Source organism: Dasypus novemcinctus, chromosome 15 (assembly GCF_030445035.2).
Source record: "Dasypus novemcinctus isolate mDasNov1 chromosome 15, mDasNov1.1.hap2, whole genome shotgun sequence".
In the NCBI taxonomy this organism is placed as follows: Eukaryota; Metazoa; Chordata; class Mammalia; order Cingulata; family Dasypodidae; genus Dasypus; species Dasypus novemcinctus.
The window spans coordinates 8,976,556-9,120,734 of record NC_080687.1 but is presented as its reverse complement, the minus strand read 5'-3'; the positions used below and the strand labels follow the sequence as shown (position 1 = coordinate 9,120,734).

The 144,179-nt window shown below is 41.5% G+C and overlaps 1 protein-coding gene and 1 long non-coding RNA gene across 11 annotated transcripts; one reads left to right on the top strand and one right to left on the bottom strand.

Annotated features, from left to right (window-relative positions):
• Positions 1–35,597: 35,597 nt before the first annotated feature.
• KATNAL1 (katanin catalytic subunit A1 like 1) lies at positions 35,598–126,067 on the bottom strand. Of its 9 annotated transcripts, XM_058277006.1 has the most exons (13): positions 125,812–125,931; positions 110,263–110,306; positions 109,163–109,334; positions 107,180–107,340; positions 84,704–84,872; positions 73,908–74,035; positions 73,405–73,510; positions 68,316–68,474; positions 67,455–67,581; positions 65,138–65,272; positions 42,667–42,793; positions 41,195–41,400; positions 35,598–38,565 (listed from the first exon to the last, which is right to left on the bottom strand). In XM_058277006.1, the coding sequence occupies exons 3-12, from the start codon at positions 109,322–109,324 to the stop codon at positions 41,202–41,204; spliced, it is 1,473 nt and encodes a 490-aa protein (XP_058132989.1). In that variant the 5' UTR covers positions 109,325–109,334; positions 110,263–110,306; positions 125,812–125,931; the 3' UTR covers positions 35,598–38,565; positions 41,195–41,201. The 9 variants fall into 9 exon arrangements, with proteins under 9 accessions (XP_058132989.1, XP_058132987.1, XP_058132986.1 ...); XM_058277004.1 differs by lacking the exon at positions 110,263–110,306 and having other exon boundaries at positions 125,812–126,012; XM_058277003.1 differs by having other exon boundaries at positions 35,598–41,400; positions 125,812–125,959.
• Positions 125,999–140,381, top strand: LOC101416286 (uncharacterized). Of its 2 annotated transcripts, XR_189013.5 has the most exons (3): positions 126,050–126,512; positions 127,228–128,497; positions 137,738–140,381. It is a non-coding gene; the product is annotated as an uncharacterized lncRNA (long non-coding RNA). The 2 variants fall into 2 exon arrangements; XR_002794268.3 differs by lacking the exon at positions 137,738–140,381 and having other exon boundaries at positions 125,999–126,512; positions 127,228–132,852.
• The last annotated feature ends 3,798 nt before the right edge of the window (positions 140,382–144,179 follow it).

Below are 144,179 nucleotides of genomic sequence, written 5' to 3'. Positions count from 1 at the left end.
AGCCTAAAAGCGCTGGGCTCTAAGAAGGAAATAGCTGATTTGGGTTGAGAAAGACCATTTGATTCTAGGCTGGTTAAGCACATTTCACAGTTACCCAAAAATGAAAAACTCAAGAGCTTTTAGCCAACTAAGAAACCCACATGTGTATGAAGCTGCTGTTTACTCATGAAATGCCTCAAGAAACCGGGCCGCCTCCTGCTGGGAACTGCGGTACTGAGGGGCAAACGGGGTGAAGACAGGGCACGTGGGAGTCTGCCATGCAGTTATAAGCTGGACACCTCGAGCCTTTTTTGGGGTTCTGGGGGAAAAAGGTTAGGAAAACAGATTTTGGAGTAGGGCAATGAACCTTGAGACAATAATGAGATGCTTTAAGATAATCTTCCACACACACCCCAACCTATAGTGTTTGCAAAGATTACCAGCCTTCCAAGCCAACAATTATTGCAAATTGTATGTCCTAGGTTAAACTAAAAATTGAAGTCTAAATAAAGCATATCCATGAGGTGAAGAGACTTATGTGCAATTATACACCGTGGCCTGGCCTGGCAGGACTCTGAAAGGTCAGTGATTTAAACCCTTAATATTACATTATTAAATGACTGACTGTGTGAGCTTAGGCAAGCCCTGACCCTTTCTGAGGTTTCCTTCTTAATCAGTAAAATAGGTTAATAAATTCCTTTAATGCAGGATTAGCAAAAACACAGGTGAAGCATCTAGCCTCATGGGTTCTTATTTATAATCAGGGCCTTCATTTTTAATGACTTGCATCAGCCCTTTATTCCAATATTATTTGGCACGCGTGTGGCTGGAAGTGGAACACGTTTCCTCAGTTAGCGGCAGGTTCCCAGGCTCAGCCATAAGCTTGATTCCAGGGCAGAGCCCTCAGAATCGGCCCTCTCAAGCCTCCAAGCCTAGGCCTGCTTTCGATAAACATAAAGATCTCACCCCCACGCCTGGGGATGGAGGAGGGGCGAGGAGGCCGTCCCTTCACCTCCAGCATTCAGAAGGATTCCTGGAGTTTTACTTTCTACATTTTTTACTTCAAAAAAATGACATCAGGGAAGTGGATTTGGCCCAATGGATAGGGCATCCGCCCACCACATGGGAGGTCCAAGGTTCAAACCCCGGGCCTCCTGACCCGTGTGGAGCTGGCCATGCGCAGTGCTGATGCGCGCAAGGAGTGCCCTGCCACGCAGGGGTGTCCCCCGCGTAGGGGAGCCCCACGCACAAGGAGTGCACCCAGCAAGGAGAGCCGCCCAGCATGAAAAAAGCGCAGCCTGCCCAGGAGTGGTGCTGCACACACGGAGAGCTGATGCAGCAAGATGACGCAACAAAAAGAGACACAGATTCTGGGTGCTGCTGACAAGAATACAAATGGACACAGGAGAACACACAGTGAATGGACACAGAGAGCAGACAACTGGGGGAGGGGGAAGGGAAGAGAAATTTTTTTTAAAAAATGACATCATTTTCATTTTGTAACAATAAAATTACATTCTAAATTTGAATATTCTTTTTCAAACCACACCTTCCTCAGATGCCAAAGCGGGAAAGGGGTCCACGCCCTCGCCTCCAAGAATCCCTTAGGAGTGGAAGGTCGGCAGCCCCCTAAGGCTTCTCCTTGAAACTCATTTTCCTCCTTCATGTGCTCATTCATCTGCCATCAGCTGTAGAAAAAGTAGGATGACAACAGGCAGATTGCCTGAGACGCAGGCGCTCTGGGGTAGTGGGAAAGGAGGGCCCAAGGCTTTGCTGGAAGCAAAGTTGAGAATGTCCTCTGAAAATGAAATGCCCAGATGAAAGGCCACCTCATCAGAAGACAGCCTGCGAGCAGAACCAAGAGTCTTCTCAGGAAGTGGTTTCTTGGATCATGTCCACATGCTGACGCATACAACAGAAACCCAGGGTTTAGTCTACAGAGAAGAGAAAGGGCCTCGAGGAGTTGCAGCAGCGTTTCTGCGGCATGTTTGGTTTTGAAGAGCCACATCCTGTGACCTGCCAAACTGAGTCCGTCACCAAACACACCTCCAGGAAGTTGACCTGTTTAAGGCAGTTTAGTAGGATGCTGAAGGGAGCGGCCGGATCGCGCGCGCTCGGCAGCTGGAGGCTGCGTGGCTACCGCGCTGCTCTGATGACAGCTGGGCCGCAGGTCCCCTGGCTTCGCGGGCCGTGACGGGCCTGTGGAGCGAGACCGTGTCCTCCAAGGCAGGACCACGGCAGACCCCAGTCTCATCTGAAGACACTAGGGTTTAAAAATGTCAAACCATAAGTACGAAAGGACAGGGCTAGACACAGTCCTGGGTCGTGCCTTTGAATTGTCCCCTGCCAGGAGCCCGTGTTCACTGCTCTGAGCCCTGAGATGGGTCTTTTATAAACTCTTAAGGGTGTGGTAGATTGACTTGTGTGTCCCAATGGAGAGGCAGGTTCTTCATCTTAACCTGCCTTCCTGTGGGTGGGAGCCCACTGCAGATAGGACCTTTAGAAGGTGCTACTTTCGTTTAAGATGTGATCAAGGTAGGTCTTAATCTGTCGTACTGGAGGCTTTACAAAGAGAAGAAACTGGAAGCCAGCTGTTGGGGGGAGGCGCCAGGGTGAGGCTGGACATCAGCAGACACGAGGAGGGCAAGGCTCTCCTGTGACAAAGGTGAGGAAACCAGCTCCCGAAGGCCATGGGCTTGGGAACATCTCGCCCTGCACAGGCCGCTCCAGAGCTCCTGTACACGGAATCCAAGGTCCATGGTTGACTGATAAGTTGCAAAAGTTGCAATACTGCAAAGGGTCTTAAATTATTCATGTTTTCAGGAAGCGGATGTGGCTCAAGTGATAAGGCCTCCACCTACCATATGGGAAGGCCTGGGTTCAGTCCCTGGAGTCTCCTGGTGAAAAAGGAGAAAGCCTGCCTGTACGGTGAGCCAGTGCCCATGTGGTGAGCTGCGTGCCTGCGTGAATGCCCACACAGCAAGCCGAGTGCCCACGCAAATAAGCCATGCTGCCAGATGACGACACAACAAAAGAGAGACAAAAGGGAGAGTCAAGGTGAAGCACAGCAGAAACCAGGAATCGAGGTGGCACAATTGACAGGGAACCTCTCTTCACATCAGAGTTCCCCAGGATCGAATCCCAGTGAATCCTAGAGGAGAAAAATGAGAAGAGAAGACAAAAAAGAGAAATAGATACAGAAGATCACACAGCGAATGGACACGGATGGCAAAAACAGGAGGGCGGGGGGGCGGGGAGGGGAGGTAAAAATTATTCTTGTTTTCTTCAATAAGTGAAATGGAGAATATCAACGTTAGTTTAGATTGATTGTGCTGTAGAGTGCCTGTTTTCTGTGTCACAGATTAAACAGAGAGGCTCAGGGCTGTGAGTTGAAGAGATCTGGCGCAGTTGGCACACACACGAGCCCCCCAAAGCCCACCCTGGAGTTGCTGGAGACCCCGAGGGCAGCACGTGAGGATCTGAGGAGCGAATGGCAACCTGTGACAAGGGAGGCCGCTTTCACCCGGCAGGTGTGTGGGGTGCATGGAGCTGGGGGTGCCGAGGCCTCCGTGAGGGAGAGCTTGAGCTTGAGCTCTCGCGCCCCCACACTGCCGTGGGGCCACCAAGAACTGGCCCGGCCACAGAAAGGGGCGGTGACGGCCCAGCTCCGGCGCCTGCTGAGCTGAGGGTATGAAGACAGGCGCTCCTGGGCCTGCCTCACCCCGCGGCCGGCGGGTGAAACCAGCCAAGGAGGGGCCCGCGCGCCTCTGCGCCCCCTTGCCTCCCGCTCCTTCAGCTGAGCAGGAGGGACGCAGACAGGGGCCTGGCTTTCGGCTTCGTGTCATACACAAGGCCAGATGGGGAACTGACGCTAGGGAAGGTATGAGCTCCTAGCCCAAAAGAACCAGCCATCCGGGAGCTCAGTGCAAACAGCAGACCCCGCTGAAGGGGCGTTGTTGGAATAGATGCACCAAGGACATAACCGGGCATAATCAATGGGCTCCACGAGATGAGGGATTATCAAAGTGATGTGAAGCAGGGAGAAGAAATGATCGCCCAGGAAGCAAGCGGCAATTTTTGGTGCCTGCGTTTTCTACGGGGTGGGCTCACGCTCAGGGAAATCCCCAGGACGGGCGCTCCCGCGTGGGGCCTGGGGCCGTAGGGAGAAGGTGCTGTCCACCCTTCCCACTTCGAGGACAGGACGACCCTGGAGACCTCAGCGCTCTCGGCGCAGTCAGCGGTTGGCTGCACTCGCTCGGGGGACGGCAGCACCGCGCGCGGCGGCCCCCAGGGGGAGGCTGAGCGCCACTCTGCCCTCAGAGCTCATTCTCAACTGTTCTTCTCCAGCCTAACAACCCCCAGGGGCTTTCTGCCATCAGCAGAGGGAAACATAAGCCTCTTTACATCCTGGCCCCCAACTACCCCTCCAGCTTTGTCTCCTGTCATTCTTCTCAAAATATTTCATAATCGAGCAAGGAAAGTGCTAATCCCAGGATGGCAAGACGCTCCACTTCCAGCACGGATTCCAGGGATGGGTCGTGGCTGCCAGAGCACTCCAGAGGAGGCTGCTGTCGTTGAAGGGCGCCATCAGCCACGGGCTAGGTGGGGGGGGGCAGCACTGTCAGCCATGGGCTGGGGGGGCAGCAGTCAGCCGTGGGCTAGGTGGGGGGACAGCACTGTCAGCCATGGGCTGGTGGGGGAGGCAGCAGTCAGCCATGGGCTAGGTGGGGGGGCAGCAGTCAGCCATGGGCTAGGTGGGGGGGCAGCAGTCAGCCATGGGCTGGCGGGGGCAGCACTGTCAGCCATGGGCCAGGTGGGGGGGCAGCAGTCAGCCAGGGGCTAGGTGGGGGGGCAGCAGTCAGCCATGGGCTAGGTGGGGGGGCAGCAGTCAGCCATGGGCTAGGTGGGGGGGAGAAGCACAGTCAGCCATGAGCTAGGTGGGGGGGCCAGCACTGTCAGCCATGGGCTAGGTGGGGGGGGTAGCAGTCAGCCATGGGCTAGGTGGAGGGGGGCAGCAGTCAGCCATGGGCTAGGTGGGGGGGAATGGCAATCAGCCATGGGCTAGGTGGGGGGGGCACCACTGTCAGCCATGGGCTCAGGTGGGGGGAGGTGGTATTATCAGCCATGGGCTCCAGTGGTGGGTTATGGCATTGTCAGCCATGGGCTCGGGGGGTGGGTTGAGGCATTGTCAGCCATGGGCTTGGGTGGTAGGTTGTGGCATTGTCAGCCACGGGCTCGGGGTTGGGTGTGGCATTACCAGCCACGGGCTTTGGCTGTGGAATGGCTTGGCATGCTGTGAAGTCAATAAGCCTCTGCTAGGTAGTACCCATGGAGACCATGGCTTCCCATGACTTCACACCTTTGTAAATGCTGTTGCATCTGCCTAGAAGGTCCTACTCTACCTCGTTGACTGACTAAACTCCAAATAAACTCATCCTTCAAGAGTCCACTCAATAGCAATCCTTCCCGGAAGCTTTCCTTATCCCCTTCCCCACCCCAGCCCCTTACCAGCAGAGCAATCCTCTTTCTTTTTGACAGTGATTGTAGGCCTACAATGCACTTGTGACCCTCTGGCAGTGGTACTCGTTTATGGATCTCTCTCTCTACTCAGATGGTGAGCTCCTGGAGGGCAGAGACCAGAGCCACACTGATGCCACCAGAAAGCTACTGATTTGGGGGAAGGCCTGGCCCTGTATCTTGCTTTTGGACTTCTAACCTCCAACTGTGAACCAGTAAATGTCTATTGTTTAAGCCAACCAGTCTGTGGTATTTGTCATAGCAGACCTAGCAAACTAAGACATTTTCTCCCAGAAAATCCCAGGGGCTCTGTGGAGGAAGACGTCTTGTTCTTTTGCAGGCCAAACTTGGGCTGTTTAGAATGATTTTTAGCATAGAACTGAGCTTACATTAGGGTCCAGGACTTCATCCAGGGTCAGCCCAGGATTCCCAGCTACCCCTCTGCACAGATCCCCTGTGCTTCTGCATCTTTGCTTGTGGCATTTCCCCTACCTGGATTTCTCCATTCCCCTCCCCATCTGCCCAGGCTACCCGTGAACACCCACCCATCTTTCATGCTCTGTTTAGGCAGCAAATTCCTGGAGCAGCATCTTTTCATCTCCTCCCTGCCCCATCCCAGAACCATCACCACTCGCAGGCCCACGAAGCACTGACGCGCCCTCTTTCATACCCTTCTGTCATAGCACCTCCCACTCAACAGTGGGACTAGAGATCCCTGCTGTAAGGCCTAAGAACAAAGCCAGGTCCTTCTATCATTACAGGAAACGGATCTTAGGACAAAGTCTGAGACACCAGCCCCAGACGCCCAGAGCATCACACATGTGGCACAACAGGGTTACAGCGACTGACAGGAAACATCAAGGTGGGCTCTGTGGTCCTGCAGAGTGTGGACACTCAAAGCCAGTGTGCAAGTCAGCGTGGACAGGCAGCCAGAGAGCCGTGGCTCTCCTGGTGACCGCAGCCACCGGCTGTGGCTTTCAGGTCACACTTTGGAATTTTTCTGCTCTCACTAGTGACACACGGCTTTGAAGTACTTCTTGTCCCTCTCCTGCTGGAGAAAGGAAACCAACTTGGAGCACAAGATCATTGCAAAATAAAGGTCTTCCTTGCAATAAATGCAGACATTCTTGGCAGAGTCTATTGGCCACCTATGGTTAAGAAAGACAGATGGCAGCTCAACTCTGAGAGAGAAGGAGCCCAGAGCTGTGACTCCGAGCCAGCCTGGAGTATACAAACACCCGTTCAGAAGAGCTTTTGAGCTCAGACCCTGAGTCAGTTGACAAAAGAAATTGAGAATTAGGGAAAATAGTACCAATGTACTGTAGGCATTTCTCCCACTATAAGTTGTTCAAGAGTCATCTGCACCAGGAGTTATTATCAAGCTCAAGTGTTTTAGGGAACAGATCTCTTTTCAAAAATTACAAACAGAAAAGCATCCGAATTCCTTCCACCTCCATAAAACCTGGTTTGGATTTTAGCCTTCTTCCTGTGCAGGCTGGGTGGTCATGGCATGTTAGCAGGACAATAGCAGCTTTCCAGCAATTACAGAAACAAGTTTTTGAAAGGAGGCTTAGCCCTTACAGATTAATTTAGGAAAGAGTGAACACAGAGCACTTACTATGTGCTTGGCCCTACCCTAAAAGCTTTGTAGAAATTAATTCATTTTATCCTCCCCATACCCCCATAAGCAACTACTAGCATTATTTCCATTTCATAGAAAAAGAAACTAAGGCATGTCCAGTTTCTTTTACAAAAAGAGACTAACTTGCCACGTGTCGCACAGCTGGAGAGAAAGGTGAAGACCTGCACTCCAGGGGTGGACGGGCTTCATCGTGCCAATGTTTAACCATTGTGCCTAGCAGCCCCTCACTGGAAGGCCCACCTAGGGAGGTGTTTTCGTTTCCTTGGCTGCTCAGGCAAATACGGTGGAGAAGTTGGCTTTAATGATGGGAATGTATTGGTTCACAGTTTTGAGGGAAGTCTAAATCAAGGACTCAGGCAATGCTTTTTGCCAAAGTCTGGCATTCTGGGGCTGGCTATCAGTGACCCTTGGGACCTGGGCTCCTCTGTTCCATGCCAAGGCACGTGGCAGCCTCTCCTGACCTTTCCCTTCTCTTCCAGGTTCTGCTGGTTTCATCTTCTGGCTTCTCCCTTTGTGACTATCAGAATTTCCTTCTCTTATAAAGGACTCCAGTAATAGGATTACATCCAATCCTGACTGAGGTGGGCCACACCTTACCCTGGCCAGCTAACAGGGAGGTGAAGAGGATCAACCTCCACACCAGGGAGCCAAGAGGGCCTACAACTGCAAGCAGGAGAACTGCATCCATCATCCATGTGGAATCTAAGCCCCCCTCTTGATACAGATGTGGAGTGGACATCAACATCCCAGGGTCCACAGGATGGAGGAACAGAGTATGGATTAGAGTGGACTTACTGATATTCTACTATGGAACTATTGTGATTAGTAATGGAAGAAATTGTAGCATGGATGTGGAGAAAGTGGCCACGGTAGCTGCTGAGGGTAGGGAGAGGGAAGAAGAGATATGATATGAGGGCATTTTCAGGACTTGGAGTTGTCCTGGGTGGTACTGCAGGGACAGATGCTGGACGTTGTATGTCCTGCCATGGCCCACTGGGTGGACTGGGGGAGAGTGCAAACTACAATGTAAACCACTATCCATGTGGTGCAGCAGTGCTCTAAAATGTATTCACCAAATGCAATGAATGTGCCGCAATGATGAAAGAGGTTGTTGATGTGGGAGGAGTGGGGTGAGGGGGGTGGGGGGTATATGGGGACCTCATATTTTTTTAATGTAACATAAAGGAAAAAAAATGAAGGGAAAGGGGGAAAAAAAGGCCATACTTACACTGGGCTCCCACCCACAGGAATGGATTAAGTTTAAGAACATGTTTTTCTGGGTCCATCCAGCTTCAAACCACAACACGAGGCAAGCAAAACATAAAGGAGACGGTGGGTGGGGGCACCCCTATCGTAGTAGAGTCACAGGGACGTTCGATTGGATTCTCACAGGGACTATACGGGTGAGGTGAACGAGGGCAGGCAAGGAGAGGCCAGCGCATGCAGTGGGGCACTGGCCAAGACGCTACTGCCCATGGGCTGAGGTGACGAACTTGAGCGACAGGAGGGCCGGCATGGATGTGTCTGAGAGCACGGCAGGGGTCAAAACTGGAGAGGTCCGCGTGACAAGTAAAGTCCAAAGTTAGGAGCTGGACAAGCACAGACACCAATGGGTGCAGGCAGTCGAGATGCCCCAGCTGGAGTGGGGCTCGGGGCTGGCATGGGGCGGCTGTGAGCAGAAGGCCTGGCTTAGGGGGCTGTGGGTCAAGTGAAGGTGGAAGTCCAGGCCAAACCGCAAGGATGACCCCCAGAGAGATGGGCCCCAGGTGGACACAGTAGGAGACGGCAGTCAGTGACCGTGCGACCCCAGGAGCACCGCTGGGCGGGGAGCTGCCATCCAGCTCTTCTCCCTAAAAGGCCCAGCGCTCTGGCCCCGCTTGCTGGCTCATCCAGAGTGTACGCTGCGGATGAGCAGGCCGCGTCAGCCGGAGCACAGATGACGAGTGCAAACCTGTCACCACCGCACGTCCCACCGCCTTGAGTACTAAGCAAAGACTCAACCATAAAACAAGAGCCCAGAACTCATTTGCAATGTGCCAGTGAGCTCGCAATGTTACTGTGGAGATTTCCTGAGTAAATAATTTCCCTTCCAACCACCAAGTCTCCTAATGATAGAAACAGGAAAGGTTTCGATTTCTGCCTGGCCAGTCGCTCTCAGATTTATGTCCTCTCCATGAGATGGAACCTCTCACTGCATTTCAATGCCTTACTTAGTCAAAAAGTACACTGGCTGACCCCAGTGTGTCTTAAAATTGTGATTATTTATGAATATGGTTTCTCGTATAGGGTCACCATGGGGCCTAATCTGCATATGTCTCTCAGGAGAGCTGGGACATGATTTACATAAGAACCCCAGGTTTCTTGGGAGGACTGATAAGGAATACTTTACAGGGGCTTAAGGGGAGACCCCACACACACTTAGGGCTCAGCTACCCATGAGAAGACTCTAGCCAAAGCCTAAAGGAGAGCAGGCTGGGAAAGCAAGCAGCCCCACATCCAGCCAAGGTGTGCTCTACTTCCAGAAGTGTCTCGGTTGGTACAGTTGACCGGATGCCCTAGAGAGCTACGGTGCACTCAGCCCCTTGAGGTGCAAGATGCTAAAGAGAGGCAGTTATCATTGGGCAGCGATAAGGAACTCAGGGTGTTCTTCTGGGGCCCACAAGGAAAATTTTCTTTCCCAAATACACACCTCTCCTCCTCAGATGCAAATTAAAATAAGCCTGCTACTGGGGTCAAAAGAGGGTGGTAGCTCCAACCAAAGCAATTGTGAATTAAAAATCTGCCTCAGTTTTCGCACCATCATTTTGAACTAGGGAACAAGGGATACTAGTTCCTCTTTTTCTTGTTTGGTAAAACTCTTCATCCACAGCCAGCATTCTCAAAGACAGGCAAAGTCAACTCAAATCCCAGCACAGTATTATTAAATTTACTAAAAAGAGGTCATTCTTCAGGACAGAAGTGTAAGATAAACAGCTTTACCTCCACTGGTTAGTTGATGTTTGTGTGATAAGATCCATTGACCTGAACAAGAAATAGCAGGCAGAGGATGGTTTCCATTCGAATCCCACATGTCGTATTCATATACTTCTCCTAAAACTATCAAATGTGGCTGAAACATTCTACCACAGCTCGAGACAAGATGGGTTTTGACTGTTAAAATCTGTTTCTAGCCACTTATTGCCTGCCTGGCCCTAAAATGGTCCTTTTGATACACATGTGCTTATCGGTCCAAGTTCCTCAGCCACCACTCCTGGGAAAGACCATGGAGTGCCCCCTACTGGTACGGAGCTACTCAAGACAAGGATGAAGCCACTGTACTTCAACCTCCTTGAGAATTTAATCAAAAGAAAGTTGGAAAATCATCTCTCTCTAGAACCAAAGACAGGAGCCAGGGAGATTTTTCCACAAGTAAGGAATGTTTGTGTGTTGCAGAACCTTCTTGCTTTTTTATCATGCCCAGTCAGTATCTGACATTCCTTCCTTTCCTGTTGTATTAATTAAGGGCTAATTTATTCATTGGAACAATTACCTAGAGTAGCTATGAGAATTGGAGTCACTTTGAGGATACAAACAGCAGGGCTCTGAGGCCTTTTCTTCAGGACCTTGCCATGAACACAACTCAGGTCCATTGTATTCTAGTGATTCTCCACGATCAACCCAGGGTTGAGAATTCATGAGAGGATTTAAAATTCCTGGGAAAGAACATATGATGGGCCCATTTAGGAAAGGAATCTCTACCCTGAGCCAATCGCCCAGCTATGACAGGGGCAGGGGTATGAGAGTCCCCAGGCCAGCCTCTGGCCCTTCCTAGAGATGGGGACAGCCTCGTGAGCCAGGCTGTAATAACTGCAGTGGACTCCTCCGCGCTGAGTTAAGGTCATCTCTTAAGTTCCTCCTAGGGCAGATGGGGGACAAGAACAGAACCAAAAGTTATACTCCCTGCCCTCAAAGTCCAGGGAGGAAGGGAAGCAGGAGCCGGCAAAACCAGAGCAGGAGCTTTTCTTCATTTTTTTATTTTTTATTTTTTTCTAAAGATTTATTTTTATTTATTTCTCCCCCCTCCTCCCCCCAGTGTCTGCTCTCTGTGTCCATCTGCTGTGTGTTCTTCTTTGACCGCTTCTATCCTTATCAGCGGCACCAGGAATCTGTCTCTTTATGTTGCGTCATCTTGCTGCATCAACTCTCCATGTGTGCGGTGCCATTCCTGGGCAGGCTGCACTTCCTTTTGTGCTGGGTGGCTCTCCTTACAGGGCGCACTCCTTGTGCATGGGGCTCCCCTACGTGGGGGACACCCCTGTGTGGCAGGGCACTCCTTGCGCGCATCAGCACTGCACATGGGCCAGCTCCACATGGGTCAAGGAGGCTTGAACCGTGGACCTCCCATGTGGTAGGCGGGCGCCCTAGCCATTGGGCCAAGTCCACTTCCCCAGGAGCTTTTCTTTAATCAAACTGATATATGTCTCCCTGGTGGCTTGATCCTTTTGTCATTAAGTAATGTCCCTCTTTGTCTCAAGTAATTTCCTTTGCTCTGAAGCCTCCTGTATCAGATAGTAAAAACAGCCACTCCTGGGTTTTTCTTCTTATTGATGTTTGCATGGTATATCTTTTTCTATTCTTTTGCATTCAACCTAAGTCATCATATTTGAGGTGAGTTTCTTATTATTTGAAGTGAGTTTCTCGTACATAGCATGTTGTTGGATTGCGCTTCTACATCCACTCATCCAATCTCTGTCTTTTAATTGGTATATTTAGACCATCTACATGTAGGGCTTAAGTTTTTCATTTTATTACTTGTTTTCTCTTTTTTCCTCTTTTTCTGTTTTTAACCTTCCTGTGGATTACTTGAATATTTTTAGGGTTTCATCTCGATTTATTTATAGCATTTTTGATTGTCTTGCTTTGTATTGTTTTCCTAGTAGTTGCTTTAGATACTACAATATGTACACACAACTTACGGGTCTATGGTACTGACCTTTTACCACTTAGAGTGACATGTAGAAACCTTATTTCCATTTATGCCCCTTTACCCTCCCTACTTTCAAATATAATTGTTTTACATATTTCCTCTACTGAGTACTACATCAGTTACAATTTTTGTTTCAACAATCAAATATAATTTAAGAAAGTTAGGACAGGCTATTATATTTACTCCTATTTTTACCCATTCTTTTTCCTTTCTGAAGTTTCAAGCCTTCTTTTATCATTTCCTTTCTGTTCAAAGAACTTTGTTTAGCCATTCCTAACAGATACGTTTCCTAGTGTCTTAGTTTGCCAGTCGCTAACACAAATAGGCAGCAAGCATGTATTGGCTCACAGTGCTGAGGCTAGAAGTCCAAAAGCAAGATGTTGGCAAGACTGCACTTTCTCCACAAAGACGTGCGTTCGGGCGCTGGCTGGCTGCGGTCCTTGGGTCCCTGGCTCGCCACTCTGCCTCCTGTCCCGGGGTGAGCATCTCCTTGTGGCCGCTCCTCCACTTCCTGCTGGCTTCTGCTTCTCCCTGTGGCCTGCCCCCACTTCCAGCTCCAAGTTTCTTCCTAAGGCCTCAGGAATATGGATTAAGACCCGTCCTCACTCCGAGGGCCACGCTTGAAATGAAAGTAGTATTTTCCAGAGGAACGTGGATTAAGAACATGTCTAAATTGGGGTGCATAATTCAATCTACCACAGCTGGCAAAAAATCCCCTTCATTTTTCTTCATCCAAGAGTGTCTTTATTTCCCCTTCATTCCTGAAAGATATTTTCACTGGATATGGAATTTGTGGTTGCCAGCTCTTTTCTTTCAGTACTTGAAAAACATTGTGCCTCTCTCTTCTGGCCTCCCTGTTTTCAGATGAGAAATCCACCATCATCCGGGGTGGTGTTCCCCTGTAAGTAACGGGCTGTTTCTCTCTGGTTAACTTCAAGATTTCTTTTTCCTTTAGCTTTTAGAAAGTTAATTAGGATGTTTTGGCATGGATTCCTTTCAGTTTATCTCATTTGGGATTGACTCAGCCTCTTGAATCTATAGGTTTATGGCTCAGCTCCACTGATACTTTCCTGGCAGAGGGTACCAACTAACACTTCTTGCCATCTCCATGCATGGGTGTGAGCTCAGGCCCTCGCTCAGCCCTGCTGACGCCAAGGAGAGCTAACTCACAGTGCTGTGGGCTGCAGGGTTGGGGCAGAGGCTCAGCCAAGCCTTGCTGACACCGGGGAGAGGCAGAGGGGAATCCAAGTACCAGCCAGCCCCACCTTGGCCACCTCTCCTGCCTCTCTGATGCCAGGTAAGTGAGGAGGCTCATCTTACCACTCGTCTCTGCTACCACTTCCCTGGTGGTGAAACTGGAGTTCTGCCTGCTTCCACCAGGCTAAAAGACCAGGTCTCTGCTCAGCCTCGCCAGCATGACCAGGCAGAGGGAATGGGATGCTGGCTCCTGCTTCCACAGGGTGGGCTTGGAGTAGACCAGCTCCCTATTGGGACCTGCTGAAACTATAGGCGCAAAGGATGGGGTGGGAAGGAGGGTCCATCAGTGCGTGGCTGGAGTAGGGTGTGGCCAAAAAGGCTTTCCGTTGCCAGGCAACCCTTTCTGCGGTCCTCCGGCTAGGGGAACAGGCCTTCCTTGGAGCTCTCCTTGTCTTTGCTGGCTGGCAGCTGCAGGTTAGAGGCTTTTACAGCACCCATTCTGGAATATACAGGAGGCAAGGAGGAAACCCTGGGCGCTCGAGTCCCCATGTCCCTGGGCTGTCTGCCTCCTTTTCACCTTTTCTGGGGCGTCCTGTGCTTGTTTGTTGTGTCACGCCCAGGGTTTTCTAACTGGGAGAGGAGGGAGGAAAGGGGCTGCTCCACCTCGTCTGGAACTGAAGTCTGACTGTACTTGACAAGGCCAACAGGGGTCAGACATGCCTCCAGAGATTGGTAGTTCCTTTGGGGTTCCAGGCAATCTCAGAATTCCCTCAGGGCCAAGTGGGTGGAGAAGTGGCTGAGAGGAAGAGCCAGTGAGCTTGCCAGAGGTTGCTGTGACATGGAAGGAAAAGTTCTTATTGCTTTTATGCCTTTTCTACAAATTAAAAGGCATTAATGATCCAGAACCTGCACACTGAATCAGTTTCAAAATGTAAATTACAACGTTTATAGAGCACTGCTCACTTTCCCACAATGGACTGACACATTTGGCTATTATTATTGATTACGCAATAGGCTACCCAAGATACTTAAAATATACATCCACTACAACCACCACAAGTATACCAACATTCCCAGAACCTAAATTCTAACCTCTTCACTGTGGCTGTTTTAGACCCTGTCTCCAAAAGCGCTTTATGAAGTGCAACACACACGAAGGCCCTGACCGCACGTAAGCACGCTGGAGCCGCATGTCTGCTTAACTTACAGGGGCTTTCTGGGGAGTGTGGTGTCAAGAAAGCAAATCAGTGAGGTGTCCATTGAAAAGGAAGACTTTGATATGCTGCAGAGAACAGTGACTTTTGTCCCCAATTCCTGACATCTCTTTTAACGTGAAGTTGTTGCACATTGGATTCTGAGGCTGAGCAGGAAATCTCTAAGCAGCCATAGTTCTTTGGCTGGGTCACGTGGCAACTCTGGGCTGTCTGCACGCCTTTAACTCCTAGAGGAAATCTTTCTTTTTCCTTTTAAACCAGTTCAAAGCAGAGCGTTTAATGGCCATTTATGAGGAGGGAGAATACAAGGCCACTTTTACAAATGGTGCCACGCGATGAGTCACGGCGAAGGCTGCGGTTCTGCTTTCGGCAAGGTCGTGAAAGGCGCCGCTTCATAATAAGGCAGCGGGCGGGGGCGCCGCGTCTGCTCAGACCCGCAGAAGGGGCGGATTGCAAGTGTGTTTGCCAGGTCTCTCTCTTCTGGGCACCTCTTTGAAGCAAGGGTGACTGTTCTGGCCCTTTGTTTGACTGAATGGCTCTTGGAACTCTGTTTCCATCCTCTGTCGCCGAGGCTCGTGTTGCTGGGAGTGCGGGAGAGACAGAGTGGGTGTGTGGGTGTGTGCGAGCGCGGCGGGGGAGGTCAAGGCAGCTGTTTTTCTCTTGATGAAATATACGAGGTGCCATATGGTGGAGCAACCTGAGAATGCCAGGTGCGCCTGCATCAGGCGCCAGTGTGCTGTTGCCATGGAGACCAGCGCTCCCGGGCAGTGGAGGGCTCCGTGCCCCCCTGGAAGAGCACACGCTGACGTACAAAAGCATTAAACCTGGAAGGAGCGCTTCCAGCGACGTCACCTTCCCCTCCCTCGACTCTTCCTGAGGAGCTCTCCCTCCCACTCATGCCTCCTGCTTGAGCCAAGGCCTCGGTGATGTCATTAATAATTACAGCAACAGTAAGAGTGGCCCTCACCAGGACTGTCCTTCAGGTTGTACCCACCTTAACCCCCTCCTGAGGAAGCGCGTTAGCCCCGTTCTACAGGTGAGAAAACCCACGCCTAGAGAAAAGATGCGATTTCGGCAGAGTCAGAAATCTAGTGAATGGCTGTCCCAGTCAGAACTCGAACCCAGATCATCTGCCTTCAGAACCCGTGCCTGTCACTTCCCGCCCCAGGATGGTAAGCACATCCGTACAGAGGACGACCACATTTCTTTTGGGCTCTTCTGAAGTCACTCAAGCTGCAACGAGAGATGGGGTGTGGACTAAGAACTGAAGAGTTCATGAAAAAGGACTTGAACTTTCTGAAGCCTTTAGAATAGCCAAGGAAAGGCTTATCCACAGGACATGCCACGACCACTCATGCACTGGAAGCGAATGGCTAAGATTTATTGAGCATATAATGTGTCCTTCATTCTCTCATCAGATGAAACAAAAAAAGCCTCCACTCTCACTCCCTGGGCTCCCCATTCGGTGCCTGTGTCAGGCACTGTGGCCCGGGGAACCTGGAAAAGGGTAAAGCAGGATCCTTACCTGGAGAGGCTGACGGTTTAGACGCACACATCGCCGCCCTGTATAACACTGTCACAGGTGCCGGACTCAAGAGGTGCCAAGTGCTGCGGGTGACGGATTACTGCTGGGAGTGTACGGTCTCCAGGGGCCTGGAGACTTTGAGGGGCCCCAGATCCACAGAGCTCCCTGGACAGCTCGGCGTCCCCTCAGGTAACACATATTAGCACTGACCTACGTCATGTGGCAACAGTCACACCAGGTGTCCCTACTTCGTGCCCCAGGCCCTTGACAAGTGTGGCATTCGACAACTGCCCCAACCTCATTTCATTTGTTTATATTTCACTTTGGTTGTTTCAGCTCCTCTTTCCATCCCACTGAGATCTTTTTAAATGTTTTTTCAAGATACTACCATATAATCTTGTCCTTCCCAGGTCTGGGCCATCTGGAAATTTACTATATCTTCATCTTCCCCTCTGATCCAGGGTCAAGTACAAGGCCATAAAGCAAGGTTCTAAAGACTTCTGGGCCAGCATGGACCCAGCAATGACAGTCACCCAGGCTCCCTTGCTCTGCCACGTCCAAGGACATCACTGCAGGTGCTGTCAAATGCCTTGGTAAAAATCCTTCCTCCATCCCCAAAGGCGCACGTGCACACATACACACCTCTATAATAGGAAAAGTTTTGGGGAGATTGCTATTGCTTTGAAATTCAAAAGGTAGGATGTGAATAGCCACCTACTAGGCTCTGACCATGCCAGTCAACCCAGGCCTGTTTTGTTTGTTTTTGTATTTAGGTTTTGTTGTATGGTGCCAAATTGTCAGGCAAACACCAGTGAAATGTTACCACACAACTGTCCCCCTTTGTTAATTTATGAGCAGACAGGCATGGTATCAGAGTAACATAAACAGAGCTCAGTGTTAGCTGTAATAAAACAACAACAAAGTATGCTAATGCATCTTAACAACATGCAGAGTCGTGGCTGTCCTGTACTCGCAACTGAAAACGGTTTTGTCACACAGTCAAAACTCTCCGGGGGGAGAGACCTGGGTAGAGAGGTCCTAGAAGAAGAATGAAGGGACACACAGGGGGGAAGGAAGGGGAGCCGCCCTAAGACGCAGTTTCAGGGGTGGTTTCCGCCCTCCTTAAGCCACGCAAGCCCAAGGGTGTAGTGCGTCCTTGTCCAAGTTTTCCCATCCCTGGAGGTGGCTGAACATACAAATGAGGACTCTGGGCAGGGAGGACAGTCTAAGAACATGTGCCCAAGTCTTCTAAGGGGAAAGAACCTGAAGAATTGCCTCCTGGGAAGCTGATTCCAGGAGTATGACCAAGAGGCTCAGGCGAAAGGGAGTGGCACCCTCTATTAGGGCAAGCAGCAGGCAGAGCGGGCTCTCAGCACCCGCCAGCAGCGTGGGTCCAGCCAGCCAGAAAAAGCTTACGAAGTCAGGGGCCTCGATCACTCGACCCGACCGGAGCGGGATGTCGATGGAGTGGGACTGGGCCTCAGTGGCTGTTTGTTTTGCTTTGCTTGGTTTTTTAATTATCGAAGTTATAAGTTTACAGAAAAAAACCATGTAACAAATACAGCACTCCCACATCCTCTCTATTGCTGACACTTTACATTGGTGTGGAAGCTTTGTCACAACTCATTGAAGAATATTACTGTATTATTAACTATAGTCTATGTTTACATCAGGTGTATTTTTTCCCATATCCACCCTATTATTAACACCACACATTAGTGTGGTCCATTTGTTATCATTCATGAAAGGACATTTTAAACAGCGTTTCCAGTAGGGCTCACTGTTGGGCTTGGGTGTTTTAAAATGCTCTCCAAGTGGTCCTGGTAATCACCCTAGGTGAAGACAATTACATATATAGATTTTATATCCAGAGGTAACTAGAAATTGCAGCCTTAGAGACAGGAAAGATTGGGTGAGACAAGCTAAATAAATTCCACAATGGCGGAATTTCGGTTTGCGTAGTAAAATGGAATCTGCCTGCTTTCCTAACACCCACCTCCTGGAGTGAAGGGGACGGATGGGGGTTGCTGTGGCACACATGTGGCAGGCTCAACGGGACCTAACATGGGGCTTTCAGAAACCTGAGGGACCTGCCACGTGACTCGCAGGGGAGGGAGGTTTTAGGAGCTCTTTCCAAAATTTCCTCAGAGACGTATCCTGCCTCTGCCCTCCAGGGGAAGCAGTGTTCACAGAGCAACTTCGAGTGTCTCCTTCCTGCGCTGCTCTCCTCTCACTGCCTCTGGCTAACGACCAAGGCAGAAAAGGGGTTTGTGCAGGGAGCGGCCGCGTGCTCCCTCCAGCACTCCACCAAGCCAGCAGTCCTACAAGACGCTCCCGACCTTGGGGACCTCTGCAGCCCGATGCACTGGCAATGCAAATACCGCACAGGTATGTCATCTTGGTCACAGCTGTAAGCGATTTTAAGAACGTGAAGGGTAACTGTCAGCCAAGGTTTGCGCAGTCTTGACTTTCCTGCGAGAGCCCCTCGGGGAAAGGTGTTACCCTGAAGTCCCGCTGTGAAGGACAGGCTTACTGGGCATCTGTCTGCACGCCCTCATGCGGTAGTGACAGCTGTCCTCCCCATGCCACCCCTTCCCCACAGGGGCTGCTCCTCCTTTGCCTCTTTCTGCTGTTTCCCAACCTTAGCCTCTACCTGGGAGTTCTTCCAGTAGCTTCCATCTATTTTATCTGTTTTTATTGGCCACCAACCTCAGAATTTGAAATCTCTGAAGAGCAGAGGTGGGGTGCTAGAAAGTCAGGGGCTAAATCAAGGTTATCCACATTTCACACGGCCAGTGCGGGGTACTGTCATTTATTTTTAATCAGTCAAGCAGTGTGGGAACATTAGCAGCCCACTGCATACCTGCTGAAGAGCTCTTGCCGGGGTTAACATCTCCAGGGTTGCGGCAACACAAAAGCTGGGAGGAGCCAAGCCACATACCACACACAGGTCATATTTTAGCTCAAATAAGCACAGGGTGCTCGCTATTCCTAACAGGGCGATGCAATTTGCTATTATAATGCTAAACAACTCCCGGTGTGCTGTTGAGGATCCCTCCAGTATGAATGTGGCTGGAAAAAAAATTGCTATAAAATCTCTCATATGGGGTGTGATCTCAGGAACAACAAAAGCATTTTCTTTTACAATTAGCAAAGTAGTGATTCTTATCTTTGTCCCATGTTGATGTAGTAAAAGGGTAGCCCTGAAGCCCTGCTGTGTGATCTTGGGTAGATCACTTAGCCTGTTTCCCTACCAGTAAAGTAAGAGGGTTAAAAAAAGACCTAAAACTTTCTGGCCTTCTAAAACCTCCAGATAAGGAAAAAATGAAAACCCAAAGCAGACAGTTGGACCAAGGAGCCCAGCCCGCAGCACTGTCCCAGGTAAGCAGCACGCGGCTTCAAGCGACACCCCGCGGAGGAGCTCGTTAGTTAGGAGCGAGCTCGTTAGTTAGGTAGCGCCCCCTCGCTCAGCCCTTGGCCGGGGGTCCCTGCAAGGCGAGTGCTCTTCCCCAATCCCACTGCAATGGGTCTGGTCGTATGGCTTGTTTCCACCAGTGGAGCAAGCAGAAGCGGCAGCTGCCACACCTGAAGAGGATTTTTCTAAGAGCCTCTGAGCATTTCTGGCCCCTCTTACTCTTTCCCTGGGCCACAAGAACGGCTTATGGCTCTAGCATGGATCTCAAAACAGAGAGGGCATGGCACAGAAACACGGCCAAAGCAGAGCTGCAGGAGACAGACGTGAAGAGGATCTAAGCCTTCCTTCACAGCCCCGGAAACGCCGCGGTTGTTTTGTCACCTTGGCCCTCTCCAGAGAGTGCTGTCTTCATCCCCTCCACTGGGCATACGGATGGACGCCCACAGGATGACATGGGCAAGGCCTGCCTCGTGGCCCAGTCCACCCGAGCACGAACGCTCCCAGCAGTCGTCTTGTGATCCGTGTGGCATCAGGGACAAGGGACACACGCTCTTGGCTAGGTAGGGCTGGCTGCCCTGCAGGGGCCAGGGGCTGGCAGGACACGGCCACCACGGCCCATGCATCTAACTGGGATCCAGCCTGGGGGAGAGACCCAGGCCCTCCCCTCGACTGCTGCAGGTCCACCGGCAACCTCGACCCCACGCCTGCAGCCATGAACGGGACCTGGAAATCGCGAATCTCACAGTTCTCCAATTTGGGGAAGTCCTTCCCACAGGCTCGACTGAGCTTGTATTAAACTTCTGAAAACACAATATTTAAATTTTCTTGTGAAACAAAAGGACTCTCTAGCTCAGTATGGGAAACACCGGCTTAAATGGAGTGCACGGCCCTTCCAGCTCTGAAATGGTGATTCTTAGAGCATTTCCGAACATGGGCCAAAGCAGCCTCACCATTCACAGGGGGATCCAGCATCACCTTGACGCAGCAGTTGAGGGCAGGGAAAGACCAATGAGTTTTCCAAGTGAACTGATGGGATAACTGAGACAAAATGAACATGATTTTAAGGCAAAGCTACTCATCAGTCTTTGTTCAGAGAGCAATGTGTTACTTTAAGAGGGGAAAAATCAGAGAACTAATTGGAATTGCAGTCTGTGAACACGGTCAAAATAAAGAACTCAAAACTATTTTTTCATTCCTGTACACAGCCTGAGGGCAGTAGCCAAAGGAAATGACTATTAAGTGTGAGTAATGTAAAAGAGATTGTGTGAATTTCAATCTGAAATGTGTGAATTTAATATACAACTGCAAATGAGGAAGCGTCTTTTCATTTAAAAGCAGGCTTGGTCCATGAGTGGAAAAAATTCCATTGCACAGGAACTCCAAGGTGGGCTAAGGGACTGGGAAAACGGAGGGGTTCCGTGGCACGGCAGTGCCGTCCTTGCCGTGTGAACACCCGGCTCAGCACAGCTGGAGGCAGGCAGAGCAGCGTATCAGGACTCAGGGACCAGTCGTCACAACAAGGGACCTCTAAGGTCTGCAGGCACCAGAGGAAAGGAAGCTTGGCACTGGTTCTGGCCCCGTCCACGGACCGGGCCGTCGGGCCGGCTGTGAATCCGCGCTCTGCCGCCATGCCCCGAGAGGGCTTCTGCAGGTCAGCGGCCCGGACAACTGCCCTGCTGACAGGGCGGCCCTGAAAGGAGCCCTTCTGGCCTGATGCCTCACCAGCCCCTGCACTTTGCAAAGGCCAGCGGAGGCGGCAGCGAGGGGAGCAGGGCCCACCACCTAGGGAGGCAGCAGCTGCCACAAAAGGCGAGCGCAGCCTTAGGACAAGTCACCAAGAGGGAGGGGACTGCTACGGCCTCCTGGACTTGAGTCCTCCCTTGCCACCCAGCAAACTCATCTTTGTGCTTCAGAGAAGAGTTGTCACCTCTTCTGTGAAGCCAAGTCTTCTTCTTCCTCCATACCTCGTCTAAATCACATACCCACTCTTATTACTGCACAGAGTGTCCTCGAATTGTTTGTGTCCTGGCTTTCTCCTCTAGGGAAGGAGTTCCTTGAGGGCAAGGGTGGGGCCCAGAATCTGTTGAGCATCCAGTGATTTGAACTGATTTTATGTAGTTGTAAAAAATAGACCTACATTAAAAACAAACAGCACTTTTGTATGATTCCAGTTAGAACAGAAGGAAAATAAATCCGCTAGACCCTCCGGACCCCCTTCCAGAGTGCCCGCGGACTACACAAATTTCTTACGGCAGATCTTGGAAAAATCCTCTCTGTTGCCTGTAACCCTCACGCCAGGCTTTCTCTTCCTTGTGAATCACTCTAGTCTGGGATTCTTACGCAAGATACACAGAGATCTGTGTGATCCTTTCCAGAAGAAAGGTACTATTTCTGTAACAAGGAGAGAACTGTAATGTTTGAAAACTCCCTATCTAAAGCCCCTCTTTGTTGAGAAATTAAGCTTGCTTTTTTGTCTAAGGAAAAATAGGGAGAACTTTGCCCCTTTGTGTGCTGGGGGAGGTTAGAGGGTTCTGACTGGGAGCCCCACCCCCATGGGCTCAGGGCAGCTCCCAAGACGGGAGAGCAGGGCCCTGGCGCCCCTGCTGCCTCGCCTCCGTGCTCACAAACCCTCAGTTGTGGGCCCCACTCGTGTCCACCCAAACCGGCAAGGCGTGCCAACGCTGGGATTCAGAAACGTCGACAAAAGGCTGAAAGCCGCGTGGAAAACGCCTGGACGCAGCTCAGACTGCATGTGTCAGGGAACGCAGGGGCAGTGGAACTCCCCGGTTACTTCTGGTGTCCTGTCCCAGCATAATAAAAGTATCAGAAGAGCTGCCCCTCATTTTGTCAGCTCCCCTGACAAGCCATTCCCCTCTTGGGTCGAAAGTGGCCCCTGAAAGTCAAGCTGACTCCACTGGCTGTGCCTGGAAAGGGCTAGAAGTGTTATTCGTCATTGCATCTACTTGGGAAGGACAAAGAGCCATCCTGAGCTGCGATACATGCCAGAAGGAAAAAAAAGCCATGCAAAATAAAAATAGCTATCCAGTGACCAGTAAACTGGCTCTCTAAGAGGGCTGGGGAGGGGGCAGGTAGTGTTTGTGGATCTCTAGGGTGTGAATATTCCCACCACGGCCAACTTCAAGCTGCCTGTTGAAAGGTTTGTAACATTCCTTCCTATTCAACAGGGGGCTGGCTCCAGAGAGCTGCAGCTAACTGCTTTAGCCACCACAGTTAAGATTTATTGTGCCTTAGTATGGTGCCAGGAACTGATAAGCACTTTAACTTCAGTGTCTCACTTATCCATCCAACAATCCTATAAGGAAGGTACTATTCTATTAACAGCTCTGTTTTAAGGTGAGATAACAGAGGCACAGAGAGCATCAGTAGTTTGCCCAGAGTTACACAGCAAGGAGGATGTGGTGGCGCTGGGCTGGAATCCAGGCTTGTCTTGAGAACTAAAGTTCTTACAGTACTTAGTGCCTCTCATGGGTCAACAGAGCCTTTGTGTTCAACAGCTAATAAATCTTCAGCCAAAAGGCATGAACAATGCTACAGCCCGAGTAGAACCAGGTCAAATAAGACCAAATACCTGTGGCTCCTGTCAACTTTGTTCACCAGGTCCCAGAGGACTGTACAAAGTGAGCAACCAATCCCCAATCCCCCAGGAAGCAGACTTGGCCCAGTGGTTAGGGCGTCCTCCTACCACATGGGAGGTCCGCGATTCAAACCCGAAGGCCTCCGTGACCCGTGTGGAGCTGGCCCATGCGCAGTGCTGATGCACGCAAGGAGTGCCCTGCCATGCAGGGGTGTCCCTCGCGAAGGGGAGCCCCACATGCAAGGAGTGCACCCCGTAAGGAGAGCCGCCCAGGGAGAAAGAAAGTGCAGCCTGCCCAGGAATGGCGCTGCACACACGGAGAGCTGACACAACAAGACGACACAACAAAAAGAAACACAGATTCCCGGTGCTGCTGCTAAGGATAGAAGAAGTAACAGAAGAGCACACAGCGAATGGACACAGAGAGCAGACAACTGGGGGGCGGGCGGGGGGAAGAGAGAGAAATAAATAAAATAAATAAATCTTTGAAAAAAAAAAATCCCAAATCCCCTGCTGCCTTGATGCTGTCTTCCAGCCTGGCTCTCACACCTCAACTTCTCTCTCAGTAAGAGCCTTTCTTCTAGCCTCGGTCTCCTTTGAATTCTTCCAGTGGCATTTGAATTCCCCCTCCGTGGACAAGGGGAGACAGCCAGCAGCTGTACCGCCTCCAGGAGCTGCCACGTGCGTGTCCCACTCCAGTTCAAGGAGAACCTTCCAGGGGAGCTCCTAACAGGGGATGGAGACACTGCTGCCGTAACTGGCTTTTTAAAAATGAAGAGATGGTCAGTGACATAGTCACACCATATCCGGAAGTGCGGATTTATTTTAAGACTAAGGAGAAATGAAAGATTGCTCTAGGAATTAGTCTTGTCCTACAGTGTCTAGACTGAGCAAAATCAGGAAAACAATGAGTGGGAGGAAGAGCTGGAATTCCTGGGCATACGTGGGTAAGGGCGGCAGGCAGAGGGATGATTCCAATCCCTGGCCTTAAAAGCTTGACAGCAGGTTAAAGCAATAAATACGCCCTCAGACACCTGGCAGGAAGGATACGGTGGAGACCTGGCCTCTGGGTGCCCGGGAGCCAGGCAGAAGCCAGCACGGCTCACCGGCCCAAGCCTCCGGCGGCCACTCAGACTCAGCCCAGGCAGGGCGGCTCCAGGGGGGCGGGTTTCAGACCGCAGGCAGTGGCAAGGAATGGAATCAATCTCCTGGGGAAGCGCAGTGATGTCACAAAGTGAAACACATTAGAAAAGATCAGAGTGTACCATGTACAGTAAGGGCAAATATTTGTTTCCTTAAACATGAGCTATGTGGGTGTTCACTCTTGTACGTGTCTATGTAAAATGCTTATTCTTTCAATTACCTACACCTTCACTGTTTTTAAAAAGTAAGTAACTCTGGGATGCGGCGAGATGGTGGCAAAGTAACACATTCCAAGGATCGGCTCATGCTCCAGGGCAGTTAGGAATGACCCAGCTACTTAAAGCACCTGTTGGAGGGAGCCCAGGAGACCAGAAGAGCACCCTTGAGAGAATGGCAGGAGGAGACTGCCCATCTGCAGTGAAGATTTGTAGAGGCCGGCGCCCATCCTCCCCTGGTAGGATAAGACGCCTCAGGAGTTATCCTCTGACTGGAGTTGGAGGCTCCATTTCCCAAAAATGGGGGAGAAAGAGACAGTTGGGCACTGACTTCAACTACTGATTAGTAAATTCAGCAGGCTAAAGTATAATCCAAAGAACAGCTAAGGTTTGAACCTGTCAAAGTCAGAAAGAGGCCAGTAGCTGCCATTTTAATTCTGCCCCTGGCTTGAGGGGAAGCAGAGCGGACTGAAAACCACAGTGTCAGTAGGGACCGGCTTCTCTCCACCCAGAGTACAGCTCTAGCCTAAACTCCAGTCCCACCTCCAGCAGGGAGAAGCTGGGGGGACCCTGAGCCAGCCTCTCTGAGCAACTGCAGGCACATTTGGTCAGCACAGACTGGCTAGTTGGACACCTGTAGCCCTATCCCTGTCCTCCAATAGCATAGGAGGAGAGCTGTGATTCCCTGGACTCTCTGGGCAACTGGTATACTGATAGGATAGGAAAGAGCTGGGGTTTCCTCAGCTTCTCTAGGGAACTGCAGGTGCTTTTGTCCTGTACAAACTTGACTCCTGGGCCCTGTGGCTCCACCCCACCCCCAACTGGACAAGAAGGGGGCAGTGTTTCCCAGCCTCTCTGGGTAACTGCAGGAGCTTCTGGCCCACTCAGACTGCATGGTTGGGTACCTATAGTTCCATCCCCACCCCTCAATAGGACAGGAGGGGGCTGGTGCTTCCTCAGCCTCTCCAGGCAATGGCAGGCACTTTCAGCCTACACTGACTAAACTGTTGGGTACCTGTGGTTCCATCCCCACCCCTGAAGGGCAGAAGGGACAGTACTCCCTCAGCCTTTCAGGGCAACTGCATTTCAGCCCACATGGATTAGATTGTTGGGTACTCTGGAAGGTCCATCTCCACCCAGGCAGGGAAGGAGGGGTTCCAGTGCTGCTACATCAGACAACCCAGGCAACTGCGGTCAGTTTGGACCCTCATGGATAGACTACTGCCCAAACATGCAGCTCCATCTCCACCCAAGGCAGGGAAGAAAGGACCCTCATGGCATAGACTACTGCCCAAACATGCAGCTCCATCTCCACCCAAGGCAGGGAAGAAAGGGGTGTGAAGCTCATCAGTCTCTCCAGGCAACTACAGACTTGTCCTGAACAGCTGCAGCTCTGTTCCTACCCCTGGCAGAGGAGAAAGGTGGGAGAAGCTTCATCAGTTCCTGGGGCAACACCAGCAGCTTGAGCCTCCACAGCTTACAGCACCATCTACATCCTCAGCTCCTACTACACAACCAGCAAGGGAGAATGGGCAAGAAAGCCCTAAAGAGAGAAGCTGTGCCCAAAATAAATGTATCTAGTAAGCCAGTTGCCAAGACACCAACAAAAAACTACAATCCATACCAAGAAACAGGAAGATATGGCCCAGTTAAAGAAACAAGATAAGCCTCCAGATGACATGAAGGAGTTGAGAAAACTGATTATGATGTTCAAACAAATCTCTTTAATAAATTCAATGAAATGGCTAAAGAAATTAAGGATATTAAGATGACAATGGATGAGCACAAAGAAGAATTTAAAAGCATACAGAGAAAAATAGATTTTATGAGAATGAAAGACACAGTAAATGAAATAAAAAATACACTGGGGGAGGGCAGAAGGATTGGTGAACTTGAAGACATAGCCTCTGAAAGCAAACATACATAAGAACAGACAAAGAAAAGAATGGAAAAAATTGAACAGGGTCTCAGGGAACTAAAGGACAGCAAAAGACATTCAAACATACCTGATATGGGTATCCCAGAAGGAGAAGGGAAGGGAAAGGGGGCAGAAGGAATATCTGAAGAAATAATGTTAGAAAATTTCCCAACACTACTGAAAGACATAGATATCCGTGTCCAAAAGTACAATGTACTCCCATCTGAATAAATCCAAACAGATCAACTCCAAGGCACATACTAATCAGAAAGCCAAATGACAGAGAAAGGAATATGAGAACAGCAAGAGAAAAGCAATGCATAACATACAACGGATACCCAATAAGATTAAGTGCCAATTTCATATAAAAAACCACAGAGATTAGAAGGCAGTGGTATGATATATTTAATACTACAAGAAAAACTACCAGCCAAGAATCTTACATCCTGGCAAGATTGTCTTTCAAAAATAGAGGCAAAAAAAAAAAAAACAAAACTTATTTTTTTAACGAAGGAGAGTTTAGAATATTCACAAATAAACAGACTGAGTTTGTAACCAAGAGACCAGCTTTGCAGGAAATATGAAAGGGAGTGCTACAGCCTAAAAAGAAAAGACAGGAAAGAAAGGCTTGGAAAAGAAAGTCTAGAAATGATGATTCTTTCAGCAAAAGTAACTAAAAGTATAAAAGTGTGTTGAAAATAAAATATGACAGATAATACCCAAAGGCCAAAATGGGTGAAGAACTGCCTTTACAGTAATAATATTGAATGTTAATAGATTAAGTTCCCCAATCAAAAGACACAGACTGGCAATATGGTTAAGGAAATGTAAGCCACCAAATGTGTGTAAAAGAGACTCACCTTAGATCCAAGGATACCAATAAACTGAAACTGAAAGGCTGGAAAAAGATATTCTATGCTGCAGTAACCAAATAAAAGCTGCAGTAGATATATTAGATGAAATAGACATTAAAAGAAAAACTGCTATTAGAGACGAGGGACACTGCCTATTAATAAAAGGTGCAATTCACCAGGAAGAAATAACAATCATAAATGTATATGCACCTAACCAGGATGCCCCCAAATACATAAGGCAAACAATGGCAAAACTGAAAGAAGAAACAGATGACTCTACCATAATAGCTGGGAGACTTCAAGACTCCACTTTCACCACTGGATAGAACATCTGGGCAGGGGATCAATAAAGAGCCTCATAGTATTCTAGCCAGGAGCGATAAATGGACTAAACCCAATAGACACAGAGAATACTGCACCCCTAAACAGCAGGATATATATATTCTTCTCAAATGCTCACGGATCTTTCTCCAGGATATATCATATGTTGGGTCAAAAGCAGACCTCAATAAATTCAACAAAATCAAAATTATGCAAGCACTTTCTCTGCTCATAATGGAATAAAGTTGACAGTCAACAAGAAGCAGAAAAAGGGAAAATTAAACAATATGCAGAGATTAAACAACACACTCTTAAATAATCAATGGGTCATAGAAGAAATTGCAAGAGAAATCAAGAAATATCTTGAGACAAATGAAAATGAGAACACAATATATTGGAACCTATGGGATACAGCAAAGACAGTGTTGAAGGGGAAAATTATAGCATTCAATGACCTAACTACACAGTTGGAGGAACTAGGGGGAAAAACCCAGCAAAATACTCCCAAAGCAAGTAGAAGGAATGAAATAACAAAGATCAGAAATAAATGATATTGAGAACAAAAAAACAATAGAAAGAATTAACAAAACCCAAAGGTGGTTCTTTTAGAAGATTAACAAAGTTGACAAACCCTTAGCTAGACCGACAAAGAAAAAAAGAGAAAAGATACAAATAAATAAAAGATAAAAATGGGGACACTACTACTGACCCTACAAAAAGAGATCATAAGACAATACTATGTAACAACTGTACACCAAAAAACTGAGCAATATAGATGATTAAGTCCTAGGAACGTACGAATGGCCTACACTGTCCCTAGAAGATGTAGAAGACCTCAACAAATCACATAAAGAGATTGAAACAGTCATCAACAACTCCCCAAAATGAAAAGCTCAGGTTCAGATGGTTTTACAGTGAGTTCTACTGAGTATTCAAAGAAGATTTAATACCAATCTTACTCGAACTCTTCCAAAAAAGTGAACAAGAAGAAACACTACCAAACTCATTCTATGAAACCAGCATCACCCTAATACCAAAGCCAGATAAAGATATTAAGAAAAAAAATTACATACCAATTTTCCTAATGAATATGGATGCAAAAATCCTCAACAAAATACTTGCTATTCGAATCCAATAACACATTAAAAGAATTTCTTGTCTTGATCAAGTGGGTTTTATACCAGGCAGGCAAGGGTGGTTCAACACAAGAAAATCAGTATAGTACACAACATTAATAAATCAAAGAAGAAAAATCACATGATCCTATCAATCAACACAGAAAAGGTGTTTGACAAAATACAGCATCCTTTCTTGATAAAAATACTACAAACGACAGGAATTGGAGGAAAGTTTCTGAACATCAAGGCCATATTAAAAAAACCCACTGCTAACATTGTACTCAATAGTGAAAGACTGAACACTTTCCCACTGAGACTGGAAACAAGACAAGGATGCCCACTGTCACCACCATTGTTCAATATGGTGACAGAGGTTCCAGTTAGAACAATCAGGTAAGAAAGAGAAATAAAAGTCAACCAAATCAAAAAGGAAGAAGTAAAACTTTTGCTATTCACAGATGATATGATCTTAAACCGAGAAAGTCCCAAAAAAGCTACAACAAAGCTGCTAGAGCTAATAAATTATTTCAGCAGAGTGGGAGGATGCAAAATTAATACATAAAAATCAGTGATGTTTCTATACACTAGTAATGTGAAATCTGAGGAGAAAGCCAGGGGAAAAAAATTCTGTTTATAATAGTGACTAAAAGAATCAAATATTTAGGAATAAACTTAACCAAGGGCGTAAAGCACTTGTATTTAAAAAACTACAATGCGTTGCTTAAAGAAATTTTCAAAAGACCTAAACAATTGTTAGAACATCCTATCCTCATGGATTGGAAGACTAAATATCTTTAAGATGTCAATTCTACCCAAACTGATAAACAGTTTCAATGCAATCCTGATAAAAATTCCACCAGCGTTTTTTCAATAAATTGAAAACATGATTATCAAATTTATTTGAAAGGGATCCTGAATAGCCAGCAACATCTTAAAAAGGAAAAGCAAAGTTGGAGGACTCTCACTTCCAGACTTTAAACCACATTATCTAGTTACAGTGACAAAAACAGCAAGGTAGTGTCATAAAGACAGACACATAATCCAATGGAACCGAACTGATGGCTCAGAAACAGAACCTCACTTCTACAGTTAAGTGATTTTTGACAAAGCTGTCAAACCCACCCAGCAGGGGCAGAATAGTCAATTTAACAATGATGCTAGGAGAACTGGATATCCATAGCCAAAAGAAAGAAGACCTCTATCTCACACCTTATACAAAAATTAACTCAAAATGGATCAAAGACCTAAATATAAAAACTAGAACCATAAAGCTTATAGAAGAAAATGTAGGAGAGATAAGAGGAGGGCTGAAAAGGAGAACTGATGTGGAATGTATGTAGAAGTTTTAATTAACTTGACTATAAAAGTGTGGAAATGGAGAGTTGATGGTAACACATGATAGTGAGTAGGAGTAATCTGATTTATAAATGGGATTGTGGCTGAAAATGGTAGTCTAAGAATGTAAATGTCAATTGAAAGTAAGCTAGAGAATAATCTAGGGACTAACACAGTGAACCCAGCAAGAACTGTGGTTAACCCTACAAATGCAAGAATGTCCTTCTGTGAACTAGAATGAATGTTCGTCACTATTGCAGAGTGGTAGGAACGTGGAGAAGCATGGGAAAAATACAATTAATATAACTTACGGACTATCATTAACACTAATATTGCAATATTCTTGCATCAATGTCAGAGCTGTACTGTGTTAATAATAAAGAGGTCTGGAATAAATATGCCAAATGTATGCTATGGACCATACTTAGTGGTAATAGTCTGATGATGGTTATCTCATGATCTCTAACAAATGTTCCACAACAGTGTGGTCTATTGATGAAGGGGTGTTGTATGGGAATTCCACACACGTGCATGATTGTTTTGTAAGATCACAATTCTCTAATAAAAATATATTTTAAAAAAATAAAGGAAACGAACTGTTTGAAATCCGTGCTAAGTAGAGAAAATTAATGTTGGGAAATGTTTCCATTGTTTTGTAATTTTGTTGCCAAAAACAAGTCTCGAAAAGTCTAATATGCTGAAATTAAACTTGAAATTATTTTCCTATCTGTTTAAAAACCTTCCAAATGAGGTAGGTTTTGAAACTGTTAATATAAAACGCAAACTTCCAATTAATCTGTAAGAACTGACTGACATCAGAGAAGACAGAAATTTAATAGCCAAAGTTAAAAACTTCTAAATAATTCATGGGCAGGATTCAAAACTAAAGCTCACAACATATAGTCACAGCAACATTTTTTTTTTCTTCTGGTTTATACACACCTTTGCAAAGTAACTTTTTCAGCTTAGTCATTAAAACTTAAGCATTGAAGTAAACTAAATCACTATATCTAATTTTCTATCCCAAAATTTTAAAATGAAGCATATTTAATCTCATGGCTCTCAGTGCAAATAATATTCATAGGTTTTGGAGAGCATTTTTGTACCAATAAAATAATTTTTAATTATTTTCATGATTATAGTTCTTTAAAATTGAATGCTTTAATAAATTAAATACTACTGTAAATTACAAGTATCCTGTGAGTTTTAAGTGATAGTGTACAGTGCAAAGGTGTTTTACTGGTGAGCAGCACCATCCGAGAAGTTTGGACACCACTGCCCTGGGTTCTGGTGACAACAGCTAGCACTGCCTTGCCTTACAGGTCAGAAGGAATAAAGTCGAGAGACAAGACTGACTTTCAGGCCAACGACTTTGGGGAGACACAAGTAAGAACAGGCATTGACTAGATTTATAGGAATATTCTTCATAAAAACTACCTTTACAATTTTATAAATACATTTCTTTTGCAGAGTAAAGTAATTATCATATGGAAAAATAAAAAGTAAAAAGTTCTCCTCTAATGCAAGACATTTTTTATTTTGGTTTCAATAAAGAAAATTTTAAAAGTTAATTCTTAAGAGGAATTTATAAACGTTTTTCTTAAATAAAGACGTTGGACAATATATGTCCTGCCATGGCCCACTGGGTGGACTGGGGGAGAGTGTAAACTACAATGTAAACCACTATCCATGCGGTGCAGCAGTGCTCCAAAATGTAATCACCAAATGCAGTGAATGTCCCATGATGATGAAAGAGGTTGTTGATTTGGGAGAAGTGGGGTGAGGGGGGTGGGGAGTATGTGGGGACCTCTTATATTTTTTGAATGTAACATTTAAAAAAAAATAGAGAGGAAAAAAAATTCATTTATATTTCATTACAAACTAATGAACGAGAGAAGAAAGTAATTTACTCTAAAAAGTATAGAAATGATATTCTTATTGTCTAATAATCCCACAATAAAGACTTCGGGAGAAAAAAAATGAAATAGCATACATAGAAGTAGGGAGTGAGGAGGTTATTTCTTGTGATTAGCAAATACCTATTTCACCCAGTTCCCTATGAGCACCGACTAAAGTGGTGTCTTCCCGTTTCTGGCTAAATGCAGTTTCTGGCTGCTTGGAGCAAACCATTCTTTTGTTGCTATATTTCTGCAAATCTTTTCCAGAGTTGCTGTGACTTGTGACATTCTGTCCAATTAGTTTTCAGCATGATTCTTTTTACCTTCACTGCCAAGACCTTACTTTTTCATAACAATCAACCTGTTCAATTAATGCTATACAAAAAGCTGTTCTGAAAGACTTACTGCTAGGCAACAGACTTGTTGAACTAGATCTTGGGTTTCATCTGAGAAAAGCACTTCTTTAGATAACAATTAGAGTCACTTCCTGAGAAATTATTAATTTATTCCAGAATACAGCAATGCCTCATTAGAATTTATAAGGAAGTAAAAACAAAAACACTAACCCATAAGAATTTAAATAAGTATTTCTATGTGTATATATGAATATGTAAATATATCCAGCATACATGGTAGATGCCCAATAAATAGTTGATTGTGTTATGTTTGATCAATCTCAGTTTGTCACTTTTGCTATGAATTTGGGGGGACAGTATGGGACACCAGTGTGCTGTGTTTTCTTAAGAGTATGCTGATATTCCCTGCTTTGAAGAAAAACAAATCAAGTGGGATCTTACAGCCAAGACAGAATAATTTATTACCCTAAATTCGGAACTAGCTTCTCTTTTGCAATATGGGCTCAGCATTGTAAACTGAACGAAAACATTTCATCCACAATTATTAAAGGCTGACAGAATTCATGAGAAGGGTTCCTAAAGCTTCTTGGAAACCAAATTGCTCTTAAAAAACAACTTTGATGAATTAAGTGCAAATGAATCAGAAACATATGGATTAAATTTTTCCTGAAATACACAAGTGTTTAAAAATTAAAGGAAATGTGCTTTTGAAGTATGTTTGAGAAATGTTACAAAATACATTTCAAAATGTTGGAAAAACAGCTTGAGGTATTTTACAAACCCCAATGAAGCCTGATTAACTAGCTAATTACAGAACAACAATATAATTACTAACACCATAGGATTTATATGTTGTGGAATACAGTAGTCATATCATGGCCAGTTCTTTGTTTAAAAAACATTTCAAATGGGTTCCCTGGAAGACATCTGAACCTTCAGAGCCAGCCTCAGCTTGGGGCCGTGCTTCACAGACAGACGCCAGGCTGGGCAGAGGCGCCAGGGGTCTCTCCTGGTGACCAACGATGGCCACGCGGACCTCTCGTGAGTAGAGAGTGATCACCCAGCAAGCACAGCACTGTCCATCATCTAAACTAGAAAGCAAACGACGCACATGCCAGGTCACTCAAGTGGGTGGTCTAAATACAATTCATGGAAACACTCAGAACCACTTCACAGAGACTCACCCAGAAAAACAAGGAGGTGTGTATTTGCACTCTGACACAGCAAATGGCAGCAATATTCCCAAATGGCATTTTCATCCCACAAGACAAGGCCACTATTTTTTTCCTGTGAATATTAATATAAAACCTAAATAGAATATATCACCATACTCTATTTAAATAAAAGTCTGATAAAAAAAATTATAAAGGGAAGAGAAGATAAAAGAGCGATTAATAACCTCAGAAAAACAGGTGAAGGCAACATATTCATTTCAAGAATTTAGTACTTTTTTGGTTTAACAAGGTTGAAAGTCGTCTCACAATATGGCAAAGGAATGGGTTCTGGAACTCACTCCACTTCTTAGGGGCCATGTGACTAGAACGAATCACATAGGCGCCTCACCTTCCTCTTCTGTACAAAGAGAACAACAGTAATGCATCTTAGGGCTACTGCACAGATGCATGAAACAATACAAGTAAAGCGCCGAGCACACAGTGAACACTATACACGCTCATTCCACTCCATGACGTCGATTTTCCAATATTTCTTCTCAGCTACCATCAACCTGGGTCAACAGTCTGCACTGTAAACAGGCTACCCAGGCTTATGTCTCCTCACTAAACCTCCAGCTGTCTGGGTGCTTTTTAAGCCTTACCTGCAGCAGTCTTCAAATATACCTAAGTCCTGCTTCCCAGTTCAGAATGTGAGCTGGAGTGCACATATTTAAACCCTCTTGAGTTTGAGAGGACTGGACCAGATCACTTGCTCCCAATTTTCAGGTCTCAGTGCCCTCGGTTGTTGGTGAGTCTCTCTAGACTTTCATGAAAGGTCCCAAGATCTTAGGAAAAGTCATACAGAGGAAGAGTTGTCCTAAAACTCTTCTGACCATAGAGAGGACAGGCAGTAGCCATGGAACACGCAGACCGTCTCCCTGGTCCCCCTTCCCACCTGAGTCATGTGCCCAGGGCCAGCTGACCATGGTGATACACAGTTTCCAGACTCACGGCCTTGGTTGATGGGACCACCTTCAGCCCACCCCTGCCCCACCCCCCTCTCCTCCTCTCCCTGTGAAAGGCAGCAGCGGGGAAGGAGAGGGGCCAGGCAGTGCTTCCATCACCCTCACACTTTCCCCCAGGCACACACCAGCCCTCCAGCCTGCTCTGCTTTCTGAGCTAGCCTCCACGTCACATCCCGAGGCACCACTGACCACCTGCACTGGAGGAAGTAAGAAAGGGCTGAAGGGAGAGTGGGAAGGCTCTAGCCGCAAATGTCTCCCATTTTTGTTCCACTTACCTACGTCTGTTCCTTTGTACCCTAAAAGATGATAACTCCACTAATGGTCAAAGCAAGAAAAAAGGTGGGGGCTGTAGAATTCAGTTGTTTCTAGATGCCTTCCAGCTGTAGATATTACACAATTGCATGAAAACATAATTATGCATAAAGATCAACTTCACACTTCATCTACCTGGAACCCTTCTGGGGACCAAAAGCTAAAAAGGCCACAAAGAGCCCAAAGAAATGACACAAAGCACTGAAATCCAGAGAACAAAGCTGCTCACCGCTCCTCACCCCCACGTGGCCAGACTCCTATGCCAACAAGCCAGCCCACGGAGTAGACTGCAGGCAGGGAACCGGGAGAGGAGCAAAGGCTGATAGCCTGAGAATGGAAGAGGAGAGAAGCCATAGCAGCAACCCCCAAAACTCAGCGACCAAGTAGTGAGAGGCAAAAGGCCGATACACCTCCATGGGCTGCTGAGGGTAGCACAATAACAGTAATGCTGCATCACAAAGAATAAATGAAGTTCAAATTTCCTATTTTACAAAGTCAGAGAGCAAGCGTGATGCATTTTAGCAAGGTTCCCATTGAAGCTAAAGTTAAAAAAAAGTTTTGGACATTCATAAAGTAAGATTCAGTCACCTGGAAAATTCACAATATGGAACACCAATTTTGCGCTGGTGCTACACAAATAAGATAAATGTATTTATTAAGCCAATTAGAATGAACTGAAAAGTGACTCTTATCTTTCCTGCATCAATCCTGAAATTATTAGTATAATGTATGGCAAACACAAAATGTCAGGTTTAAAACATGTGCTTCTGGAAGAAATCAACCTCCAAGGGAAGTCATTCCTTACTGGTGAGGGATCTGGAGCTCTGGCTGGCAGCGGCAAGTGTCCCAGTGACTGTATATCAAATATGAGCCCCAAAGAAAACACCAACAACCAGCAAACACTCCAGAAATTTATTACCAAATTACAACCTATGCACAAACACAGCTAAGCTCGTGAGTCTAGCAAAGTAGCAGCGCACAGATGGAAGGAAAAACACGTTCAATACATACAATTTGGAAATGTCTTTTTCTTAAACTAGCTTCAAAATGCAGGGAGACAAACACTAAAACACAAATCTTAACAATACACACAGAAACCATCACAACATGTACTGGTGTCTCCGGACAATGTGTCCATGACAGTATTAACTGAGGGTCACACCACCGAGCAAATATACATGTGTCCATTTGTGTGTTTTCATAAAGTACTTACGTTTATAGAGAATGGACACAAGATCAGTTAGGTTCCAAAATTTTTAATATAGTCACCTTAGTATGCATTTATGAAACTATGAGAACAGAGAATATGGGTTATGTTTAAAAAGTGTTCCTTAAACAAAACACATCCAAATGATGAACCTGGCCATAATAAAGAGCGGAAAGGTAATTCAGACACTTCACAGAGGCTTAATTTGGAATATATGGCTTTGCAGAGGAAGAAAAACAAAATATTTTAAAATAAAAATTCCAAGGATAAAAAAAAATCAACGAAAGAAGGCAAGAGCTGAATTTCAACAGAGTTGCAACACCTACTCTCAAGTTCATTGTTCTCACCCAGGACAACTAACAAGGAGGTGCTGATGGACAACCACCATACCAAGAAACCGGGACAGTCTATAACTGCAAGCAAGCGAGTCCCATCCATCAGCTCCATGGGATCGCAGCCCCCTCTCAATTAGAGGTGGAGTGGACATCACCATCCCAGAATCTTCAGGATTCGGGAATGAACTATGCACTAAAGTAGACTTACTGGTATTCTACTATAGACTTATTGTGATTCTAGCAATGGAAGAAATTATATCATTGATGAGGAGGCAGTGGCCACTGGCAGTTCTGAGGGCAGGGAGAGAGGAAATAAAGGTATAATATGGGGGCATTTTCAGGACTTGAGAATTGTCCTGAATGACATTGCGACAACAGATGCAGGCCATTATATATCTTGCCAAAACCTACAGAAGTGGGAGGGAGAGAATGTAAGGTGCAATGTAAACTTTAACCCATGCTTAGTGGCAGTGCTCCAAAATGTGTTCATCAATGGCAATGAATGTACCTCACTAATGAAGGATGTTGTTAATGTGGGAAAGTGTGCAAGGTGTAGGGAGCAGGGCATATGGGAATCCCCAATATTTTTTACATGACATTTCTGTAGTCTAATCTAAGTATCTTTAAAAAAAAAGAAAGAAGGCAAGAGTAGAAGGGAAGGAAGTATTTAAAGAAATAAACCTGCATAGATGATGATGAACCAAATTTAATTACATTTTCAATGCATTCCACCCTAAAACTAAGCCTAGTCAAATGAGGTAGACTCTGGGAATAAAATGTGTAAAATTTCAGGTTTTCCAAAGGGCAATATATTGTCACTTCAGAGACTGTAAAATAAATGTGCATTTTATAGTCTTGAATATAAAATGAAATGGGAGCCCTTTTTAAAGCAGGGATACTTCTCTATAATAATTCCTTATTTGTTGTGCCAAATTTCCAAATTTTCAAAAACTTCAGGCTGAAGTTGATAAAGCAATATCCAGGGTTCATTCATATGTGTACATATATATGTATATATATGAAGTGAAAGCAGTTAAATTAAAAGAATCAATGTTATGACATTACCTTAAAATTTTTCCTGTTCTGATTAACAAAACACCTGGAAATTTATAATATCATTAAAGCCAAAGAGTTGTCCAGAGCCAAAAACCTAATAAAAATTGAAAGGATTACTGTTAATGAGGTGAATGTTGAAAACAACATCTATTACCCTAGGGATTTTATTTTTTAAATACTCATACTGTTTTTCCACATTAAGAAACAACATTACAAGCAAATATCCTAAGAAACTAAATAAATAAGTATGAAAATCCTAATTTAAAAGTATAAATAAGTTAACTTACAGGAAGTATAATAGCTTTCAGCTTTTTCTGCAAAAATAATTAGTGTAGATGAGAAAAAAACATTTGGAGTTCAAATATTTCTATCCTCCTGACATGTCCTAAACTATAATTTCTACTTTTTTCTATTGTGAGAGATTCTTAGATTCACATAAATATTATGTGCATCACAAATAAGGTAATATCTAAAAAATATTATACAATCAAAACAGTTAAGGAACAAAAGACAAAAATGTCAGAAGAAAAACAACTATTTTTTACAAGGTAACACGACCCTTTCTTGGAAAAGGCCCGCAAACATCCTTTACGTTTTATGCCTGTCATACAGTATAGATCCTAAGGTAATTCATTATAAATAAAATACGGGGAAGACTGGGAACCTACTATTCTGCAAACAAAGATACCACAACCAAGACAACAGTGAAGGAGCCAAACGGCTCACAGGACAGAACCCCACACCCATCCTTCCCCTTCTCTAGTTAGAGGGGAGGGGGGCATTAGCACGCTGCCCACTAGTTACTGTTCCACGATTCTCATCATTTACACCATGGAGAAAGACTCACAGACACAGCAGACTGACAGTGTCTATCACTTCCTGCCAAGGAAGGAATTCAAATGGGCTCAGGCTGTTCAAAACCTAAAGAGTATCAATCACCTCGTGTCCAGTAGGTAGGCGACAACAAAGGTGAAGAGTGACGATCACTGAACAAAGCTGGGGCTGTATAGCACATGCTTTCCTGATGTATCCGTGTGGAGATTCACCAGATAATTTGCCAGCTCACTTTATGAGTAAACAGTGATTTTAGCCTATTTTTTTTTACGTCAAATACCACATCATAAAACCTGCCTCTCGGGAGCTCGAAGGAAGCCCTGGTCAGGCAGCTGGCCCACGGTGTGCTCCCTGGCCCACGTTTTCTTGCATTCTGTGGAGGCGGAGTCCGAGGACAAAGTGTGTTGGTCATTCGCCATGTGGACTGCTGCTGTCTGCAAGATGAATAAAAAGCCCGTGATGCCTTTTCTACTCTATTTTGTATGTGGGTCACCAGAAAGTTTCAGCCCACATTAAGAGCCATTTGTGTAGTACATTTATCGTTGTTAATTTTTTTCCAGGAAAAAAAAGGAGTTGTGGGAGTAAAACGTTTACTGAATATAGCCTAGAAAATGATAAAAAATGGTGTGTGGAAATAACCAGATCTCTAGGAAACAGTCATGTTGGTTATATATAGTTCAAATAAATGGTATCAGTTATTTTAAAACAGATTTAAAAAGAGAAGAAAGAAGAAGTGTTTATACACATATACAGAATCTTTCCAGGGCACACACGGTTCTTGTGCCTGTCCATCTGACCTAAACCACCATTCACTCGCCAGAGCCCCAAGGCACACCGTGTGCACCCTGGAGGGTCAGGGGGAACGCCCCGTCTTCTCCAGCGCCCAGCACCAGCACTCCCCCAGTGCCCCGCGGAGCACCCACGGAGATGCGCATGCCAAGAACTATCTGATCAGATATTTACAAAGCAGAATCACAGTGCTGCGGCACCCAGAATATCATCATGTTTTTAGATGAATTAAAGGAACCACACTTTTGTAATTTGACAATGCATCTGCTACTGCAACCTGGAAAAATACAAAACAAACAAAACAATTCTGTGTAAGGCAAAGCAGCCTTTTGCAAAAAGGACAATGTATATGCAATGTGCATTAAAGGTGGACAGAACAACTGAGGTATCTTTTCAAGATCCTTTAAGAGGTTGAAGATATACAGAGCATTCACCATCCACTGACAGAGAAAAATAAGTAATAAAGGAATGAAAGAAGGACACCTGACTCATTAACATAGTAAAGATAAGCTTCCAGAAAGCTCCAAATATTGCTTAATAGGCAATAAAAGAATCATAACTATGATGACAGTTATCCATAAAGAATTCAAAAAAAATTAAATGCATGCCAAGACAAATAGCACAAAACCTAGAAATGGTGTTAACTAATCAACTAAAGTATTACAAACGAGTTTTAACAATCTAAACACTGATGTTTTAACAACTGCCTAAAGGATTCAGGAGAAAACAAAATGTTAATGACTGGAAATAGTTTGCAAGACAATCTTAGTGGGATTATTTATTTTTTATTTTTAAAAAGTTCACAAATGAAAGGAAACTTCTCTCATTTCAATTAATTCAATCACAATAAAATCATGATGCCTTATGATTTTAACTCTTATAATTTATGCCTCAGAGGAAAGGGGGCAATTTATAGCATGAGAAGGATATTAAATTTTAAATTGATTGAGACTTAAGTTTTCTGAAAAGAATATAAGGCATTTATAGTTCTTAGTAGGGATAAGCAAGAAACAAATCTCTTAAGCAAGAGAATAAAAGTTTTAAATGCCTAAAAAGTTATATTATTTTTAGTTTTAATACAGTAAGTAGGTGTTATCTAAAATTTAGAATTCAGAATATCAAACAAAAAATTCTAAAGTTTGTCCATTATAGCATATTTTGCCTAGTCAAATAGGATAAATGTAACTTTAAAAAAAACTAACCAGTATAATCTACTTGTGATTGGATATATGCCATCTACTTTTTTTGGCTTCATTCTATTATCTCATTCTTGCTAAATTGAATGAGCATGCTGGATTTGTATCCTAATCCTACTGTGTGTAAAAGTTCTCAAGTTCAGCAAGGTAGAATTTTCAAAGATTATACCTAATGTTCATTATGTACAATGTTATTTTCTTAAACATGCTGTCAGGAAAAGCATAAAGATTTGCTTTGTTTTGTTTGTTTTGTATTAGCCACAAGAAAGTGGATTTGTTTAAAATCCCGAAGTATTTATTTGGAATACCAAAGTCAAAACAAAAATCAATCATGAAGATGAGAAAAGTAGAGGTTATATCTGTTTGAACACACTGAAAGAAAAGTGAAAATAAACTTAAAAGTCCAAAATGAAGAATTGCCTGTTATATAAACATAATATTCTTCCCACCCTTCCAATATGAAAATAAGCAGCACCAGCAACAGATACTAAAAGACCAGAGAAACAATTCTGGCAAGATGATTCTAAGACCGTAAAGCTCAAGAAATGACTGAAAAGCTGATAAAAAGAAATGGTGTGGAGGTAGGGGGGGCGGTGAGGAGGAGTGAAAATTCTAATCGACAGATGTTAACAGTAAGTAACCACTGTGTTCTAAAGGATTTTAACTAGCAAATCATTTCATCTAAGCTTTAAAATCACTCTTCTCCTAACAATGAAATGTTAATTAGACACAAACCCATTTTTGATGTTAAAAGCCAACTTATACAGGTTCCTCATGTTCACAGAGCAAAGAACCAGAAACAAAACAAAACAAACAAACAAAAGCCACTGCCAGTTCCTTGCGCATGCTGTGCCGTCTCTGAGACCGCTGGGACAGCTCTGCAGCCTTCCTGCAGCCCTGGGCTGGAGAGGGCAGTGCAAGGCCCCTCCAGGAAGGCTTTCCTATTTCTCAGCTACTTTTAATATTCTCTGTGGTTTGTGGACATTTTTCCTCCTTAAGTGAAAATCTCACCAATGAAAAATTCCACATCTTTTTAAAAAATTCCAAGAATTTCTTCCCAGTTTATGAACAAAGATACCAGAAATTCAAGCCGATCCAAATTCAACCATCCATTTTTCGTATTTCTCCAAGTCTGCAGCAGAGACAGACTTAGCAATTTTCTTAAGGGCCAATTCGAAGTCTCCTTTGGTGACAGGCATCTGAAGCTCCTCTTTAGAAAGTGCGCGGATCTCTTCCGGACTTAAGCCATTGATTCGCCGTCTCATTGCCATTAAAGAGGCATCCCTAAAAATACACAAAAACCAGTCAATACTAACTACTGCAAATGTTTTAAACACTTTCAACTGTAACAAAGTTAAGGTAAAACATTCAAAAGATCACTTCATGTGTTTTTATGATGCTGCTTAGAGTTATCCACTTACAGGACATCCTGAGGGTTCAGAAGAGGTTAAAAAAGGATGCACAGAACTCAAACATGAAATGCAGAGTTGATGAACACTAAAAGTCTGCATTGTGCTTAGATAGTACTGAATTGTCTTTTCCCTACCTCCTTCTCAAAGACAGCCAAGAAGTTCAGGACACTGAAGCTGAATTCTGAAATACTGAATGACACACTTGGAAATGACATATGGCTACTGTTAAGACAATTCAAAACCACACCCCAGATTGTCAAGTCTAGTCAGAAGGGGAAGGGAAGAACTTTTCTCTCTAGATATGAATACCCCCATATAGAGTGGACAGGAAATTCCCTCCATGGAGTGTTTGTAGCCAACTAAAAGGATAAAATCCTGCTTCTTTTAATGCCATTCTCAGCTCCATTCTGCCCATTTTAAATAATTTTGAAGGTTCATAATAAGTGGACAATCAGTGCTCACAATCAATGCCATTAGGAAGACGAAGCCAATCAAAACCACAAATTCAGAAAGTTTTAAATAGTTTTCCTATAGCAATAGTAGAAATGATTGTGAATTCGTGTGCCACTCAACTTGGCCAAACGTAGGAAAATACTAGCAGAAAAGGTTAGAAACCCAATGTCAATTTAAGTATAGTTTGGAAAGTAAGAAATAAAAGAAAAAATCCTCTTTTTAGCTCTGCCTGATGTGAACTGTCTAAATTATGATGCCACTAAATTGATAGGGAGATTTTTAAAATAGCATGTATTATGTCCACAGCACAAAGTGATGAGCTTTGCTCATCTGCAAGTGGTAAAACAATGTCAATCAAAACTAAATGGTCGTCCTTTTATATTCTTGCAGCTGGACTCCAATGCAGTGCTAAATTAACCTTAGGCTGTCCAAGTCATTATTACCAAGCTAGGCACAACAATTTCTTAAAAATGAAAGGGTTAAAAAGCTAAGTGACCATACTGGTACCTAATCTTACACCTAACAATAACCGATGAATGAAGTCATGCAGAAGCAAAACAAAACAAATGGGAAATCGTTTCAAGCAACTGGGTGGCTGCTTTCAAAGGCTAATACAGGGACTTTAACTTACACCATTCGTCAGGCCAAATCAATCACAGATCATCACAGATCATTAAAAATATACCTGCAAACATTAGTTATGTCAGCACCAGAATAGCCCTCAATCTTCTCTGCTATATCCTCCAGTTGAATATCAGGGTCTAATTCAACCTCACGAAGATTGATCTTCAGAAGCTCAGCTCTTCCTTTTGCTGTTAAAACATTTTTTGTTGCTGTTAGCTATTTTAAATTACAAGTCATTTTACTAAGAAACCACATATTAACATTGATGACAAGAGGGAGAGACCAATACAAAGAAGAGTCAATAACTGTGAGTCCACTGCATTACCAATTCACTGCATGACTCACAAATGACTGAACTTCCTGCGTGCCTTGGCTGCAACAACTGAACACTGAAACACAACTCAGTCTGCCGTACGGACTTGAGGAGAGCTGCGGTGAGAACAAAGGATCTGCAACCCGTTATGAAAAATACAAACATTCGTATCCAGACACAGAAATGCTTTCAGTAAAAAAAATTTAGCATAGTTTTATAGAGCTAGATTGCATGGAATGTAATTCCCATGAATTACTTTGCTCACCTTGAAGTAAGACACAGGAAGAGGTTTTCAGAACTCTGAAATCAATGAGCACAAAAGGAGAGACAGCCCACAGACACTTATGTTCCAGTATGGTTGAAAAAATACTGAATAAGCTCAAAATAACTAGAGAATTTTTAAAATAACCAATCATGTTTGGCTGACTCACTATCAGTTTTAGTGGCAAACCTGGTTAATACAGAACTGTAAGATAATGCATAACTTTAGATCTGGCTCTCTCCTATTTGAAACACAAATGAAATTTAATTTCCCCCAACTTTTATTTTGAAAAATTTTAAACCTGTAGAAAAGTTATTATAATCAATAAATAACCCATTTACCTTTCATCTAGATTCACCAGTTGTTCACATTTGGCCATTATTACTCTAACTCCCTTCTCTCCCCTCTTACTCCCTCCTTTTTTGAGTTGAGATTGGTAGTAGACATCACAAGGTAGACTAACATTTCACCTTCAATTCTTTAGCATGTATCTCCCAAGAACAAAGGTAAAAATATAATTATCACACTCATCAGTAAATTTATTTTTTTTTTTTAAAGATTTATTTATTTATTTAATTCCCCCCCCCCGGTTGTTTGTTCTCTGTGTCTATTTGCTGTGTCTTGTTTCTTTGTCCGCTTCTGTTGTCGTCAGCGGCACGGGAAGTGTGGGTGGCGCCATTCCTGGGCAGGCTGCACTTTCTTTCATGCTGGGCGGCTCTCCTTACGGGGCGCAATCCTTGCACATGGGGCTCCCCTATGCGGGGGACACCCCTGCGTGGCAGGGCACTCCTTGCACGCATCAGCACTGCACATGGGCCAGCTCCACACGGGTCAAGGAGGCCTGGGGTTTGAACCACGGACCTCCCATGTGGTAGACGGACGCCCTAACCACTGGGTCAAGTCCGTTTCCCCCTCATCAGTAAATTTAATACTGATTGTGATGGTTAGGCTAATGTGTCAACTCAGCCAGGTAAATGTCCCCAGTTGTTTGGTCAAGTAAGCACTGGGATAACTGTAATACAAGGGCATTTATGGTCTTTAGTCACCATTGACTTTACTGCAGTGGTAAATCATTGATAGCTGATTACAATTACATCAATCACGGAGACTGCCATCAGCAATGAGTGATGCTTTATCCAATCAACTGAATGCCTTAAAAGGGAAAGTGATTCCAGCACTGAGTGAGAATTTCCCAGCTCATCTTTGGACAGCCAGCATCTCCCAGACCTCATCAAGAACCTTCACTGGACTTACACTTGAGCCCCTGGTTGCAGCCTGCCTGCAGAACCTGGACTTGTGCATCCCCACGGTCACGTGAGAGACTCTTATAACATCGCATACTATTGACAGCTATCTCTTTTTGATTCTGTTTCCCTGGAGAACCATGACTAATACATTGATACTTTAGTATCATCTAATACACGTCCATAGCAACATTTCTCCTTTGGTCATCATTACCCACTAGTCTTCTTTAATCTGAAAACCATTTCCAGTGATTATTTTTTGTTAGTTTTGTTTTCTTTCATTACATGAACTATTCTTCCCCAAATGACCTTGCAGCATCAAGGCATTCTAATAAAGATCCCAACAGGTGTGTTTGTGAACTTGACAGATTCCAAAATATTTATGGAAACAGAAATAAACATGAAAGTCCAAGACACTCAGGAAGAACAATGAAATGGAAACAATTATCTATCAGATTCCAAGACTCATTTACAAAGCAACAGGAACTACATCAATGCGATGCTACTGCAGAGATAGACAAAGATCACGGACAGAGAAGGAGCCTAGAAGCAGATCAAAGCATATACTCTGGACACGGGTCTTATGACAGAGGTGGTGCAGACAGCAGGTAAGGAGTGCCTTTCCAATAAATGATGCCAGAACAACTGACCTCCACAGGGGGAAAATATGAAATTGGGTCCCACCTCATACCATAGCAAAATCAGTCCCAGATCTATTACTGATCTAAAGGTAAAATGCAAATTATAGGCCTTTTAAAAGATAATATAAGAAAATACCTTAATGACCTCAGAGTAAGAAAAGTATTAAGATATATAAATTAACTACAAAGGAAAAGATTAATAAACTGACCACATTATAAATTGGAACTCTTATTCATCAAAAGACAATATAAACAGACTGAAAACAGGTAAGATAAAGTTTGGGAAGATATTTGTAACATATTTAAATATCAAAGGACTTGTATTCAGAATATCTAAAGATATCAATAAGAAAAAGGTCACCCAACAGAAAAATAGGCAAAAGATCACAAAATCCAAACAGCCAAAAAACATAGGAAAAGATGTTCAAGCTTTTTAATAATAAGGGAAATGCATATTAAAACCATGATATTGGTATAAATTTAAAAGTCTGACAGTACCAAGTGTTGGGAAAAACAGGAAACAACAAGGATTCTCACATGCTGCTGGTAGGAGTGTAAACTGGAACCACCACTTCGGACAACAGACTGGAATTGTCTACTAATGTTGCAGCTATGCACACCCCACAACTTAGCAATTTCACTCTGAGGATGGGATGCTCCTCATCTCAGCCTAAAGAAACTGAGGCATGTGCACCATTATACATATATAGCAGCATTGTTCATAATAACCTAAAACCTATTATGGGCATAATGATCAAAATTCCAATTCAACAACACGATGGATAAATTGCAATATAATCACATAATGGAACATCACATAGCAACAAAAATGGACTGCAGCTACAGGCAACAAAATGAATGAATCTTAATATACTGAGCAAAAGAAGCAAGATGCAAATGAACACAATCAGCATGATCTCATTTATGTAAAATTCTAAGGAAGGTAAAATTATTTGTTTGGGAATACGTTCTTAGATGATGAAATTATAAATAAAAGCAAGAGGTTATTTCCATAAAAGGAATCATCGTGATTTCTGCCAGGGGACAGGAAGAGTGCTGTGGCAGGGAGGGAACACCAGGGAGCTTCTGAGGCCGGGGAACGTGCTCTTTCTTGTTCTAGAAGGTGGTATGTGGCTGTGTGCTTGTTTGCTTTGCCAATTCCTGCCTGAGTTGAACATTTTTCATACCTGTTTTTGTGTACGTCGTATTTCTCTCTCACACACACACAAGAAAGCAAAGCAACACAAAGAGCAGCAGCACTGGAAAGAGAAGCAAACCGGTCTTATCTGGGATTGCCAGAGAAAAAAGAGCGTCACCAGGAAAGCTAAACTTCCAAAATGCCTTAACCCCAGGAGCCCCGCTCCTTGGCCATCAGCCAGCCGGGCCCACCTGGCCTCTTCACGGGGCCTAAGGCACAGGCGGTCAGGCTAAGGAAGTCCTCTGCTCAAGCTGACAGTAAGAAGGGTGGCTGGGAAGAGAGGAGGGGAAGAAGGTCCTATTTCTCCTGTGACAGAAAGTTGTGTGTTCCTGGTGTCCAAGTAAGAAATCCAAACGTTAGTGCAAGAGCCCCATGGCACAGCGCACCATACCTGCAGGTGAATATTAGTGAACAAATACCACTCAACTCCTAAGGCCCAATTTCAGGAACCACAGTATCTGCAAATTAAATGGCTTTTTTTTTTCCTCCTGTGACCTAGCCTGAGAACTTATACACTACATTTAACACTATGTATTCTCTCACAGAAACAAGTTCCAGTCAAGCAACTTAAAATGAATTTCTGGAACCTACAGGGCCTGGTGAAATGAAGCTCATTAGGAAGCGCCCGCCTTTACTTAGTAACATGACTTTGGGGGCAATTAACTTTTAATACTGGTTCTTATCAGTGATTTGTTAGAAGATTCTAAGTAAGATTTATCAGCTCTATAAAACTAAATTAAAGATATTTAATAACCCCATGAAAAGATTTAACAAGGGATTAATACGTTAATAGTGTAAAGAACTGCCAACGCTCCATAACAAAACTGGTGCACATTTTAAATTTAAGTAAGCACATCGGTGGAAGGAGCCCGCTTATTCTCCACTAAGGACCTGGCTTGAGTGTGCACTAGGCCATCCGCTGCCAGGGCAGTGTGCTCTGGGCCATGCTGCCTGGGCTCACAGCCCCAACCTGCTGCACCAGCAGGAGAGCTCAGCTCCAGGTGCTCAGCTTCCTCACCTGGAAAATAAACAGGAGAGCAGACTTTAGCTCATAAGACCTGTGAGATGAAATGAGCTCGTGTAAAGCTGCCTCCGTTGGCACTCACTCAAGGTCCACTGCCTACCGCCACTGCCACCAGTCGACCAATGACCAACCAAAGAGCAGGCCGAGGAGGAGCCAGAGCAGCCAGCACCCCTGCCCTTAGGGAAAGTAAGGATCTGCGAGACTGCAGAGAAGACAAGCCACCAGGAAGAGCAGGGGAGACCAGCACAGCCCGGCCGAGGGGACTCGTGGGCAGATATGTTCTGACGTCTGCTTCAAAGTATCGATAAAACGTGAAGAGAAGGAAGGACAAGAAAACAATCCAGGAAAGGGGAGCCCATAAATAATGACACAGGAGGAGGAAGCAGCGCATGTGAACCAGAGTTTTAAAAAAATGTAAGTAAAAGCGTAATAGAAGGAAGACTGAGAAGCTCAAATAGATACAAATTGGATAAGCTGTGGACTTGCAGCAAAAGTATAACAAAATCAAATAAAAGGACGCTGACCTCGATATTACAGTAAATAAGAAGTCACTCAAAATCCGAGCTACTGCATAGTGCCTCAGTGGCTTAAGGGCATTAGTCAAAACGCAAAAGACAAAATAAAGGGGCTGGAGAGAGGAGTAGCCGGCTCTCGGCTGTGACAGAGGAGGGGAAGCGAGCAGGGACTTGAAGGAAGGACTGCCACGGCGTCACCGGGCCCTGTTTTGTCTTCTGTTGACCACAGCAGGCTGTATTTACCAACAAGGCTGCAAGAGTCTCCCGCATTCCACACTCTACTACTCGGGGAGCGTAGTCTAATTTCCCTTCACTTAAATCTGGATGGGCTTGTGAATGCTTCCACCCAGAGTAGGGAGAAGTGACACTAGGTGACTCCCCAGGCTGGGCCACAAAGGCAAAGCCCTTCCACTGAATCCGGTGGAGCAATCCCATGTGCACACCCGAGCCTCCACGAATGAATCTGACCACCTGGGGAAGCCCAGGCCACAGGGAACGGCCACGTGCGCCAGGAGGACCACCGGAGCTCAAATCCCAGAACCTCGACCACCAGGCGTGCGAGTGAAGACACTGCCAGCCGATCGCAGCCCCCAGCGGGGAGTCGCCCCCACCACTGCATCTCCTGCTGACTCGTGCAACAGACACAAGTCATCCCCACTGTGTCCTGCCTGAATTCCTGACCCATTCCTTGCCACCAAGTTCTAATTTCCTCTCAATCTTACGGAAGTTGCAATATGTCATTTGGGGTGGTTTTTCTTACCTTTCCTTTTTTTTTTTTTTTGATCTATTTCTTCTCATTCACCAGTTTATGCTGCCTGCCTTTTTCAACTAAAATTCCTTATTCATGGTTATTGTTATTTTTTCAAAAGATATTCTTTAAGTTTTAAAATTTTAATATACGCTACTTTTCTTTCCATTAATTTCCCCCTAGACTTCCACACCTCTTTCAGGTCTATCACTATCCCAAATTTTCTTTATAGTTCTATCTCTTCTAGACCCTTCTACATTACTGGATGCTCTAGCAAGCATCTATCTGTCTATCCGTTTTCAAGCAACCATGCCTTCCTTTCTTTTTCTCTAGATAATTCAGTTAAAATGCAGACAAGTCTGGTAGAGTAGTTATTGTTATATTCACACAGAACCTAGCAAAGGTCTTTCGCAGGAGAAGAGAGTTAAACACCCACTGAATAAATTAACACAGAGGAAAGAAAAAGGAAGAGTGGAGTTCTAATTGTGATGATCTGTTGGGAGTCCTTTAAGAAGAAAGCAAGTTCTCAAGCTCTGCAGTATAAGGTATACAGCTTCAGACCTGTAATAAACAAATAGAAGCACCCAACAGACATTAGCTATAATGCACTAACAAGATGCCCTTTAGTCAGCCAAGCCTATTTTCTTCTCCTATATTTCCAAAGGAAACCAAGTGCTCACCTTTGTATCCAATAAAGCATGTCTTTCCCCCAGAACCTAAGCTTTCCTCAACAGTTCAGAAAATTGCTATCAACTATCTTTCCAATAACATTTTCTCTATTTTGGCAAATGACGCCAGTTCAGTAGCAAAACTCTTAGTTTCCCTCCACGTTATCAGTTAAGGTGGCCAAAATAAATGAGGGTGGTCCTTAATCCAGTGGATAATATCTGAAGAACTTTTTCACAAAGGAATGTCAGGTGCAGCTACCAGAAGACTGAGAAGAATAGAGAGATGCCAAGGAGGGCCACAGCCAGCACCAGAAGGCTGCAGGCGCCAGGAGAAAGCAAGCCCTGCCAAAGGCTGGATTTTGCACTTCCAGCCTCCAAACTGTGAGGAAATAATTTCCTATTGTTTAAGCCAACCAGTGTGTGGTATGTGTCAGCAGCCCTGGACAACGAAGAGAGCATTTATCTAACAACTAAGAGAAATGCAAGCAGATGTCCACACAAAGCCATGAACTTTAACGTTTATAACCACTTTATTAATACCACAGCACAAAACTGGAAACAACCCAAATACCCATCAATAAGTGAAATATTAAACCATCTGTAGTATGTTCATATAATGGAATACTACTCACACATACACACAAAATAACAATAGATGAACCTTTAATATATTATGCTGAGTGAAATGAGTGCCAACCAATCAGTGGGTGCCCGAGACACACACCTAGAAAACTCCTCATGGGCTTACCCTCCTCACATTTGCCCTCCAGGCTGAAGCAGCCTGGGACAGCTAAAGCAGTGTAAGAAACAATTAAGTCAAAGAAAATTGGGCCCAAAGGCTTACCTGCTTTTAAGTCATCAATAAAGCACCCCAGAGAGGGATAAGGTCTATTTCTTTTTTTTTTTTTTTTTAAAGATTTATTTTTATTTATTTAATTCCCCTCCCCTCCCCCGATTGTTTTCTGTGTCTTTTTGCTGCGTCTTGTTTCTTTGTCCGCTTCTGTTGTCGTCAGCGGCGTGGGAAGTGTGGGCGGCGCCATTCCTAGGCAGGCTGCTCCCTCCTTCGCGCTGGCGACTCTCCTTGCGCGTGGGGCTCCCCTACACGGGGGACACCCCTAGTGGCAGGGCACTCCTTGCGCGCATCAGCACTGCACGTGGGCCAGCTCCACACGGGTCAAGGAGGCCCGGGGTTTGAACCGTGGACCTCCCATATGGTAGACGGACGCCCTAACCACTGGGCCAAAGTCCATTTCCCGATAAGGTCTATCTCATGGGGAGTTGAGAGAACACTCAAATTCTTGTAAACAGGTAAACTCCTAAGGCCACTGGCCAGCACAAGCTCAGGACAAGACCCAGGTTCAGAAAAGACAGGGAGGACCCCACACCTGTCATTTACCTCGGGCTGAACTTCTTGATAGGGAGGCTGAACTCTGATAGAGACCAACAGCCAGAGCACAGCCAATTTGGCAAAGACTGCGAAAGGCATTTTTTGCCTTGATTTGTTTGTTTTTGTTACTCCTGGCACTCAAGGAAATCTCTGTCATAACACAAGCTGGATACTAACTTTAAAAGCATACAGTTCAGAGACTAAATCCTAGAATTAACACTTTAAAATATTAAAATGTAAAGTGTGCAACAAAAGATTAAGAGACAAACAATGAAATAGGAAATGATGGCCCACTCCAAGGAACAGGATAAATATCCAGAAAATAACAACTAAGAAGACCACACTGTGAACATACAATACTGCCCAAAGGCTTTTTTAAGAAGTTCCTCAATATGCTCAAGGAGATAAAGGAAAATTTAGAGAAAGAACCAAAGGATCTCAGAAAAACAATGAATGAACAATGTGATCATCTCAATAAAGAGACAGAAATTTTAAAAAGCAATCAAGAAGAAATACTACACTTGAAGACCAACATAACTGAAATGAAAAATTCCCTCAAGGGTTGCAAAAACAGACTGGAGCTGGCAGAAGAAAGAATCAGTGAACTTGATAACAAGATAACTGCAATGAGGTTGAGGAGCACCAAGAAAAAAGGAATTTAAACAAGTGAAAACAGCCTAAGAGATCTGTGAGATGCCATCAAGCATACCAACATATTCACTATGGAAGTCCCAGAAACGGAAGAAAGACAGAAGGGGACAGGTGGAATATTAAAAGATAAGTCAGAAACCTTCCTAAACTTAAGAAAAGACAGGAATATGCACAGACAAGAAGCCCAACAAATCCCAAAAAAGATAAACTCAAAGAGAAATGCACCTAGACACAGAGTAGTCAAAATGTATAATGCAAAGGACAAGGAGAGAGTTCTGAAAACTGAAAGAGAAAAGTAATGTTTTATGTGCAAGGGAGCAGTGATAAGAGTAAATGCTGAGTTCTTATTAGAAATCATGGAGGTGGGAAGCTCAGGGGTTGAGACCTGCTTCCCATGTACAAGGTGCCAGGTTCAATGCCTGGTACCTCTTAGAAGAAAAAAAAAGAAAGAAAGAAATCATGGAGGCAAAAGGGCCTCCTTTTGAACTACTTTAAAGTGCTGAAATAAAACAATTACCCACAGTGTCTTTCAAATATAAGGGAGGGATTATGACATTCCCAGATAAACAAAAGCGAGAGAGTTTACCACCTCTCTATAGGCTGTGAGAAAAGGGAGTTCTTCAGATTGAAAGTAAAGGACACTGGAATGTGGATCAAAGAAATAGAAAGAAATAGTCCTCTTGTAAAGGTAATCGCATAGTTAATTACAGGCATACTTCAGAGATATTGCAGGTATGGTTCCAGACCACCTCTGTAAAGAGAATGTCACAAAAAAGAAAATCACATGAATTTTTGCGTCTCCCAGTGCATATAAAAGTTGTACTTAGACTATATTGTAGTCTATTAAGAGTGCAATAGAATTATGTCTTAAAAAGTGCACACCTAAATTAAAACATGACAAAGAGACACAAAGTGAGCACATGCTGTGGTTAAAATGGCACTGATAATAGTTGCTCAACACAGGGTTGCCATAACCCTTCAAAGTATTAAAAGTGCAGTATCTGTGAACTGCATAAAATTAAGCACAATAAAATAAAGTTTGCCTGTATAATTTCCAGTACTATTGTATTGTACTTTTTGGTATGTAATTCCATTTTTTAATTCTTATAGGGTCAAAAGTACAAAAGCATAAAAAGGAATGACAGGGGAGCAGGTGTAGTTCAATGGGTTTGAGGGCCTGTTTCCATCTACAAGGTCCTGGCTTCAATTTCTAGTACCTCCTTTAAAAACTTTTTTTAACTAAAAAAAAATTTTATTTGAAGTAATGACAGGGAAGTGGATGTGGCTCAAGCAATTGGGTTCCCACCTACCTCATGGGAGGTCCATAGTTCAGTTCCTAGTACCTCCTAAAGAAGACAGAGAGCTGGCACAAAGGGCAGGCATGGCAAGCTAACACAACGAGATGATGCAACAAGAGACACCAGGAGAAAAACCAAAATGAGAGACATAACAAAGCAGGCAGCCGAGGTTCCCAATGCCTTCTAAAGAAGATGATCAGGACAGCAAGCTGGCACAACGGGCAGGCGCGGCAAGCTGATGCAACAGGATGATGCAATAAGAGACACAATGAAGCAGGTAACAGGTGGCTTAAGACATCGGGTGCCTCTCTCCCACACTGGAGGTCCCAGGTTTGGGTCCCAGTGCCTCCTGAAGAAACAAAGAAGATGAACAGATATAGCAACTGCAAACAACGAGGGGGTGGGAGAGATAACTTTTAAAAATCTTAAAAAAAAAAAAAAAGTAACAATAACTCTGTGGTTAGGAAATTCAATATATAAAAACATAATTTGTAACAAGTACAACAAAAAGGTGGGAGCAGAGGGATATGGGAACAATGTGCATGCTATTGAAGTTAAGCTGATATCAAATCAAATGTTACTTTCTGTTAGAGATTTAGGACGTTAATATTAATATTAGCCTCATGGTGACAACAAAGAAAATATATGAAAACTATAATACAGAAAGAAATGAAAAGGAACTCAAAATAGCGATATAAAAATCATATAAATATGAAAGCAGGCTTAATGGAAGAATTGAGAAGCAAAAAAGTATCAGAGTTACAAAGACCATGCAGCAAAATGGCAGAAGAAAATTCTGCATTATCAGTATTTTAAATGTAAATGTACACACTCTCCTGTCAAAAGGTAGAGAAGGGCAGAATGGATAAAAATACATGACCCAAATTATGGCTTACAAGAGACTCAATTTAAATTCAAAGACACAAGTAGAAAATGAAAGGATGGAAAATATATATGTACCATGAAATAGTAAACAAAAAGACATCTGGGGTAACTATACTCATATTAGATAAAATAGACTTTATGTCAAAAACTGTTACAAGGGACAAATAAAAGTAACTACGTAAGGGTCAACTCAATAAGAAGGCATTACAACTCTAAATATATATGCACCTAATGGAATAGCCCCAAAACATACAAAGCAAATACTGACAGATTTGAAAGGAGAAATATATGGTTTTACATTAATAGTAGGAGATTTCAATCTTTCTATTTTCAATAATGGGTAGAACATTTAAATAAAAGATCAATAATGAAACAGATGAATTGAATGACACTATAAATCAACTAGATTTGAGTGATACTATAAATCAACTAGACCTAAAAGACATATACAACATTCAGCCAACAGTAGCAGAATATACATTTTTCTTGGATGCTCATGGATCATTCTCCAGTATAGATCATATGTTAGGTCACAAAAGCCTCCATAAATTCAAAAACATTGAAATAATACAGTGTGTTTTCTCTGGTCACAATAGAATGAAGCTAGAAATCAAAAGCAGAGAACTAGAAAATTGACAAGTATGTAGAAATTAAACAATGCATTCTTAAATAAACAATGGGCCAAAAAAGAAATCACAAGGGAAATTAGGAACTTTCTTGAGGTGAATAAAAACAAAAACACAACAACTGCCAAAAGATGAAAGCAACCCAAGTGTCCATCAGGTTATAAAAATGATTAAGTCCTGAGACATTCAACAACATGGATGAACCCTGATGACATCATGTTGAATGCAATACAAATGGACAAATATTGTGTAATCTCAACAATATGAAATTATTAGTATAAGCAAACTCATAGAGTCAGAAACTACAATATAGGTTTATCAAAGCTGGGGTGGAAATAGGGCATTGGATTTAATGCCTAATTGGTACAGAATTTCTGTTGGGAGTGATGGAAAAGTTTTGATAATATATGGTAGCAATGGCAGCACAACACTGTGAATATATTTAACACCACTAAATTATATACCTGAATATGGTTAAAAGAAAAATTTTAAGTTGTATATATGTCACTAAAATAAAAATAAAATAAAAAACAACTATAGGACTTTACAATACAAATGGTGAACACTAATGTAATCTATGGACTATTAGCTATCATTATATATATAGTAAAATGACTATATAATAGTCTCGCATCAATTATAACAAAGGATCCACACTAATGCAAAGCACTAATAATGGTGGTAGGTATACGGAAACCCTGTATTTTCTGCATGATTCTTCTGTAAACCTACAACTTTTCTTAAAAAGAAAACACACACATACACATAACCATACACCCACACTCACACACAAACACAAAAAACAGTAAAGGCCAGACCATGATAAAATGGCATTTTAAAGTGCTGAAAATAAAAAACAAAACTCTTTTAACCCAAAATTATTCATTAATCAAAAACATCCTTCAGAGATAATGACGTTTCAGATAACAAAAGTTGACAGAATTGCTGATCAGCAGAGCTGAACGAGAAGAAATTCTAATGGAAGTTCTTCAGGAAATGGGAATTGGTCTCAGATGGAAACTTGAGCCTTAAAGGAAAAAAAGAACACAACAAAATGGTAGATATGGGGCTAAACAATACTTTTTTGTTCTCCTGATAATTTCTTCAAATTTATACTGACAATTTAAACCCTATCATATTATGGATCTTATCATGTATCTAATGTAAAATACATAACAGAAACAGCACAAAGGCTAGGGGAGACAAATTATTCTAACATTTTCCCTGAAGTGATACTATATTAGCTCTAAGTAGACTGTGATAAGTGCAGATGTAAATTGTAATCCCTAGAGCACAACTACTAAAAAATCATACAGTGAGTTATATAGCTAAAAATCCAATAAATGAATGAAAATTAATACTAATAGTCAATTAACCCAAAAGAAATTGGGAAAGGAGAAACAGAGAAACAAAGTTGACAAATAGCAAGGACTTAAACAAAGTCATATCAATATTACATTAAATTTAAATAGATTACACATAAACTAAATATGAAGAATAAATGCATGGAGTTAAAACCTAGAGTATAGGTTATTAGGAGATAAGAGGAGGGCTGAGAAGGGGTACCAATGCTTAATGCACATAGAAGGTTTGACTGTAAAAGTATGGAAATGGATAGAGTTGATGGTAATATTATAGTGAGTAGAAGTAACATAGTTGGTTTATTAATGGGGTTGTGGCTGAAAAGGGTAGAATAGGGATGTAAATGTCAACTGAAAGTTAGAGAATAATCTAGGTACTGAGTAACACAGTGAACCCAGAGATGAATGAGAACTGTGGTTAATAGTACAAATACAAGAATATTCTTCTATGAGCTAGAACAAATGTACATCACTATTGCAAGGTGGTAAGAATGTGGAGAAGCATGGGAAAAATACAGTTAATGTAACCAATGGACTATAGTCAACAGCAATACCTTAATATTCTTTCATCAATGCCAAAGATGTACTATGTTAATAATAGGGGAGTATGGAAAAAAATTTATCAAATGTTCACTATAGACCACAGTTAGTGATAACAGTCTGATGGTATTATCTCATAATTTGTAACAAATGTTCAACAACAATGTAGCATGTTGGTGGAGTGACGCTGTATAGGAATCCCACCCATGTGCATGATTGTTTTGTTACATTCACAACTTCCCTAATAAAAATATATTTTTAAAAATTTAAATAGATCATGATCTCCAAATAAAAAGCAGAGATAGACTGGATAAATAAAAAGACCCAACTATCTGCTGTCTACAAGAACTGCACTAATAAAAAAATAGCATGAAAAGTAAAGAAAATAGATAAACCATGCAAATTCTAACCATAAGAAAGATGGTAAAGCTATTTTAATATCAAAGTAGATATCAAGTCGAAGGGTATTAAGAGACATAACAAGAGAAATTTCAGAATGATAGAAGAATCAATTATTCAAGAAAACATAAGAGTTAAAAATATTTATGTATCTAATAAAAGGCCTTCCAAATGCACAAAGTAAAAAATGAGCGAATTAAAGGGAGAAATCAACAAATTTACAATCATAGTTGAAGATTTTAACAACCCACTATAGAAGAACTAGATTAAAAATAATCAGGAGGAGACTTCCAGGAAGGTGGTAGACTGGAAGGACACGGAACTCTTTTTTCTGCCAGAAAAAACTGCTAGAGGACAGGCAGAAATGGTCTGCAAAAAAATCTTCTAGGGTTTAAGACACCCTCCAACCAAGCATTGAACTGAGAGGGCTGTCAAAGATCACCATCTGCTGGAGAACCAAGGAAATGCAGTGAGGAAATTAAATAAGTGGCTTTCTCTGGCCTTTACAACCTCCCTTCCCAAGTCCCAAGGAAGTGGATTTGCAACTCATTACTGGGTCCAGGGTTTAGATTTGAACAACTAACAGGGACAATCCTAAAGACCCGGAGCAGAATGAACCAAGAATCAAAGAACACAGCCACCCACCACTAAATCCTTATGAAAGAGAGCAATTGAACATCTGAGTAAACTCACCATCCAAATCAGATGCCTACACATCAGCAAAAAATTACAAGCCACACTAACAAAATGGAAGAAATGGCCCAAGAAAAGGACTATATCAAAGCCCCAGAACAGACACAGGATTTGAGACAACTAATCAACAAGATGCAAACAAATTTCCAAAACCAAATTGATGAGTTGAAAAGACAATATGAATAAGGAATCATAAAGGCATGGATAAAGAGATAAAGGACATAAAGAAGACACAGAGTGAGCACAAAGAAGAATTTGAAAACCTTAATAGAAAAGTAACAGAGTTCATGTAAATGAGAGACATAATAAGTGAAATAAAAAACACATTAGAGGCATACAACAGTAGACTCAACATGATAAAAGAAAGAATAAGTGCTACAGAAGACAGAACAGCTGAAATTGAAGCAAGAAAGGAACAGAGAGAAAAGAATAGAAAAAATTGCAAGGGCTCAGGGAATTTAATAATATGAAACACAACAACATACATGTCATGGGCATTCCAGCAGGAGAAGGGAAAAGGGGCATCTGAGGAAATAATAGCTGACAAATTCCCAATTCTCATGAAAGAAATGTACTTGCATGTCCAAGAAGCACAGTGTACCCCAATAAGAGTAAATCCTAATAGACCTATTCCAAGACACATACTACACTGAATGTTGAACATCAAAGATAAAGAGAAAATTCTGAGAGGAGCAAGGGAGAAGAAAACCATCACATACAAGGGACACCCAGTAAGACTTAGTATGGATTTCTCATCAGCAACTGGCAATGGTATAATACAAATACAATAGTGAAAGAGAAAAATTGCCAGCTGAGAATTCTTTATCCAGCAAAACTGTCCTTCAATATGAAGGTTAGTATAAAATCCTCACAAACAGAAATGAAGAGAGTTTGTAAAAAAAGATCCATCTTTGGAGGAAATATTAAAGGAAGCCTTGGAGCCTGCATGAAAAAGACAAGAGAGAGACTTGGAGGAGAGCGTGGAAGACAAGAATAGCAGAAAGGATAACCAATAGAGTAAAAGACAGAGGAAAATAAGACATGCATATGAAAAAAAAGAATAAAATGGTTGAAGTAAACAATGCATTTACAGTAATATCATTGAACATGAATAGACTGAACTGCCTAGTCAAAAGATTCAGTCTGACAGAGTGAATGAAAAAACATGAGCCATCCATATGCTGCTTACAAGAAATCCACCTTAGATCCAGGGATAAAAACTGGTTGAAAGTGTCAGGTTGGAAAGACACTTTACAAAAATAGTAACCAAAAGAAGAAATGGGTTAGCTATACTAATATTGGACAAAACAGACTTGAAATGCAAAAAAGTTATAAGAGATATAAAAGGGCATTATATATTAATAAAAGGGACAATCCACCAGGTAGCTATAACAGTCATAAACATCCCTGCATGTATTCAGGATGCCCCAAAATACATGAGGCAAACTCTGGCAAAACTGAAGAGAGAAATAGACATCTCTACAATAATAGTTGGAGACATTAACACACCACTTGCATCATTAGAACAACTAGACATAAGGTCAACAAGAAAAAAGAGAAGTTGAACAATATGATAAATGAGCTAGACCTAACATACATCTATAGAATGTTGCATCCAAACTTGGCGGATTATACATTCTTCTCAAGTGCTCATATATCTGTCCCCATGATCAACCAGGTTAGGTCATAATGCAGATCTCAAAAAATAGAAAATGACAAATTATACAAAGCACCTCCTCAGACCATAATGAAATGAAACTGGAAATCAATAATAGACAGGAAAGACAGGTAAATAGACAAGTAAATCTGCAAATGTGTGGAGACTAAACAACACACTCCTAAATAATCGGTGGGTCAATGAAGAAATTGCAAGTGAAATCAGGAAATATATTGAGACAAATGAAAACAACAACACAACTTATCAAAACTTATGGAATAAAGCAAAGGCAGTCTTGAGAGGGAAATTTATTGCCCTAAGCATCTATATTAAGAAAGAAGGGAGCAGGTGTTGCTCAAGCAGTTGAACACTCACTTCCCACATGAGAGGTCCCAAATTAGGTTCCTGGTGCCTCCTAAAAACAAACAACAAAAAAATTTTAAAAACAAATGAAAAAACTAACTCAAGGGAGCCAATGTGGTTCAGTAATTAAACACCGACTTCCTACATACAAGGTTCCAGGTTCAATTTCCTGGCCCAGAACCTCAAAAAAAGAAAAGATGGCAAGCGGATATAGCTCAGTGGTTGAGCATGTGCTTCCCATGTACAAGGTCCCAGGTTCAATCGCCAGTACCTCCAAAAAATGAAAAAAAAAAAAAAAAAAAAGTGAGTCTTTGCCCAATGCACACCAGAGAGTCAAGAAAGTGACATCAGAATTTTTAAAAAAACAGCTAAAATGAAAGATCCAATTGAACAACTGGATAAACTAGAAAAGAACAGCAAACCATTCCCAAAGCAAGCACAAGAAAAGAAATAATAAAGATTAGAGCTGAAATAAATTGAGAACAAAAAAAATAGAGAAAAATCAACAAAAACTGGTTGTTTGAGAAGATCAATAAAATTGACAACCCCCTTGTTAGACTAACAAAGAAAAAAAAAGATACTAATCAATAAAGTCAAAAAAGAAAGGGGCGAAGTTATGACTGACACCACAGAAATAAAAAGGATAAAAGGGTATTATAAGCAACTGTATGCCAACAAACTAGACAACCAAGATGAAATGGCCAGATTCCTAGAAATGCACAACCTACACTTAAGCTACAAGAAAAACAAGAACTTAACAAACCAAACACATTTAAAGAGATTGAATCTTTCATCAAAAATCTCCCAACAATTCTACCACGCATTTCAAGAAAAATTAACACTAAACCTATTTAAACTCTTCCCAAAAATCAAAGATGAAGGAAAATTACCCAACACATTTTATGAAGCCAACATCACCCTAATACCAAACCAGATAAAGACACTATAAGAAAAGGAATTACAGACCAATTTCTCTAATGAGCATAGATGTAAAAATTCTTGCAAATCAAATCCATAACTATCAAAAGACTTAGGCACCATGACTAAGTGGGATTTATCCCTGGTATGCAAGTCTTGTTCAACATAAGAAAATTAATTAATGTAATACACTACAATAACAAATTGAGGGGAAAAACCACATGATTAGTGCAGAAAATGCATTAGACAAAATCGTGAAGATGTCAATCCTATGAAAACTCATTTATAGATTCAATGCTATACCAATCAAAATTCCCACAGCCTACTTTACAGAATTAGAAAAGGCAATTACCAAATTCATTTGGAAGGGAAAGTGAACCCAAATAGCCAAAAGCATTCCAAAAAAGAGGAGCAATGTGGGAGGAATTTCACTGCCTGACCTTGAAACATATTACAAAGCTACAGTGGTCAAAACAGCATGGTATTGGCTTAAAGATAGACAAATTGATCAGTAGAAAAGAATTAAGAGTCCAGAAATAAACCCTCACCTCTATGACCAACTGGTTTTCAACAAACCTACCAAAGCCATGTTAAGAGGACAAAACAGTCTCTTCAACAAATGCTGCTGAAAGAACTGGATATCCATAACCAAAATAATGAAAGAGGACCCCTCTCACTCCCTATACAAGAACTGAAGACCTCAACATAAAAGCCAGAACCATGAAAGTACTACAAGAAAATGTAGGGAAACATCTTAAAGACATTGTAGTAGGTGGTGGTTTCTTAAACCTTACATTCAAAGAACGAGCAACAAAAGATAAAATAGATAAATAGAACCTCCTCAAAATTAAACACTTCTGGACCTTTTCAAAAGGGTGAAAAGGCAGCCAACTCAATGGGAAAAAATATTTGTAAATCACAAACCTGATGAGGGTTTAACATCCAGGATACATAAAGAGATGTCACAACTCAACAATTAAAAGATAAATGACCTGATTGAAAAATGACTTGAGGAAAGCAGCTGTGGCTCAGTTAGCTGGGGTCCCATCTACCAAATGGAGGCCCTGGGTTTGCATCCCAGGGCCTCTTTGTGAAGGCAGGCTCACCTGCCAGCACCGCAGAGTGCCGCCCAGACCTCCAACACCGCGGAGAGCCAACTCAGCAAGGTGATGCAACCAAAAAAAAGGGAGACAAGCAAAAACACGGAAGAGTGCACAGCGAATGGACACAGAGAGCAGACAACAAGCAAGCGCGGGGGCGGGGAATATATAAATAAAATAAAATAAAATAAAATAAAATAAATTACTTGAATAGACATCTGTCCAAAAAAGAAATACAAATGGTGAAAAAAAAAACCAAAAACATGAAAGGGAGCCAATGTATCTCAGTGGTTTAGCTCCAGCTTCTCATATAAGAGGTCCCGGGTTCAATCACCAGCCCTGGTACCTCAAAAAAAAAAAAACCACCACATGAAAAAATCTTCAACATCGCTAGCAATTAGGGAAATGCAAATCAAAGCTACAATGAGGTATCATTTTATACCAATTAGAATGGCCACTATTAAAAAGACAAAGAACTACAAGTGTTGGAGAGGATGTGGAGATAGGAACATTTATTCACTGTTGGTGGGAATGTAGAATGGTACAGCCACTGTGGAGGACTGTTTGGCAGTTCCTAAAGAAGTTGAATATAGATTTGCCACGTGACCTGGCAATACCACTACTGGGTATATACCTAGAAGAACTGAGAACAGTGACACAGATGTCTGCACACCAATGTTCATAGCAGCATTATTCACAATTGCCAAAAGTTGGAAACAACCCAGGTGTTCATCAACCGTTTAATGGATAAACAAACTGGTATATACACACGATGGAATACTATGCAGCTGTAAGAAGCAATGAAGTCATAAATTACATGACAACATGCATGAATCTGGAGGACATTATGTCAAGTGAAGCAAGCCAGACACAAAAGGTCAAATACTGTATGACTGCTACTATGAACGAAATATATTGAGTAATTTCATGGAGTTAATAACTTGAATATAGTTCACTAGAAAATAGAATGAGGTTAGAGACTAGGAAGCTGAGGATTAATATGTGCAGAACTGGTAAAAACTGTGTTAATCTTTGGAAATGAACAGAAAATGTGTAAATACACCACAATGTTTGTAATATAGTGAGATTCAAAGAGAAAGTCTAAGGTCATGAATATTCCTAAAAGGAAAGCTAAAAAATGTAACATGGGACTATATAGCATTCTAAAACCACATGAAATAAGAATATGGGTAAAACTGCATATTTTAAGACCATTTTTCTTTGAAACTGAACAAATACATGTTAATATACTACAAGATGTTAATATCAGACCAAAAAAAAAAACATGCTAAGTGAAAGAAACCAGATACAAAGTATACTACATATTGTATGAGTTCATTTATACAAAATGTAAATATAAATCAATTTACAAAGATGCAATTAGATTAGTGGTTACGTAGGGCTGGCAAAGGACTGCTAAGGGGTGTGGAGTTTTCTTTTTAGAGTAATGGAACTGCTCTCAAATTTTCTGTGGTAGTGAATGCATGAGATTTTGATTATATTAAAGCCACTGATTATACAATTTGTGTAGAGCGCATAACATATGAATATATCTCAATAAAACTGCTTGATAAATAAATAATTGTGCATAAATAGCTAGAAATAGCAGGGAAGTAGCATAGAGAGATTGAGAGGTGAAGAATTTTCTTGTTTGTTTTTTATTATTTATTGATATAATGCAAATGCTCTAACAATGATTGAAGTGATGAATGTACAACGATGTGATTATACCAAATATCACTGATTGTACACTTTGGATGAATTGTATGCTTTATGAATATGTATTAATAAAACTGACTTGTTTTAAAAAATCTAAAAAGATAATAATCAAGAATAATCTAAAAAGATTTGAATAATACTATCACACCAACTTGACCTGACATTTAAAGAAGATCATTATACCCAAAAAGTACAAATATGCATTCTAGTCAATTACAACTAGAGCATTCACCAAGATAGATTAATGCTGCACTAAAATAAAATAAATCTCAATAAAACTCGAAAATTGAAATCTTACCGAGCATGTTTCTGAATGTAATGGAATTAAATTGGAGACCAAAAACAATAAGATATCTACAAACACTCCCCCTCCCCAGTTATTTGGCTACTAAATCACACACTTCTAAATAAGCTAACAGTCAAAACAAAAATAACAAGGATTTTAGATAATATTAATATTTCAAACTGAATATTAAAGAAAACATAATATAGAAAAATTTGTGGAATGAAGCCAAAGCTTAAGAAGATATTTAAAGCTTTAAATGTTTACATGTTAAAAAAGGAGGAGTTTAAAATCAATAATCTAAGTTTCAATTTAAACAAGAGAGAGAGGCAGCAGACTTGGCCCAGTGGTTGGGGCGTCCGTCTACCACATGGGAAGTCTGCGGTTCAAACCCCGGGCCTCCTTGACCCATGTGGAGTGCTGATGCACGCAAGAAGTGCCCTGCTGCCATGCCGGGGTGTCCCCCACGTAGGGGAGCCCCATGCACAAGGAATGCACCCTGTAAGGAGAGCCGCCCAGCGGGAAAGAAAGTACAGCCTGCTCAAGAATGGCGCTGCATACACAGAGAGCTGATGCAGCAAGATGATGCAACAACAACAACAAAAAGAAACACAGATTCCCGTGCCACTGACAACAACAGAAGCGGACGAAAAGAAGAACACAGAGCAAATGGACACAGAGAACAGACAACTGGGGTGAGGGGGTGGGGGGGTTAGGGGAGAAAAACAAATAAAATAAATCTTAAAAAAAAAAAAAAGACACCATAAAGAAAACTGAAAGACAAACCACACACTGGGAGAAAATATTCACAATGCATGTATCTGACAAAGAGCTGATGCAAAGCATTAATAAAATAACAAATAACCCAATAATTTAAAAAGGGTCTAGGACTTGAAAGCTATACTGCACAAAAGATATACCAATGACCAACAAGCACAATAAAAGATGCACAACATCATTAGTCTTCAGAGAAATGCAAATTAAAACAAAGATAGCATTTCACATTTGACAGCTAAAATTAACATACTGACAAGAACAAATATTGGAAAGATAAGGAAGTACTGGAATTCTCATTCATGGGTAGGAGAAGTGTAAAATGGCACACATGGAAACAAGTTTGGGTATTTCTTACAAAGTTAAGCATACATATACCCTATGACTTACCTATCTTATCTACTGTACCCAAAAGAATTGAAAACATCTGTCCATGAAAAGATCTGTACATGAATATTTACAACTTTATTCATAATTAGCCAAAAATAAGAAACAACTCAAATGTTCATTGACAAGAAAATAGATTAACAAATCATGGTATAATAATCACACAAAGAATAAACTACTGATACATGTAATCATATGGATGAATCTCAAAAACATTATATTGTGTAAAAGCAACCAGTCATAGCAGAGTACATATTGCCATGATTTCAATTATATGAAGTTTAACAACAGGCAAAATTAATCTACGTAATAATAATCAGGAAAGGGAAAACTTATGAATGGATTGGATTAACTGGTAGGGGATACATGAAATAGGAATGTCCTGTATGTTGATGAGGGTATTGATTAAACAAGTGTACACATTTTTCAAAACAAAAAATTATACACCGAAGATCTGTACTTTTAACTGTATACAAATTTTATCTATATATAAAAAGAAAAAACATCACTTAGGAAAATTTCAACATTTATCCACAGGATGAAATTATATTTTCCAAAGTAGCATATTTTGAAAAACATTCCAAGAGTACTTTTCTTTTAAATCTCTTAAATGAGGTTAATGAAGACTCTTAAAGTTTAAAAGTAAAACTTACATGTCCTACCAAGTTTATTAACATGAATATTTCTCTGAAATATAAGAACTGCTTGGAGATTAAAGGAATAAAGTACTGGGGCCTCAGTGCTTCCATGTACTACAAATTTGTTTTGTGATGCTATAAACTTCTTTAAGCAAAATAACAATGGAATAAAGATTGAGAGAAATATAAAAAAGGTAACAGTAACAGAAAGCTCAAAATAGTAAACGGAAGGAATCATACCTGTTGGGAGAGGTATATATATCCTTTTTTCTAATCTCCTTCGCAAAGCTTCATCAATGTCCCAGGGGAAATTGGTAGCTGCCAGTACCATAACCATTTTGGAAGGATCGTCATTTTCTAAAGCTCCTCCAACTCCTGTATACAGTAAGGAGAGAAAAAAGATACAGCGGTTTTCTTACAGTCCTTTATATACTTCAATTCAACTAACATGTCTAAGTAGAGCCACAGTGCTTGGTGGTAGGATGCAATGATGAAAGTAATGCAGTCCTCTGACCTCAAGGTGCTCAGTATGTGGTGACAGAACCAGACACAGCATCAGATAACTACAAAACAAAGAAGTAGGAGAATTCACGTAATCTATTTCAGGATCCTAAACCTGTAAGAACAACAAGTTTTCCATTAAGAAAATAAATCTATATTTTCTTTGAAATAAAAGGGGTAGGGGGTTAGACTGCTTTATTCCTTTCTTATTTTTAAAAAACTAAGTTCTCTCCAAAAAAATTTATCTTCGTTTTCAATCTAATTTATTTTATTTTCTCAAGAAGAGGAAGCTTAAGAGGGTCCACACTTATTTAATATAGTAGCATGCAATCATACTTTTGAAAGACAAATTATATTACACTGATTTTTGTCCTTCAAACTTCTAAATGATTTGTAAAAAATAAACAAGAAATGTAGTAATGAATCTAATAATCAGTCATTGCTGAAAATACCATTTCCTTTTATTACCAAACCAAATATATGTACATACAGTCTACTTTTTCAGAATTAAAATTTCAGTTAAAAAAAATTCAGGTCACACAACAGAAATACAGGAAAAAATACAGTAAAAAAAAAAACTGTATCAAAAACCAACTTTACTGATAAAGTTTCTAACCTGGCATATCAAAGAAGTTCAACATAGTATTTTCTTAATAAAGTATTACTGTGCTCCTACTTCAATCATTATCACAAAAATTAAGGTGTGCAACTAAAAATCAACAGTGGCAAATGCCACTCAATAAAATTCAGCTGATGAAATTCATCCTCAGTGATTTTATTAAAAATTCAATCACCTAATATTTTTCCTTTATTCCCACCCCCCAAATTAGAAAAAAATTAAAAGGGTAATAAGCTCATTGAGGGAAGTGACTTATAGTACATTATTTTACACATCTTTTAGTTCCCAGCACTATATACGACACACATTTTAACTATTTGGTATTCATGAATGGTAGACAACCATGGCTGTTTTAAAACAATAACTTGGGATATTTTCTAACATATTTCATTTTTTCTCATGGTTTGCTTAAACAGCTTCCTGTTTACAACACAACTACCAGAGTAACATCTCCTAAAAGCAGCTCTGAACCCATCACTATCCTCCTTCAATGGCTCCCTAATCCCCTTTCTTCCTGTCTAGGAATTCCTATCAATCCTTCAAAACCAACTCAGTTATCCGCCCCCACTCCATGACCCTCTCTTCTTCTGTGTTTTCACTACATCCAGAGTTTACTTCTACCACAGAACTTAACAGAATTTAATGTTAAAAGCTAAGTTTCCCATCTATATCAGTGGTTCTCAAACTTTCTGGTCTTTTGGCCCTTTTAAACTTTTAAAAATAACTGAGAACCAAAGAGATTTTGTTTGTGTGGTATAGTATCAATATTTACCATTAGAAACTGAAACTGAGACATTTTTAAAATATGAAACTGAGACATTTTAAAAACTGAGACATTTTAAAATAAAATAATAAACCCATTATTTAATGTAACATTTTTATTAAAAATAACTTTTCCAAAATAAAAAAATGAGTACAAAGAGAGGCATTGTTTTACATTTTTGAAAAATGTCTTTAGTGACTGCCTTAATAGATAACAGCTGGATTCTCATATCTGCTTCTGCATTCCATCTGTTATGATATCACACATGTCTAGTAGCTTCTAGAAAACTTGCAAGAGAATGAGAGTGAAAAAGGCAAACAATGTCTTGGTATGACTATGAAAACAGTTGACCTGGCAAATCTTTCTCTGTGACTGCTAGGGCCTAGACCATACCTCTAGAACCTCTTCTCTAAATAGTAAGAACTCCTTGACGGCAGTGACAGCCCTTTTCTTTGCAACCTCAGAACCTGAAATGGTACACAATTCATAGCAAGTATGCAATAAATGCTTTTTGAGTGCATGACCAGATGAAGAAATGGGTGGATGAACAAATAATTAAAAATAAATTCAGGCTGCCTTCCAATCCATTCATTTAGTATTTCCAAAGTTTGTGCCTACACATAATCCAAGGAGGAAATAGGACAGTTTTGAGATTGTCATTAAATATCCATTACCATCCATCTGAATGAGCAGTTCGGACTTGACTCTGCGACTCGCCTCATGCTCATCTGAGGTCCCTCTTCGACTGCAGATGGAATCTATCTCGTCGATGAAGATTGTGGTGGGGGCATAAAATCGAGCCTTTGTGAAAATATTTTAAAGAAATCATTCAATGATCTCATATAACAATCTGAATATTGTAAATGTCATTTCCTCTTTTTAAAACAATGGCAAGAAAGAGTAGGAACTGCTCACTGCTTTAATGCCACCATTTGGTTATTGACAGAGGTTAAATCAATCATTCACATCAGAAAAAAGAAATTTCTGAAAATAAAAGATAAATTATATGGTTGGTGAAGTTGGGTGACAGATATATGGGGATTCATTGTACTATTTTCTCTACTTTTATGTCTGAAAATTTCCATATTAAAAAATATTTTTTAAAAGATAAATCATCAACCTCTATCCTTGAGCATGCCTTAATTATTACAAATTCCTTCTAAAATAGGAATAAACTTTAATGAAATCAATTTCTAACTGACTTTTTAAATTTTTGTACACTTCTCCTCAACCGGTTCATTAGAGATACAGAAGTATCAGTCACCACACACAGAACCAAAATCTATTCTTCTTTTACCCTGACTGGACAGGATGTCAATAACCTTCTTTTACCTCAGAGAGGAAGACACATTGAAGACATACCAACTATCCCACCAAACCCACTACCTCATGTCTGTTTAGCATGTTAAGAACATTAAAATACAACTTCACTTGCCCTTTTTAAAAAAAAGACCCCTAGGTGAATAGGCTAGATTATGGGGAGTATCATAAGCCAACAAAAACAAGACTTTGGAATCTGAAAATATCACACTCACCATTTCAAACAACAGGCGGACTAACTTCTCCGATTCTCCTCTATATTTAGAAGTCAGTGTAGAAGAGGAAACATTGAAGAATGTTGTGCCACATTCAGTGGCAACAGCTTTAGCTAGCATAGTCTTGCCAGTGCCTGGGGGTCCTACCATCAGCACACCCTGAAATGTCAAGATGTATTACATGACTTACCAGATTAACAGGCTCTATTACAAAACATCAACTATTATTAACGTACACTAAAAATTTCTTATCAAAAGATAAATGTCAGTAAAATCATGGTGCATTTGGCAAGAGTGTCATTCTATAGGTAGAAACAAGGAAGAGTGGTGTGGCCATTAGAAGCTTTCGTTTCTCAAGCCAATTCATTCCTGTGCATGTAAACCTATTGTAAATGGACATTTTGATTATATTCAATTAAGAAACCTCCTTTGATTAGATCACTTCAGCAAAGGAATGAACTAGACCGGGTCTTAATCTTCTTTGTGGAGTCCTTTATAAATGGAGAAATAAAAAGCCATAGAAAAAGGGATGGAAGTGGCTCAAGCAATTAGGTACCTCCCTCCCACATGGGTAGGACCTGGGTTCAGTTTCCCAGTGCCTCCTAAAAAGAAGACAAACAGACTGAGAGCACAAACAACAATGGAGGGGGGAAAAACAAATAAATCTTAAAAAAAAAAAAAATCCACAGACAGGGAAGTAGATGTGGCTCTACCAGTTGGGTGCCTGCTTCCCACATGGGAGGTCCCAGGTTTGGTTCCTGATGCCTCCTAAAAAAAATAAAAACAAACAAGCAAAACAAATATAAAAACCAACTCAGGGGAACCGATGTGGCTCAGTGGTTGAGCACTGGCTTCCTACATACAGTTCCTGGGTTCAATCCCCGGTACCCCCCTCCAAAAAAAAAAAAAGCCACAGATACAAGAAATAAGGCCAGAGAGACAGAAAGAAGCCTCCAGAAGCTGAAATCAATGAATCCAGGAGAGAAAAGAGCCATAAACAGAGGAGACAGGAGAGACAAGCAGGTGCCACCATGTGCCTGACCACCCACAGCTGCAGCTCAGTAAGAAGGCATCTCCTGACAATGTCTTCACTTGAACCCTTCCATGGCCTCAGAACTATAAGCTTTTAACCTAAAAAATTCCCATTCTAAAAGCCAACCCACATCTGGTATATTGCCCTAGCAGCTTTTAGCTAACGAAAACAAGTGATTTCACCAAATGTCTCAAATCAGAGGTCATCAGAGGTGGGTTTAATAAAAGACCTAGGCAACAGAGAATCTTACAATAACATTCAGAAAGCACCAACCCCACTCTCCTAAACCAGCCATGGGAAGTATTCTTAGTGTTGGGCACCCCGTACTCGGGACTTCTCTGTGTAAATATTGTGAGAGTAGGAGGACATTTTCTACCACCTGTAGTAAAATTATACGTTTCCTTCCCCTCCATAAGGGCCAAACTATTTTCCACAATGCACTTATAACATACAGATTTTAGTAAAAAATAAAGACCCATCTATGAGTTTTAAAAGATAAGAGCAAAATCCAGCTGTGATTCTAGCATAATTAAATTAGCTAGAATTCTAAGAATTTAATGTGCTAGACAGTTAATGGTTTATGTAAGATAGTGTTAGTGAAGAAAGAGCCACTAAATATAATACAAACTAAAACTAAATTCCAGGTATTTCTTACCTATGAAAACAAACAAGCAGAAGTATTCTATAAAAACAAATCAATGAAGAAAATTATTCAAAAAAAAACCAATCCTCTACAGTCTTGAAGACTAGGTGATTTTCAAATAATTTTCTTCTTCTATCCCTTTTAATGGGAGTTAACCTTACAACCTCTTCTGAATAGGTGCTGTTTTCTTGACCCACCTGTTAATTTATCTTAATAAGCTTCTGGGGGGGTAATCTTTGAAAACTACGTATACATGAAATTCCTTCATAAACTCCAAATTCAAAAACTGTTCAAACCTTTTCCAGCTATAGAAATTTGATACATGCAACAAGTAGGAATCATCAGGGCTTGAAACAGTTTTTTTTTTTAATATTTACTTTATAGGGAACATTTAACCATCCATGGGCTTGAGATTTTGAAAACTGAAAACAACTAACATGCCATCAGCACAACAGCAGCAAAGTTCCCATCTCTCGTGGTAATCTCTTTAATGTCCTCCCAGTTCCTGCAATATCATCAGGGAAGCCACCTCCAAAAGGAGTCACTGTCCTGTTTTAGCATCTTCATGTAGACACAGCTCATAGGTACTGAACAGTACGTCTTCTCCTACACTCTGAAATCCTCTCGAGCCCAGCTGGAACCCCACATCCCCAGGCAGGAGCCGTCCCTAATCCCACGCAGTCTGCTCCTTACTCCGCGGTCAGGGCACTGACGGTCTGGACCCCCACTAGGCTCCTAGATGGCCTAATCCTGGAAGGGACCCACTTCTGCCTCAGCTCTCCATCTAGAATGTCTTGCAGTCCAGGGACCATATCTTTGAAAACCTATGCATTTTCCAAGTACTTCACCAAGTACCTCCCATAGAACAGGTACCGATGGGAAAACAAAAGAATGGCAGCGCACTGCCAGGAAGTTTCCTGAGGAGGGAAAGGCACACAAACACAGATGAAGCTGTGGCATCGAATTTTAAATTTCCAAAAAGGACTATAGCTGTCATAACCTTGTTAGACCTCAGTTTACTTGTCTGTCAAATGTGGGGATTTGAGATGATGATCTCAAAGGCTCATTCCACTTCTGAAATTCTGAAAATTTAGATTTTAAGACTAATTCTATACACTTAATAGAAATTTCTGTCTTTTTATTTTCATGTCCTCTTTAAAATCTGTTTATTGTCCCATTTTAGTAAATAATCTTTTCTCAGAAACCTCTAAAAAAAAAAAAAAGCAGAGCCTGTTTAAAAAAAAAGAATAGTAGCTCTATATTCCAGAATTCCAGAATTTTATTTTACTGATGCAGAAAAACAGAAAAATAAGTTACTAGCCCAAGAACAAGGTGTTTAGAAATAAATTTCTATACTGTTTTCTTAATCCATCTTGCCAATAAAAACTACAAAAGTCAGATCATCTTTTTATAACAATGCATGAGAAGTAGTTTTATAAAAACAACCAAATGTAAAGATTTCTTAGAAAAAACATTTCTGCAAACTCAAAACATATTAACCTTTTGGAAGTTCAAGAAATGATGGTCATAAGTTACCACCACCTGTGGCTGGTGAGAAGCTGCAGCCCCCTTGCTCACGTGCTCACTCCACAGCAGAGCAGGCCGTGACCCCACCTGGGATCCTCACCTCCGGTGAGGGACACAGACCTAACCTGTAACTAGTAAGCTCACTACTGGGACAAGCCAGCCCAGTGAAGTGAAGATGGATTTCATGTCGAAATCCAGGTAAGGTGCTACAAAAGCCACTTTTCTCCATCTGTCCTGCATCTTACTTTCAATTTTTCATGTTTAAGTTTAGCAATGATTTCCAGAATACATTGCCTCCTGTACCACACCAGTTAGATTAAAAGAAAATAAACTTTATCCTAACTAAGCTACAAGATGATGATTTGAAATGATAAATGTTCATTTTCTTCACTTTAATTTGATCAACTTCAACAATTCTCGATAATTGAAAGAACAAATCCTAATATTCCTGTATAATTGAACATCTGAAGTAAAAAACAAAAAATACCACAGATGATGCCCTGTCGCAGATTAAGTCGAAGGTATAAGATGACATGTGAAAGAAGCTGGAAACTGCAGTGGCAAACCAACAAATTCAGAAGGAATCAAGATACTCTACCACCAGAGGCCATGGACAGTGCCTCAGCACCTTGCTCAGTAGTTTTGATTTGTTTTTGTTTGTTTTGCTGTGATTCAAATGCATGAAGTGGTAATCAAAGTGGTACTTAAAAAAAAAAAAAGAAGCTAAGCCTGGGAAATACTGAATATTCAATTTTCTAAAAGGTCTAAAGGTATCAGCCGTTTATTTTTAATTTAGAAATACCATAAATTAAATTATACCTTAACCTATCCTGTGTTATTTATGATATAAATTTTATTAGAGCAAATTAATGCTTTGAATTACAATATCAATCATTATAACAAACCTGTTGCATTAAAATATAAGGTAGAGCATAAATATTTAATAATATAGTTTGTTTTTTTTAACTCCTTTGAATACCAATTTAAAAACCATATTTTCTCTTTTAAATGTTGTTTTAATAATTATGATAAAGGAAGAATTTGTATGTTCCCAAAATAAGGTAAATCTGTAACAAACATAGTCTGTAACAGTTCCAATCATGAGAGGCTCTCAAAGCGTGAAGGGCGTTCCCATCAAGCTATTCGTGTGAATACACACTTTCTCTTCCTCTCCACTGTTAGGCATGTGACAGAAGAGGGGGTATGAGACTAGAAACAGACTTCCCCAGCTAATTCTGAAGGGCAACGTAAGACCATACTTTAACTTCCTCTACTAGGGAAGATTCTGCCTATGGCTAGGTCAAAAAAAAAAAGTTCCAGGCAGCTTTAAGCCCTTGGAAAGGCTTTGAGGTTGACATCAAGTATGTCAGCATGAAAACACTGGACTTAGGAGGAAATAGTCCTGTGGGGGCTTTAAACTCTAAGTCAGAGGACAAGTTAGAAGGAAACAAACATTCTTATTATGTCCGAGAATTGCACCAGGCCTAGTTTATGCTATGAATAGTTAACGATTAGTGAGAAAAAGGTCAACTTCTAGAATAGTATTTACGTGATTATTATGTAAAACTATGTTAAACTATTACTGTTTAACTTGCTTGTCCAATTTTTATTTACAGAAACAGACATCTAGAAAATTTTTAAAAACTAATCTTTGGCTCAGCACCTGAGAGAAGTGGCTTTAAATGAACATACACCAAGCCCATCTCCCCTCCGCGCACAGGTCACACACCTCAACTCCAAATCTCAGCCCAGCTTGTTCTGGTTTACACACATCTCCACAGACTCTGACACACCTTGGCAAGCAGATGAAGAAACTTCTGTCGTGCTGCCTTTCATTATCAGGCAGGCAGCATTCTTATACTGAGACTATTTCCATGGAGTCTCACCTTCCAAGGCCTTCTAATCCCTTTGAAAAAGTCGGGCATCCACATCGGAAGAACAACAGCTTCCCTTAGCAACTTCTTAGCTTCTTCCAGATCTGCTATGTCATCCCTTTGCAAGAAGAGCAGAGTTTCACAATGTTTATTCAAGGATGCCTTTGATAGTCAATACTAGTTTTTAAAAAAATTTTTAACTTACGAAATTATTCTTAAATTAAGAACATTATTCTAATCCTTACTACTGAAAATGAACAGTGAAAGCATATTGCAGTTATTAATTAGAACATGTTATTCAACCTTTGTCAGCTATGTCAACATCAAATTGCACTTAAAATTTCCTTGGTTACATTTTGACAGAAGAGCTGTCCTGTCAATTCTACATACTCATATCAGGGATGAAGTCAAAATCAGGAGATGACAGATAACAAGAGAAGATTTGCACCAGCCAACCTATAGCCTATCATGTGTTTTCTCCTCTACTTTAATCCAACAACTTCAAAGGTTCTAACCAATGGATGCTAGGATTCCTGGACACAATGTCTCTCTCGAGTGCTTCCACCAGATCCCTATCATATCCAGCACCATCAAATTTTGGAATTTCACCATCACTTGCACCATCCTGCATATTTTTCCTTCCCTGGGGATAGATACAAAAAGAAGTACTGATCAATAACAGAACAATTTTAATTAACATCAATACACTTTCATGTATTATAATGTAAACACAAGTAAAATAACATTTTATTCTTTTAAGGTATGTTTTCTGATTACCCAAATGCCACCCTCTCCTATTAAATTCATTATAACTAGATGAACTGGTCAACCTTATTATAACCTTCCTCACATTTCCATTCAGAGTGGGAAGAGGACAAGTAAAGGTAAGGCTAAAGTGATCCTTGTTATACACCAACAGATCACTATATATCAATAGCCTAGCTCTAAATTTGTGGATGCAAAGGATCTATCCACACACACACAACATACACCAGAGCATATTAAGAATATTAATGAGGAAGAGAAAAAAATTAGCATATTTGGAACCTACTATGTGGCCCTAAGTCTCCCATATAATCGTATTTAATACAACAACCCCTACTAGGTAGGTAATACTGTCCTTATTTTTACAGATAAGGAAACTTGGACTCAGAGGTTGAGTAATTTAATCAAGTCCATAGTTAGTAAACATCATGGCAGGGTATTAACTGTCTTCCTGGTCCCTAACGCCCTTTCCAGACATCAGACTGCCTAAAGCCTGGCTGAGCAACTCCAAGTTGAAGAGTGGGCTGTCTACGGCAGCATTACACATCCTCCAAGCATTCAAGAAGACTGCAAGACTGCAATTGAGGGAAGAGTGGGGACTCTGCAACTGCATCTTACAAAGCCATTTCCCTTTTATTTTAAGTACACTCGCCACCCCCACCCCCAGGATTTACGGTTTCTTCCTAATAAGGTGGTCCTTGGACCATACCATAAAGTCATTGTAATGACAATGGTAAAAGAAACTTTTTAAGCAGTATTATTAAGACCATCAAAGCAATATACTTTACCCAAAATTCTTTATTTAATAATATGATGGCTTTAAAAAAATTATACGCTAGGCTTCCATGGGGCGCTGCCAAGATTTACTCAGCTTTGAGGAGCTTTAAATGAAACACACTCAGTTCCCAGAGAAAGTTCAAGCACTGGAACTATTTCAGCAGGCAGAGCCAAGTATACCTCCCCAGAGCTTCAACTTCAGTTAATGACTAATGTAAAATGAAGGGAGGAAATGGTCCAAATGAGTCCACTTCCAAAGCTTAAATCAGAAAAGACAGAACAGAGCAGAATGAACCTCTTCTACCAACACTTCTTCTGAGATCAACAAAAGGCTGGATCCCAAGTGCTGAGAAGGAAATAAATGGCTCCCTTTGGCAGATGCACTAGTTCTTTTAACTAGTGCATCTGCACCAGGTAAATGCACTTTAGTGCACCAGGTAAATGACCCAAAAATGAACAACTTACCATATCTCAGCAGTATGGCAGTAAATATTAAGTACTAAGTAGTACTACTGAGTATAAATTTTCAGTAAGCGTTCGTATTTAGGATAAGAGGTCAATATGACACTACAACTGAAGCAGGCTAGTAAGATAGAGAATCAACAGAGGGATCTGGAACCTGACAAAGAGTCCACATGAACATCGATATCCCCAAGATGGCTGCTGGAAGAACCTCCCCAAGGTTCTGCCATCCAGAACAAGACTTCCCCCGGAAGCCAAGAGAAGCCCTGGATATTCCCCAAGGACTTTATTTTGGGCCCTCATGGGGGACTGGTGCGGGGGGGGGGGGGGGGGGGGGGGGGGCAGTGATCAATCAAAACAGCAAACAGCTGGGACTCCTCCCCTGCCATTAGCAAAGGGGTGGAATAATTAATGGTTCAAAAAGTGGCGCAAGGCCTGAATTTTCTCATCTTTGGACCTTGATTCTGGCCACCTTCCCCCCAACCCAGCTTGGATCACTACGCAAGTAAACCTGGGGATTTATAATCTATAATGGGAAATTGCAGTCTGTAAACCGCCCTCTTTATCACTTTTCAGCCTTTTCCTCTTCACCTGGGACCCATGGTCTGTTATTTTCTCTTATTTCTCTTCTCTCCCTGCCTGAATAAACCACTAGCCTGACTCATCCTACATGCTCTTGAAATTCATTTCTGCAGCATGCTCAAGAGCCTAGACAAAATCCAGTAACACTACAGAGAATATATTTTGAGCATCCCTACACAACAAACATCACACCAACAAACTTAAAACAAGCTCAGCTTATTCACAGTTTATTATATTACATATAGTTATAATTATGAACTGTAATTGCTGTGGAAGAGCTAAGTGGTCAGTATGGCTAAGAGAAAAGAAGTAGAGAGGTGGGCAGGGGCCAGACCACTCAGGCTAGGACAGCAGATACATGTTAACACTCGGCCACACTGAGAAAGAACAGTCCAGAATGTCACAGGTCCAGGGCAAAAGCCAAAGGGACTGCTTTGGTGTGAGCAAGGTGGGCCTGTCAGAGGTGTTCATGAAGTTTGCAAAGTTCTGGATCCACTGTGAAGAGTTCTAGACAGTAGCACGCAGTCGACAACTAGTATGAGCGCCGGGCCTCTGGCACTCCATATTCCTGCTCCCCTCGTCTCCACGGGTGCACACACTAATGGTTTCTTGGACATCTGCCTCGTCTTTCTTCTTCTGTGCTTCAGTCTACACATTTGCTTCTTCCTCCGCTTGGGTCTCATGGCTCAGCTCGGAGGTTTCCAGCAAGAGGGCACTAAGGCCAAGAGCAATTTACATTTTTAAATGCCCCTTCCGGCAGCTGTATGAAAAACAGATTAGGAAGGGGCTGGGCAGTGGACTAGAAAAGTGAAGAAATATTGAAGGCTGGTTGGGACAGGGGCGATGGGCCGGAGAAGCAGAGAATGGAGAGGCTGGGGTGGGGGTGGGGGTGGGGGTTAGAAAAGAAACAGAGGCTGGTGTAGCAGTCAAAGCCATGGTCCCACTTCACAGATGGGGCAAGTGGGCAAAAACCAGTTAAAAGACTTGCACTAGGAACCAAGCTTCTCAGTGGTAGAAATGAGAATAGAGTACAAATTAAACACTCCAAAAAGATTTTAGGAACTTTTACATCAAAATAAGGTTAAAAAAAAAAAAAAAGACCTAGGAAATTAAAATTAAACAATTATATTTGGTTACATCAGGAAATAAGCAACATAGTGACTATTATCTTCATGACAAATACTCAGATAAACTGGAAAAGGGACCTCAAATTGGAACAGGGACCTCAAATATAAGTAACTATGGTTTTCAGTTCACCTAGATTTAACTGGCAATACCTAAAATAAATGGTTTCTTTTCAGGCAATAAAGATAACCTCACCAAAGATAAGATTATCAGAAATTTAGCAACACTGGCTGCAATGTCTCAGAAGTGATCTCAGAATTCTTTGCTTCGATTTTGATGTAAGTTGTCAAGGTCAGCATTAACAGGTATTTGATATTTAGCCTGAAGACTAATATACTCTTTTTTTCTCATTAAAACAAAATACTAACTTCTTTTTACAAATATCTAAATTATGCGTATCAAGAAAAGTTTAATGATCTTTTATTAGCATTAGCTAATCATTCTATTAATATGTGAGAACAAGGCTCAAAGTGACTAACCCAATATCACAGTCAATTCACCATACAGCTTGACCTACAAGGCAAATACAGGTTTTTGCTTTTATTGTGTTCCCTCTCCTGTCAGGCAAATGACACATGGTCAGTTAATAGCTCTGGGTCTCACATTTTGAGAGAAATACCAACAAGTGAATTATACCCAGAGAAGGATGACCAGGGTGATAATGGGCGTTAACCAGAGCATCATGCAGAGGACGACCAAGGAAACGAGAGCTATTTAAGCTAAAGAAGAAAATGCTAACGGAGCAACACAACCAACTGATCTCCTCCATCTTACTCCAAAGGACACAACCAGGACCAGCATAAAGAAGGGACAAAAGAGGTAATTTCAGATCAGCAAAACAAAGAATTTTCTAGCAAATGGTGCTGTCCAACAAGGAGTCATCGCTCTTGTTGAGTACAGAGCAGCCTGACATTAGAATTACTGGCTAGTTGGTGGCCACTGGGCCACAACCATGGGCATGTCTAAGCTGAATGATAGCTGACCTTCAGTTCTTTCTCGAAAGCTATCACCTCTCACTTGCCCACTTACTCGTCTGTTGCCTGAATTCAATACCCCAAGACAAGTGAAAATTTTTTGGAAATTTCAATATTTCCCTTTATTATATACAGTGATGTTGTATTCTGCTTCTGATCTAGCCTAGTTCTCCATGTTCATATTACACTGATAGCTAGCCCTCTTATACTGCCTCCTATGTGCCACGCACTGTTCCAAGCACTTAAACACTATTACTTAATCCTCTTAAAAGTCCTGTGAGGGAGGAACTTTTATTTCCATCTCACTGATGACAAAAGAGAGGCACAAAGAAGTTAAGTAGCCTGTCCAAGGACACATAGCTAGATCCTAGGCAGGCTGGCTCCAGAATCAATGCTTTCAACCACCCCCAGTACACTGTGGCCTACTGCTGCACACTCCTGGGCTACACCGACCCTAGTGTGATAAGTGAAACCCAGGAAAAGTTAGACGAGAGCTCTAAGTTATATCCCACACTAAGACTCTATTTTTTGCAAATGAAAACAGTCTGATAGATACAAAACAGTGCCTACTAATTTCAGGGTCATGCCCTGCATTGGCATGATAATACAAAACACATTTAAGATGAAATAAGAATCCACAGCATTCTCACACTTATCAATATATTTGCTCTTTCAACAATATTTATTGAACAATTACTATAAGTCAGACACTATTCTAGGCACCAGGGATGCAACAGTGAACTAGACGGACAAAAATCCCTGCTCTCATGAGGCAGATGTTCAAGTTAAGGGACACAATCAATGCATAAATGAAAAAACATACAGCCAAACATTAAGGCAGTTCAAGTACAACGGCCAGTGCTTGGCATGTTCCAGAACAGCAAGGAACCCAACAGAGCTAGAATGGAGTGCAATGAGAAGCAATGTAGAAGGTGAGGTCAAAGAAGAAATGAACACCCGACAGGGCTGGTGGACAGCCCTGTACACCAATATCAGGACTTGGGTTTTTACTGAAGTTGTGAAAACAAAGGAAGGTTCTGGGCAGAGGATAGACACAATCTGACCTATGTTGAATAGAAACACTCTGGCTGCCGTGTTGCGAACAGAGCAGGGGTAGAGGTAGCAAGGGTAGAAGCAGGCGAAGAGTGAGCAGGCTCCTGCAGCCATCTAGACAAGAGAAGAGATGGCCTGGTCAGGTGGGCCCAGTGGAGATGATGAAAGTGGCCAAGTCCTAGATATATTTTGAAAATACAGCCAACAGGATTTGAGGACAGATGCAAAATATAAGAGAAAGCAAGAAATCTTCCTAAGTTTTTAGGCTGCACATCTAAAAAGATGATGCTGATCTTTCCTGAGACAGAGAGGTTGAAGGAGGAACAAGTTTAGAGAATAAAAGCAGAGGTTTGTTTTAGACAACTTCAGTTTGAAAGCCCATTAGACACCCAAGTGGAGAGGGACAGCAGACACGGGATCTCTGAGTAGTCTTGGATTCAGGGGAGCAATTTGGAGAAAGATATAAATCTAGGAGCTGCTAGCAAAACCATGGGACAGATGAGATCACCAAGGGAATGGGCAGAGACGAGAGGAAACAAGGTCTGAGGATGTGCAGCAAAGATAAAACTGAGGATGCATCAAGAAGGAGGCGGAGAGAGTGGGGGACCCTGAGAGCCACACAGAGGGCGATGACCTTGACCAGAATGCTGGAGGAGAAGTGAGGACACAGCCTGCCTGGGGAGGGCTGAAGAGAGGAACTGGAACAGCCAGGACAAATGTTGCACTGGAAGGGGAGCAAGCAAAATGGAGCTGGAGCAGCACATGCTCTACTGAAGATTCTCTCACAATATTTCTTACACTTTCTGTAATACAAAGAACAGCTGGAATGAGTTGTGGATTCTGAGAAAGGATAAGAAAAGTATTTAAATATGACTACTAAGATTCCAAATTTAACCTTAAATCACATTTAAACAAAGCTCATGAACTCCTATTAAGGTAGCCCTGAAAGTAGGAGGTTTAAAGTAATTCACTTAGGATATACATATTCTAAAATCTAGAAGATAAAAAACACTCAAGGATGAAATACAGCAAAACTGTCCAGTCTAAGGAAACTATTTTGACTAGTCTACTGAATAAGAGGTTAAACTATTTAGACACCTATCTTCCTGGGACCTAAGAGCTCATCCCTCTCAAAGTCTAAGCTGATACTTGGACAAGAAAAGAAAATCAACAGTGAGTAAAAACAGAATACTACTAACTACCACAAAGAAGTTCATAATTCCAAATCACAAACCCTAAGTTATTTAGATATAGAAACTAATATCGTTTCATGCAATAAGGCCTGGGGGGGAAAAAAACTCTACATTAACTGTCAGCAGAGAAAGAATGTGTGGAGTGATTTAAGAGCCAAAGGACAAAACAAGATAGTTCTTTAAAATATGTGTTAATACACAAATGGCCAATAAACATATGAAAAGGTTATACAATTATAAAATTTTATAAAATTATAGTTATAAAGTTATAAAATTCACAACAGCACTGTATATTTTATAATTTGTAAACTGTGTGCCATACATACTTTAGTTCAGTAAAATTTATAATAAATGTATGTGTATGTTGTGAGTTTTTTGGAGAACTAGCTACTAAACATTTACCAATACACCAACAGTCATACGGTCATAATCATCAAACTGCACCCTTATGATCTGTAAACCTTTCTTCAATGAAAAGGTTTCTTTTAAAAAGGCATTGTTCATTTGTATAATCACCAAGCAATAGCTCTTAAAAGGATACTCTGAAACAAGTCTGTAACAATTTCCCATCTCAGTGATGCTTAGATTTACTCATGGGAAAGAATGCATTCATAAATGTCCATTTGTTATATATAATTCAATGAAATGTAGTCCTTTAAGCATATTCTGTGAACACAATTTACCCTACTTTATATCTGAATTTCACTGAAAAGCATACACAGCTTCAATTATGAGATCACATCTGAAACACTGCTTATTTCAATGAGTTAATTAACCATAAAAGCCATAGTTTTAATACTTGGGAATTAAAGTTTTACAAATTAAATTCATTCTGGTTATAACACGAAGATGCTTTTTTTGCATACAAATATTTTCTTTTTAGACTATTCATTTTAAATTAAATAATGCATTTGTTACTTCTATATATATTTCTATACTGACTCTAAGCTTATGGCAAAATAATAAGCCCAATTTTCCCAGGAATATTCACATAAGAAATATAGTCACTCTCAGAAACTGAACTTTTATTGGAAAGAGGCATTTGTGATATATTAAAACAAAAGATTAAGTATTTTCATTTAAGAGGCCATATAACATAATGATCAAAACCACAGGTTTCAGAGTTAGGGTTACAATTCCTAGCTCTATCACCTACTTGCAGTATGGCTTTGGTGCCTCAATTTCTTCATATAGAAAAGATGAAAATAATGCAGAGCTAGAGAGGTGGGTTGTGAGTAGGGATTAAATAAGCCGATCTGAGTCAAAAGCTTTGAAACGGGCCTGCTACAGGGTAAGCGTGCTCGATGAGGAGCCACATCTGCCGCTCCTGCTATTATACGTTGTTCGATCATACAGTTCTCGGCACTAAACTAAAAATCCAAAGATACCTGGGACCTTGAGCAAGACAGGTAACTTCTCTTGCCCTTGCTGTTTCTTTACCTCGTCAGGTTAATGGTTGGAGTGCAGGAGTGGCTTTCAAACTTTTGGCCATTACACAAAGTAATGAACTCATTTTAGCTGATGACCTAGTGTATAAACACACAGACATACTCACAAACATAAATGTTTACATAACTAAATTTTTAAATATATTTTTTATAACTTTTTTCTCAAGATAATAATATTCTGACTATGGGCAATTCGCTTTGAGTTTTTCAGTCTACTCTACTTGGTTTTTTAAAGATTTAATTTTTTTTTTTTAATTTCTCTCCCTTCCCTGCCTGTCTCCCCACAATTGTCTGCTCTCTGTGTCCATTCTCTGTGTGTTCTTCTGTGTCCGCTTGTATCCTTGTCAGCGGCGCCAGCAATCTGTGTCTCTTTTTGTTGCATCATCTTGCTGCATGTGCATCTCCGCATGTGCGGCACCATTCCTGGGCAGGCTGCACTTTCTTTCGCTGGGAGTGGCTCTCCTTACAGGGAGCACTCCTTGCACGTGGGGCTCCCCTACGCAGGGGACACCCTGGCATGGCACGGCACTCCTTGGGCACATCAGCACTGTGCTTGGGCCAGCTCCACACGGGTCAGGAGGTCCTGGGTTTGAACCCTGGACCTCCCATGTGCTAGGTGGATGCCCTATCCGTTGGGACAAATTTGCTTCCCTTCTACTTGGTTTTTTTAAAAAAGCTGGTTGCAACACACAAAACTAATTTTGAAAAAAAGAAACAAAAACCATAGGGACTACATCTCTGAAGACCCTTTTAAAACTCGTTCTCAAATTAACTTTCAGTTAAAGAGAATATCTGTCAGTTTCACCTAAACTGCCTCAAACTCAATCACAGCCTTCAGTAAGTTTTAGGGACTGCAGTATTCAAAAGAATATTTGAATGTTAATGTTAATCATAATGGAGCCAAATATCCCTTTCAAACTCTATGAAGTTTCCATGAGTTTGTTTTCTAAAACTGCAGAACCTTTTATTTCTCAAGCGACTCAGAGAAAATATCTTTTATCTTCAAACAACTATAGTTTGTTGTTTTTAATAAAAAGCTTACTTTCTAATGAAATTCTTAGTGCATTAAGAATAGCTAAGATTTCAGACAATTATTTGGAAACTTTATAAATGAAAGACAATTTACAACCTCCAGAAAAATTTATTTGACATACTACAAATGGTTCCTGATTTTTTTTCTTTGCCTAAGAATCACATTTAAAATCAACATTTAATTGGAACACTTTTTCAAATCCAATCCAATTTTCCTGTATAATACAAAAACCCTAAAATGAACAGGAAAAAGATCTGAGACTGCACAAATTCAATTCCAGGCCCCATTCCTTATTCTGTGACCTTGGGCAAGTTACTTTAGCTCTTTGTGCCTCAGTTTCTTCATCCGTAAAATGGGGATAATAAGACCACCTATTTTATAGGATAATTTCATGAATTATTGTCTAAATCACTTTGAATGGCGCCTAGCAAAGAAGATCCAATAAAGCATGGCCAAAGTTCTTTTCCTATGTTATATGAAATTAAGGTAAAGACTGAAATACTCCTTACCCAGTTCTAAATGTTTACCTAAAAGTATTAGCAGAGTAAGTATTGGACTTCAGTCCCCACTTTATTCTCTAAAATGCAAACAAAGGTTAGATGTACAAAAATGAAGAACAGAGAAAGAAATAAAGATGACGCAGTTTTTCAATTATCCATTTATGTGGCGGGTGGTAATGGGAGAGAATCAGTTCAATTTCATCTTCAAGAAAAACTAATTTATTTATTAGCCCTCCTCGCTAATTTCAAAAAGGATCTGAGGGGGGATCATTTAGTATTTCATACGATAATAGCTCTAACAAATTACAAACATAAAAATCATCTAACTCATTTTCAGTGTCTTAGTGAGGGAGAGAAGTAGAATGTATCTTTGAATCTATCTCTGAATAGAAGTACTGAGGAAACACCAGCTTTATCCAATTATGGTCTAAACATCCACCCGGCTTAGGAAGAAGTTAATCTGCTTAGTGTCCTTCTCTACTGACAAATAACAGATAGTAAAAGTATTCTGATATAGTACACAATCATGAAGGATAGCCATTTGTTAATTTAAACATGTTATATCTTCATCCTAAGTATTAAGACAGATCCTGAATCCTTAAAAAGGAACAAATTTAAAACTCCTTGGTGGCAATTCAACTGTAACATCATTCATTTATAACATCACAATGGAAATGGGAAATGCTATCACTAAAAGCTTATTTTTCTCTTATCACTAAAATCGAGGTTAAGAGACGTACCAAGTCATTATGGTTAGCTCCTTCTTCTGTAAGATTACCTTCAAGCTTTTTTTTTTTTTTTGGCACCAACACCATTCCAGCCCATTTCTAAACTCAGTACAGACTTTCTACCCAACACTATGTTTATTCACCAATTTCCCAGATAAGAAAATGTTCACAATGAACCCTAACCAAGGGAAATCTCCTCATTAAAGAAAAAAAAAAAAAAAAATTTGTTCTACTCTAAAATTTACAGATAAATTAAATATTTATTTTTAGCAAAAGGAAATCACATCTATCACCTTATTCTGCAAATACATACATCTATCTCCTTATAAGTCTTTCCCCAGAAATTTTTTTTTCATTTATTGGTCATTTTAATTCAGAATACTTAGAAAAATATTTTTCAAAAAGTTTTTAAACTTCATTTGACTATTGCTATAAAGAATCTATTTTACTAAAGGCTTTTTTGTGTGTATGTGTGTTTACTTTCTTAATATACCTCTGAGGTGATCTGCTTTGCAGCCTGGCCTCCAAAATGTAAAGACCCCTGAAGTTTTGAATCACTTCTTTTTACTATTCCATGTCAAAAATCAGGCTATTTTGAAAAACCAGCAAAAATCACAACATCCACCATAAGACACGGGTTTCAAATGTGCGCTCCAAGGAGAGAGCCTTGCCTTGTCGTCTCTCCCGCGGGCTCGGTGGTCCTTGTCCCTGCTCGCCGAGGGCTTCTCACTCTTTGCTATAGGATGTGCTCGGCCCACAGGTCCCCGGGCTGCTCCTCCCGGTATTTCTTTCCTCAGAGGTCTTACGTCTCGATTGAGACGCCTTATCTGAGGTGGAGCTCTGAAAAATACAAGACAAAAATTAAAATTAATCAAAGGCAAAAGTATTTAACAAAGGTATTAAATCAAGAGGCTCAAAATCAATTTTCCCCCTTTTAACAATTCAGTCAGATTTTATACATGCTTTTCTCTAAAGTATACTGACTGATACAATTATTAAATACACATAAATGACACAGCAGTAATTATTTTGTCAAATATAACTATCAATCACCAATAGAGGGCAATGCAGACTATGTCCATCTAATAATCTTAATAGTGTAATGGAAAGTCAATTACTTTATTCAATATTGTCCTAAACCAAAAATAAGTAACAACAACAAAAGCATTTAAAGCTAAATGGACAGGAATTCAAATGTATCTATTTGTATGATTTACTATTTTTCCTTTTTTTTTTTAGGAGACACCGGAGATTGAACCCACGACCTTGTATATGTAAAGTAGGCTCTCAACCACTGAGCTACATCTGCTCCCCAATGAGAGTTGGTATTTTCATTTGTTTGTTTTTAGGAGATACCAGGGATCAAACCCAGGACCTTGTACATGGGAAGCAGGTGCTGAATGACTTGAATTTCATCTGCTTCCCACTAATTTATTTTTCATGACTTTCTCTGCTTCTGAACTGGAAAATCCAACATTTCATTCACCAAATTATAAACAGCAGTGCTTAACAATAATATCTTCTTATACAGAAAGTAATTTATGTGTAAAAATATTATTCTTGTTTTGAGGATGTCAGATAGCATAGGCTCAAATTACACACATCTACAATGTGAATTAGGAATTTTAATACATATATAAAGGGAACCACACATACAAAGAGGCATGTTTTCTTTCCTGTAATGTAAAACACATCTTTTTCAAGCAGTGAAATTTTGACATTTCTCAGTACGGTATTTATTTTTCTCTTTGGGCTTGGGGGAAGACCATTATTTTACGTCTCATCTTTTAGTTCTACTTTGAACTGCCTCTGTTTTCCTACCTTTTCTCTCTCTACTGCTCTACCTGTATTTGTAGCCCTTCAGATCCTATATGTGTGCTCTTTTTTCATCCATATGCCATATCTATTTTTGTCCCTTTTATAGCCTCATGCTTTTAATTTACCTAGACTCATCATGGAGTTTTTTTTCCTGGTGTCAAGAAAAAGTGACACATGTAAATAATCCAGTGACCCTAGCAAGAGAGGAAAATGGTTGAAATGCCAGAAAGATTACAAATTCAGGGCAAAAAAAGTAAAAAGTTGTTAATATGTTACAAATCTAGTACAGAATCTTTGGGTTATGAGAATTAGACCACTGCATGAACTTGCTCAAAAAAGAAAGGCTGGTGAAAACCGTATGCTCATCTATTAGGTTACCATACCCTGACTTCTTAATCCTTGGAGTTCAGGCCAAACTATTCTTGAACTCCCATTAGAAGGTACACAACTTCTCCTGGGCTAGGCCCTAGAAAATACAGAGATGAATAAGCAATCTTGTGAAAGAAACCCACAGGAAAAGAATTACAAAATAGTGCAGAGTAAAATGACTGAATGGCATTTTGAAATTTAAAGGTATTATTACATTACTGGTTTTAATGTCTTTTAAGCAACCTGTCAATAAAATAAAAATGTGATGAGATTGATAAAGAGTGAAAAATTCAAAATGTTACCTTGCTCTATTTCTAGTCTCTCAATGCAATCACTTCTCTTTTGCTTAACTTTAGGTTTTGCTTTGATGAAGGGGTAAAAATATTTACACACATTTATGTATGTTTAAATGGTCTTTCCTGAATCAGATTCATGGGCAGGACCAAAGACAATAAAAGGAGACCAACTATCTCTCTATGCAGAACCCACGTCAAGTGTGCCTGTTGTTAGCAGCAGTGCCTGCTCTTGAAATAGTCTGCCGTTGACTGTGGCCCTGTCTTTTAGGCTCACAGCTGGCCGGATGCCTCTGCTCAGAAGCAGCAGGCCCATTCCTGACAGCTGCATGCCACGTTGCTCTGTCAGCAGCTGGGCTTCCCCAACCAGGCCTCGTCGCTTGAGGGTGAATTTCAGTGACTCCTGGAGACCTTCCTTCTGCCTTCTCAGTTTGTACTTTCCCCACCTTAGCTATTTAACAGTTGCTCAGGCGTCCTGTTGTCGTCCATTTTGCGCACACATCAGAGCACTGTTGTGAGAAGAATTATGTCAAAGCTCATGCAAAGTCTACCTTCCAAGTGTTTGCTGATGACCTTGTCCTGCCACTCAATATTCAGATGGGCCCATAAATCCTATGAATGAAGCTGCTCAAGAAGCCAGATGTGCCATTCATGGCAAATCCCAAGGCAGAAAGGAAGCACGCCTGAGCTCTGCGAGGTTTCAGTTCCAACTCACTGCGGCTTGATATTACATCTGTAACAGACTCTATCGACCCCCCAGCGGACAGCCTTGATTCCGTTCTGTACTTCTCTATTAGCGCATCGCTGCACAATGTCAGGCTTCAATTTAAGCACTCAGCGACAGCTTTTGGGCTGTGTGAAAAAATAAAAGTCTCAAGGCTTCCTTTTACCAGTCTCTCTTTAAAAAGAAACTTTCATATGGTTACACAGCATCATCTGCCTAACGGTCAAACTGAGACTGACAATATACTTGCTTATGGTATTCCAAATATAGAGAATAATTGGTAAGATCTGCAGATTAAAAAAAAAAGAATGTCTACACCATGCTCAAATCTATCTGAGAAAATGTTCGTACAGGAATGGGAGAAATATACCTTATCTATCACCTGCATAAAAGTCTGACTTCCTCCCAAGTTCAATATTTTCTCTTAAATATCAATATGTAATATGCTGCTATCATCAACAGTTTGCAATAACAAATACCTGGAACCAACCCGAAAGTGCACTATCAGAATAGATACATATAAATTATGATATTTCACATAACAGAGTAGCATACAAAATTAAACGAATTATAGCTATATGCAATAACAAAGATGAATCTCAGGACCATAATATTGAGTGAAACAGCAAGTTCAAAGACTACATACAGTATGATTCCAAACAAAAGTCAATAGGCTATTGGCCGGGAACCTGTTCTAGAGTTCTCCAGACAACCAGAACTGACAGGATGGATGGGTATATATGTGTAAATATTAAGAGATTTACTATAGGGTTTGGCTGTAATACACAATCACGGGGATTGGAAACTCCAAATTCCGTGTGGTAGGCCCAAAGCTGGGATGAAGGTGACAATGAATTCCCCAGGAGAAGCTGGTTGGCTAAAGTAGAGAGAGAAATTCTTCCTTCTGACTGCTGAAATCCTCGGCTCTCACCTTAAGGCAACTGAGTGAGACTCCTCTGGTGGCTGAAGGCCATCTCCTTTATTGACAGTAGATGTAATCAGCCATCCACAAAATACCCACACAGTAACAATCAGGTCAGTGCTTGCTGGACCAAACAACTGGATGCCAAAACCTAGCCAAGCTGACACATTCATGTGTCAAAGGGATACAAACATATGTAGTAAAAATAAAAGTATAAAGAAAAGTATGGGAATGATAAATTTATCTCTGAATGGGTGACAAGGAAATAGGATGCAGAAGAGCAGAGAGATTTCAAAGTAACAGTAAAGTTCTTTACCTTAAACTCCATGCTATTATATTGTGATTCTTACATAAATTTTAATTATTCATTTTTATCTCCTCAGCAGTTAATAAAACATTAAATGTCAATTATACTACAGCAACACTAGTTAAAAGATCTAAGCACCTTAAAAAAAGGGAATTATAGGATTGCCACTAAGCTTTTGGCAAGTTCTAGAAATACAAATATTCCAGCAAGGGGACAGAGAGCGCAAATCCTCAGCTAACCTGCTTGATCACTGCCGGCATATCTCCATGAAAGATCAGACAACAAAAACAGGGCCACCTGCCTTATGGCACCACTCCTCCGTACTCCAGGAAGTCAAAGGGAAGGAGTCCGCTTGTGAAAATGCCATACTAAGAAACAGTCCATGCACCATCACAATTTTCTCCAATAGCTATAAAGCTTCCTTCTTAAGATTCCAATCTTTGGAACTCTTTGTTTAATGGTTCTTCTTGATTCTTTGATTACATCTATTAGTCTATACATTATTAGAATTCAGTTATTAGAAGAAGTCATTTGAAACAGGTACTGCATATGCCCAAGAACATAAGCTAGATGACTTCAAGTTAACTGCTGGATAAAGGAGAAAAATATAATAATCTTACTTTGCTACTATATTACTCTATATAACTTAAGACAAATAAACAGGAAAAATCTCTCTCCACAGCTAATAAAAAGGTAAGAAACATGTTCTAAGTAGTTCACATTGGAATTTTCACTATAAGGACTTAAAGTCAGTATCTGAGTCTTGCGAGCCCCAGAGAAATAAATTATTTGGTAAGAAATCAGGAGACACAAAAAGTTCAAATAGAAATTAGAGCAGGACCTATGATTTGAAATTAAACTTTAGTGATTATAAGTGAATTTTTAATGCCCACTCATCAAATACATGAAATTCGCTTTTTTTTCCCCAAATCATTAAATATCTATTGGGCACCTAACATGTACAGGAACTAAGCTGGGCACGGTGGCTGGCATAAAAAATGTTGCAAACACTGTTCTTCTGCTATAAATGGGCATGATAAAACTTCACAGAATTTTTTAATTTTTCACTGACGTATAACATACATACAGTAAAGTACACATATATTGAGTATACAACTCCAATTTTCATTCTGTGTAAACACCACTAGATCAAGACATGAAACATTTCCCAGTATGCCAGAAAGGTTTTTCATGCCTCCTTTTTGTCAATACCAGCCCATATTAGTCAGCCAACAGGCTGCTAATGCAAAGTACCAGAAATCTGTCAGCTTTCATAAAGGGAATTTATTTAGGGTAAAAGTTTAGAGTTAGAAGGTCATAAAGAGTCCAATTTAAGGTTGCTTTCCTACCAAAGTCAGTTGCCACATGTTGAAGCAAGAGGGTGAGGCTGGTTAGTATAGGGCACAAGGGAAGATAAGGGAAGGTGGCCTGTTACGGCTGGGACCTGGGAGAGAACATGGCCACGAGACCCCACCTCAAAACCCCCTGCTATTAAAAACGAAGTCAGAAAGACCCCACCTAGACCCTGGCCACGAGATCCCTTTTGGAACTCTTTCTGGGGTCAAGGGGAACCCCAAGTAACTCCCCAACAACAGGCCCCCACACTGGCCCCGAGAGCTACCAAGTGAGCAACCAATCAGAACAGCGAACAGCTGGGCCCCTCCCCAACATCAGGAAGGGGGAGGAGGGAAGGTCTTAAAAGGCCTAACCTGGGGCCCCACCTGGGTGACTCATCCTGTAGCCTGTCCACACCCATGTCTCAGGTTGTGTAGGTATCTCTTTTCTTGTCTCTTAATAAACTCTTTACTCCCTCGCCTGCCCCACTGTAAGTCCTTAAATTCTTTTATGTGACATAAGCCTAGAATCTAGAAGCCCAGAACCCAGAGGGTTCCGCTAACAATGGCGGCAGACCACTGCCTGGTCTCTCCTGTCCCTCCAGGCTTCCAGTCCTCTCTCTCTCCTGGTTAGGGTTCGTCTCTCAGGGCTTCCTGTATCAGTCTCAGCTCTCTTCCCAAGGTCAGCGGTAGGCGCTCAGGCAAATGGTCCAGCTCTCTCTTCCCAAGGTCAGCTGGAGACTCTCAGGCAAACAGTCCAGCTCTCTTCGGGGCTCTAGCTGTTTGAGCCATCTCCTTTCCGTCACATGGAAGGATCAAAAATGACAAAGTTCTCTCTGCTGTGTGTCTTCTTGAGTGTCTATTTATATCACTCCACCAAGAGGGTGGGGACTCAACCTGAGTCACGCCTTAATACATGATCAAATCAAAGCCCTAATATTAATAGGTAATTTAATCAAGGGTCCTCAACTAAATGCAATATAATCAAACAACAGCACACCCAGAAGAATAGATTCGTTGACAAACACAATCTTTCTCTTTTGCAGATTCACAAAAATAATCTCAAACTGTCACACAGCCCCTAAAGGGAACAACTATTCTGACCTCTAATACCACAGATTAGTTTGCCTGATTTGGAGTTTCATATAAATGGAAGCCTATACAGTACGTATTTTTCTGTGCTTGGTTCCTTTCTTTCCACATTACCTGTGAAATTCACCCATGGTACTGCACAGAGCACTAGTTTATCTTTTCACATTTCTGCATAAGATCCTATGGCATAAATAAACTATAATTTATCTACTCTGTTGATGGATATTTCGATTGTTTCCAGTGAGAGGCTATTAAAACTATGAATGAAAAAATATGTTCGTGGTTGACATAAGCATTCATGAGTTGTTTTGCTGAGTCATAGGGTGTATGTTAAGATGAGCGTTAGTAAACACAGCCAGACAGTTTTCCAAAGGGGTGATGCCATTTCACACTCCCACCAACCAGGGCAAACTCTGGGTGCCCCCTCTGGGCTCTTCTTGTGAGGACACAGGGCTATCTCGTCATGCTTTAAGGCACCTTTCCTGAATGACTACAGACACTGAAAACCTCTTAGGCTCACTGGCCATGGGAGCGCCTGCTGCCTGTTCCAGTCTTTGGTCCATTTTTTAAATTGGATTGCTGGACTTGTTCTTACTTATTGTAGTTCTTTACATATTCTGGACACAAGTCCTTTATGAGACAGATGCTTTGCAAATATCTTTCCCCCCTGTTTGTGACTGGCCTTTTTACTTTTCTTGAGGTATGGGAGATTGAACCCAGTAACTCAGTGGGAAGCTGGCTCTCAATCATTAGCCACATTGGTTTTCCTTAGTTGGTTTTTTGTTTGTTTGTTTTTAGGAGGCACTGGGAACCAAACCTGGGACCTTCCATGTGGGAAGTAGGTGCTCAACTGTTTGAGCCACATTCACTCCCCTCTTTTTACACTCTCAATGGTATCTGTCTTGATGAAGTTCATAAGTTTAAAAGTCCGAAGTATCAACCTTTTCCCTTGTCTTTAATTCTTTAGTGTCCAGTTTAATAAATCTTTGCCTACCCCACGATCATGACAATATCGTTATGATTTTTCATTTTATTATCTTTTACATTTAGTAGTGATCTGTTTCAAATTAATCTTTCTGTACAGTATGAGGTATAGGTCAAGATTTTCTACCCTACAAAGATATTCAATTAACCCAGAAGCATTTACTAACAAGACCCAACTTTCCCTACTGACCTCCAGTTGTCCTTCATAAACCAAGTGACTTCATCTAATTTAGTCTTTAACAATAAATTCCAGTTCTAGAAATGACTTCAGAAATTAAAGTTGTTATTTATTATCAGGAGGTTATAATCAAATACTGTAATATACATAGAAGTCTGTTCAAATATTTGTTAATTCTTTCAACAAATATCTGAACTCTTACTAAACGTAAGGCAGTATCCTGTTAACTCTTCCATAATTATCTAACAAAATCAACCACTATCCAAAACAGCAGTCAATGTTCCTGTGAGTCTTCTGGTATTCTGAAGGGTACTTTTTGTACAGAAAATACTCTTCAGAGGTTTATTTTCATTTTTAAAATTAATATTCATCTTAAAGTTAAAAATGTAAAAATGCAGTTTTTCCTCACAGACTCAGATTATGAAACTTTTTATATTTATAAGATTAACAGACTTTAGAAATCACACTTAAGAGGCTTTTCAATATTTGATCTCATTAACTAACCTGATTAATTAAATAGCACCAAAATTGCTTTACAGGTATTTATAAAATTTATTTCCTTCTTAGTCCCTCAATTGTCTGTCTTAATAAAGCATAACACCTGTGTGGAGCTGGCCCATGCTCAGCACTGATGTGCGCAAGGAGTGCCGTGCCACGCAGGGCTGTCCCTGCGCAGGGGAGCCCCACATGCAGGGAGTGAGCCCCGTAAGGAGAGCCGCCCAGCGCAAAAGAAAGTTGAGCCTGCCCAGGAATGGTGCTGAACCCACAGAGAGCTGACACAGCAAGATGTCGCAACAAAAAGAAACACAGATGCCCGTGCCACTGACAACAACAGAAGCGGACAAAGAAGAACACCCAGCAAATGGACACAGAGAACAGACAGCTGGGGCAGGGGAAAGGGGAGAGAAATTTTAAAAAATTTAAAAAATAAAGCATAACAACTTAGGTACAAATACTTTTATAAATCTAGTAAATTAAACTTATAAATAAGGTAAGCCTAAATTTCTCCTAAGTGTTCCAATAAAGTATTTAACATAAAAGCACAAACCTAAATTATTCAATAATACATTTTTAATGGGAATTACATGCTTATTCTCATTAACCATACTTTCTAAAATATTACAAGTACATAAAAATAACACATATATAAATAAGCACATATTCCTTAAAAGAAAAATATCATACTGTAGTTTTAATTCTCTTATTCTCTCATTTCTAAATCTTCCTGGAGTTAAAAGACGTTTACCTACTGTGGACGGCAATTACCATTCAGGTTAACTAAGGCAATATTTAACCACAAGTTTCAGCTGTATGAGATGTGGGGCTGCAGGTATGTCTCACACCAAATACTATACAATCCGTATGGTGGGGGCTGCCTTTTTGGCATTTTGATGTTACCCGTGACCAGGTATTTCAGCTGGAACAGTGAATGGAGTTTTGTCTCTGACAGGACATACTGAATCTTATTTATAGCTGCTAAGTCAGTCATTTTATCACTTCAAAGGTGGGGAGAAGGAGATGAGGACATTATTAACTCATTAGTCTGACTGTGGAATTTCACCACTCCCACCCAGGTTAATTACTCAACTGTACCTTGCTTTCCTCTGGCTCCAAAGAGAAGCCCTTGTCTTTTCCACTTAACTCTGAAGACCTTTGAACATGAAGGAAACCTAAGATATTTATATTCTGCCTAATATTAAAAACTAAAACTTGGTGAGCAATGGCACTCTTGCATATTATCAGGACCACAAAACCTTTACAGATACTAAAATAATCAGTTGAAATTTATCTATCTTACAAGACTTTGTCCAGCTTATTGACAACTTCTAAGATCACTCTACTGATTTGCAAAACAAAGGGATGCTAAAAGCATATCCCTGCCTTCAAGAAGTCTATACTTTAGCTTAAAGCATATAAATATATTAAAAACTATACTGGGGGGTGTGGGGATTGGAGTATATGGGAACCTCCTATATTTTTTAATGTAATATTTTGTGTGGTATATGTATCTTTTATATGATGGAAAGAATGCATGTTTCATGTGAAAAGAAAACTTGTCTTTTGGAGGTCCAAAGGATGAAGTTTGGAGGTTTTCAGCTATGTACCCCAGTAGCACATGTTCTTAAACTTAGTTCCTGTGAATGTGAGCCAATTTTTAAGTAGGACATTTTGATGCAGTTACTTCAGTTAAGATGTGGCCCAAGCAATAATGACTGTTCCTAATATTATTAGAGTCCTTTATAATCAGAATTCAATTCAAATAGAAAGCCAAAGGAACCAAGAAGTTGAAGGTCATTGAAAACTGGAAGAAAATGGAGAGGCCAGGAGAGGTGTCCTTGTGCACCATCATGTGACAAAGAAGCCCAGGACCAAGGATCACTGGCAGCGAACCCTAGAATGCTACTGTTTAAGAAGAAAAAATCACCTTGGTGACACCTTGATTTAGAATTTTTCCTAGCCTCAATAATTAGGGCTAACAAATTCCCATTGTTCAATCCAACCCATTGTATGGTATTTGCGTGAACAGCCAAGGAAACTAAAACAGGGTTTAATATGCAGACTTAATAACAAAAACCTACAGCTAAAAAATAAAAAACAAAAACTCAGTAAAAAATTGGGCAAAATATGTGAGCAGTCACTTCTCCAAAGAGGATATACAAATGGCCAATAAACACATGAGCGGTTATTCACTATCATTAGCCATTTGCGTAGTGCAAAACAAAACCTCAATGAGGTAACACTTCATAGCCACTAGAACAACTACTGTTGAAAAAAAAGAAAACAGCAAATGTTAGGATGTGTGGAAACAGGAGCATTCATTCACTGTTGGTGGTACTATAAAATGGTACAGTTGTTGTAGAAAAGCTTCCTTTTCTGGTTCCTCAGAAAGTAAAGTATAGAATTACCATATTACCTGATGTGGCAGTTTGATATTGTTTATCAACTCCAAAAAGAGATACCGATTTTGTTTGTAAACTGGTCTGTTCCTCTGGGCATGATACCCTTTGATTGTATTCGATTCAGCTAAGATGCATTTCAGTAAATTATGTTAAGTTCAGGGCTTTGAGCTGACCATGGCATTAGGGTGACTCAGTTTGAGTCCCTGCCCCCTTTGTGGGCTATATAATGGACACTCAATCAAGAAGAAACACAGAAGTAGATGCACAGAGGAACAGAAATAACTCCATATTCACAGAAGAGGAGATAACTTGTCAGCTTTGATCTCTGGCCCTGGGAGGAGAGATAAGCCATTCACCAGAGAGTTTACAGCTGACCCTGTGAAGAGAACAGAGCAGCTGAGCTCAGAAAGAATGAGCCCTCCAGCCTACAGCTGAGATCAAAAGAAGCTGAGCCCATGGAGCCTTAAGAGAAAAGGGGAAGGTTGAACCCTCACAGGTATCACCCACCATCTTGCTTCAACACATGGCAAGAAAGTTTGGTGAGGAAGTAACCTTGAGTTGAACTACTTAGGGCCATGTATCTGTAAACTTTTACCCCAAATAAATACCCTTTATATAAATATATATATATAAAAAACATTTATTTTTTAAAAACTATACTGGACATCCCTTTATAGCCAAGCATAAATCCTCCTACAACTAAAGCCTTGCTGAAGGAGAGCTCTCAACTAAACTATAAATGAGTCATCAAAAACAACTAATTTTAGATATTAGAACTACAAAAATAAATAGTAAAACCATGTTGATGACAAAAATAAATAAGCTGAAATCTTTCCTACTATAAAACATGGAGGAGGGAGCAGATATAGCTCAAGTGGTTGAGCACCTGCCTCCCACATACAAGGTCCTGGGTTCAATCTCTGGTTCCTCCGAAAAACATATGAAAAAAACAACTCCCATTGAGAAGCGGATGTAGCTCAAGTGGTTGAGCATCTGCTCCCCATGTATGAGATCCTGGGTTCAGTTCCCGGTACCTTCTTTAAAAAAGTGTAATTAATTAATTAATTAATTAAATCTTCTGCAAGTCTTTTAAAAAAAAAAGGAATGCTGGATAAAATGTAACAAATATCCTTTTATATGCATAGCCAATCTTACCAGAAGGTAAACACCCAATGAAACTAGAAAAAGAAAGAAAAAATAATAGTGAAAGAGGAGGAAGCTATAGGGGCATGAGCTGCTGACATGGAGTTTGTGAGCATAAGACCTCTAAGGGCTTGGGATTTCATCACCTTTTGGGCAGCTCTGCCAAAAGGCTTCAGGCCGCTGAAGCCAAAGTTCCCACATAAAGGCAGGAGCCGCAAGGGCCACCAGCTCTGTGGAAGGGGAGACTTGAAGACATAACACACACTCAAGGAAGACCGCCCATCGGGACCCAGGTTCTACGTTGCTGGTGAGGCAAGCCTCCCCCGGGACTAGTAACCCAGGGTCTGCCCTCAGGATTCAGGAATCACCCTCACACCACCTTAAGCACCGTACCCTGAGGCACCTGGCTGAGGCACACGCAGATCTCAGGAGTCGCACCCCCTTCTAAAGAAACCACATATTAGAATGACTGATTACAACCTTGCTGAAGAGACATTCTCAACTTTACCACAAACAAAAGACCTGGGAAGCAACAAGCAACAGACTCTCAACGACTTCTGACAACCGAACTATCAGTTAAGGACTACAAAATAAATATGTTTAAAATGATTAAAACATTCATGCTTTTTAAAAAGAATCTGAAACAAAAGCAAAGCAAGTCTCCAGTAGTGTAAGTAAAAAAAATCCACTCCTGGATAATTCATAATAAAATTGCTTAAAACCAAAGATAAAAAATAAAATCTTAAAAGCAATGAGAGAGAAAAAATATGCTACCTACGAACAACTAATAATGCAAGCCAGAAGGCAAAATAATTCTATTACTAATGTCATTTTCAAAGCATAGAGACAAAAATAACTACCAACCTTGTATTCTATACTGTACTAAACTACCATTTAAGAGTGACAGGAAAATAGAGATATTTCAAGAGGGAAAAAGAGTTTGCCCAACAGAGGCCTTTGCTACAATAATGACTAAAGGATATACACTTCAGCAAAAATTAAACAGAATCCAGAAAGAGTGAATGGTGTATTAAAAAAACAGGTAAGATACACGGAGGAAAAAAGCAAGCACCCTCTTTACTCACCCCCCAACAATCGCTAATTGAATGCCACCCACGCCAGGCAGGACTCCCAGTGCCGGAGGGCCTGGGAGAGAACAAATCAAAGGCCCTGACCTTAAGGAACTAACAATCCAGTGAAGGAGATAAAAAAATAAACACATACTAGAGGAGCTGTGAGTATGAGGAGGAAAAATAAATCAGAGCAAGGGAACAGAGTGACAAAAGTGAGAGTGGTCAGGGCAAGAAGATTCTCTAGGGGACATCTGAACAAAGAACTAAACCTGAATAGCCAACGCAGGACAGAGGGATGAAACTGCAAGCATTTCCTGAGCACGTTCTATGTGCCAGGCCCTGTTCTATATACTTTACTTGCACAAAGCACTTACTTCTCACAATAACCCATGAGGTAAGAGATGCATTGATTCCCAATTCACAGAGGAGGAAAATAAGAGAGAGCAGTCCCATGATTTGTCCTTACAGCACCAAGTGGCAGAGTGAGAGCCCCGAAGCTCTGGGCCAAGGAAAGGGCCCTGGGGGCGTGTGAGCTCCTGCAGGGAAGGGACCTCCCGCCTGCTCAGCCTGCACCCACTGCAGCAGGCAGGGTGCCCAGCCCAGACTTGCTGAGCTGAACCACACACAGGAAGCTCAGGGGCCTGAGGACTAAGAGACCAACAAGAAGATGAGGGAAGAGAAAAGGTGGAAAAGGATATGGGCAGAGAAAAGGAAAACAGGAAGACAAGCAGAAGAACGCCATGGCACAGAAGCCAGAGTAACAGATGGGAGTCCCAAAGAGGAAAGATGGTAAATATTATAGCCAAAATTACAAAGGTGAAACAGAATGCCTATCCCACTATTAAATCAGAAGCCACCAGATATGTTCAAGAATTCAGTCCCAAAGCTGCCATGAATGGAGAACCAGCGTTTCTGGTAATTAGGGAAAAAACGGGCACTGGAAGGCAGGTAGTACATAGTATACATTATAGTAGCTTGCCAAAGGGAAGAGAAGGAAAAATGACAATGGTCAAAGCGCAAGGTAAAGACTGTTTCAACAAAAATTTAAAAGTAATGTGTTAAGGTTTAATTCTGACTTACCCCTATCTTGATAACACCCCTTAGTTTCTCTCTAGTGAATTAAAATTCCTACCTTGCAGCCGGCCTTTCTATAACACGGAAAAATGTTCTATGTTTTCAAAAATGCTCTGACCTCCACAGCCCTACCGGTCCACATCCATGCCCTCCTGTCCTATGAGACAACTCTCCATGCTCCCAAGACCTCGGCTGGGTGCACTAAGTCCCACCTCTGCCTACTCAAGGTCACTGCTCCAGCCACTGTCCACTTTCTCTCATCCATCATCAATTTCCCCCATTCTACTGGAGCGTTCCCATCAGCATTCAAACCTATTGTTATTCCTTTTGTCTCCAGAGCAAGGATAAAACCTTGATTCCATGTCTCCCCCAATTACCAATCAATTTCTCTGCTCCATTTTCAATAGAAGTCATAGATAAGAGATGTGCATACTTGCTGTTTCCAATTCCTCTTTCCAGTCTCTGAACCCACTCCAATCACGCTTTAGTTTCTGCCATTCCACCAAAACCATTCTGTTCATCAAGGTGACCAATGATCTCCAGGTTGCTAAACTCAATTCTCTATCCTCAGCGTCCTTGACCTAAGTGCAGCATTTGATGAAGATACTCAGCCTGTTTATTCTTCTAAAAAAAATAGGGATAATAGTAGTATCTATTTTAAAGGGTGGTTGTGAAGATTAAATAAGAAGTAAACAAACCATGTAAAGAGTTTATTAGCACAGTACTTGGTTCACAGTTAAGAATTCAGTAAGCATTTCTGTTGTGGTTAATTAGCACTTCTACTCACATTTTACCTACAAGTCTAAAAATAGCCTGCCCTATAATCCAGAAACAGAATTGTGGAAGATAAGGTGACTCCAGAATGTTAACAAAGTGAGTGTAGGGAAGCAGACTTGGCTCAACGGATAGGGCGTCCGCCTACCACATGGGAGATCTGCAGTTCAAACCCCGGGCCTCCTTGACCCGTGTAGAGCTGGCCCATGTGCAGTGCTGATGCGTGCAAAGAGTGCGGAGCCATGCAGGGCTGCCCCCCACGTAGGGGAGCTCCACGTGCAAGGAGTGCGCCCCGTAAGGAGAGCTGCCCAGCGTGAAAGAAAGCACAGCCTGCCCAAGAATGGTGCTGCACACACAGAGAGCTGACACAGCAAGATGACGCAACAAAAAGAAACACAGATTCCCAGTGCCCCTGGTAAGAATAGAAGCAGTCACAGAAGAACACACAGCGAATGGACACAGAGAGCAGACAACTGGGGTGGGGGGGGGGGTCGGGAGAAGGGGAGAGAAATAAAAAATAAATCTTTAAAAAAAAAAAAGAGTGTAATCTTAACCTACCAATCATATTAGGCAAATAACCTAAATAGGTAAATAACCATATAAATAATGATCTTAAAAAAATATCTACCAACAACCAGCAAGATGCTGGCAGAGTAGGGCACTCCTAGGGTCAGCTCATGCTACAGCATAGTTAGTAACACCCAGAGCTCTCTAAAGCACCTGTCTGGGGGCTCCAGGAGACCAGAAGAGCATCCTGACACATCCTTGAAAGAATGGAAGGAGGAAACTGCCCATCTGCAGAGAAGACTCGTAAATAGAGCACTCCACAACCCGGAGGCTGGTGCCCATCCTCCACTGGAGGCATAAGCCAACTCGGGAGCTGTTCCGCGGCTGGAATTGAAAGCTTCACTTCCCCAAAACAGGGGAGGGAGAGACGGATGGCCACAGATTTCAGCTACTGGTTAATAAGTTCAGTGAGCTAAAGTCAACCCTAAAAACAGCTAAAGTTTGAACCTGTCCAAGTTGGAAAGAGACCAGTAGCTGCCATTTTGACTCCGCCCCCAGCAAGGAGAGAAGCCAGGCTGACAGGAAAGCACAGTGACAGTACAGACCCGTTTCTTTCACCCAGATTGGCCTGCAGCCCTAGCCTAGGCTCAGACCCACCTCTGACATGGAGGAGGTTGGCAGCCCTACACCAGCCTCTCCAAGTAACTGCAGGTACATTTCCCTGGCATAGACTGAATAATCATTAGGCTACCGGAGCAACTGCAGTCATCTTGGACCTGCACTGCATAGATGGCTGCCCACACCTGCCACTCCATCCCCGTATCAGGAAGGGCAGAAAGGGGTGTGAAGCTTCATCAGGCTCTCTGGGCTGCTACAGTCTAGGTCTCCATGATGTAGATTATTCCACATGGCTATGGTTCTGCCCCTACCCTTGCCAGAGGAGAAAGTAGGGAGAAGTTTCATCAGTACCTGGGGCAATGAGGACAGCTTGAGCCTCCACAGCTTGAGCCTCCACAGCTTATAGCACCAACTACATCCTTGGCTCCTATTGCATAACCAGCAAGGGAGAAAGGGCAGGAAGACCTAAACTAAAGAGAAAAACTGCACCCAGAATAAATACTCTAGTAAGACAGATGCCAAGACACCAACTAAAAATTACAATCCACATCAAGAAACAGAAAGATATGGCCCAGTTAAAAGGAACAAGGTAAGCCTCCAGATGACATAAGGGAGTTGAGACGACTAATCATAGATGTTCAAACAAATCTCCTTAATAAAGTCAATGAGATGGCTAAAGAGATTAAGGATATTAAGAAGATATTGGATGAGCACAAAGAAAAATTTGAAAGCATACACAGAAAAACAGCAGATGTTATGGGAATGAAAAGTGCAAATAAATGAAATTAAAAATACATGGAATCATATAATAGCAGATTTGAGATGGCAGAAGAAAGGATTGGTGAGCTTGAAGAAATGGCCTCTGAAAGTGAACATAAAAAAGAATAGATAAAGAAAAGAATGGAAAAAATTGAATAAGGTCTCAGGGAACTAAATGACAGCAAAAGGCGTGGAAACATACATATTATGGGTGTCCCAGAAGGAGAAGAGAAGGGAAAAGAGGCAGAAGGAATATTTAAAGAAATAATGGGCAGCGGACTTGGCCCAGTGGTTAGGGCATCCGTCTACCACAAGGGAGGCCCGCGGTTCAAACCCCCGGCCTCCTTGATCCGTGTGGAGTTGGCCCATGCGCAGTGCTGATGCGCGCAAGGAGTGCCTTGCCACAGAGGGGTGTCCCCGCATAGGGGAGCCCCACACGCAAAGAGTGCGCCCCGTAAGGAGAGCTTCCCAGCACGAAAGAAAGTGCAGCCTGCCCAGGAATGGCGCTGCACACACAGACAGCTGACACAGCAAGATGACAGCAACAAAAAGAAACACAGATTCCCATGCCGCTAACAACAACAGAAGCGGACAAAGACGGCGCAGCCAATAAACACAGAGAACAGACAACTGGGGTGGGGGTGGGGGAGAAGGGGAGAGAAATAAATAAATAAATCTTTAAAAAAAAAAAATGTATTTGGAAGGGTAAGGGGTCCTGAATAGCCAGAAACATCTTAAAAAGGAAAAGCAATTTTAAATATTACCTAACTACAGTGGTTAAAAACAGCATGGTACTGGCATAAAGGCAGACACACAGACCAATAAAACTGAATTGATGGTTCAGAAAAAGTCCCTCACACATCTATGGTCAAGTGATTTTTTGACTAGCCTGTCAAACCCACCCAACTCAGGCAGAAAAGTCCATTCAATAAATGGTGCTGAGAAAAATGGATATCCATAGCCAAAAGAAGGAAAGAAGACCCTTATCTCACACCATATACAAAAGTTAACTCAAAATGAATCAAAAACCTAACTATAAAAGAATCATGAAGCTTCTAGGAGAAAATGCAGGAAAGTATCTTCAAGCCCTGGTGGTAGGGGATAGAATCTTAAATGAGATAAGACGAGGACTGAGACGGACTACTAATGATTAATGTATGTAAAATTTTAATTAGCTTTACTGTAAAAGTGTGGAAATGTATAGAGTTGATTCTAACACATTATACTGAGTAACAGCTGGTTTATAAATGCAGATGCGGCTGAAAATGATAGTCTAGGAATGTAAATGCCAATTGAAAGAAAGTTAGAGAATAATCCAGGGACTAAAAAGCACAGTAAACTCAGTGGTGGATGAGAATTGTGGTTGATGGTACAGATGCAAGAGTGTCCTCTGTGAGTTAGAGGAAATGTACATCACTACTGCATGGTAGTGGGATTGTGGAGAAGCATGGGAAAAATGTAACTGGACTGACCTATGGACTGTGGTCAACAGTAATAATACAACGTTCATGCATCAATGTCAAAGGTGTACTGTGTTAACAATGGGGGAGTATGGAAAATGTCTGCCAAATCTTCACTATGGACCTGGTAATAATGGGATGATATTATCTCATAATCTGTAACAAATGTTCCACCACAGTGTGGTGTATTGATAGAGGGGTACTGTTTGGGAATTACGCACATGTGCATGATTGTTTAGTAAGTTTAAACTTAAGTTTAAAATATATTTAAAAAATAATAATAGGGTGGGGTGGGGGAAAAATACACCAAATGTAAGACTGGGACTATAATTAGTAGTAAGATTTTGACCATATTCTTTCATAATTTGTAACAAATGAGTCACGACAATGCAAAGAGTTGGTAGTGGGTTGATGTATAGGACCCCTGTATGACATTGTGCATGTTAGCTTTGTAAGTTCACAATTTTTACTATATACCTATTATTTATCTTTTTCATGTATAAACGATATTAAAAAATAACAGGGTGGGTTGGGGGAAAATACTTTGGTTAGTAGTAATATCTTGAGGATGCTCTTTAATCATTAGTTAAAAACGTTTAACAACAGTGCAAGGCATTGATGGTAGGGTGAGGTATGAGAGCCCTGTGTGATGTGATGTATGTTTCTTTTGTTAAGTTCACAGCTTATTGTTATGTATGTTCATATATGCATGATATATTTCAATAAATGAAAAAAAATGCAAAAAAAAAAAAAATATATATATATATATATATCTACCACTAACCCCAACCTCTCTCAAACTCTGATTCTCATTTCCAATTCCTGCTCAACAGTCTCATCTAGGTATTTTAACTATCTGCTCTGATTTTTCTCTCATCCCCAGTATCTAGTTAATCCCTAATCCAGTTCATTCACCTCAATAATGGCTCCCACACACTTACAAGACCATACGCTCCACAAGGGCTGGGACCATGTCTGTTTCTGTACCCCACTTCATCACCAGCACCTAACACTAGACCTGGCAAAAAATAGGTGCCAGTCTCCTAGCTCCAGCTTTGAGGGATGCTTGGATTATTTTCTCTTATTGGTTTCCTGAGGCCAAGATCTGTGAGCTTTTATATTTTACCTTCATACTTTTTACAGGCCAAAAATATTGTCTAGTATATGATTAATGTTCACTTAATATTCTCATTAAGATATCCACTTTACAGAGAGAAAAAATGAGACACAGAGAAATGGGGTGGAGAACCCCTCAACTATTGGTATAACTGATTTTAAAAACTTGCTCTCCCACCTTCTAATTCCAAGAAAATACCTGAGCCAGAATCTGGGTGAAATACCTACACAGATGAGATGGGACATTACATTCTCTCAGTACTTGACCTTGATCTTAATTTATCAAAAGAAATTTTTATTAATTCACCTTTTTCACTGCAAATTGGGATTTAAAATGCCACCAGTTACTTAATCCATTTGGGTACCCAAAGAAACCTAAATCAACAACTTTAATACCAAGTTAATAAGAATTTCCTCTTAGCTGAAATTCTTCAGCACAGCCCTAACTTGATAAAAATCAATCTTCCTATCTATATATACACAGAAATACATTAAACTGTATTAACTGAATTAACATTACACTGAATTAACATTATAAGGTCTATTAGTTAACTTCTACCTAGACAGAATAAGCCAAATGATTATATTTCAGACTCATGTAGCCTATTCTTACTACAACACCACCACCCAAAAAACAAAGTAACTTAAGAAAACCTAACATACTTTACAAGTTGAATAAAGAATAGCTTATTGAATATATGCTATGTAAAATACTACTTAATATAGAAAATCTTCATTTCATGGTTTCAGGCCTCAGCAGGAGAGAGCACGTAAAAATGGCCTCATTAAAAAAGAATGTGGGGAAGTGGATTTGGCTCAACTGATAGAGAATCCACCTACCATACAGGAGGTCCAGGGTTCAAATCCAGGGCCTCCTGGCCTGTGTGGTGAGCTGGCCCCCACGCAGTGCTGCTGCACGAAAGGAGTGCCATGCCACACAGGGGTGCCCCTGCACAGGGGTGCCCCACACACAAGGAGTGCGCCCAGTAAGGAGAGCTGCCCCGCATGAAAGAAGTGCAGCCCGCCCAGCAGTGGCACAGCACACACAGAGAGCTGATGCAGCAAGATGATGCAACAAAAAAGAGATGCAGATTCCCAGTGCCACCAGATAATGCAAGCAGATGCAGAAGAACACACAGTGAATGGACACAGAGAACACAGAGAGCAGACAACAGGGGGAAAGGGAGAGAAAAAAATTAAATAAATCTTTAAAAAAAAAGAATGTGTAGATACCTATATTTGTATTAATATTTTTAAACATCATTATCATATAAACCTATCCTGTTTCAATAATTATCTTAATCAATATGCTGTATCCATTTTGGTCAATGTGTCACAATTTTCTTATAAATTCTCCACTTGTTAGATGCTTCTATATATTTTCCGGCCATTATAAATGGTACTGCAATACTTACCTTTAAATAAGTAAAATAAAGAATGTGTTTAAAAACTTACATGTAAAATATTATAAAATCATTTCATGAACACAAGAAAGCTTTTAAATTAGAGCACTAAGAACAATATGGAGACATCATGTCTGTGGAATTTAATTCTAATACTGCCTCTAACTCCCATCATGATCCTACTTTTACAGCTCAATTTCCTCACCTTTAAGACAAAGCACCTAATTCATGTCAGAAGATTGCTTTGATTTACCCAAGTGGCTGCTGCTGAGCAGATGCATGACCCAGAAAGTACAATGTCAGACAATGTGGCAAAACCACTGCTGGAAACCAGGGTCCAGGTCACCTTGATACACAGCAAGAGGGACGGAGAGACGTTTTAACCTCCATGAAGTCAAAAGGCTAGAACCACAAACCAGGCCAAACACATCAAATGAATCCCTGAAACGTTTTGTGCAAAACAAGGTAAAGTAAATCATATTTTCCTACTGACTCACATTACAATTTCGTTAAGCAGTTTCAGGTTTTTTTATTCTCATCACCTCTAATATGAATTTAATCAAGCGGATAACTCTGATCCATATGGCATGTATTAGGATATATAGGTACATAAATCAAAACTCATCCACAGATAACTCTGAGTATATTTGGGAAACTAATGGAGCAGAGTGGACACAAATAAGAGCCCTGAAATTAGGGACACTTGGGTTAAAATCCTGGCTCTGCCACTTTTTATTTGAGATGAATTTGTGAGACTAACTTTAATTCTATAAACTTCAACGTCCTCAGCTCTCAATGGGATTGCTATTAATAAATGGATACACAATAACAGCACCTACTTCACAGGAACTTTGGAGGTATAAATAAGACAGTTTGTGTATCGCATAGTAAATAACCAATAATTATATTATCCTTCCCTTGAAAATGACCACTGACTTCATGAGACTTCAACATTTAAACAGTCATATCCTCTAAGTTCCAGAAAAGAGAGGGCAAAATGAGGCTATCATTTTTCAATTGTGTCATTCTTATTACTGATATAAAAGATTAAACACTACTTTATTTCAGAATTGATCATTAATTTTTTTAATGTTATTTAGGAATTTGTGTTGCTTAGAAAACAATCATCTAGTGTTCTCATAATGGGAAACATGAAATTATCTGTAAATCACTGGAAAAACCCAGAAGAAAGAAATTAACCACTTTCACAGTTCTTTAGATGCTTTTATAAAACTTCAAGAGATTAACACACTGAAACAGGATGGTCACAGCCACTCACAAAAGGAAACATTTTCTATGGGGCAACCTTCTGGTCACACCGCAAAGTGGGCCAAAAGCCAGAAAGGTCGAAACACTGATCCTTATGGGGACTACCTTACACGGTGGGCTCTCTTTGGGCCTCAGTTTCCTCACTGCAAAATTAACAGAGCTTATTCACTCCATGCTGACTGAACGTCTACTACGTCTTACTACCAAACCCTGCGTGAGGCAATGGAAGTTTACTCATTTGTTTTTGTAAGTCAATAAAGCCACGGTCCTTACCCTTGAAAAACGCCTAATTTGTGAAGAAAGAAAGAAAGAAATTCAACTTAAGTGCTCTAAGTCAACTGGAGAAGGCTGCAGAGGGGAAAGTCTCTTGAGCTGAGACCTGAAGCATGCAAATGAGCTTCTCAGTGAGGAGAGGGTTAGGGCTGTCCCCTGAAGAGAGCAGACTGCCAAGAGAAGACAGGCCAGAGCAAGGAGGCGTTACTATAGATGACACGCAGGCTGGGTGGCAGGGAGACCTGCTGGGAGATAAACCCAGAGCCACACTGAGGAATCTGAGCGGCAACCTTTGAGCAACGGTAAGCCACTACCATCACTGCCAACGTTCCTTCCAGCACTAGACTCTGCAAGCTGACTCTAGGCCCAAACAGATGAATCTAATTTCTCCCCACTTCCATTTGAAGTTGTTAAGAGTCTTCAAAGCAACACTGTCCAGGTTTTTATGCTGACATTATGAAATTCAAAAGAACTCTCTTAACTAATAAATTTCAGGCCTAGCAGTAGACTTCTGTTATGATCACAGTATCAAAGCATTCTAAAAGTGCAATACACAACAAGTGATTCAATTCTGCTCTTCATCAAATACATACTCAAGGTAAAGAGAGGTGGGAAAATTATAAACAGATATATTTGATATGCCCCCCACCCAATACTTTTTCATTCTTTGTTCAAATAAAGCCTCGCTGGGAATATAAATTAACTACAGAAGTACCTTTTCAGGTATATTCTTTTCAGAATATAAAGTCCCATTTACCTGTGCTCTGCAGGTACAGGCGGCGGCCAAACAGCAGGATCTCTAAATGGCTCATCTTGATAGGACACAGGGAAATCTGGGGGCTTGTCGATTTTAAAACTTTCTAAAGTGCTGACAATACTTTTAACTTGTTCATACTCTTCCAGTAATTCCTGCCGAACCTTAAAAAAAATAGCCTTTATAATAGAAACTTTTTAAAGTTTGTATAAATAACTAATAAGTTGCTACAGAATGGACGTTTACCTAATATCATTCAAAGTAAGCAAAATGAGTCCTTAAAACATATTCAAAAAATAAGGAACTATTTAAAGTAATATAGAAAGAGGTGCAGGGATTGGTTTGAAAAAAAAGACATAATTATATAATTTTTCATAGGGGCAGTAGTTATGTATCTTTACATAATGGGACACTTTCTACCAAAAAAATATAATGTTCATTAATTAAACTTAAAGCCAACAATAATTCAATAACAAGTTAACAATTCCCACAAATCTATATGTGATCTTAAATCCTTTTAGCATATTTGTAAATTGATTGCCAAAATTTGTCAGCCAAATTTTTACCACCATTTCCTATCACCATTATCACTGAATATGGAATGCCTGCCATGGATATCTGGAAGCCTGGAGGAGTATACTGGCAAGAATCACTATTTCCCATTTTTATTTAAATTCTCCTTCACCTAAAGCCTGATTTCTTTTGGCCTTGTTTAACAGCTTTCAGGTACTGGGTAAAGTTTCATTTGAGCTCAAAGGCAAGAGTCTTCCTATATTTAAAAACTCAGTGGAGTACCAACTATGTGCAAGTTCTTATATTATTAAACTCTGGGCCCAGATGAATTTTCAAAAGCAAACAGATAATAGAATGAAAATTACATTTATAAATTCATTTTAACAATCCTAATGTTTACTAACCAGAAAGCATATTTTACTATAAAGCAAAGCATTAGAAACGTTCCCTTTTCTTTAATAATACATAGAAAGGAACATATAAAGAAGCTGCAGAAATTAAAGAAACATCTAAATAAAATTCAAATGCTAACATATGCAATACATAACATTCTACAGTAGGAGAAATGAAATTTCAGAACCTAGTGGAAAGAAACTCAGAAGAAATATCTGAATGGAAATAATCACTATTTAACACATACAATTAAGAATATGTCTAAAGGATTTCTATAATAGCTTCATAAACAACCCCTGCCTGAGGCCAGTACAAAAGACAGAAGAAAAACAAGTAAAATTTTTGACTTGCGTTAGAGCTCTTGCTCTAACTTAACACTTGCTCTCACTTAACACGTAACACTTAAGCTGGAAAATAAAGCAAATTTACCCTCAAAATGCACTAAAACATCAATTTCTGACTAGTGGGAAACTTAGAAGAAAAAACTAGAAAGGCATTAGAACATAAAATGGAAACTTCAAAGAAATGCTTAACTTTGTACTTTTAATTTTAAAAGGATTTTAAGTTTTAAGTGGGAAAATTATAATTCAGATTTTTATTAACTCTACTATTGTAAAATCAAGTAGTATAGTCAAAAGATAGAGCAAATATATTAGTATTTTTTTCATTAGATCACGGATTCATTTGTATTTGTAAGGAGTCTTTCAAAAGACAAAGAAAATTCCTTAAGGGAAAAGTTTTATGACACGGGTCAAAATTACAATAAAAATGAAGGAGCAGAGGTTGAAAAGAAATAGATTATTTCGAAATTTACACATCATTAGGCAATTGATCATGAAAAAAAATTAAGAATAGATTCTATTAGAATTGAATATCTTTAAAATATGCCTCCTCATGAAATATATCAAAAGCATCAAAAATATTAACTAGACAAGTCATGAGATAATTATTCAGCGTACACTTTTAAGTATATTTCAGTATTCATGTACATAAAAACGGTTTACAAAAGCTCAAGCTAATTTGCCAATTCTAATCTCTCAAGTACTGCCCTCAAGCATCACATACTCTAAGGGATCTTACCTGTTGCCATTTGCCTTTGACAGCAGGGTCTCTGACTGACTGGCAGTGTCTGTGAATTTGCTGAATCACCCCCTGGTAATACACCATTGATGAGTCATAATTTCCCAAAAGTGCATATTCTCTTCCTTTCTTTGCGTTGTCACATATCTCAGCCAAATTCATCTTCAGAGACCTAAGCATAAAATAAAATGACTTTTCTATAAAGTTGTTAGCATCAACTATAAAATACTTATTATTCTTTAAAATATCTAGTTTAAACTACTTTGAAAGTCACAGTGGTTATCTTTCATTCATTGAGGTTACCTGAATGCACCTTGAAATACTAAAAAAGGCTGAAAGGCAATTTTTAAAAAAATTTCTCTCCCCACCTTACCCCCATTGTTTAGTGCTTGCTGTGTCAGTTCGTTGTGGGCTCATCTTTTTGGAGGCACCAGAACCTAACTCAGGACCTGCCATGTGGGATTTGTCTCTCACTGTGTTTTCCTCCTTGTGTCTCTTTGCATCAGCTCACCACACCAGCCTGTCACATCAGCTCACTGTCTTGCTTGTCTTCTTTAGGAGGAACTGGGAACCGAATCCAGGACCTCCCATGTGGTAGGTGGGAGCTCAATCACTTGCATAATATCTGCTTCCCAGGTTTCCAATTTCGAAGGTACAAAGGAGATTATAAAAAAACGTCCAGGGAGCAGATGCGGCTCAAGCAGCCAAGCACCTGCTCCCCACATGGGAGGTCCCAGGTTCAGTTCCCAGTGCCTCCTAAAAACTAAAAACAAACAAGCAAACAAACAAAAAAACCAACTCAGGGGAAGCAGTACAGCCCATTGGTTAAGTACCAACTGCCCTCTTACAGAATAACAGGTTCAATCCCTGGCCCTGGTGCCTCAAAAAAAAAAAAAAAACATCCAAAGAGGTAATACAGAGAAAAGTTACACACCTCTGATCTGTGTTAAGGTACATAAATGGATACTAGTTTTCCTTGCTCATTTATAATCACCACAGGTTGCAAGAATGTAAAGCTAACCTTACTTTGCATTCATTTCGTTCTTAAAGCACAGATCTAAAAATAAATATATGAATATCACATTATATTTTCCACTGACCTCAATTAAAACTGCAGAAATTACTTCACACAAACGTTCTGGCCCTAAGAACAAAAAGTCATTTTTAAGGAATACATTTTAAAGGAACAGGCTATACTTGTCCATGAATAACTTATATGCACTTACTTGTCCCTTTCAACTTAGACCTAAGCAAAACCACATGAAATAACTCCCCCTGCTGCCCTTTTGGTTCCCCAGCTTGGAAACCGCTATAATCCTGTCATTCTCTACAGCTTTTTGGCTGTGCCAATAACTATCATTAGTCCTCTCCTTTCTACAAAGTTCAAAGAATACCTTGTGAAACTCCACTTTTTGCCAAAGTCCTCCAGCCCAGTAATTCTGGTTTTTCTTCCAGGCTCTCCAAGTCTCCCAGACTCATCCAAGGCACCTAAGCAAAGATACTTTCCTCCCAAGGCTACAAAGGCCAGAGATGCCCAGGAAGGACATGCTGGGAAAGAGCTCAACTACACTACCTTATTTCCTGGAACAATAAACCAATGAACACACTAAAAGTGGAGAAAAGTCAGAATACCTCTCCGTGCCTTCCTGAGGAAATTAAACTGTTGCCTTGGGCATACTAATTCTTTCTTCCTATGAACCTCTTATCTATTAAGGGGCTCAAAAACTCTTCCTCGCAATTCACCACACCAGTTCTAGGCATTTCAGCTGACTCCAGCACATTCTTGAAAATAAGCTCTTCATTTTCCTTCCCGTTCTTTGCCCGTTCTCTCCTCCCAATATAAGTTCCTAGAAGGCACTTGCAGAAAAGATAAGAAAATAAGAGGACCAGTTTGGAGTGTCCCATATCTGAGTGAAAGATGTTCCAGAAGGAAAGCATGGAAATGCAAATGGCATTTGCATCAAAATCTGAACATGCAGTTTGAGCTCAGAAAATATATCTACTGCAAATTTAGGTGAAAATAGAGGTTTTGCTCATTTTAACACTTGACAGCACAGAAAGCTGCATAAAGCAGCTTGACTTGTGATTCAAACATTAGTTGTCCTATAAATTACTTTAAGGCAGTGTTAGTTTTGCACAGAAGCACTGTTTTGTCTGAAATTTTTAGAAAACTGGTAACAGATCCTTCAAGCTTCTAGAAGGGGGTGAACAAGTGAAATATTAAAGGATGAGGAATCTGAATGACTTCAATGTTTTCAAGTTAATATTGAAACCTAGAAGTCAATAGAATAGAGCAATGTCTTCAAAATTCTGAAGGAAATTATTTCTAAAGTAAGAGTCTATACACAGCCAAACTATGACTGAAGTATAAGGGTAAAATAAAGACATTTTCAGACACACACAGTCAAAAAAAACTTTACCTTCCATCTATGGAAACATGTGCTCCATAAGATAACTAAGAAAAAGAAAGACATGCGATGAAAAAAAAAAAGGATCAGACATAAAAAAGGCAAAGGGACTGCCTGGGATGAACGGGGATACCAGTTTGAAGAGCCTTGAGAAAGAGGGATCGTATCTCTCTTTGGAACAAAGTAATGGCATGCATACTCCCCAAAATAATTGATCTGGGTTCCCACCTGTAATGCAACCCACGAAGAACTTTGTTTCCACATTAAATATGTTAGCTCTAGAGCTTTCAGAAATGGCCTTTTCTAGGCTGAGGAAGTCCTCTTATATTCTTAGTTTTCTGAGAGTTCTTATAATGAATGGCCTTGAATTTTGTCAAATGCTTTTCTGTACCTATTGAGATTATTATATGGTGTTTGAGTTTAGTTTCCTAGTATTACATTGATGGATTTTTAAACAGGAATTTTCATTTTTTCGCGTGCAGAGTGGATGATGTTTTACTGGCCCTAGGAGGTAGCAGCTTTTTAATTTTTAATTTTCCTTGTGGTAACATATATACAACACAAAATTCCCTATTTTAATTGCTTGTAAGTATACAATTCAGTGGTATTAATTACATTTACAATATTGTGCTACCATAACCACCATCTAAAACATTTCCAAGGTTTCTGTTTTCCAAACAGAAACTCTTTAACCATTACTTATTAACTTGTCATTCCCCTGGCCCTGTCCTTAGGATTCTTCCAGACTCTGGAGTTTCAAATAGATGCCTCAAATGGCTCTAGCTGGTTCAAAAGTTGTTTTGGTGGAAGGACTGATTCCTGGAGCTTCCCACTCTTCTGCCCTCCCAGAGACACTGCCATGTGCCTTGCCATATGACAGAGGAACCAAAGATCACCAGCAGCCAACCCCAGAATTCCACAGTCTATTGCCCTGATGCCTTGATTTGAACATTTTCCTGGTCTCAAATAAATTCCCATTGTTGAAGCCAATCCACTTTATGGTATTTGCTTGAACAGCCTGGGAAACTAAAGCACTTGCTATCATAAATGGAATTGTTTTCTTGATTTCCCTTTTGATTGTTCACTGCTGGTGTATGGAAACACCACTGATTTTTTTATTTTTGTGTCTTGGATCCTGTACCCTGCTACTTTGCTGATTTTAGTTATTAGCACTTGCAGCTTTTTTGTGGCATCTACAGGACTTTCTATATGTAAGATCATGACATCTGGGAATTGAGATCGTTTTACTTCTTCCTTTTCAGTTTGTTTTATTTTATTTCTTTTTCTTGCCTAATTACTCTGGCTAGAACAGTGTTCAGTAGCAATGGTGAAAGCAGGAATTACACTGATTTTTTAAATATAAACTACCTCTAATTCTGAGGGATAAACCCCACTTGGTCCTCTAATTTTCTTATCTTTTCTCTCCTGTTTCCCATCTCGTTGTCCTCTAGCTCTCCTTTCTTAGAAATTTTTCTCAACCACATATTCCAACCCTCTCCAAAGGTTTTTCTTTTCCATTTTTAAAAGTTTTTTTTTTTATTTTTGAGGCATACAACTTTTATAAAGCACACAAATCCTAAGTGTATAACTCAATGGATTTTTACATAGTGTACACTCAAGTAACACCCACATCAAGCTACAGAGCACTTCCAGCCTCCCAAAATGTTTCCTCATGTCCCCTCCCAGGCAGGACCTTCTCCTCGAGGGTAATCACTGTTCTGACTTCTATCACAATGACTTTTGCATGTGTTTTATTTTTAATCGGATTTGATGAAGAGTACTTTCTATAAAATTAAATTTACTAATTTCAAGTCTACAATTTGAAATGAGTTTTGAAAAAGGTATACAATTGCACAACCACCACCACAATCAAGACAGAATAGTTCCATCACCCCCAGAAAATCCCTTCCTACCACTTTGCAGTCAATCCCCACCCTCACCCTGCATTCTTCTGTTTGCTTATCACTATATTTTAATCTTTTATAGAATGTGACATAAATAAAATATTATTATGTGCACTCTGGTGTTTAACTTCTTACACTTAGAATAATGCTTTTCAGATTCAACCACGCTGCTACATTTATCAGTAGTTCATTTCTTTTTTATTAGAGTAAGATATCATTGTATGGATATACTGAAATTTGTTTATTCACTCATTAGTTCTACATAACTCACCTGGCAGAAACAAACCCAAAAATACATAATTACCATATTTCCTGGCACTCCCACTTCTAAGTATATACACAAAAGAATTCATTCAAAGCAGGGACTCAAACAGATATTTGCACACCAATATTCATAGCAGCATTATTTACAAAGCCAAAAGGTAGAAGCAACCCAAGTATCCTTCAACAGAAGAATGATTAAACAAAATACGATAAATACAAACAATGGAATATTATTCAGCTATAAAAAGGAATGAAATTGATACAGGCTACAATGTGAATGAACCCTGAAGACATCATGTTGAATGAAATAAGTCAAATACAAAAAGACAAAGATGTGATTCCACTTATATATGAAATAATTAAAATATGCAAATGCATAGTCAGAAATTAGAATGCAGGTTACTAGGAGCAGGGATGGGGGTGAGGAATGGGGAGTTAATAATTAGTACAAAGTTTCTGTTTGGGGTAATGGAAAAGTTTTGGTAATGGATGGTGATGATAATAGCACAAAATGGTGACTGTAATTAACACCACTGAATTGCATACTTGAAAATGGTTAAACTGTGAAATTTTATGTTGTATTTATGTTGCCACAATAAAAATTTTAAAAAACACACACATAACTGTTCGACACTGTATTAGTGACAGTTCTCCAGAGAAACAGAACTGACAGATATATATATGTATGTATGTATGTAAATACTAAGAGATTTATTATAGGAATTGGCTCATGCAACTACGGGGACTAGTAAATCCAAATTCAATTTAGGAACTCCGATGAGGGGTCAATGAATTCCCCAGGCGAAGCTGGCTGGCTGAAGTTTTTCTTTCTGACTGGTGAAATATCCAGTTCTCCCTTTAAGACAGAGGGGTTCTTAACCTTTTTTGTTCCACGGACTCCTTTGTCAGTCAAGTAAAAACCATGGACCCCTTATTAAGGCCACACTATACTGTGTATTATTTAATAAATATACCACATCCACACCAACACATCGATACAAGAATTTTTTTTTTTTTACTTTCAATTCAAGCTCACAGACCTCTTGTTAAGAATCCCTGCTTTAAGGCCTTCAACTGATTAGATGAGACATCTCTCACTGTTGAAGGTAATCTCCTTTGGTGACTATAGATGTAATCATCCACAGACGCAATCAACTTACTGATGATTTAAATCCACAAAATACCCACAGAGTTTTAACAGTCCAGTGCTTCCTTGACCAAATAACTGAACACCATAATCTAGACAGGTTGACACATGAACTTAACCATCACAAACACAAAGAATGAAACCTAATGTAACCTATGGACTTCAGCCAAAATAATTATAATAATATTAGCTGCTAATTATAAAAAATACACCACACTAATGCAAAATGTTAATACTAGGGGAAAACTTGGGGGTGGGGGGCTGGGGAACAATTCTGTACTTTCTGCATGATTTTTTAGAAAACCTACAAAAGCTCTAATATATACAAATAAGTGTAACAGAACAAACAATACTTCAACATGATCAGATATGACAAAAACTGTTTAACAGAAATATCTTCATACCGAAAGAAGATTAGAAAGAATAAAAGTTTCAACCTAAAGCTCATTTTTTAATGGGCTGTTTAATAGAACTTTTGGTCAATTACTAATGGGCTGAATTATGGAGTTCAAAAGGGATTTCAGGGAAGCGGACTTGGCTCAACAGACAAGGCGTTCGCATACCACATGGGAGGTCCGCGGTTCAAACCCAGGACCTCCTTGACCCGTGTGGAGCTGGCCCACGTGCAGCGCTGATATGCACAAGGAGTGCCCTGACACACAGGGGTGTCCTCTGCATACAGGAGCCCCACATTCAAGGAGTGCGCCCCTAAAGAACAGCCACCCAGTGCAAAAGAAAGTTCAGCCTGCCCAGGAGTGGCGCCGCACACACAAAGAGCTGATGCAGCAAGATGACACAACAAAAAGAGACACAGATTCCCGGTGCCACTGACAAGAATAGAAGCGGACACAGGAGAACACACAGTGAATGGACACAGAAAGCAGACAACTGGGGGGGGGGGGGAGAGGGGGAGAGAAATAAATAAATAAAAATTTTAAAAAGTTAAAAAAAAAAAAAAGGGACTCCAGAGCATTTCCAGGAAGATGGTGGACTAGAAAAACATGGGACTGTCTTCTCCAGAAAAATAGCTAGAAGACAGGAGGAATCAGCCTGGAAAAATATCTTATATCTATGCACTGAACCAGGGTGCCCCAAAATACATCAGACAAATTCTGGCAAAACTGAAGGGAGAAAGAGACATCTCTAAAATAAGTACTGGAGACTTCAACACACCACTCACATCATTACATAGAATAACTAGGCAGAAGATCAACACGGAAGTAGAGCACTTGAACAATATGATAAACAAGTTAGACCTAACAGACATATACAGAACATTGCATCCAAACTCAGCAGGTTACCCATTCTTTTCAAATGCCCATGGATCTTTTTCCAGGATCGACCACATGTTATGGCACAATGCAGCTCTTAATAAATATAAAAAGATTGATATTATACAAAGCACCTTCTCAGATCATAATGGAATGAAACTAGAAATCAATAATAGACAAGAAAGAGGTAAATGTGCAAATGTGCGGAAGCTAAACAATATAATCCTAAATAATCAGTGCGTCGAAGAAATTGCAAGTGAAATCAGTAAATATATTGAGACAAATGAAAACGAGAACACAACTTATCAAGACTCATGGGATTCAGCAAAGACAGTCTTGAGAGGGAATTTTATAGCCATAAACACCTATATTAAAAAAGAAGAGCTAAACTCAAAGATTTAACTGAACAACTAGAGAAACGAGAAAAAAAAGAGCAAACCATTCCCAAAGCAAGCAGAAGGAAAGAAATAATAAACATTAGAGCAGAAATAAATGAAATTGAGAACAAAAAATAGACAAAAGCCAATAAAAGCCGGTTCCCTGAGATCAATAAAATGTAAATAAGTACAATCAGAAATGAAAGGGGGAAAGTCTTGACTGACCAAACAGAAATAAAAAGTATTATGAGGATATTATGAGAAACTGTATGCCAACAAACTAGACAGCCTAGATAAAATGGACAAATTCCTAGAAATGCACAAATGGCCTACACTGATGCTATAAGAAACACAAGAAATTAACAAACCAATCACATTTAAAGAGTTTGAATCCGTCATCAAAAATCTCTGAACTAAGAAAAGTCCAGGACCAGATGGCATCACAGGTGAAGTCAACCAAGCATTTTGAAAAGAATTAACACCAATTCTGTTTAAACTCTCCCAAAAAATTGAAGAGGAGGGAAAATTACCCAACACATTTTATGAAGTCAACATCACCCTAATACCAAAGCTAGATAAAGACACTTACAAAAATAGAAAATTACAGACCAATCTCTCTAATGAATATAGAAGCAAAAATTCTCAACAAAATACTTGCAAATCAAATCCAGCAGTGTGTCAAAAGACGTATACATCATGACCAAGTGGGATTCATCCATGGTATGCAAGGCTGGTTCAACATAAGAAAATCAATATAATACACTACATGTAGCAGTTTGCTATTGTTTTTGAATTTCAAAAATAGATATTGCATTGTGTTTGTTCCTCTAGTCTGTTCCTCTGGGCATATCAGACTGTATTAAACTCAGAGGTATCACTTTTATTTTATTAAATCAATATTAGGGCTTGTATTTGATCTTGTCACTATGGCCACTTGGTCTGAGTCCCGCCTACAGCTAGCCTACAGCTACAGTTGTGGGCTATATAAAAAGATGTTCAATAAAAGACAGGGAAGTAAATACGCAGAGAAGAACAGAGAAGCAGGAACCGATGAAGACAGAATGCTCCATAGACATGACCCTGGGAAGAGAGATGAGCCTGACAGTTCTACAGCTGACCTTGTAGAAAGAACGATAAGCTGTGCCCAGAAAGAAATGAGCCCCAGGGAGAGCGAAAGGTCTTATGCCAGCCTACAGCTGAGATAAGAAGAGGCTGGGACCACAGAGCCTGAAGAGGAAGGAAGAAGGCTGAACCCTAGCAGACATCACCCACCATCTTGTGTCAATAGATGGAAATATGGTGAAAAAGTACCTTTTATGGTACCTTGAGTTGGACTCTTTAGGGCCTGGCAACTGTAAGCTTCTACCTCAAATAAATACCCTTTATAAAAGCCAACAGAGTTCTGGTACTTTGCATCAGCACCCCTTTGGCTGACTAATAAACCACATTAAGAAACTGAAGGGGAAAAAAACCACATGATCATCCCAACTCAGAAAAGGCATTTGACAAAATCCAGCATCCTTTTTTGACTAAAAAAAAAAAAAAAAAAAAAACTTCAGAAGATAGGAAGAGAAGGAAAATTCCTCAATATGATAAAAGACATATATGAAAACCCACAGCCAACATTGTACACAATGGGGAATGGTTGAAAGCTTTCCCTCTAAGATCGGGAACAAGACTAGGATGCCCACTGTCACCACTGTTATTCAACATTGTCCTAGAAGTTCTAGCTAGAGCAATCAGACAAGAAAAAAAAAAAAATTAAAGGCATCCAAACAGGAAAAGAAGAAGTAAAATTCTCACTACTTGCAGATGACATGATCCTATATTTAGAAAATTCTGAAATGTCTACCACAAAGCTATTTGCGCTAATAAATGACTTCAGCAAAGCAGCAGATCAAGTGTTTTTCTACACTAGTACTGAACAACCTAAGGAGGATATCAGGGGGAGAAATACCATTTAAAATATTAACAAAAAGACTCAATACCCAGGAATCAACTTACCAAAGTAGTACAGGACCTATATAGAAAACTATAAAACAATGCTAAAAGAAATCAAAGAAAACTTCAATAAATGGAAATAGTCTATGTTCATGATTAGAAGTCTAAATATCATGTAGATGTCAATTGTACCCAAACTGATTTACAGATTCAATGCAGCACCAATCAAAATTCAAACAGCCTACTTTACAGAATTAGAAAAGGCAATTACCAAATTCATTTGGAATGGAAAGTGCACCCAAATAGCCAAAAGCATTCTAAAAAAGAAGAGTGATGTGGGAGGAATTTCACTGCCTGACCTTGAAACATATTACAAAGCTACGTGGTCAAAACAGCATGGTACTGGCATAAAGATAGACACATGGACCAGCTGAATAGACTTGAAAGTCCAGAAATAAATCCTCACCTATACCATCAACTGGTTTTTGACAAATCTCCCAAGTCCCAGTTAATGGGGCAAAACAAATGGTGCTGGGACAACTGGATATCCCTGGAATGAAAGAAGACCCCTATCTCACTCCCTGTACAAGAATCAACTCAAAATGGATCAAAGACCTTAATATAAAAGCCAAGACCATAAAATTACTGGAAGAAAATCTAGGGAAACATTTTAAAGACCTTGTGGTAGGTGGTGGTTTCTTGGACCTTACACTCAAAGTACGCGCAACAAAAGAAAAAAAAAAACAGATAAATGAGAACTCCTCAAAATTAAACACTTTTGCACTTCACAGGGATTTGTCAAAAGGGTGAAAAGGCAGTCAACTCAATGGGAGAATATATTTGGAAATCACATATCCAATAAAGGTTTAATATCCAGGATATATAGAGAGATGTTACAACTTAACAATAAGAAGACAAACAATCCAATTAAAAAATGGACAAAAGGCTTGAATAGACATTTGTCCAAAGAACAAATACAAACAGCAAAAAAAACAAGAAATGCTCAACATCACTACTAATTAGGGAAATGCAAATTCAAAACTACAATGAGATATCATTTCACATCTATCAGAATGGCCACTATTAAAAAGAAAGAGAACTACAAGTGTTGGAGAGGATGTGAAGAGATAGGAACACTTATTCACTGTTGGTGGGAATGCAGAATGGTACAGCCACTGTGGAGGACTGTTTGGCAATTCCTAAAGAAGTTGAATATAGAGTTGCCACATGACCCTGCACTACTCCTACTGGGTATATACCCAGAAGAACTGAGAGCAGTACCACAAACAGAATCTGCACACCTATGTTCATAGCGGCATTATTCATGATTGTCAAAAGCTGGAGAAAACCCAGGTGTCCATCAACCAATGAATGGATAAACTGTGGTTTATCACACAATGGAATACTATGCAGCTGTAAAAAGAAATGAAGTCATAAAGCATACGACAACATGGATGAACCTGAAGGATACTGTGTTGAACAAAGCAAGTCAGACACAAAAGGTCAAATACTGTATGATTGCTTAACTATGAACCAAATATATTGTGTAATATATTGTATCATTCCACTTATATAAAATGTAAATATAAATCAATTTATAAAGATGAACTTTGATTAGTGGTTATGTAGGGCTAGGAAAGCATGCTAAGGGGTATGGAGTTTTTCCTTTTGGAGTAATAAAATAATTCTAAAACTTTTTGTGAATATGAATGCACTACACTGTGATTATACGAAAAGGCATTGATTATACTCTTCAGATAGATCATATGTTATGTGAATATATCTCATTAAAACTGCTTAATAAATAATTCTGCAAGAATAGCCAAAAAAGGCAACTATGTACAGCAGGGGAAACAGAGATTGAGGTATAATGAAGTTTCCTGTTTGTCTTTTTTTGTTTATTAGTAATAGCAGTATTGAAATAATGAAAATGCTCTACTAATGACTGAAGTGATGAATGCACAACTATGTGATTATACCAAATACCACTGATTGTACTCTTTGGATGCATTGTATGATTTAGTAATATGTATCAATAAAACCAATCTGGAATAATAAAATTTTCCCTTAGCTCTGAGATCAGGGAGACAGATTTGAGCCGTGACTCCTATCTTCATGCCCTTTGACCTTGCATTAAAGCTCTTTCTTTTTTTTAAAAAAAAAAAGGGAGGGGAACTTACAGGGTCATTTATTCCATCTACATGCTTTCAAGTACGACCATAATCAAACCTATCCTACCAAAAAAGAAAAAATATTAAAGATTAAAGACATCAGTGGAGATTAAGCAACCTATCTTTAAAAACTACTCTATTTTTTAATCACTTCCACAACATATGCCTTGAATTTATCTGGCAAATGCCTGTGTATCTTTGAAATATACTAGATATTCTTCTATGGCATAATTTGACCAAGTCTACCATAAACATAAATATACTTATCAATGGAGAGAAAAAGTTTAAAATAATGCTGAGTACATTAAAATGTATGTGTGTGATATACACATTTTCATTCACAGATGCGCCTCCAAAATGGACAGGAAACAGAGTGACAAAAACAAAATGCAGTATTTCCAGAAACAAGAACATAAAATAGTGAAATCATATATCAGTCCAGAAATGAGATAAAAATAGAGAACTGAAGAATTTTAGAGCTGTTGGCATCTCAAATCATCTAGCAGAACTTTGTTTTTTAAAGATGAAACCAAGGCAATGCCATGTTAAGTTACTATTAATTGGTCTATAAAATATTTTATAGCCTTATTTAAAGAAATAATTGATGAACCCTTTCATAGATCAAATCACAATTTTGTAATGTAACTACTTCCTTATTACCTGCTTATTATGATCTGATAAAGTTAAAAACCATGACCTCAGGCAGACAGAATTGACTGTCCCACCACATCATTAGTCAAGAAGGGGAGAAAAACTTCTAGTTACTGAACACCTAGAGCTTACCTCCATTAAACTATTTAATCTTTCCAACAGCCATATAAAATAGACCATAAAGACTAATACCTTTTTTGAGATAAGGGTACAGGTTTGGACATATGTCCATGATTACATAGCTAATAAATAGTAGTTCTAGAATTAGACAAGACTCCTGCCTGACTACTTTCACCTTACCACATTTAGTAAATGATACTTGGAGAAATGTTTCCTATAAAATAAAATTAAAAAACATTCACATGTTCAGCAAATAAAGAATTAATCCAAAATATCTGTGAAGGCCTTTCTAGCTTTGGTGTTGTATTTGCACAAAATAGAAAATAATTATCTGTTAAATGGATAAATCTGTGTCGATAAGGAATGGTCCAATCGTAAGATTCTGGATTCTCTTCTCTTCAGTAACACACTGAGGTACTGGTTTCCCAGGAATTTAAGCTTACCCTTAGTAAAATTCAATCAAAATTAAAGGAAATTGCACAATCTCATGTTTTGCTGTCATTGAAAATTACTGATTTCTAATATCTACTGGGACTCTCAAAAAACCAACTCTTGTCCAAGCCTAGTTGTCTTTCCACAGTTACTATTCCAAATCAATACCATTCTCCTTTCCTGGGCTAAATGTTTTCTCATCAGATGACCTTTATTCCAAAACACCTCTTAGCATTACAGAAGTTTTGAATTCTCCCAGCTTTGGATTAGCTAATGTGATCCAAATGGACCATCCATGTCCGTTCTCACTTTTCTTACTCTCTTGGTGCCTCCCTCTTCCTATCAACACGAGCAACTGCCTAGGCACATGGCTAGTATATAACTAACTTTGTTAAATGTGGAAAATCCAAGGCCAACTTCTTCGCCTAGTGCCCCCTTTCCTTCTCATTTTTTCAAAGACCTCTATCAGCTCTCTCCTGTCTTCATCTCCTATATCTTCAAACATTTTCTCTTTACTGCGTTTGCCTCTAATGACTTGTCCATCTTCAAAAAAGTAGAGAAAAAAAAAATACCTTCCGAACCTTTTTTAAGTAACTGCTTCATTCTTTCTGCATAGCCAAGCTTCTTTAAAGTGTGCCTGAAAATTTTGTATAAGTACGGTCAATTTTCTTAAGTTTGAAAATGGTAGTGTAGTTACATTTTTCGAAGAGTCCTGAACTTTTAAAGATACATATAGAAATAATTACAGATGAAAAGATATGGTATCTAAGTTTGGCTTTGAAATAATTTGGTTAAGGGTAGGAGTTACAGAGGAAATAAAATTGCCTATGTGTTCATTCTTGAAGCTAGGTGATGGGTATACTTTCGTCTATGTTTAAATGTTTTCATAATGGTACGTGGGGGCTTGTTATTCTATTTCTCTACTTTTGTATATGTTTAAATGTTTTCATAATGGTATGCTTTTGAAAGTAGCCTTACACTACCGTGTCCTCTTCCTCACTTTTGGACACTTCACAGTCTTCGCCTTACTTGCCCTCTCCAAGGTACCAGATACTGTGGGCCACGCCCTGCCTCCTCCTTTCCTCTCCTTTGTCCTTTGTTATGCTACCCCTCCCGCTGCTTCTCTTACTCTCTGCCTACTGACCTCTTTAGTCTCCTTTGTGGGTTCTCGTCCCACATCTCCTCAAACACGGCTTCTCCTCCAAATGCATGTGCGCGCGCGCACACACACACTCCCCCCCTCTCAAATGCTGCTCCTCCCCAAGAGCTGCATATTAAGCTTCCTCCCTTTTGTTGTTTTTTTTTAAGGAGGTACCGGGGACTGAACCCAGGGCCTCGTACATGGGAAGCAGGTGCTCAACCACTCAACGACATCGGCTCCCCAAGCCTCTTCCTTATCCCTGTCTTCACATGCCTAAGTGAACTGATCCACTCTCCTATAATTTCAACTTTTATGTATGCAAACCTGTCTCCAACCCTGACTTCTCTCCTGAAGTCCACAACCGAATGCATCCTGGATATCCCCCACTGAATATCCCATAGGAACCCTGAACAAATACTCAAAACTAAACTAATTTATCTTTACCTTTCACCCCAGCAAAAACTTCTCATCTCAATAGTGGCTTCACTATCCCAACAGTCACCCTAGCCAGAAACTAGGAACCATCCGTGTTAGGGTTCCAAATCTCTCCAGCCCCCAACATTCAACCTATTAGTAAGTCATATCAGTTCTACCTCATAAATACTTCTCACATTCATCTCTTCTTGTCACTCCACCTCCTTGCTTCAGACCCTCTTCATTTTCCTCTAAAACTGATTTCCCTACAGCACTCTACTCTTTCCTCTCCTAGGTCCATTCTCCTAAGATACAAGCCCTACGAGCCCCTACTCTATTCGAAATTCTTCAGTGGTCTCTTCATATTGAAGGAAGAATTAGGACCTGGCCTTGCCCAGTACCCTACAAATGTTTAGACCCAGTTGTACAGAACTACCAAAGGGTTCCCCAAATACAAAACACCCATTATTAAATCCATCCTTCATTCCTGCTGTACCATGTGCCTTGAATGACTGTTCTGTCCTCTCCCACGGAAAGCTTACTCAGCTTTCTTGATGCAAGTCAAATGTCACTTCATACTGGAGACCTCGAGGCCCTGAACTCTTCAGAGTCAAAACCTGTCTACCAATGAGGGAGCATGACATCAGGGGTTGAGAGCACAACCTCAAGTTAGACCCACCTGGGTTGAAATGCCAGCTTCACACCTTAGCTGGGACTGCGGGCAAGGTACCCTTTGTCTCAGTTTTCTCATCTCTAAAAACAGTAGCTACTTCATGAGAATTAAAGAAGGGGCTGCATGCAAAATACTCAGCACAGTGGTCACAGTGAGTAAGCATTCAATAAATGTTACTATTGCATCATTATATACCCCACTCTGGGTTCCTATAGCAGCTTTTATATATCACACTTTAGTAATGGCATGACTTTGACCATGCAATATACAGACTAACTTTGATTCATCTCTTTATTCCCATAATGCCTGGGAATAACAGGTTCTTAACAAATAGTGAATAAATAAAATACTTCAAATCCCTACACTGTAAGGGCTCTTTATTTTTTCTAATGGCCTTACTAAACCTACTTTTTATCTCCCTCCTGCACAAAATTGCTTCTTTATTTAAAGGGGTCAGCTTCACTTTAACTGAGAGAAAAATAAGTGTATAGTTTTCCTGGCCTCTTGTTGTTTTCTTGCTTCTAAAAAAAATGCACACACAAAAAATATACAATTTCTCAACATAGTACATTAAATACTAAATTTCTAGGATGGTCATCTACCTACAGAAAAATGTTTAAAGGGTGATCAAGGCAGTTTTCTAAACCTGTGTATGCTTCATTACCTCTAGACCCTGAGCCAACTCCAGGGATTCGGAGTGTCCCAGAACATAAAAAACAGAGCTCGGCATTTCATTCTTAAAACACGCTCTTGAGAAATTGTGAAAAATAATTACTACCACCCACTGCTAAAAAAAGAAGAGTCGGTGCTTTAGAAATTACTAGTCATTTGTACCTGAACTCATCTTTAGAAGAAACGGAATTATGTGTAGGCAGTGTTGAGTGTGTTGGGGGAGTGAGGGCGCCGCGTTCATTTTACAACCTTGAGCCTCAATTAAGTAAAATGCAAACATTCAAAACGGTGAAAACACCAGACACCACCACATAACAGAAATGAGATGATCTTTTATCTACACCTACACTCAATCATTATACACCACTGCCCTCCGAGCAATTACCAAAGGAAGGGTTCAATATTCACACATCTCTGAGCTACTGTGGAGTAAACACGATCAAACACTTAGAAATAGCCGTATCAGGAAAAAGAGATTAGCCTGTTAAAATACCCCTTCTCGGGCCTCCCATCCAGGGTGCGACCTACCTACGGTTCTGTACCGAGAGGCAGCAACCCGGGAGGGAGAGCGGCTCGAAGGCCGAGGCCCGCAGCAGGGGCGCCGGCTCATCCCTACACTCCCCGGGGCGGCGGCCGGGGCGGGCCACAGGGCTGGGCGGGAAACCCCAGGCTCACCTCCACTTCCCCTGCCCAGCGCTCAGAACCCAGCTCCGCGACCACCCACGAACCCCCTCAGGACAAAAAGAGATTTTTTTTTTTTCTCTCGGGCCGCCCCAAATTTATGGGCCTTTCGCAGGGGTTGGGGCCGCCGGGCCTTGTAGTCCGCCCGCTTGAGCCCATCCGTCCAGGCCGCGAGCCCGAGCAGCCGCCAGACTACAACCCCCATGATGCCCCGCGCGCTGGGGCGGCGCTCCTGCCCCTCCCCGTGGCGCTGGAGGAGCCGCGCCCCGCCCCGGCGGTCTCGACGGCGAGCAGAGGCCTGGGGAGGGGGACGGGGCGGGGCTGCGGCTGGGGCACCCCCTAGCTACGCCCGGCTCGCGCCCATCGCCCGGGGGTTCCTCACCTAAGCGCCGCGGGCCGGCGGGCCGGGGGCGGTGCGGGCCGCGCACGGTGGGGGTGGGGCGCAGGCCGCCTCAGAGCCCGTTAGTTCGCGACGTGCGTGCGAAGGCGGCGGCGGCGTGTGGTTGCCATGGCAGCCGGGAGGCTGGGGGGGGGGGGCTGGGCGTGGGGCCGTGACTCAGCGCCGGGGAGGGGCCTGGGCGCCGCGTCGGGGTGCGGGGACGGCGCGGTGTGACGGCGGCGAGGACCCGCGGGCAACTGAGGCCGGGGGCGGTGTCCGCGCTCGCGCGCCCGGGAGGGGGCCGCGCGCCCGAGGACGGAGCCCCGCGGCTGCCCGCCTGGGCACCCAGAGCCCCTCGGTGTCTCTCACCAGGGGAGGAAGGTGCGGTCTCACGCGCCTCTGCCGGCCCTTTCTCCGAGCAGGCGAGGAACGAATCCTGTAGTGAGCAGTAATGCAGCCGGCCTGCGGGAGAGTTCAGGAGCTTCTAGACGTGTACGTGGCACTGATTCCCGTTGCACTTGGAGCTGTACTATTTAAGGAATCGTTTGGGGACTCTTCGAGATCGTTTCAGAGAAACGATGTAGTGTAAACTGAGGTTAAGCGCGTGGCCTTCTCGAACCGACTGCTTGGTCCACGTCCTGCTGCTCCACCTGGCCGCTGACAACCAGGGGTCGATCCAAAGTTTTTTAATCTGCAGAATGGAGGTACTGTTTATCTCATAGTTCTTGTGTGAGATGAACGCGGTAACACTGACAAACACCAGAGAAACGAAGCCTGGCATTTAACGGCAGCTTTTAAATATTAGTTATTTAATCCCTGGTGATAAAAGAATAGTGGTTGCCTGGGGTGGGGACGGGTGTAATTGAGAAGGGAATTTTCTGTTGTGACAGGAAAGTTCTATATCTTGCTAAGGGTTTAGGTTACAGAGGTATAGGCCCTTATCGGACCTCGTGGAATGGCACCCTTAAGACTTGTACAATCCTCTTTATTTTAATTCACCTCAAAAAAGAACTCTAAAATACGTGATTATTAATAGAGCTGTAAGAGATCACAGCGATATTCTAGACCCAGACTCCACAGCTCAAGGTTGAAGAAAAGAGGAAAAGACAAAAAGGAAAGTACTGACCCTGTCATAGTCTAGTGATAAATGTCAAGAAATTAAGGTTTACAAGAAGATAGAACAACAAACAGTAATGTCTAAGTCTAAATCCGAGTATTAAGGAAAAATGGTAACCTTATAGAAAGCTGAGACCTATAGCAATCTGGTCACTCTGCATATGTAATGAACATATAAATAGATTCTCCTTTACTCATGGAGAAAATGATACTGATGGGTATCAGCTGAACACATGTTTTTCTAGTAGGGATGAGAAGTTCACCTGATCCGTTTCTCCCTCATCTTGTTTCCCTTGCCACCAGGCGCTGATATTTGCCAGGCAGCTGCCCAGGGTTGTAGTGCAGTCTACAGCCATGTAGCATCATCTCCAAATGCAACGTCCCAATGCACAGCCCTCCTTGATTTTGAAGCTTGAATCCCAGGAGTCAGCTTGGTGGGACAAGCCACTTGAGAATGGATGACAACAGTGAAAGGAAACAGCTGCTCTGCAGTAAGTCCCCGAAGGAAGGCCACAAGCCCCTGAAGCACAGCCTTGAAATGCCTGGCCATGGACAGCTAAGAAACAATGAGGACCAACAGGATGCTCGGATACTGTGGACCAGTTCCAGTGATGGTTAAACACACTAGGCAAGTCCAAAAGAGAGCTGAAAGTAAAAACAGTAATCCGCACATCAGGCAGTGGAGTCAAGAGCCACCTACCACCCTCCTTAAAGAGACTTACTGCATCTAGTTCAAAGCCAGAGGTTTTGCCTCAGGTCTCAGGCTTCTTGACCCCTTTAGCATTTGCTGACCAACCCTCCTTAGTGATCCATGACCTTGTTTCTCATCAGAGCTTTCCAGCCACTGCTCCATTGTGTTACTCGCTAGCTCTTCCACCTGCTCATTAAATGAGGACACAATTCCCAAGACTTAATCTCTACACCCTCTCCATTGCCAAAGTTTCAGCCCTCAGCGCAGGATGACGCTCAGATTTCCCTGGCTGGTTTGAGCTCCCAAGTTCTGGCACTGTCCCAAGCATGCCTTGTGCTTCCTTTCTGTTCTATTACTCCTTTTTCCCCACTGAGGATGCCATCCCCCCACCCATCTAAATTCTGCCTATTCTGCAAAAACTAACTCAAGCCCCACCCTTTAGCTGAAACCTTTCCAGACCGTTCCTGTTTGCAATCATATCATCCTGCTCTGTACTCACAGAATTTCCTGCCTACATCACTCACTCATCTAGTCTGGTATGAGAAACTTATTATTTTCTCATTTACTTTTGTCTTTTCTCCTCACTAGATTTCAAGCTCTTCTGTTGTGCATTTCTGGGTACCCTCAAAATACCTTCATAATACCTTATTCATAATAAGGACAAATATTTTTCATTAGTGGATCCTTAGTGTTTCTCCTTAGCAAAACCTACTCTCTTGGAGCCCTCCTTATGGTGCCATCCAGGACATTTGCAGCCTCTTAATATTTATATTATATTCTGGAAGCCTCTGGAAGTGTGTGGGCCACCACAGGTACTCCATGGACGGGCCCCTTGGGAGGCAGCCCCCCTAAGCCACTGTTGCTCTGGATGCAGTTGAGAAGGTTAGTAGCCCTAAGTCCCAATCAATATTGCCTGGAGCAGAGTTTTTCTGTTACTAGGTCGGGAAGTCAACTTTGTGAGTCTCTTCCAGCTTTTTTACTCAGAAAATGAGCCAGGGTAGATGAGAGTAAGGTAAGTAAAGCTGAAGGGAAAACATTAGGAAATGAAATTCCGAGGGTGCCAGATGCTCATAGTTAGGGTCAAGTTTTCAGTACCTTGTGGCAGGTGTTCAGCTATTGTCTCTTAGCTTCAGTGCTACCCTTCTGTACTCTGCTTTGTCATGCTGGCTCCCAGGGCACTCGAGGGAGCACGTGTGACTGGAGGAGGGGGCAGGGACTTCCATCCTGTTGACTTGCTATTCCTGTCACCCCAACAATGGCCTTTAGCCTGGTAGCAGAGGTTTTCCTGTCTTACTGCTTTTTATTCCACTTCCAGAACCACCCTCCTCATACTCCCCTCTTCCACCCCAGAGATCCAGCGGCACCAGCCCTTCCCCGAGGTCTGGGTCACAGCTCCGGCAGGCCCCTCCACGCTCCAGTAGTCCTAGCAGCAGTCACCGTGCCCCCTCTTCAGAAGCCCGGGTCTTCGCTACCCCAGGCCTCTCCTCCAAGCTTCTGGCACTGCCCTCTTCTCCTCTCTTCGGTCTCCGGCCCTAGAGGCAGAAGCTGCTTCCTGCAGTTATTACTCAATGTGTACCTCCATGTTCCTCTCACTCCTGTTTAGTCAACACCCTAAGCTCAATCTCTCTGCTGAAATAGTTAACGCTGATTTCTTTTATATCCTGACTGGGTCCTGACTAATGTGTATCCTGGATCTTGAGGTAAGATCTGCTACTGTGTCAGTTAAAAAAGGTTTAAGGGCAGTGGATGAAGCTCAAGCAATTGAGCTCCTGCCTCCCACATACAAGGTCCTGGGTTCAATCCCTGATACCTTCTTTTTTTTTTGTCTTTATTTTTTTTTTTTAAAGATTTATTTATTTTATTTAATTCCCCCCCCCTCCCCTGGTTGTCTGTTCTTGGTGTCTATTTGCTGCGTCTTGTTTCTTTGTCCACTTCTGTTGTCGTCAGTGGCACAGGAAGTGTGGGCGGCACCATTCCTGGGCAGGCTGCTCTTTCTTTTCGCGCTGGGCGGCTCTCCTCACGGGCGCACTCCTTGCTCGTGGGGCTCCCCTACACGGGGGACACCCCTGCATGGCAGGGCACTCCTTGCGCGCATCAGCACTGCGCATGGCCAGCTCCACACGGGTCAAGGAGGTCCAGTGTTTGAACCGCGGACCTCCCATATGGTAGACGGACGCCCTAACCACTGGGCCAAAGTCCGTTTCCCTGTCTTTATTTTTTTAATGTTACATTCAAAAATTATGAGGTCTCCATACACTCCCTACCCCCCCACCCCACTCCTCCCTCCACAACAACCTCCTCAATCATCCTGAGACATCCTCTGCACCTGGTGAACACATCTGTGAGCACCACCGCACCCCATGGTCAACGGCCCACACCATAACCCACACTCTCCCCCAGTCCACCCAGTGGGCCATGGGAGGACACACAGTGTCTGGTAACTGTCCCCACAGCACCACTCAGGACATCTCCAAGTCCCGAAAACGCCCCACATCACACCTCCCTCTCCCACTCCCCACCCCCAGCAGCCACCACGGCCACCCCCTCCACACCAATGCCACGCCCTCTTTGATTATTAATCACAATAGTTCATGAATAGAATGTCAGTCCACTCTAATCCACACTCTATTGCTCCATCCTGTGGACCTTAGAATGGTTGTGTCCACTCCACATCTATATCAAGAGGGGGCTTAGATTCCACATGGATGCTGGATGCAGTTCTCCTGCTTGCAGTTGTAGGCACTCTTGGCTCCCTGGTGTGGTGGTTGACCACCTTCACCTCCATGTTAGCTGAGTGGGGTAATTCCAATAACCCAGAGTGTAGGAGCTGAAGTCGTTGAGGCTCAGGGCCTGGCTATCACGTGGTCAGTCCAGAGATTCAGGTCCCCTGGGTATACACTAAACCCCAGCACCAACTACAATTCTGGTAAAAGTAACAGGAGAGGCTTGTGGACAAAGATCCTGATACCTTCTAAAAACCAAAAAGCAACAAAAAAACTCAGGGGGGGCCAGTATAGCTTAGTGGTTGTGCATCAACTTCCCACAGAGGAGGTCCTGGGTTCAATCCCTGGCCCCGGTACCTTGTAAAAAAATAAAAAGGATTAAGATACTTAAGATAAATTGTATGGTCCATGAACAAAAAATACAATAATAGGGTGGGTTGGGGGGAGAATGCACCAAATGTAAGATAGGGACTATAGTTAGTAGTGATACTTGGATGATGCTCTCATAATTTGCAGCATGACTCACAACAATGCAAGGTGGTGGTGGGGGGTGATGGATGGGAGCCCTGTATGATGTTACGATGATTGTTTTGTAAGCTTACTGTTTATATATATGCATTTATGAATGATATACTTCCATTTTCAAAACTCTTAATGAAAAAAAATGGCTTAAGAAACCGTGCCTTGGGGAGGTAGTTCTTAAATAAACAGCACCAAGAGGTAGGGCTAGCAGGTGGAGGTCCTGGGAACTGCAGGTGTGCGGAGAGCGAGGGTCCCATTCCGTGGCAGCAGCTGCGGGTGTCACCCCAGGCCCGACCCGGCAGGCTCACCGCTGAGGAGCCTCCCTGGTCTCCGAGGCTTTGCCCAGAACCCCAAGCTTCACCCGGAACCTGGCCTCTTCAGACAGGTGGAGGCTCGGGTTGTTCTTGGTACAGTTTCACTCCTTCTTAGTAAGTGGGAAAAAGCAAAAAGGCACTGATGCGGAGAGCCAGAAGCACTAGAGTCCTCAGAAAGGGAAGCGGAGGTGCACAGCGGATGGGAAGGATTGCAGAGAGGTTCTCCGGGTGGCGGTTTTGCCTCTCTGACGCTACCTGTTCTCGTAGAAGGAGGTAACAGAGGCTTCTGTTTTCTTCGGGAACTTACTGTACTTATGCTTCAGTTCTTCCACTGGAAGCAAGACTTCCTTTAAAAAAGAGCAGAACTATTAGGCCAGGCTCAATTACATATTCCCAATGAAAAGAACTGCTCCACATTTTAGGAATTCAAAATATTTCTTATGCGTGCCAAAACAAACACAAAACCTCTTGGCAGTCGTCAGTGGGGACTCTCCTTGTGAGTTTGCATTTCTTTATGCTAATTTATAAATATGAACAGAAAACCCAGGCTGTTAAGAGGGTTTGTAACACTCCGAGTGCTGTGGGTACAAGAGTCGGTGAATGACTCTATCGTCTTCTGTGACACCTGGGTGACAGTGTTTCCATGGGCAAGGCAGGAAGTCATTGGCTCTGCGCTGCAGGTTGCTGATGCATCAGCCACACTGCTTTCACCTAACTGTTTTAGGACGTTATGTTTAGCAGAAGAATACATAACCAATGTGAATTACTCGGGCAAATATTGGCACACAAAGTATCTTCTAGAGAATCAAAAAGCGTGTTACAAAGCAGGTGGCATGTCAAAGAGGAAAAGCAGCTTGTTCTCGGGTTTTCTCGTCCTGGAAGCCAAGGTTCTGCCAGGCATCCCCAACCATGAAACATTTCAAGTCTGGGTGAAAAAGGAGCAGCGTGCTGGGATCCCATTTCCTCTTCTAAGAAGACACAGACAGCTGGAGAGGCCCCTCCCACCTCTGGAATCTTTTCTTTTCCTATTTTTTGCATGCCTTTCCTTCTAAGAGGGTGAGGGGGTTGGGGAAGAAATTCTATTTCCTTTCCTCTTTCTTGTTTCTCTGACACACTGTAGGTCTTGGTGATTTGTGTGCACCATAAATGTTGGCATATGTGAATCATTCCTAAATAGCTCTTCCAAGCAAAGTGCTCGTTATCCTATTTTTCTCCTTGATATTCTCTCCTTATGGCCACCAGGCCTGCCTCACCTCTTTCTCAAGTCTCACCTCAAAATTCAAGATTCACTACCAACTGAAATAATCTAACTGCTTTACTCAAACTCGTCTTTGACCCTTTTCCCCAACTACTAGTTTCCTAGTCTCACTATCCACAAGTGAAGTTAAGGTGAAATAAACTTAAGAGCAGCAGTCATGTAAGTTTTGCAATTGCTCTTCCTTGATCTGTGACAGGATTTACACCTTTGTGACAGATAAACCATTTGAGCGTTCTTTAACATTTCAAGCATACAAGGAATTAGAGAGTTACAAAACAAGCACCTGGTACCCACCACATCCTGATTTTGATGTTATTTTTCAGATTTATGTTTTTACTATTACCATATAGCTCTATATTCAGAGCATTATATAATTTTGCCTTGCATGTTTTCAAGCTTTATATAAATGTTAGTATACTATGTGTTTTCTTAAGATTGCCTTTTTTTTACTCAACATCATGTTTCTGAGGTTTATGTTGATTTCATTTGAACTGTTTTATCATTATAACAGTTCATCCATATCCTATTGGTGGATATTAAGTTTGTTGCCAAATTTCACTAATTATATTAACAATGGTCCTGTGAGCACCCTTGGATAGTCTCTTGTGCACATGTGTGAAAGTTTTGTCAGGTACATGTCAAGAAGCAGAATGATGGGTATCAAAATGTGCACATTCAGTTTTCTTAAATTTTACTAAATTGTCCCCTAGCGTGGTAATATCATTCTATACTCACAATAGCAGTGTAAAAGAAATTCTTCACCGAATCTTGGAAGTAGCCAACATTTTTTATTTTTGCTGATCTGATGATTATGAAAGTATGAAAGTATATTTGGGTTTGACACAGGTATCAGTTATGAGTGCCATCAAGCAAGGGATATGAGGCTGGAGCCAAGGAAACGGGGGAAGGAGGGTTTGTTTTGTTTTGTTTTGTTTTTCTTTTTTTTTTCTTTTTTTTTTTAATTTTTTATTCACTTTTTAAAAAAATACTACATTCAAAAAATATGAAGTCCCACTCAACCCCACCGCCCCCACCCCCCCACCCCCACCCCCCACAGCAACACCCTCTCCCATCATCATGACACATCTACTGCACCTGGCAAGTACATCTCTGGGCATCACTGCACCCCATAGTCAACGGTCCACATCATAGCCCACACTCTCCCACGTTCCATCCAGTGGGCCCTGGGGGGATCTACAATGTCCCGTAGTTGTCCGTGAAGCACCACCCAGGACAACTCCAAGTCCCGAAAACGCCTCCCCATCTCATCTCTTCCTCCCATTCCCCGCACCCAGCAGCCACCATGGCCACCCCTTCCCACACCAATGCCACATTTTCTCTGTGGACATTGGATTGGTTGTGTCCATTGCACATCTATGTCAAGAGGAGGCTCAGATTCCACATGGATACTGGATGCAATCCTCCTGCTTTCAGTTGTAGGCACTCTAGGCTCCATGGTGTGGTGGTTGACCTTCTTCGACTCCATGTTAGCTGAGTGGGGTGAGTCCAATAAATCAGAGTGTAGGAGCTGAAGTCTGTTGAGACTCAGGGCCTGGCTATCATATTGTCAGTCCAGAGATTCAAATCCCCTAAATATATCTTAAACCCCAACACCAACTACAATTCCAGTAAAGTATCATGAAAGTCTTGTGAAAAGAGATCCCATCTGAGTCCAGTTCCATCACGCAGAAACACCAGCTCCAAGAAGGGCCATCTGACATGGCAGTGAACCCCATCTGACATGCGCATAGAACCCACGGGTCTCTTTATCCCTCAAAAGAACCAATACCTGGGGTTGTATCTACTTTATCTGTCTCTGAGACTCTGCTCAGGTGTGCATAAGGGCAATCCTTCTGACAACCTCCAGACTCTTTTAGAGACTCGTAGCCATATAAACTCATTTCTCCTTTCCATTTCCCCCTTACATTAGGTCAAACAGCATTTTAAAGTCATGTTATTATATGTAGACAGGGATATTCTGCTGATCCGCATTGAACCTTTAATTCAAGGTCATTTTCTAGTTGCATCTTCAGCTGGTATTTGGTAATGATCCCTCGGTGCCAGGGAGGCTCATCCCTGGGTGTCATGTCCCACGCTGGGGGGAATGCACTGCATCTACATGCTGAGTTTGGCTTCAAGACTGGCCACATTTGAGGTTTGAATTAGGCAGTGTATTAGTTATCTACTTCATAACAAATGGCTGCAAACTTACAGGCCCAAACCCACATGCATTTATTAGCTCACAGTTTCTCTGCATCAGGAGCCCAGGCATGGCTTAGCTGCATTCTCTACGTGGATGTGTCTCTTGAGGCTACAATCATGGCCTTGGCGAGGGATGGAGATTCATCTGATGGTTTAACTGGGAAGGGAGGCTCATGTGGCTGTTGGCAAGATTCAGCTCTTTGCGAGCCATTGAACTGAGGGCCTCAGTTCCTTGCTGGCTGTCAGCCCCATGCCCTCAGTTCAATGACATAACCCTTTCTGTAGGACAGCTCACAAAATTCCAGCTTGACTCATCAAACACAGCAAGAGTGAGACTTGCTGGCAAAGAAGGAAGTCAGTATCTTAAGCTACTCATGCCAGCTACATTCCCCACCCCCATTCCCCTCTCCACCACCAGCCTTATTTTATTTGTTAGAAGCAAGTCCCAAGTCCCACCCCTACTCCAGGGGAGCTGATTACACGGGGTTGAATACTGAGAGGTGAGATCACGAAGGGCCATCTTAGCATCTGCCAACAGAGGCAGGTACAATGGTTAAGGATATTGGTTAGCCTGCCACTACAGACTGAAAGCATAGAGACCCAAACAAGACCAGAGGTTTATCTCTCACTTAAAACTCTGGGTAGGTAGTCTAAGGCTGGTATGGTAGCTCCAAATCATCAGGGACCCTCACTCCTATCTTTTCCATTGTCAACATATGACTTCTACCTCAGTGTACAAAATGGCTGCCTTAGTACCTTGCACCATTCCATTCCAACAGCTTAAATCGATTTCTACATACTGTGCTAAAATACAAGTCTAAGCATGCCACTCCCTGGCTAAAACCCTTCAATGGTGCTTTCAGCCTCCAACAGTGTGTCTCAAGCACTTTTTACCATTAACCTGTGCACTGGGTACAGACATGTATGTACATCCACAAAGACATTCTTAACATATATCAATAACTAGTACATAAGTCTCATGAAGCAAAACTCATCCTCTGTATTGTGCTGTCTTATATTCTCTATCCTATTGCATTGGCTTTTTTAAAAAATTTTATCCCGCTCTCCCCCAGATGGTTCTCTCATTGGTCTGCTCCGTGCTTGCTCACCTTCTCCAGGAGGCACCGGAAACTGAACCCGTGACCTCCTACAGGGGAGGAGGGTGCCCAATGGCCTGAGCCACATCCACTCCCCACTGACTGCGGTGTCTGCTGGCTTGTGGCATCTGCTTGTTGTTGCAGCGGGTGTGGCATCTGCCCATATTCTTTAGGAGGCACTAGGACCCAAACCTGTGGTAGGCAGGCACCCAACTGGTTGAGCCACATCCGCTTCCCTGTGCTGATTTTTAAATCATGAGTCCCTAATGGGCAGGGAAGACACTGGCCTACAGGATACAATCCGGAGTGCGGGGTGACTTGGCTGGTTCCTGCTTGCCTTGCCTGGTTCTCTGCACACCCGCCTCCTCGTGCTCCTGCTCAGGGCCTCTGTGCCTCTTCCTTCCCTGTTACCACCTTGCCCGTGGTGACCTTCACCTTCCAAGCTCCTCTGCCCGGGAGAGTCAGCTCAGACATTGCCTCTGGCCTCCCGTCCCCTTTCCGTGTGCCCCACAGGACACCACACCTCCTGCCCTCCTAGCACTGGTGCCAAAGCCAATCACCTGTCTCCCCACTAAAGGATAAATTCCTTGAGAAGAGGGACTGGCTGCCCCGGCCCTAGCACAGTGCCAAATTGATTTGTTTCTTATACGAATGAATGAACGAACGAACGAACGAACGAACATCATAGAGAAAGATGTTCCTGACAACATTTACTGAAAATCTATTGTACAGACAGTATAGTGCCAGAGAGAATTATGAAAAACATAGTGGTACTTGACAGTGCTAAATAAAAATAGGTATAAAATGACACGTATTTGTGAAAAAAGAGTATCTTTATATCTACAGCTGAGTCCCGTCAGCTGTCTCACTGACTGTGGATTGAATTATGAAAACGTCCAAAGTCTGAGATTAAAAGAATTTCATCCCATCTCTTAGCCAGTTCCTTATTTTCACCTGTTGGGAAAGAAACTTTAGACGTCTCTCAGACCTGTCCCTCCTAACCTGCGCCCACCCTCGGCAGTGAGGTCCAGGGTCAAGCAAAAGAACTGAGCCGTGCAAGTGAGTTAATCAAGTTTCCCATGTGACTAATTCAGGGCTCCCCAAAATAGTCCCAGGAAGCCAAAATGAGGTCTTATGGCACGGTACTGACTTCGAGGGTGGTTAAGGGCACATAAACCACTGCCAGAAAATTCAGGAATGCAGTGGGGGAGGGCAGTGTGAATCCAAAATGGATTCGGTGTTCCACCTGCAGACACTCCTTGGACCCTGGGAGACCCAGTCTGCTCGGGTCGATTCTACAATCCTGGCTGGGAATCGATAATCCAGGCCCAAAACAGATGCAGACTCTACTAGAAGAATTATTTTATAAAGTAACGTCTCATGCAGTGGGCTGAATTTAAAATCTCAGGGGCAGGATAGCAGCATTATAAATAAATTGACCTCTAGCACCACTGCTTTCTCCCTCTAGTTAATATCGCAGCAGCAGTTCCTATTTGTACCAGGTTTTACAGTCTGCAAGGTGCTTTATCTTATTTGACCCTCAAAGCAACAATGCGCGGTCAGTACAGACACCTTCCCGATTTCATAGAGGAAGAAACCAAGGTTCAGAGAAGTTGAAGGACTCGCATGATCACAGTGAGTGAGGGACTAGGACTGGGTGGGATTCTAATTGACAATAACACTAATCTGTTACAAGGAAACAGTGATCTGAAACCGAGATGCTAACCTGATCCCTGCTAGCAATTTAGCTGTGTGACCCTGAACGGGTCACTTAAACTTTCCTTTGTTTCCTGACTCGTAAAAACTGTACATCAGAATACCTTTCCTCTCTCCCCCCCAGGGTGCTTGTAAGGACAAAACACGTGGTATGGGATAGTGATATACAGATGTCAGGTATTAGCAATCTTTTGTAACAAGATAGAGTAATATTTGTGACCTTTTGACTTTGACGGTGACTTTCACCTCAGCCATGCAATAATTTTCCATCTTTGCTGCTCTCTCTAAAGGTGCACCAGCGGCCATCCAGAGAGGGAGGTGGGCATTCTTTCTTAGAATGCCTTCAGAACAGGGATTGTCAAGGTTGTAGCATCGGAAACACCTGGAGAATTCTAACTGCAGGAATCTCGGCTCTACCTGACCCTGAAAATTTTCATCTGCGGACGGGGACGAGGAGGATCAGGACAGGTGTGTTTTTGAAAGGTCCCCCAGTGATTCTAATATGCAGCCCAGGCTGGGAACTGCTGCTAGAAAGACGGCCTTTATGAGTCGTGGTGGCTGCCGAAAGTCATCTCGGTTTTAAAAGGACTTTGTGGTTCTGAAAAGATCTGTCATTTTGTTCCAGTGCAGGATGTACATAGCCAAGTGCATCTAAGGTCATCTGGCAAAGGGATCAGGGAGTTGGATCTTGAACTTGAGCTACAAAGATCCTAAAATTCCACCATCACACATCCAGCACTTCCTTTCTGAACTGCCACTGTTGAAGGAAAGCATGGGGTACGTATTTATGGTGGCAAAGCCTGGGCAATGGAAAGACCTGCTTCTCAAAACCATTCCACAGGAACTTGCCTACATAGAGGTGATCACAGCACTGGACACCTTTAACTTGAAAGAGAAACATTATTTAGGAAAAGCACATGCCAACAAGTGGTCAGTCCTATCATTTTCCCACTGATAATCAGGAGATAATCATGGGGTATTTAAGATTAGCTGCTTCTGTTAGATTCCAACACACTTGCAAATTGATGTTTCTATATGATTCCGGTCACCCAATAAGCTGAAAATGTACTTTATAAATATGAATGAGAAATAATTATCTACTAAAAGCATTTAGTTTCAAGTAATAGCATAGGCTTAGCTATTTGAATCAAATTTCTTAAAGAAGCCATTATCAGAAGAAAATATTCAGGTAAAATCCAGAGTATAGCTAAATTTACACCTTGACTTCATGTCTTTATAGGAAAGGAAGTAAAACTTTAACCCTTCACTCTGAGCTCCCTGTCTCATACCAGAAATGAAGAAGAAAATAAATAAAAGGTTCAGATTTTTCTGGATCTCCCTTTACAGCTGGCACGGCTGGAAAGGGCCTTCCCTTCAAACAGTTCAAGTTAGAAATTATCTCCAGATGAATTGCACTGTTTCCTTTGATCACTTCTCTCACAAGACTGGAAACTGGTTGAAGTAAACTCCTGGTACAAGACCTGGAGATCTAAATAATGAAGTTTTATCTCTTATCTAAGAAGAATTTATAGTGCACACCAATAGCCTGGAGACAAATGCTCAAGCCTCCGGATTCCACAGAAGCAGTAATTAGGCAGCATTTTATTGTGATGCAGTGAATCTGCAAAAGATGGAGCTGGACTACTCTCCAGGGCTTAGAAACAAAATTGGCTTCCTGGAGAGCCAACAGAAGAAACCTAAAATACTTAAAGAGCTTAGGACCCCCAAGGGAGAATTTCCAGCTATTGAAGTGGAGAAGATTAAGCATTTGCTAGATCCGGAAAGGAAATTCTTAATGACAAACTCAGCAAAGTGCACTGATTTTGGTTAGGGCATTAAAAAGTATATTTTAATAATAAAGATCATACCTATCAGATACAGAGTAATCAAATTGGAGACTTGGTATTTTCTGCTTAATGACATAAGAAATAGGATCTAAGAATATACTCTCCAGGTGAGGAGTGCCTCCCCCTCATGAGTTCTTTGCCTCAGAGGGCACGTGCTCAGGCCCAGCACCCTGACTCCACCTTGCAGCCCTTTTGCTCTGGCCTCTAACTGGCAGCTGCTGCCTTCTCCCCCTCCTCCCACCTTAACGTGGGCCTCGGCCACCGTGTGCCTTGGTTTCCGTGGTTGTGTAATGGAGACACCCGCACCATCTCACTGGGGCAAAGCCCTTGGAGAACTGCCCAGCGGGCAGCTGGCACTCAACACAGCTGATCCCCGTTACTTGTGGGAGTTCCAGTCTATAAAATCACCACCCACTGTGAATTAGCCAATACCGGCCAGTGCCCTGGGGACACAGGGGTAGGTTCCCACGAGCCTCTGCTTACCGTCTTCATCACCGATCATTATGTACCCTTGTCTTACGTGTGCTTCAGATTAAAGGTAACTTATTGAGTATATATTCCTGATTCGTGAACAGTGACCTCACAGCCGGGGGCTCCATAAGGCATGCCTACACGGAGCTTAGCTAACCCCCACACTTTGGAAGGCACATCGCGGCCTTCCCGCGCTCAGGAGCACCGGGTGGCCCTTCAGCACGGCGCTCAGAGGCCACTTTAAACAGCAAAATCATTTTGCAAAAATGCAAAACACATGGCACCAGATTGCAAAAAAAAAAAAGGGTAATTCCTACTAGAAGAGTTGAAACAACAAGCAGAGTGTCACCGCGACCGACTTCAGCTGGGAACGTGTGCATTGGGCGACACATCTTTTGCTGCTCTGTGCATGTCCCAAATGACTGCGAAAGCACCACGAGTTTTGACTCTGGGGCACAAATAAGTTTTCACGAGTAGGAGAATTCACAAATACGGAATCCACAAAGAATGAAGGTGAACTATGCATCTTCATGGTTCTTATCATTGCATTTTGCATTTCCCTCAGTACCTGTGAAAATAGTGTATTTTTTAATAAAAAACAAGTCACATGGTCTAACAGGATTGTTTTTAGATTCCTGGGTTTATTTATGTGGAAAGTCTCAGCGTGTTATTTATTTCTGCACTTAAGTTATCATATTTCATTATGTAAAGTCCTGCAGTGGGGTACATACTCCACATGAAGAGAGAGAGCATACTCCACAAAACACAAAGTAAAAAGCCAAAGCACTTCACCACGAGGTAGACGGTGAGTGGCTCAGATCATAAGAGCTACAACAATGGAGATGGGAAAAGAATGGAGGGGAGGGAAGCAGATGTGGCTCAACTGACAGAGCGTCCGCCTACTATATAGGAGGTCCAGGGTTCAAACCCAGGGCCTCCTGACCTGTGTGGTGCACTGGCCCGTGCACAGTGCTGCCACGCACAAGGAGTGCCATGCCAGGCAGGAGCGTCCCCAGCATAGGGGAGCCCCACAAGCAAGGAGTGCCCTGAAAGGAGAACTGCCCCGCACGGAAAGTGCAGCCTGCCCAGCAGTGGCACTGCACACACGGAGAGCTGACGCAACAAGATGATGCAACAAAAAGAGACATATTTCCAGAGCCACCGAGAATGCAAGCAGACACAGAAGAACACACAATGAATGGACACAAGAGAGCAGACAACGGAGGAGAGGGGGAAGGGAGATAAATAAAATAAATATTAAAAAAAAAAAAAGAATGGAGGGGATCAAGTCTTCACTGTGTTCATGAAGTGTATGGAGAACAGCACGTGGCTGAAATACAGGTGGGGAGAGTGAAGGTACTTCCTGCCATGAAATATGTGTAGGGAGAGTGAAGGCATTTCCCTGCAGGAGGACAGGCAGGTAGGGAAGGCAAGTAAACAGAGCCATTCTCTCAGAGCCAGTGATTTGTGTTTGAAATGAGGTGAGAAGTTGGCAAAGCTCCTCTGGGCAGAGGCCACAGGGCTTCAAAGGGAGGGGCTAGAGAGTCTGGCTTTTCCTGAGTCCCTTAAGGACTCAGGGAAGTGACAAAATAAAACGACTTTCAGGAGAAAAGCCCAGATACATGGAGGAGAGGTACATATGGGAGGTGCGTATGCAAAGCCCTCCCTTCGGCAGGCCTTGGTGATCGGAGCACGCCAGGCTGGCTTCGGCAGTGCCGGGTGAGCCTCTAAAGTCTCCAAGGACTGTTGCTTCCTCTCCCCATTCTTAGGCCTCCAGGAAACCATCCAAGTGTCCTTCTGGACAGCCTGGTGCTAATTCCATTTTGCTCCCTCTCTTGGTGTGTGTGTGTGTGTGTGTGCATGCCCCGTAGATCCCAAACAGTAAGATAAAATCATATTCACACCTTGCTCTCTCTCAAAATCACATAGTACTTCCCAATTGTGCTTTTTTATTAGTAGTAGTAGTAGTGACTTGGTTTTGGTAAATAATTTTAAATTAGTAATTAGTACATCAGTACTTTAAAAAGTTAGAATAGTATGCACTTTAAATGGATACAGTTTATTGAATTTAAATAGTTCCTCAATAAAGTTGATGAACAAAACAGATTAGATTATTGAAAACACAGACTGGTGACAATTACAGCTTGAAGGTCAAGTTAAAAAGCTTGATTGACCTTAGCCCCAAGGCATTAGCTATTTTAGTTTGGAAGGTTGTCTATCATCTGTTATGTATATGATACATAGTTCACCTTGTATCAAACGGGTCATTTCTTCTTCACAATTAAAGTGTAGTAGCCAAAACAGCTGAGCTCTGTTTCTATGACTACCGGCAGCTGAAACCAGTCATCTGCTTTTCTTTACCTCCTTACTGAAGTAGCCACCGTTGTGCCTTGGGTGGTAGTTGAAAGTGATCCTTGTCTAGATAACCTCTTAAATGCCTTTCAACTCAGCAAGTAACTTAGGGACCAGTGTGCTCTGTGTTGAATTTAATCATGGGCATAGCAGGGCATAGAGCACTGCTCTTCAAAGAGTGGCCTCTGGGCTGACAGCATTGGCATCACCTAGGTAAGAAATGCAGATTCTCGAGCCCCCCTAAAACTTCCTGAATCGGTGGGGGTGGGGCCCAGCCATCATGTTTGATATCCGGAATGGGAATGCTGTATGTGTGTGTGCACAGGTGAGTGCACGTGTGTGTGAGCGCCATGGCCCACACGGGGTGGAGAGCAGACACAATGAACAGTCATGTGGTTAAAAATAAGATGAATTTGGTTGATTTTATAGTAATGAATTTAGTTGATTTTAAGGTAATAGATATAAAATATTCCTCTAATATTTAAGTCTTAGAAATTAAAATTCCTGGTCAAAATTCAACAGAACTTTAATAAATACCTTAAGTGTGTCACGTGGCTTGTTATGGGTTGAACTGTGTTCTAACCCCCTGCACCTGAGAATGGAAAGAGGGTTGTTTCAGTTTGCCAAAGAGCTGCTGAAGCGAAGTACGAGCAACGGATAGGCTTTTATAAAAGGGATTTACTTGGGGTAAAAGCTTACAGTTCCAAGACATGAAAAGTCCAAATTGAGGTACCATAAGAGGTGCTTTCTCACCAAAGTCAGCTGCCATGTGTTGAAGCAAGATGGCAGGCAATCGCGGCCGAGATTTGAGCTCAGCTATGGGCAACCAGGATAGGGCTTGTCTCCTCCTGCCTTCTCTATCAGTGTTCCTGAGTTCAGCTGTGAGCTATTGGGCATATGGTTCATGTCTCCTGGGTCTCGGCTCCTTGAGCCTCTCCGAGCTTCTCTTCCTGCAGCTCAGCCCTGGGAGAAACTGGTGTTTTTCCCCTCACAGTGCAGGATCAAATATGGCGGCTTCCTTTATCTATGTCTGTGTCTCCATTTTTATGAGACCCAGCAAAAGGGTGGAGACTCAACCCGAGTCATGCCTCACTGATGTAGTCCAAACAAAAGCCCTAAATCGATCTTATCAAGTAATCTAACCAAAGGACCCTCAACCAAATTTAATGCAATCAAAGGGTGTCACACCCACAGGAATAAATTAGTTTAAAAACATAATCTTTCTCCTTTTGGGATTCACCAAATTCAAACTAGCACGAGGGTAATTCCAGGTACGATTAGTGAAGGTGAATTAACACTGGAGAAGGATAGACCCTTAATTTTGTATCAGAATAGAATTCTTACACAGTCATTTAAAATGACTGGGGTCATTATAAATAGGGAGAGGAGACAGACAGAGGGGAGAGGCTAGTGAGTGACGATGACGGAGGCAGAGTTTGAGGCTTTTTTTGCAAAGCCAAGGAACACAAGGGCTGTCCCCAGCCACCGGAAGCTGGAAGAGACCCGGAAGAGCCTACAGGTTTCAGACAGAGCACAGCCCTGCCGCCATCTTGATTTCAGACGTCTCGCCTCAGAGCTCTGAGATGATACTTTTCTACACTTTTGAGTCCCCAAGTTTGTGGTTCTTTGTTTTGGCAGCTCTGGGAAACTAAGACACAGCTATTCCCAGGAAGGGAAGAAGATGAGAAAGATAAAGGAAACCAAATTTAATTTATATTGGTCCAAGCTTCAGAAACAAATATCCTTTTATTCATATTGCTTTTATTTTGGGGACCGGAGGAAATCTTTAGATTAAAAATAGTTTAAGCAAACTTTACTATATGTAATTGGCATTTTTAACTAGTTTTAAACGCATACATTTCCTGAACCTCTTTTGCTCCTGGAGCCTCATCCCAGCAGGTTCTTGAACCTCCCATCCCTGCAGGAAGCTCCTCTCATCTCCACAGGGAACACACAGCCCCGGCTTTGTAGCTGTGCCTGCCCTGTACTCTTTACCTTACAAGCAGCCCATTTTCAACAAAAGCCTTCCCAACACTCCCTCGAATCTGCATTCTGCCAGTAC

Bases quoted from the DNA above. Each gene is read 5' to 3' on its own strand.
- KATNAL1 (XM_023584770.2), bottom strand. From the start codon at position 109,324: ATGAATTTGGCTGAGATATGTGACAACGCAAAGAAAGGAAGAGAATAT. The intron at 42,794-65,137 runs GTATGATTCCTT...ATGTTTTAACAG, and splicing joins ATATATACCTCTCCCAACAG to CAAAAGGAAGAGCTGAGCTT. The intron at 41,401-42,666 runs GTATATTTTTAA...GTGTATTTTTAG, and splicing joins GACATAACTAATGTTTGCAG to GGATGCCTCTTTAATGGCAA.